This window comes from Periplaneta americana, chromosome 14, assembly GCF_040183065.1.
Source record: "Periplaneta americana isolate PAMFEO1 chromosome 14, P.americana_PAMFEO1_priV1, whole genome shotgun sequence".
Taxonomy (NCBI): Eukaryota; Metazoa; Arthropoda; class Insecta; order Blattodea; family Blattidae; genus Periplaneta; species Periplaneta americana.
The window spans coordinates 149865309-150009487 of NC_091130.1; the positions used below are offsets into that span (position 1 = coordinate 149865309).

The 144179-nt window shown below is 35.5% G+C and overlaps 5 protein-coding genes and 17 non-coding genes across 23 annotated transcripts in view; 11 read left to right on the top strand and 11 right to left on the bottom strand.

The window, feature by feature from the left end:
* Positions 1-18443: 18443 nt before the first annotated feature.
* TRNAM-CAU (transfer RNA methionine (anticodon CAU)) lies at positions 18444-18516 on the bottom strand. The gene has a single exon. It is a non-coding gene; the product is annotated as a tRNA-Met (tRNA).
* Positions 18517-19413: 897 nt separating this feature from the next.
* Positions 19414-19507, top strand: TRNAY-GUA (transfer RNA tyrosine (anticodon GUA)). The gene is made up of 2 exons: positions 19414-19450; positions 19472-19507. It is a non-coding gene; the product is annotated as a tRNA-Tyr (tRNA).
* A 75-nt stretch (positions 19508-19582) lies between these two features.
* On the top strand, positions 19583-19676 carry TRNAY-GUA (transfer RNA tyrosine (anticodon GUA)). Its single transcript has 2 exons — positions 19583-19619; positions 19641-19676. It is a non-coding gene; the product is annotated as a tRNA-Tyr (tRNA).
* A 75-nt stretch (positions 19677-19751) lies between these two features.
* On the top strand, positions 19752-19845 carry TRNAY-GUA (transfer RNA tyrosine (anticodon GUA)). The gene is made up of 2 exons: positions 19752-19788; positions 19810-19845. It is a non-coding gene; the product is annotated as a tRNA-Tyr (tRNA).
* Positions 19846-19920: 75 nt separating this feature from the next.
* On the top strand, positions 19921-20014 carry TRNAY-GUA (transfer RNA tyrosine (anticodon GUA)). Its single transcript has 2 exons — positions 19921-19957; positions 19979-20014. It is a non-coding gene; the product is annotated as a tRNA-Tyr (tRNA).
* A 75-nt stretch (positions 20015-20089) lies between these two features.
* On the top strand, positions 20090-20183 carry TRNAY-GUA (transfer RNA tyrosine (anticodon GUA)). The gene is made up of 2 exons: positions 20090-20126; positions 20148-20183. It is a non-coding gene; the product is annotated as a tRNA-Tyr (tRNA).
* A 75-nt stretch (positions 20184-20258) lies between these two features.
* On the top strand, positions 20259-20352 carry TRNAY-GUA (transfer RNA tyrosine (anticodon GUA)). The gene is made up of 2 exons: positions 20259-20295; positions 20317-20352. It is a non-coding gene; the product is annotated as a tRNA-Tyr (tRNA).
* A 61-nt stretch (positions 20353-20413) lies between these two features.
* On the top strand, positions 20414-20507 carry TRNAY-GUA (transfer RNA tyrosine (anticodon GUA)). Its single transcript has 2 exons — positions 20414-20450; positions 20472-20507. It is a non-coding gene; the product is annotated as a tRNA-Tyr (tRNA).
* A 75-nt stretch (positions 20508-20582) lies between these two features.
* On the top strand, positions 20583-20679 carry TRNAY-GUA (transfer RNA tyrosine (anticodon GUA)). Its single transcript has 2 exons — positions 20583-20619; positions 20644-20679. It is a non-coding gene; the product is annotated as a tRNA-Tyr (tRNA).
* Positions 20680-20930: 251 nt separating this feature from the next.
* On the top strand, positions 20931-21024 carry TRNAY-GUA (transfer RNA tyrosine (anticodon GUA)). The gene is made up of 2 exons: positions 20931-20967; positions 20989-21024. It is a non-coding gene; the product is annotated as a tRNA-Tyr (tRNA).
* Positions 21025-40601: 19577 nt separating this feature from the next.
* On the top strand, positions 40602-40673 carry TRNAE-UUC (transfer RNA glutamic acid (anticodon UUC)). Its single transcript has one exon. It is a non-coding gene; the product is annotated as a tRNA-Glu (tRNA).
* Positions 40674-40909: 236 nt separating this feature from the next.
* Positions 40910-40981, top strand: TRNAE-UUC (transfer RNA glutamic acid (anticodon UUC)). The gene has a single exon. It is a non-coding gene; the product is annotated as a tRNA-Glu (tRNA).
* Positions 40982-42602: 1621 nt separating this feature from the next.
* Positions 42603-42675, bottom strand: TRNAF-GAA (transfer RNA phenylalanine (anticodon GAA)). The gene has a single exon. It is a non-coding gene; the product is annotated as a tRNA-Phe (tRNA).
* Positions 42676-45560: 2885 nt separating this feature from the next.
* TRNAA-UGC (transfer RNA alanine (anticodon UGC)) lies at positions 45561-45632 on the bottom strand. Its single transcript has one exon. It is a non-coding gene; the product is annotated as a tRNA-Ala (tRNA).
* An 88-nt stretch (positions 45633-45720) lies between these two features.
* Positions 45721-45792, bottom strand: TRNAA-UGC (transfer RNA alanine (anticodon UGC)). The gene has a single exon. It is a non-coding gene; the product is annotated as a tRNA-Ala (tRNA).
* An 88-nt stretch (positions 45793-45880) lies between these two features.
* TRNAA-UGC (transfer RNA alanine (anticodon UGC)) lies at positions 45881-45952 on the bottom strand. Its single transcript has one exon. It is a non-coding gene; the product is annotated as a tRNA-Ala (tRNA).
* Positions 45953-46039: 87 nt separating this feature from the next.
* On the bottom strand, positions 46040-46111 carry TRNAA-CGC (transfer RNA alanine (anticodon CGC)). Its single transcript has one exon. It is a non-coding gene; the product is annotated as a tRNA-Ala (tRNA).
* A 1427-nt stretch (positions 46112-47538) lies between these two features.
* On the bottom strand, positions 47539-59013 carry LOC138713841 (probable cytochrome P450 6a14). Of its 2 annotated transcripts, none has more exons than XM_069846295.1 (5): positions 58864-59013; positions 55858-56832; positions 53465-53686; positions 52449-52700; positions 47539-49518 (listed from the first exon to the last, which is right to left on the bottom strand). In XM_069846295.1, the coding sequence occupies exons 2-5, from the start codon at positions 56810-56812 to the stop codon at positions 49352-49354; spliced, it is 1596 nt and encodes a 531-aa protein (XP_069702396.1). In that variant the 5' UTR covers positions 56813-56832; positions 58864-59013; the 3' UTR covers positions 47539-49351. The 2 variants fall into 2 exon arrangements, with proteins under 2 accessions (XP_069702396.1, XP_069702397.1); XM_069846296.1 differs by having other exon boundaries at positions 58860-58940.
* Positions 59014-71130: 12117 nt separating this feature from the next.
* On the bottom strand, positions 71131-92741 carry LOC138713846 (probable cytochrome P450 6a14). Its single transcript, XM_069846302.1, has 5 exons — positions 92589-92741; positions 87679-88610; positions 83909-84130; positions 73054-73305; positions 71131-71505 (listed from the first exon to the last, which is right to left on the bottom strand). The coding sequence occupies exons 2-5, from the start codon at positions 88607-88609 to the stop codon at positions 71333-71335; spliced, it is 1578 nt and encodes a 525-aa protein (XP_069702403.1). The 5' UTR covers position 88610; positions 92589-92741; the 3' UTR covers positions 71131-71332.
* Positions 92742-96388: 3647 nt separating this feature from the next.
* LOC138713845 (probable cytochrome P450 6a14) lies at positions 96389-111621 on the bottom strand. Its single transcript, XM_069846301.1, has 5 exons — positions 111493-111621; positions 105148-106079; positions 103760-103981; positions 101971-102222; positions 96389-96805 (listed from the first exon to the last, which is right to left on the bottom strand). The coding sequence occupies exons 2-5, from the start codon at positions 106076-106078 to the stop codon at positions 96633-96635; spliced, it is 1578 nt and encodes a 525-aa protein (XP_069702402.1). The 5' UTR covers position 106079; positions 111493-111621; the 3' UTR covers positions 96389-96632.
* Positions 111622-113930: 2309 nt separating this feature from the next.
* On the bottom strand, positions 113931-128563 carry LOC138713844 (probable cytochrome P450 6a14). The gene is made up of 5 exons (XM_069846299.1): positions 128439-128563; positions 121989-122920; positions 118194-118415; positions 115439-115690; positions 113931-114229 (listed from the first exon to the last, which is right to left on the bottom strand). The coding sequence occupies exons 2-5, from the start codon at positions 122917-122919 to the stop codon at positions 114057-114059; spliced, it is 1578 nt and encodes a 525-aa protein (XP_069702400.1). The 5' UTR covers position 122920; positions 128439-128563; the 3' UTR covers positions 113931-114056.
* Positions 128564-134573: 6010 nt separating this feature from the next.
* LOC138713842 (probable cytochrome P450 6a14) overlaps positions 134574-144179 on the bottom strand; it is a 12938-nt gene continuing 3332 nt past the window's right edge. The window contains exons 2-5 of the mRNA XM_069846297.1: positions 141664-142595; positions 139373-139594; positions 135606-135857; positions 134574-134962 (exon numbers count right to left, since the gene is read on the bottom strand). Coding sequence (XP_069702398.1) covers positions 134790-134962; positions 135606-135857; positions 139373-139594; positions 141664-142594 — 1578 coding nt within the window. The 5' untranslated portion in view covers position 142595 and the 3' untranslated portion in view covers positions 134574-134789. The remainder of the gene's footprint in view (positions 134963-135605; positions 135858-139372; positions 139595-141663; positions 142596-144179) is intronic.

Consider the following 144179-nt stretch of genomic DNA (forward strand, 5'->3'; position numbering starts at 1 on the left):
TTCTCCCTTCAAGGTTTAGGTGATATCACCTGTTCCGGTCTCTATCGTCCAGCCACCTCTTGCGAGGTCTACCCAGATCCCTTTTCCCGATCGGGCGATAATTCATTATCTTCTTTGGTAGCCTATTCTCTGCCATTCTGTCAACATGATCTTTCCATTTTGTTTTATTTTCTTCTACCATGTCGTGTACTGAGAAAATATTTAAATCTGATCTTATTGTTTCATTTTTTATTTTATCGGCTTTAGTGCATCTTCTTACGTATCTCATAAATTTCATCTCTGCTGATTGTATACGTGATTCTTCTTTTTTTGTTATTGTCCATGATTCAGAGCCATATATAAGAGTAGGTACAGCCATAACTTTATAAAATTTCATTTGAGTTTCTTTTCTCGCTTTTCTTCCTAAAGTATTATTATTATTATTATTATTATTATTATTATTATTATTATTATTATTACTTACAAATGGCTTTTAAGGAACCAAGATTCATTGCCGCCCTCACATAAGCCCGCCATCAAATGTAAATAACGTGGTTTTGCACTGAAAATGTAAAGGAAATACATGAAATGCTAGTGTAAAACTAACACATCTTCAGATATCGCTGTTTTGCATTTGATATCTTAACAAAATTGTATCGATGTATGACCAATAGTCTATGTCTTTCCTCAGATGCTTAAAAGTTATTATGGTCTACATTATCATACTTTTATGCTCGGCCATGCCGAAATATAGTAATTATACACCTGGTAGCAGCCCTTTAATGGACCTCATTAAAGTACACCTATTCATTAAAGTTCAGGCGTTCCACCAATCAGAAAATACCATTGTAGCAATATGAAAGCGCAGGTATCGATTATTCTCGGATATGCCACGGAGGCTGGAAATCCAATACTGTCACAGAAGGTTATGTTGAAGAATCGATCCAAAATAAAATTGAAATCTCAAATAGGCCTACAATATTAAACTCAGTCGAAAAAAACAACACACAAATTAACATCAATTCACAGTCATCTACCAGCCTTTCACAAAGCACATTCCCGCAAATTCATTTCACCAATTGCACAATAAATAACCTATATTTGAAATAAAGTCAGTTCTGTTACTATAATAATTAGCGTTAATTGTAAATAATATTCAAATAAATACAATTTTTCATCTCGTTTTTCAATGTCTAATTCAATTTCAAGGTTATATCAATATTAATGTTTATTTTACTCTCTAGATTATAAGTATCAAGGTCAATGTCGACAGTTGTTTCTCGGAAAAAGTCAATACTTTCGCGTCAGCGCACATCTCACAATTTACGAGGTATTGCACAAGGTCAGTTCCGCTCCTCAGTCAGATAAGAATAACATGAATACTTATGAATAATTTCAAGTTAGAAATATGGTCCAGCATAAAAAGTCGTATGAAACTTGACTATAATGGAATTAAGACGCTCGTATGAAAATTATGAAACTCGCTTGCGCTCGTTTCATAAACATACTCGCGTCTTAATTACTACCATTATAGGCTCATTGCATAATGTACTATATATTAAAGATCATTTTAAAGTACACTGATTAATATAAGAAAGGGAAAAAATAAAAATTTGCGGATATCGTGGTTTTGCACTTGTACTATAAATTTGTCTTTACTTTTACATTTACAGTTCTTTATTTTACGGCTTTCTATGGTATCTATAAGCTGCAAATCCACTCAGTGGGTTTCGCTTATCTAATTTCTTTCATCTCACAACGTTACATGCACAGAGCAATAGGTTCATTGGTCGTAGTACAGAAGGTCTTCAGTCAATTCTATCTAAAGACAGAATAGGAAACGTACGTACTCAAACACGATTCATTTTGCTACCATATCACTATCCTTGGAGGTTAGAATGTTTTACTCGTTGAAAATACAGGATTGTAATGCAAGAAATCCGGTCCTGCAACGGTTTGCAACATAAATGTAGTGAGATCTGCTGAGACATGAACCCCACTCTCTTTGGCGAGATGTTAGTCGTTATTGAGCTCCACCTGAGCCTATTCAGGTTTGACAACTGACATTTTGAGTACATTTTATTATTGTTTCATATAGAAAACCTTCCTCTGCTCTCCACAATTCATGAATCACTGTTCCGTTGTGCTTGGGTGGTCTTGAGTGAAGCTTGCTCTGTCAATTTTTCATACAGACTGACGTTGAACACGTTAAGAGTGACGAGAGATCAGCAGACAGCTCTGAAACACTGCCATGGTCTCATATAAACCAGAACTGCAGAATTTTTATGACATTCTTTTAATTGGCGCTTACGTAAACAATTAATAGTTTCTGTAAAATCTCAAGCCTTCATTACGAAAAAATTGAAAACGCGATCATTGCTAGACATTTTCCATACACTTCAGAGACCTTACACGACAGTTCTGTCAGATGAGTAGCCATAAAATTGATCCATGTTCATCATTATGAAATCGCGGCCCAACATTTTAGTAGAAGATGAATAAGACAAGTTTCAAAACTGCGCAAGAACTACTGTTTGTTCTGCGTGATAAACAGAATTACGCAGTGGCTGTGCGTCAGTAAGAGCACAAGAGCACGTGAACACATTGTTTCCATTAATGCACGACCAGTTTTATTATTTGATACCGTGTTGACGTAGTGGGGATGTATAATATCAGAATCGAGTATTTTAAACTCCCCGCATCTTGCATAAACTTCTTATGTAAACTTGGCAACGTCCGTTCACGTACAAGCCGTGCTCTTTTCGAGATGGTTACAGGATTTTCACGCATGCGCGGGAGAAAATTGGCAGCTTATGATTCGTCAAGAGCACAAAGAGTTAAGTGAACATGATGAGCAAAGCTCGGAACTTGGGGACTTGTGTCTTTACACGTGGTTAAGCGACCGGACTCCAATATCAACAAACTCCCGCTTCCAGCACGGAGGTACTGTCAGGTCTGATGGAAGAACATATTGATAGTATTACGGCAGGTTGAAACACATAATTTTTAGCATATAATATATAATAAAAATAAACATGAGAAATATATCAACTTTACTGTTCTCCTCTGTACATTTTATTACAGTGTATTCGAATATTTCCGAACCCATAATTTCTTCATATGATATGAAACGAGAAAAATTTATTTCCACATCATATGAAGTGACGAGAGCAAACTTAAAACACTGAATGTTTTCACTGTCACTGTTTTCTGGTCGATTTTCAGCACTTGCTAGCTGATCTCGTATCTGAGAAAAAGAAGTAGGCCTATATCCTAAATTTTTCTCGAAAATAATTTTCAATTTGTGTGTCACTATTAGGGCAGGCTCCTCTACGACTTGATCCATGGCTATGAACAGATTTTCCACTAATTTAAGGGACTGCAATGTCTTTCAATGAATGCCACTAATTTATGTGTTGCACAACTTACAAAATATAAACTCTCCATTCGAAAACAAATAAGGTGTCTCCTCCGAATTCCTCGACGACTTCTGTACCTAACGTTTAAAAAATGTATTTTTAAACTTCTATAATACCCATTCGAATAACACGTATTTTCTAATTCTTCAAACAGACCGTTTTCCTGTAATTCTCTGAATGTCATTGGCTTCGAAATGACACAGTTTCCCCATCCATCTTCCTGTTATTCGATGTGACCACTTTCTTAGTACACACGACTGTCCTTGAGCACTTGCAGCGTGAGTTTTCTGTACATCGTACCTTAACCTTACTCATGCACACGACACACAAGTCCCCAAGTTCCGAGCTTTGATGATGAGTATCTATCCTACAGATGTCAGGTCCATCGATGCCTATCGTTCACGTGCTATATCTCGAGTAGGAAATTTAAAAGCCTGTAGATGTCAGCATCTGACTGTAGGAACGTTTACTTTACGTGGATCTGTGTACAGTGCTGCTACGAGAGTGTAGTTTGTGAATTACTATACTTCAGTGTCGGCATAATAGCATAGTTTGACTTTCAAACACGTGCTGGCTGACTGTGACGGTGGTATGAATTTAAGTATGTGTATGGTAGTGTATAATATTTAAGAATAATATTTACTGCCATGTATTTATAGTAATCGCTCTATGCTAATGGGATTACAGTACTGGTATAAGCAATACTGTATCAGTGTGTTGTGAATCAAAATATATTACTGAATACACGCGTTTGTAAATAACGGGACTGTGGTATGTATTCATTTTTAACAAACGTAAACAATGAACTCTGTTCAAGTAATTTTGAACAGTAAAGAACTGGGTAAACTGGCTTACCAGGAAAAATTGGAAATAAAAAGACTGGGTTTCATTATTATTATTATTATTATTATTATTATTATTATTATTATTATTATTATTATTATTATTATTATTATTATTATTATATGTTGTTTTGAATTTATATACGGTTTTTTTCGATAGTGAAACATTGGAATCATGACATTTCATATTAGACTAAACGTACGATTTCAAATTCTCTTCGATTTGGAACCACAAAATTGTGAACACACATAATATTTTATCACGAGCCGCCACTGGAATTACGGACTCATCACCATGGTCAGCACTGCTGCAACCACAATCAACATCATCATCAATCTTCAAGCAACAAACACTTTAATCAATTTCGCCTCATTCTCGTGACAGTAATTTTAAATGAACAATAAATGAGATATTTACAAAAATATTAGTTTTCTAAAAGTTATGAATTTTTAATAACTGGGACTGGAAATTTGATGGCCTAAAAATAACAGAAAAAAATGGCCTATAAAATGACCTTAAAGTTCTGAAAATATGACATTAAATAAAAAAATATCAAGATTTTAATCATAATAATAATAATAATAATAATAATAATAATAATAATAATAATAATAATAATAATAATAATAATAATAATCCAGATTAACGCTAGAACATCACATTTAAGAAATCGTCAATTGTTATATTATAAAAAACCAAACACTTCATCACATAAAAATTCACCAGCGTTAAAAATGTGCTCAAATTTCAATGAAATAATATGTAAAACATGGGATCTAGATTTCTGCATTTCTTACTTGAAATATACACATTTTCTTATTAATATACTGAAGGTAGTTGATTTTAAATAATATTGCTATTTGTTACTCTGTAATTTGCCAACTATAGCTACATTTTACATTTTTGGCTATGATATTTATACTTAAATATTTTTCATTTAATTTATTTTGTATTTTTCATTTATATCTATATCTGTGTCTTTTACTTAGGTAGTATCTATTTGTGTGTTTTTTTTCTCATTTTACATCTTAATTTGTATTTACACTTGTATCTTGCATTTGTATCTGTTTCATCTCTTTTTTCATGTTATATGCAATTATATGTTTTTTAAACGAATATTTGTACTGTCTATTGTAATTGGGGCTTTGCCCTGTTATAGACATAAATAATAATAATAATAATAATAATAATAATAATAATAATAATAATAATAATGTTAAATGTCTCCGGAATCACGCCAGTACACATTTAAATATTAGGAGGAACTGAAATTTCCAGACATACCTCTTATTCAGCATTACAGTAAATAGCCATCGCCATTCGTAGGGACTTGGATTTTAAGGATCGCAAGTTGCTTTACTTTCGATATTTTTACGTCTTCACTTGTGAGATACAGTGTGCTGACTGCGGGCACTGTGGCTGCAGTATTTGTTCTGTTGCGTTGAATTGGCGAAGCACGTAACACACGTGATCAGGAGTCAAGGCTGCAGCCACCATAAGAAAAATTCTTGTAAGACGCAATCAAATTGCGTAAACAATCTGTCGTAGGTTCTCGAATATGGACTGCGACTACAACGTAAAAAAAAGTTCCTTCAAAAGCAGAAAATGGAAAAATGCAACAAAAATATAACATTTCCTAAAAATGACCGTCCACACCTGTGGAGTAACGGTCAGCGCGTCTGGCTGCGAAACCAGGTGGTCCGGGTTCGAATCCCGGTCGGGGCAAGTTACCTGGTTGAGGTTTTTTCCGGGGTTTTCCCTCAACCCAATACGAGCAAATGCTGGGTAACTTTCGGTGGTGGACCCCGGACTCATTTCACCGGCATTATCACCTTCACATCATTCAGACGCTAAATAACCTAGATGTTGATACAGCGTCGTAAAATAACCCAATAAAATAAAAAAGAAATAAGTAAATAAAAATTACCAATAGATAATAAAAGACCGAAAATCTTATATATAAACGTCAGTGTAGCTATGTGTGTGTGTATGTAAGTATGTATGTATGTATGCATGTATGTATGTACTCTATACAAATCTACACGCTTTGACCGATATTTGTCAAAGTTTCCACATTTAGCCTTCATAACCAGGAGAAGAACATAGGCTACATTAAAATCGGACAAATGGACGTTAAATTAATTAAAAAATGAATACGATGAAACATTGATGTATAATATTAAAATGCAATCTTATACAGTCAATTGTTCTTTATTATTGTCTGTTGTATTCAACATCGACTTCCATGAGGCCATGGAAAAATAACACGACATGAAATAAGATTGTTGATACATCATAAAGGCCAAAATCTAGACAATCTAGGTTGTGTGACTGTTACTTACTTACTGGCTTTTAAGGAACCCGGAGGTTCATTGCCGCCCTCACATAAGCCCGCCATTGGTCCCTATCCTGAGCACGATTAATCCAGTCTCTACCATCATATCGCACCTCCCTCAAATCCATTTTAATATTATCTTCCCATCTACGTCTCGGCCTCCCTAAAGGTCTTTTTCCCTCCGGCCTCCCAACTAACACTGCATTTCTGGTTTCGCCCATACGTGCTACATGTCCTGCCCATCTCAAACGTCTGGATTTAATGTTCCTAATTATGTCAGGTGAAGTATACAATGCGTGCAGCTCTGTGTTGTGTAACTTTCTCCATTCTCCTGTAACTTCATCCCTCTTAGCCCCAAATATTTTCCTAAGAACCTTATTCTCAAACACCCTTAATCTCTGTTCCTCTCTCAAAGTGAGAGTCCAAGTTTGACACCCATACAGAACAACCGGTAATATAACTGTTTTATAAATTCTAACTTTCAGATTTTTTGACAGAAGACTAGATGACAAAAGAGCCTGTATATATTTTCGTTTGGTTTTACTTTGTTTATAGTTTGATTTTCTATTATTTTATTCGTATTTCTGGCGGTGTGGAAGAAGGCCTAATGGCATTAACTACGTCAGAATATAAATAAATAAATAAATAAATAAATTAATTAATTAATTAACCAAAACAAATAAGCATATATTAAAAACAGTGGAACGTAAGGCACATGACGAAATGTTTTCTATTCGATGCCTGATCTACAGGTGATTAAATTGAGTTAACCCTGGCAGGCATTTGACTAAGAAGTTCATTAATTCAAGTACGTGAACGCTATAGAATGATTGATTTTTTTAGGGATGAGGAAAGCTTAGTAAAGACAATTCGTTTTGGTCGTCTGTAGTTGGATTTCCGAAAAGTCTAACAACCAGTTTAATTAGAAATAGAAGCAGAAAGGAAAAAAACAGGCATCGAGGGTGATTTCAGCTAGTGCTAAATCAAAATAGAGTGTATTGTTCGTGTTCAAATGAAACGAGTTTATGGATATATTGCATCCTGCAATGTCCGTGATGTCTCAGAAAAAAAAGATGATATTTAATAAACTTCCGAGCCCTAGTAATAATAATTATACAGGACAAAGTAACTTCGTCTTCACTTTATTGATTAGTCAATAAAACTATGTGTTCCATCAACATTCTTTCCATCTTTTCAAAGTGGACCTTGACATCTTTCTCTGGGTTTGTAAATACAAAGTGTGTTTAGTTAATCTATTATCTTGCATTCTTTGGACGTGCTCCAACCAATTTGTATTGTAATAATCTATTTTTATAGTAAGAGGCTAGCTACTAATTCATCTGTGATATCCTGATTTTTATATGGTGTAGTCCAGCGTTTCTCAAACTTTTCTGAAGTAGGGACCACTTTTTTAAGTCAGAACAGTTCTGCGGACCACCTTACTCTTGGTCCCTTCGAAAGAAAATTTACCATTTTTGTAGTATATTTTAATATCAATATATATATATATGTATATATCTTTACCAACTATATAAGTCCCCTGATGTGGTTACAGTCATTAAAATATCAAGATTAAGATGGGCAGGACATGTGCAAAGAATGGCAGATCATGAGATACCCAAGAAAGTTATGGGGAATAAATTTGAAGGAAAAAGGAGTGTAGGACGACCAAGACTGCGATGGATGGATGGAGTGTTAGAGGATCTAAAGAAAGTGGGAATTAAAGGATGGTGGTTGGTTGCCAGGGACAGAGATGCATGGAAGAGAGTTCTAAGGGAGGCCGAGGCTCAAATTGGGCTGTAGCGTCGATGATGATGATGATGATATATATATATATATATATTAAAATATAATTAATTAATTAAAATGAATTAAATTTAATTAGTTTTATGTTATCATTAACTAATTAAGCTAATGTTAATAGAAGAAAATTCATTTTTGTTTCTATAATAAGGGTATTAGAGTTAGGATAATCTTTAACTTATTAACTAAAAAAAATAAATAAATAAATGTTCGTACTCATATTGATGAGATGGATGAGCCTTCCGATTCTTGCACAGTTGTTCTATATTTGGACCTTAAGCTGGTAAGCTTAAGTCGGAGATCGTCACATACATTGAGTCGATATCAGTACTTTATTTTTATTAGAGTTAGTGATGAAAACCTTTTCTCACACAGATACGTAGAAGCAAACTGAATTATAATCTCTAAAGCACCATTGTACAGTTCACTGTATTCTCTTTTCACTTGTGATGAGGTCCAGAAATTAACCATACCTTCCCCTTTGAATTTCATTTTAAGTCCGGTCTCATTCGAGAGTTCAATTAACTGTTCTCTTTCACTCAATGAAAGTTTATTAGTTTCAATATCGCAATGAAAGTGATCACGAACCCATGAAAATTCGTCATATTTACTTGGAAAATAAGTTTCAAATTGTGACCTCAGAGTTATATTATTGGTGTACGACGTACAGTACGTGCCTATTTCAATGTGCAGACTGGGTGTCGGCAAAACTATTAAGAAAGTCATAAATACATGAAAAGGTTCGGTCCTCTGTTATGAATTCGGGTGGTCCCTGTCTGGGTTACAGGGGCGGCGCCAGATATGCAGGGAAAGATGGCGAGAAACACCACGTTCATAATGCTTTAAATTCCTCTTTTGTTGTTGAGAGTAGAGTGGGAAGTCAGTAGACGGATAGGGTAATAAATTTCATAAAACGTCAGTACTGAGAGAAAAAGTGAAAGGCGATTGTCATGTGTCATTTCCAAACTCTGAGATTTTCAGCTATATAGTGATATACAATTCGTTTGAATTTTATTTTTTCTTCTGCCTTTTTTGAAGGACCACAAGGGCAGACCTCGAGGATCACAGTTGGTCCGCGGACCATGGTTTGAGAAACGCTGGTATAGTCTGATACAGTGAAAAATGTTACGTACCTCATTTCACTTTCAGGTATTTTCGTGTAACCTTTGGTGGATATAACCTAACTTTCGCTTCCATAAATTAGTGTGAGTAATCTTATTGCTGTAGTTCTATGGAATTTAACTTCTGTTTCTTCCGTTATTTTATTCTTCAGTATTCTTATTAATGTGCTACAGATAGAATTGAATGTTGTTAACTTTCTATTTCTATCTTCTTTCATGTATGCAATTTCTACACCCGAGAAGTTGAAACAGGATGTCTATTCTAAAATGTGATTGTCTTTAACTATTTTTGAACCGACTGAGAATTATTAAATGTGTTATTTTTTTTATTTATACCGTCTTTCGTGTAGGCATATATAATTTCTACACTCAAGTAGTTTAAATGGGGTGCCTGTTCTAAAATAGTGGTGTCATTAACTACGCTATTTTTGTTTTGACTGAGAACTATTAAATGTTTTAAGGTTTTTATTTATATCTTCTTTCAAGTAGTTGAAATGTAACGACTGTTATAAAATACGTTTGTTCTGACTCGGAATTATTAAATATGTTAAGTTTTTAAATTATGTTATCTTTTAAACTGTGTTATCTTATTTCTTATAGGGTACATCATTTCTATACTAAAGTAGTTGAAATGGGATACCTGTTGTAAAGTATATTTTGTCAAGAATAATATTTGTTTCGACTGGGAATTTTTCATGGAATATCATCTTTATACTCGTATCTTATAATTGTAAAAAAGAAAAATGGAAAATATTATACATTTTTCCGCCACTGCTTATATATATTTTTTCCTATAAAGCAATTTTCTGTAATAACACAGGTTTCTCCATCCAAAGTATATCTTCTTTCTTCAGGTTTCTCGGTCTAGCCAGTCTTCATCTGTGTCAGATTTCTTTCCTGCGTAATTTTCTTCATTTCCTCTGCCCATGTGGGTTGTGGTCTACGTATAATCACAGAAACCTGCAGAAAAGTATATTCTATTATCCATGTGCTAAAAAGGATAAATGTTCATCTCCCCTCTTGCTTAAAAAAGTCCCTTGTGCAGACACTTGCATTTCCCTATTTCGACTATGCGGACATTTTACTGACTGACCTCTCCAGCGACAACAAAACGAAACTTCAACGTGCTCATAATTTGTGTGTACGTTTTGTAAGCAATGTTCGTAAATATGATCATATTACCCCATCCCTGGAAGCAATAAGTTGGCTTAAACTAGATAAGAAAAGAAATTTACATTCACTTCTCTTTCTCTTCGAAATCTTGAACTCTTCTATTCCTTCGTACCTGTCGTCTCGCTTCACTTACCTTTCTTCCCACCATAATCTGAACACACGCTCTCGTCATGAAACAATACTAACAATACCATCCCATCGCACCTCCTCATACTCATCTTCTTTCACAATAGCCCTGCCAAGACTCTGGAATTGGCTACCTGCTAGCATCAGGGACTGTCGAAATAAAATTGAATTCAAACGAAAACTTACTAGGCACTTGGTCAGTAATTGATTACTTGTAAATAGTTTCTTTAATCTATCACAAAATATTTCAATATCCAGTAATTTCATCACTATACAATTTTGTTATTCTAGATTTAATTTGTAATTCAGTAAATATAAAATATTCTTTGTTTCTCTATGATAAATTATCTAGCTTTAATTATTCAGGTAATCTTTTCGTACTTTGATTTTATTGTAATTGTAAATTTAATACTAACTGTAATATTATTTGTAATTGACGGCCTTATCTCTACCAGGTTAAATAAATAAATACTACTACTAATACTACTATCTTCTTTCTTTCTTCTGGTTTCCAAATTAGGGCTAGGGACATATCCGATGATTGCCCAAGTCCAACAGGTTGCTTCGGTAGTATTCGTGAATCCGATGCTGACAGGTGGGCCATTCTGTCTCAGCCCCCGTTAGAGCATGGTTCTGTTTCGCGGACGAGTAGACTGATAAGCAAAGAGAGCAGATGGGGTACGTTATCAGTGGACACAAGTTTACTATACCGAGAGCTTTGATTACGTCACGAGGTGGGGAAGGGGTCTTACCTACAAGGTACAGTCCTTGTACGCGCAGAGCTCTCTGATGTTACACGTGCTGTCTTAGATATTTTTCAATATCTGTGCATTTCCTGGGGTATTTGAATTTCCTGTTTTCTGCATATTCTACTTTATTGGTCCTTCTACACTATTTCCTGTATTCACTTTTTTCCTATCGCAGTCCTAATTAGTTCTATTTGTGTTTACCTTAAGTGCAAAGCATTTGTTCGCCTTTACATTACAACATAGTTTACGATATGCCGAAAGAAAGGAAGCCTCAGTATGTACAATTGCAGCGATTTGTTGAGGAGTTCGGATCGCAGCACTTTCCTACAGATGGTGAAAAACTTACATGCAAGGTATGTAGAGTCGATCTACCGGGGAACAAGAGACACCATGTACAAAAACACTACAACTCTAAAAGACACAAGGAATACTTTAAGTTGTTGAATTCGAAAAAAATCGAAGCTATTCCCACGAGTTCAAATGTGGAATGTGATTTTTACCAATACTTGTGCCACATGTTCGTTAGGGCAAATATTTCATTTAAAAAACTGGAACACCCCTGTGTCAGATCATTTTTGCTAAAATATACAGGTAGAACACTACCCCAACAATTTACTCTGCGTACGGGTTATTTAGCAAAATGTTATGAAGATGTCTTACGTGAAATTAGAGAAACCTTAAAAGATGAAAAATTGTGGATATCTATAGACGAAACGACAAATATTGCAAACAGACCTGTTGCTAATGTTATTGTTGGGGGACTTCAAACTGAAGGTGTGGGCAAAAAGTTTCTATTGACATTCGAAGAGCTAGAGAAAGTAAATCATGTTACCATTGCAGCTCTGTTTGAAAAATCAATGCGATTATTGTGATCTGACGAAATGAAAGCAGAAAAGCTTAACGAAGTATATTGTCGTGCACTGTAACAAATGTAGTCATGAAGAAGAGCAAAGTAGTACAAAACAAAATACTATGTTTTATATGTTGTATTTATATACAATATATTGTTCTTATGTAGCTACATTAATATCATGTAACACAGAACTATGTATGTTGTAATTAAATTCACAATATAAACAATAGGTTATTTAATATTACAAAGTGAAATTACTGAATAGTAAAGATAAATTGCTGCAGGAACTGTACTCCAGTCGTTGTTATTGTAGCGACACGATGACATTCACCCCCTCCCTTCCTTGCTCTCTAATACATCGCGATATAGTGCATGTAGCAGTTAACTTAACGGTTTACGTACACCAAATGCTCTCTCTGCTGATAAGCTCCAAAGTCTCCGGGCCCCAAGCCCTTCCTGTATCAGCATCAAGACTTCATTCAGCCTATTTTTTAGTACTAAAGATGTTAGATGAAATGAAGGGCAAGTGGAGAATGTTGGTGCAACGATAGAGGGAAACAGGAGTACCCCAAGGAAAATCCTCTGCAACGTCCACCAAAATTCTATCACGACCTGGCCGGAAATCGAATCTGGGTCACCTAGATGGCCTGAGGGTTTGTTGGATAAAGTGGATCCTATGGAAGGGTGACATGCATATATGTGTCTTCCTCCGACGAGTTTAGTGCTGGGACCTGAGGTATTCTTGCCATCGGTGCGGGGGGGTTGCAGGTAGATTCTTTTGTTGCTACCCAGCGGAGTGGGAAGTATTAATCGTCCAAAAATATGCAGTCTTCAGTTTGTAGTAGTGTGTGAATATTTCATATACATATTGTTTACCTAGGCCCATGTGATTTTGTTATAAATATATTGTTGCAATTTTTGCTCAAACATCTCCGTGATGTTAGCTATGTTAATATGATATGAATTACTCATAATTACTCATAATTAAATATTTCACCGTTACAAGTCATTTTTAAGAAACATGCTGTGGAAAATGGGTCAACGAGACGAGTAAATATTTTAGCGTACAATGCTGATACTAAACAGGGCATCATTGTGGACCCCACGATACGTTTTGAAGTAGAATGTCATCAGTCAGCCGAGGTCCACCTTGAGAAGAAGTCGATCTATGAGCCTACAGTCAACTATTTCAAGCTGAAATATGCCTTAATTCACTTTGAGGTATTCGGCTTGCTCATAGGTGCTCGAGGGACTATACTAGCTTTTTTCGAAGAATTTCTACGCCAGTTTGCTCTGCCAACATCTCTGAGGGATGACATTGTGATAACTGTCTTAAAAAAAATCCTGCCAAATCCTAATTAATCACATGGTGCCACATTAATAGCAATTGTAATTTTTCACGCCCTTTTCTTTGTTTTCCTTTTTTAAAACTTAATATCTATGTTTACATATTATGTATAATAATTTTTTTTGAGGATATACTGAGTCCGTAAGGGCTACCCTCAATGGGGAGCAGTTTAATATTATTATTATTATTATTATTATTATTATTATTATTATTATTATTATTATTATTAAATTGATTACTTTACAAATTTAATTCAGTTCTACTGATCACTAAATTTTATAGTATGATTCTTCTTTTCATTTATATTATTGTAGTTTTATTATGATTTTATTGTATTTGTATTTCTGATGGTGTGATGGCCTTAACTTCACCAGAATAAATAAATAAATAAATAAATAAATAAATAAAATATTCTACAATACTTTTCTCCTCTGAACACGTAAGTACGAATGGTTGTATCTCTATCTCGCCAAAATACGTTAGAAAACTAACAGGCATACTGCTCTCGTAAATTGGGCGAATGTTTTCAGTATGATTGTACTTCCTTCCAGACTGGCGATGTCACTGTCCCCTCCCACTCCAGTACCGCGCTAGACTAGTCGGAACCGCATTCCCCTCAGCCCTAAACTCCTCAGAGGATGACAGTAGTTTGTGTCAACCTCAGGAATAGGGCGAAGGGGATGAAATATTGTGACGAAACAGTAGATAAAAAGGAGAAGAAGACGAATTAAAAATGAAAAAGAAAGAGACAAATAAATTGTGGAAAGACGAGAAAGTTATACCAGATGAATATGGAATAGGAAAAAATACGAAAAGTCGAAGTAAATAGAGAAGAATAATATGTCGGAGAAAGTGAAGGAGGGGATGGCTGCTAGATATTGAAGACGAGAAAGTGAACGGGAAAGAAAATGAGGCGAAAAGGGGACGTAGAAAGAGATAGAAAAGAGGACGAAAGAGAAAAGGCTAATAAGGGCGTCGAACTGCGACTTTTAATGCAAAACAAGACATGTTTATAAGCAGAGTGATTTATTCCTGTGTTATTGTGTTTGGAGCCTAATTGTTTTTTCGGTTGGGATCCCACTGAATCACTTTGGTATGAGAGTAAGCGGATCCTGGAAAACTCATTCACGTCCAACAACTGTGCTTTATCGCCGATATATTTAGCTATAAGCATTGCGATGCAAGTAATAAACACGGTCACAACCCATTGCTCGCTCACATGTGACGCTGTACAGATTTGGTTCCTGTTTATGGACGTTCTTTTTTTTAGCAGTTTATTTAACAACGCTGTATCAACTGATGAAATTATTGGGGATCATCAGTGCGGTTTTCGGCGTAATAGATCGACTATTGATCAGATTTTTTGTATTCGACAGATACTGGAGAAAAATGGGAGTATTAGGGTACAGTACATCAATTATTCATAGATTTCAAAAAGGCATATGTCTCGGTTAAGAGGGAAGTATTATATGATATTCTTATTGAATTTGGTATTCCCAAGAAACTAGTTCGATTAATTAAAATGTGTCTCAGTGAAACATACAGCAGAGTCCGTATAGGTCAGTGTCTATCTGATGCTTTTCCAATTCACTGCGGGCTAAAGCAGGGAGATGCACTATCACCTTTACTTTTTAACTTCGCTCTAGAATATGCCATTAGGAAAGTTCAGGATAACAGGCAGGGTTTGGAATTGAACGGGTTACATCAGCTTCTTGTCTATGCGGATGACGTGAATATGTTAGGAGAAAGTCCACAAACGATTAGGGAAAACACGGAAATTTTACTTGAAGCGAGTAAAGCAATCGGTTTGGAAGTAAATCCCGAAAAGACAAAGTATATGATTATGTCTCATGACCAGAATATTGTACGAAATGGAAATATAAAAATTGGAGATTTATCCTTCGAAGAGGTGGAAAAATTCAAATATCTTGGAGCAACAGTAACAAATATAAATGACACTCGGGAGGAAATTAAACGCAGAATAAATATGGGAAATGCGTGTTATTATTCGGTTGAGAAGCTCTTATCATCCAGTCTGCTGTCCAAAAATCTGAAAGTTAGAATTTATAAAACAGTTATATTACCGGTTGTTCTGTGTGGGTGTCAAACTTGGACTTTCACTCTGAGAGAGGAACATAGGTTAAGGGTGTTTGAGAATAAGGTTATTAGGAAAATATTTGGGGCTAAGCGGGATGAAGTTACAGGAGAATGGACAAAGTTACACAACACAGAACTGCACGCATTGTAGTCTTCACCTGACATAATTAGGAACATTAAATCCAGACGTTTGAGATGGGCAGGGCATGTAGCACGTATGGGCGAATCCAGAAATGCATATAGAGTGTTAGTTGGGAGACCGGAGGGAAAAAGACCTTTAGGGAGGCCGAGACGTAGATGGGAGGATAATATTAAAATGGATTTGAGGGAGGTGGGGTATGATGATAGAGACTGGATTAATCTTGCACAGGATAGGCACCGCTGGCGGGCTTATGTGAGGGCAGCAATGAACCTTCAGGTTCCTTAAAAGCCATTTGTAAGTAAGTTAAGTATCAACTGTTAGGTTAGGTTTTGTAATAAATATAAATAGATCATTTTCTTAATTAATAACAGTGAATATCTCCAATAAACGATTTCTTAGCATCGCCACAGAAACACTTGATTGTACTTGTCACTATCTCTGTCACTAGAGAGTTCTTGAAATTTATATTTTCCCCGCCATTCATAAAATATTTTGATATGATACCTCTTGCACAAAAGGGGAGATCTATAACTGAAACTTGATTAATATATTTCAGTATTATTTGTATTTATCCTGGTAATAATGAACAGTTTGACTCGTAGACATTTTGTTTTTGCAGCATTAACTTCCCATGATTGTATGAGAAGATTCAAAGAGAACTGCAGTTACGTAGACTTTCGGTTCCCCCCTACTACTATTAATGCATAACACAATATCAATACGGCGGTTGCTGTCGCCTGCGATACAACGAACTTTTCTGTTGATTTTCGAGTTCGTCATTTTTTTCCGGTTATTATATGCTTATTTAAGTTGTGTTAACTCTCGCTAGTGGTTTTATATTTTATTTTATCCGTCTTAGTATTTATTTTATTATTGTAAATATTTTTGTTTTATAACTATTATTATTATTATTATTATTATTATTATTATTATTATTATTATCATTAATAAATTATTTTGTATTGCTATCTTTGTATCATCTCCGTCACGATTATTCTATTATTATTATTATTATTATTATTATTATTATTATTATTATTATTATTATTATTATTGTTACTATTATTTCTATCATCAGCATTATTATTTGATCTCTGTAAAATTTATGTAGATTACTGGACTGTACCCGAGCACGAGCATATGCTCATTTCGGGTATCTATTTCATATGTATTCATTTCAAATGTAAATTGTAAATAAATTTGAATTTGAATTTGTTACATTGGGGTGGGTTGGGATAATTTGGGTATAAAGTTTAGAGATCCATAGCCAGTTACTATGACTATTACACTTTTACTACGTCATACTACTTTTGACCAATAAAACAGTACAGAACGACGTGTTTCAACCAATTTTGATCTCCTCCTTAGAACATTATATTTCAGTCATACGCATGCAAGCCAATAAATCAAACTGCTAGATTTCAGTCTTTCGTTCTTACTGTTGCATCATCATAATGCAATACTACGAATATAATTAATAGGTATTATTTAATTAGTAAGATATAGTAAAATATTGATCTTAAATACAAAATAAGATCAAATAAATGATTTATTAACATAAATTTCAGTAGTGAAAAATTAATCAGAAATGCGGGATGACCAACTGAATGGTTTAAAACACAGAACCTCAAGGCATAAGTTTAAACAAAATATTTTAACTAATGTACCTTCTAGGTAAGTGTTTAAAATTTTAATTTAACTTACTTTGAATTTGTTATTCTTGTAATTTGTAATATTGGTTCACTTACCGCTTGCGCATTCATTGAGTGTAACTTCGAGCCTTATATTATTTTGTAATTATTATTTAGTATGTTTGCATTAATTTACTCAACTTGTGCTTGTATTACTGTATAAATTTTTTATTAGTGTTCTTTAAATATTAGCAAAATTGTATCAGCTTCCTTTGTTTCGGGCTAAGTGGAAGAGAAGGCCTGATGGCCGTAACTTCGCCAGAATAAATAAATTATTACTTACTTACTTATTGGCTTTTAAGGAACCCGGAGGTTCATTGCCGCCCTCACATAAGCCCGCCATTGATCCCTATCCTGAGCAAGATTAATCCAGTCTCTACCATCATATCCCACCCCCCTCAAATCCATTTTAATATTATCTTCCCATCTACGTCTCGGCCCAACCAAAGGTCTTTTTCCCACCGGCCTCCCAACTAACACTCTATATGCATTTCTGGATTATTATTATTAAAATTATTATTATTATTATTATTATTATTATTATTATTATTATTATTATTATTATTATTATTATTATTATCATCATTAAAATATGGTTAAACCCATGGATTAAACTTCAAGGAGTTTAAATTAAACATAATTTTATACTCATATTGAGAATATGGCCCTAAATGAACTGTTAAAAACACAGACCACAGCAATGACTCGCGAAATTCTACGTAAGATGCATAATTATGGTTGTTATTTTTATATGCAAAAAATTATGCCCCGAGTGAGGATCGAACTCACGACCTTAAGATTATGAGACTTACGCGCTGCCTACTGCGCTACCGAGGCGATGAAAATCAATGAAGGGAACCTTGCTTACAACCCCCTGTGACCACATACAGCATTTGAAACCATCTGCTGGGTCAGAATCCGTGGTATAACCCTCAGACAGCTAATATAATAGACAAACTGCAGGTATGTCACACTCACACTTTCCAGTTACTACGGCAACGAATCATTTCAGTTCTCCTGCACAAATGGCTGCGATGTGGAGAGAACAAATAGGCCTACCTAGAAGCCGTCAACAAAATGAAACAAACAAATTAATATCGACAAAACAACAATAAACTCTTTACCTCTACCGCTGTGGAGTAAAGGTCAGTTATGACTCTGAAACGAACGGGCCCGGGTTCGAATTATGTTTGCGACAAGTTACCTGGTTGGGATTTTTTTTCTGGGGTTTTCCCTCAATCAATTGAAGAAGAATTGTTGGGTAACTTTCCGCGTTGGACCATCGGACTCATTTTGCCATAATTAATTTACATTTTATCATCATCACCATACCATAGCCCGGGTTCAGTTGACGGTGTGGCTTGTTATACTTGCAAAAGAACGCGGCCGTTCGGCTACTCAACCATTCACAGAATAGGAGTGGTAAGACCAGCCTCAGGCTGCAGTGCAAGACTTCGAGTCCCTCTTCCGTTCAAGAGCAAAAAACAAAAGACCGATTATGACCTATAAGGAAGAAACAAGACCGGAAAAATAAAAGTTGGAAACAGAAAACATAAAAACATTTCGCAAAATTATGCAAAAAAACTTTATGGGCAGGAGGAAGTGATAGTATACATAGACGAGGAGGCGAGACCTGGCGTTTGAGCCCGGCCCGGAGAATGATTTTTATATTGTTTCTGTTTATCTGCGATTATTGTTTTATAACAGATGGAGAGAAAATGACGATACGTAACTCCTCTGGTAGCTCAGTTGGTAGAACGGTGGACTGTAGTAGGTGTGAAATAAGTCAGTAATCCATAGGTCGCTGGTTCAAATCCGGCCCGGAGGATGATTTTTATGTTTTTCTGTTTATACTGTGATTATTGTCTTATAACAGATGGAGAGAAAGTTTCGCTCCGTAACTCCTCTGGTAGCTCAGTTGGTAGAGCGGTGGACTGTAGTAGGTGTGAAATAAGTCAGTAATCCATAGGTCGCTGGTTCAAATCCGGCCCGGAGGATGATTTTTATGTTTTTCTGTTTATACTGTGATTATTGTCTTATAACAGATGGAGAGAAAGTTTCGCTTCGTAACTCCTCTGGTAGCTCAGTTGGTAGAGCGGTGGACTGTAGTAGGTGTGAAATAAGTCAGTAATCCATAGGTCGCTGGTTCAAATCCGGCCCGGAGGATAACTTTTATGTTTTTCTGTTTATACTGTGATTATTGTCTTATAACAGATGGAGAGAAAGTTTCGCTCTGTAACTCCTCTGGTAGCTCAGTTGGTAGAGCGGTGGACTGTAGTAGGTGTGAAATAGGTCAGTAATCCATAGGTCGCTGGTTCAAATCCGGCCCGGAGGATGATTTTTATGTTTTTCTGTTTATACTGTGATTATTGTCTTATAACAGATGGAGAGAAACTTTCGCTCCGTAACTCCTCTGGTAGCTCAGTTGGTAGAGCGGTGGACTGTAGTAGGTGTGAAATAGGTCAGTAATCCATAGGTCGCTGGTTCAAATCCGGCCCGGAGGATGATTTTTATGTTTTTCTGTTTATACTGTGATTATTGTCTTATAACAGATGGAGAGGAAGAGTGGATCCATCACTCCTCTGGTAGCTCAGTTGGTAGAGCGGTGGACTGTAGTAGGTGTGAAATAAGTCAGTAATCCATAGGTCGCTGGTTCCAATCCGGCCCGGAGGATGATTTTTATGTTTTTCTGTTTATACTGTGATTATTGTCTTATAACAGATGGAAAGGAACTCCTCTGGTAGCTCAGTTGGTAGAGCGATGGACTGTAGTAGGTGTGGAATATATCAGTAATCCATAGGTCGCTGGTTCAAATCCGGCCCGGCGGATGATTTTTATATTGTTTCTGTTTATCTGCGATTATTGTTTTATAACAGATGGAGAGAAAGTTTTGGTTCGTAACTCCTCTGGTAGCTCAGTTGGTAGAGCAGTGGATTGTAGTAGATGTGAAATGTAGTAGTAGTACTCCATAGGTTGCTGGTTCAAATCCGGCCCGGAGGATGATTTTTATGTTTTTATGTTTTTCTGTTTATACTGTGATTATTGTCTTATAACAGATGGAGAGAACGTTTTGGTGCGTAACTCCTCTGGTAGCTCAGTTGGTAGAGCGGGGACTGTAATAAGTGTAAAATATTGCCGTAATCCATAGGTCGACTGTTCAAATCCGGCTCGGAGGATGGTTTTTATGTTTTTCTATTTATACTGTGATTATTGTCTTATAACAGATTGAGAGAAAGGTTCGGTGCGTAACTCCTCTGGTAGCTCAGTTGGTAGAGCGGTGGACTGTAGTAGGTATGAAATAAATCAGTAATCCATAGGTCGCTGGTTCAAATCCGGGCCGGAGGATGATTTTATGTTTTTCTGTTTGTACTGTGATTATTGTCTTATAACGGATGGAGAGAAAGGTTCGGTGCATAACTCCTCTGGTAGCTCAGTTGGTAGAGCGGTGGACTGTAGTAGGTGTGAAATAAATCAGTAATCCATAGGTCGCTGGTTCAAATCCGGGGCCGGAGGATGATTTTATGTTTTTCTGTTTGTACTGTGATTATTGTCTTATAGCAGATGGAGAGAAAGGTTCGGTGTATAAGTCCTCTGGTAGCTCAGTTGGTAGAGCGGTGGACTGTAGTAGGTGTGAAATATTTCAGTAATTCGCATGTTAGGTTATTCAATGACGAAACCTCGGACTCATGAATGATAATACCATTCGCCGCACTGATCCACTGGCTTTAGCTAACCATACAGTTGATACAGTCTTCTTAAATCACTCATAAAATACAATACATAGCGGCTAAGCTACTCTGTTTTAGAATTTTGAAATAGGCAATATTAGCTACTATTGTTTTTGTTTGTTTTTTTATATATATTGGAGCTTCTAATATGCTTCATAGTGTTTCTGGAGTGGTTACAAAACTGTGTTATGGCAGTATGCCAGCTACAGTAGGTGATGTAGTGTCTGAAATGACTGAAATCAATCATATGAAGTTTTTCCTAGATTAGCTCTGTGCTTTGTACAGTGCTTCACCAAAGACCAGAAACAGAGTCAGAGTATCTTCGAGCTGTTTTCCAGCATTCCCATTTCATTTGCTAGGCGTTTCTGTTGATTCTATTAAGGACTGCATGACAAACTCATCTTAAGGATGTTGATATCGCCAATACAGGGTAAAGATTGGTGTCCTGCAATATTCGAACATGACAGAGCCAATCAAGACTTTACAAATTTTGTCTTATTTCGTATGAAAAACTAATCGCAAGTTGCGTGCTAAAATCCTTAAGCGATTTTTAAGGCTCCACCAGGTCGACTCAAGATCGCGAGAGAGCGTACAGGCCTGCTTACGGCTTCCACTGCGGACAGTACAGTTGTACGCTGCAGTCTATCAGTGGTGGAACTTATCGAGGTCGCTTGGAGGCACCGGTGCACTGCATTTTGCACCAGGAAAATTGATGTGCTAAAACATGAACCTTAGCAATGTAATGGATGTTGTGCGAACAATTAATTTCATAAGGTCTAAAGGACTTAATCACAGGGGGCCGTATTCATAGACATTTTTAGCGCGGGCGCTCGGTGGATGATCAGAGTTTTTCGTATTCCTAAACCAGTGTTAGCGATAGGATATGATTTGAATTCTGTACTAGTAACCAGTGGATAGCCGGGGCTAGCTTAGTACGCTCGTAGCGCGTGCTGCGAAATGTCTATGAATAGCACCCAGGGAGTTCAGGGCAGTGCTTGATGTTATTAACAGTGAGTATGGGGATTTACTCTACCATATACTGGTGACAGAACATCTAGAAGCTTGGAGACAGTTACTTTTATGCGGTCCGACCACCCCCCTCCTCCCGCACTAGCAGGTACGGTACCATTCAGCTGCAAAACATTTTCTGAACGGAAGTTATTGTATTGTGAGAGCGCAGCTGGATCAGTGAAAGTAATTGGTCAACGTTTTTATAGTGGAACACAGACTTCTGAAGTGTTCAAGGTCGTACGTAGTTTCGGTCGCTTACCCACCCTCCTCACGAACTTTTCCCTTTGCAAGTTACACTGCAAAAAATAATCTCGTCAGTCTCCTTGTGTTCATCTCGTCCATTCATTCTTGATCGTCTCAGTTCCTTTTAGGCCTATAGGTCGTTTATAATTTACTAGTGAGCGTCTCGTCAATTGTGAAAGAAGGCTTATGAAATAGTGTTGTATTAACACGAGATAATCAGGAGAAAGTAACTGATAAGACGATCAGGAGTGATTAAATGATTTGGGCGAAAGTGACAAGAGATGAAAAAAAAAGATTTAAGACAATGGGAAGGAAAATAAAATCCGGAACTATTAGGGTAGAACGACTGACGAGACGGCGTGAAATAACAGATAGCTGAGAACATTTTAATAGGGACGTAGCTGAAAGGACAATCAGAACTGAATTAATTTGATCAGAAAAAAAATTACTGAAGAAACAACTGTAAGTGAAATGAAGGGAAGGAAAAAAAAGATTGACGAGATTAATAATAGGCCTAGTAAACTGATTGAAGGGACGATCAAGAGGAAAATTAGATGATGGACGAGACTATGAAACGGAAAATGAATCATGAGATGGTTAGGAGAACGGAAAGGTGGGCATGGATCATTTTGTAGGGACTCAATCGCGTCAATACAAACATTTCTTAAAATGTTTAAACTAACAACAAAAGATTTTGCCATAACTCTGAGTTTTATTGGAAGAAATAGCTGATGACTCACTGCTAGAAAGATATTAAAAATATTTGTAAACAAAAAATGATCTATTTAGTCTGGCTACGCTTATTTAGACTATGAAGCATACTCGAATAATAATAGTATTTATTAAACACAAGTTATACAACTTCAGACTTCTTTTTATTTGTTCTGGACACCTGGCTTAGGATCTCGCAGAGTGACTGTGATAATGGAACATTGGTGGAATGACAATGATGAGGGGAAATGGGAGAACTCCGATAAAAAAACCCTCGCGCCCACTTTGTTCACCATCCAGACGGGGATCGAACTCGGGTCGCCACGGTGCAAGGCAGAGAGACTAATCACTCGGCCACAAGTTATTGAATGCTTGAAAAAGTATCTACATATATAAAATAGAATAACAGAGCTTAAGTTTAGACAATTCTCAGCTATACACATAACACAGAACAGCACAGCACAAGCTTAGACAGGATACTGAATTTCGGTTTTGTCTTTGCAGTGTAGGAAGTTCAGATTTTTACAGTAGAACCGGTCCCCAGCCCATTAGGGTGGTAGGAGGGTGAGTAAGTTTGCAGTAAGAAGAAGGGAAAGTGTGTGACCTTGGCAACCACAAATGCTTGTGGACGACTATAGTTTGTAGTGCAACGAACAATTCTGCTGTGTGTGGGTTCTTCTGTAGTGACGTCAATGAAGCCTCTACTTGTTCTGTCCCCGGTATACCGAGGTAAAGTAGTTAAGTCGAGGAAACGTTCTGGAACGTTTTCTCCCACTTAGGAATGAAATTTCCTTATTTATGGATGTACATGGGAAACCTGTTAGAAGCCTTGGACATGGAAAAATATATAAGAATAATGCAACAATTGTGCGAAGACTTCGAACGTAGATATCAGGAAATTAGAGAACTTGAACAACAATTTAAGATATTTGCAACATCTTTTTCAGTGAGTGTCCTGGATATTCCTGCTGAACCACAATTAGAAATACTTGATTTACAAAGCGATATTGAGCTAAAGGATAAGTATCAAAACAGAAAAAGTATTAACCATTTCTATACCTTGTTTTCCACGAGAAAGGTTTCCTAAACTGCACAATCTCGCTGTTCGGGACAACCTACGTATGCGAAACACTGTTTCTTTAATGAAGTTTACAAAGTCACGTCACAGAAGCCAACTAAGTGATGGACACTTGAAAGCATGTTTGCGATTGGGTGGTACTAAAACAATAGCTCCACGAATTGAAAAGCTGCTTACTAACAGAAAACTGCAAAAATCGCCTCGAATCTCCGATGTATAAGAAAAAGTACTATATTAGAGATTTGAATAACAACGTTTGTACTGTTGTTTTATTTTGTTAATTGAACTGTATAGCAATGAGATGAAGACAAACAGTGAACAGTTTTATTTCGTAGTATGTTAATCTGTATAAAAGTGTGTATTTTGTTTTGTTTCATTGTTGTGCAAACATACAAAAATTTATTTTGTATATAGTTGGTTATATATATATATAATTTGAACTGGTAATGGAAATTACGGGAAAACGGCTGAACGGATTTTAATAAATGACCCCTCATTTTGAAGCTCGGAACTCAAAGTTTTTCGGAAAATAATAGTTTTCAGTGAAATGTCAATTTTTCAACATAATTTTCCTATTTTCCAAAATCCATCTGTCGTCAGTTTAGAGAACTAGCTAATAGCATTCACGGCCGACTTGATGTTTCCTTCGCTTTAACACAGGGATCAAAATGAATTGTCAAGGCCAGTAAAAGAGAAGCGAAGCGAGCATCAAGTCGGCCGTGTTGCATTTCAGAATGAAACAAAACACAAACTACAGTAAACAGTATTACACGAAGGCCATGATCTGCAAGAATGCTGCCATATTTAGAGCTCAAATTAAATTGGTTATTAAAAACTTAACTTACTAAAAATAATTTACAGGTTCGATTCTGTGGTGTGTAATTTTCTGGGTACAGCTGTGTATTGGGTATTGAAAGTACAAAACTTGAGGTGGTTTGATGACATTATTACCATTAGAAATGAAATATTATTGTAGTTAATGCCATGATGTAACTATTTTTCATTAATTATACATATTAATGATATATTGATGATATGAAAGTGAAACGTTTTGGGGTTATATAAGTAGATGTAGAGAATAACTTAAATTAGATTTTGATTTCTATATTTTACTGAGTGGCGGCTATATAGTATATGTTACTGAAAGATATAAAACTTACGTAAGATAATAATATTATTAAAAATCAAATATTTTTATAATTATTAATCAAGTGGGGTTGGGTCTTTTTCATATATTTAATGGCGGTGTGGTGTAGATATTTATATGGGTGGTTCTCTTCAGTATTGGCTCGAGAGAGAGAGAGTATCTTTCATTATTATGGAAGCAAATAACTTTCAGAATGTCTGGTATTCTTCATTGAAAATAAATCTGAAAAATGTTTATTTGGACGTCTAATGAACTTAGTTTGCAGCATTTGCTGCACAAGCCACTAGTTAATTTATATTCTTATCACAAATTCGGTTCACATACAAGTTCTCAGCTCCGCCACTGTGGAAGCAGCTACCATTGCCCACAGCCGTATGTCAGGACTTGAGGGTTTGTACGTACGCACGAGAGTTTAGTCACTTGACGCTCCCTGGATTAAAACATGAAGGAGTGACAGTGGAGGACAGCGAATATTTTTATAACAAGGTGGAACAAACACGACTGGACTCCTTGTGCAGAGCGAACATCGGCGAATATCGAACTTCGCCATACTCGACAAACTTGAACCGAACATTACGTCTGTAATGCACGACGCTAGTAAAGATCTTAATGTATAAGAGGCAGAGCTTAATTGAGGAATGATATATTCTATGTATGACGTTATTAGCAGAAGAGAGGGTGGTATTGAGTGATATGTTAAAGAAGCTAAATGACATTTCTTTTATAAACATTAGGTGCTAGTTTATTTGTTTTAACCATTCATTCATTAGCTTTAAAACTAGTGTTCCTAAACTTTCAGAAAAACTTTCTCAGGATTTACGCCTACTCAACCTTCTGTCAAATTGAATACCAGATCTTTCCCGGGAGTGAAAAGGTACAGTGATGTTGATAAAATTACCTCATTCTAGTGCCGAGGTTATGATGTAATGAAGGGTACCTATAAGTATGTATTCATTTCACGTAAACAGTAGCCTTCTTTTTCATATTTCTAGATCAAAGACAGTTAGTCATAAAAATCACCCCTAATCAGAATGTTGTTCCTTTTATAATAAGTTAAATTATCTCAATGATATTGATTTATTTTCAGAAAGAGATGATATATTTAAAAAATAAATTTCTGTGGTGTTCGGGTAAAGGGGGGTAAGTCATTTTTTTGTGCAGATGGAATTTTGTTCCCCAGACGGACACACAAGTTAAATTATACAAGTGAGTGTGCAAAAATCCAAAGAATACTTACAGTTAATGTGTTTTATTTGTTTAGAAAATTATTTGCAATAAGGGTTGGAAGTTTAATTTTCATTTATCTCCGAATTCATTTTTATGACTTATCTTCCTTTACCGAAACAACACAGAATTATGCAAATTTGGTTAATTAAGTACTGTAGCTATTTCTCTCTCTCATTATATTCAGTATATTCAGCAGTTTACTCACTGTATGTGTTATAATAGTCTACTGCAAATATAAGTTTGTTTTACATTAACTATTGTCTTCTTTTTATTGTAAAATAAAAATGTAAAGAAGGTACTTTTATGGGCAGTAATGTTTGTGTGCTTTCAAATAAATAAATAAATAAATAAATAAATAAATAAATAAATAAATAAATAAATAAATAAATACAAATGGTTTTTAAAGAACCCGAAGATTCATAGCCGCCCTCACATATGCCCGCCATTGGTCCCTATCCTGAGCAAGATCAATCCACTCTCTATCATCATATCCCATCTCCCTCAAATCCATTTTAATATTATCTTCCCATCCACGTCTTGGCCTCTCCAAAGGTCTTTTTCCCTCCGGCCTCCCAACTAACACTCTATATGCATTTCTGCATTCGCCCATACGTGCTACATGTCCTGCCCATCTCAAACGTCTGGATATAATGTTCCTAATTACGTCAGGTGAAGAATACAATGCGTGAAGTTCTGCGTTGTGTAACTTTCTCCATTCTCCTGTAACTTCATCTCTCTTAGCTCCAGATATTTTCCTAAGAACCTTATTCTCAAACACCCTTAATCTCTGTTCCTCTCTCAAAGTAAGAGTGCAAGTTTCACAACCATACAGAACAATTGGTAATATATCTGTTTTATAAATTCTAACTTTCAGATTTTTTGACAGCAGACTAGATGACAAAAGCTTCTCAACCGAATAATAACACAATAAATAAGTAAATAAATAAATAGGTAAATAAATAAATAGGTAAATAAATAAATAAATAAATAAATAAATAAATAAATAAATAAATAAATAAATAAATAAATAAATAAATAAATAAATAAATAAATAAATAAATAAATAAATAAATAAATAAATAAATAAATAAATAAATAAATAAATAAATAAATAAATTCTGATTCAGTAGGTTCAGGGAAAACCTCGGAAAAAATGTCACCCAAATAACTTGTCCCCATGACAATTTTAATCCGTGCCCGCTCGGCTCGCGGTCAGACGTTTTAACTGTTACTCCACAGCGATGGACAATTTGGGCTATACCATAGCAGACTCGCTGGGCTGCTGATCCGGAGCTGCGTTCGGGCTTGGGTTGGATCCCCCTTTGGTCTGTGGTTCCTTCCGAGGTTTTCCACAGCCGTGGGACTGAAGCCGGATGGTCTATGGCGAGTCCTCGGCATCAACCCCTTTGATTTGATTACCTGGTTGGGTTTTTCCGAGGTTTTCCCCAACCAAAAGGCAAATGCCGGGTAATATTTTGGCGAATCCTCGGACCTCACTTCATCTCACTACATCTCGCCAAAATTTTGTAAAAAAATTGCACAAAATTGTAAAAATTGTAGAAAATTACTAAATTGTAAATCTATAAAAATTTGTAAAAATTGTAATTGTAAAATTGTAAAGTTTTGACTTGTTCCACATCTTAAAGCTTCATTGCTCATGTAAGATCTATGGAATATAATAAATGAATGAATGAACGAATGAATTGCTTTACCTTATTTAAGACAATACGTACAAGTAACAAGAAGTATTAATTTTATTAATTTTACTAGCCGTACCCGTGCGCTCCGCTGCACCCGTTAGAAATAAATATAAAGCAATTATATAATTAAAATAGGACATTTGATCCAGGGAACATTCGTGTTTGGTAGAAGGATAAATCGTTTGTTATGTTACTTAATTTAAATTGAATTAAAAAATTAAAATGCGATCATTTTGATCCAGAGACCACTCATTTGGTCATAAAAATTAGTTTAGAAAATACAGGAAACGAATATACAGAATAGCCTATCAAGTTTTCTGTGCATAAGAATCTATTTTAATCTTACCTGTCCTCGATTCACTCAGAAGTTACTGTGATAACATTATAGCATTATGTCCATCTAGAGAAACTACACTTTCCAATGGTGAATTAATAATTAATTATACAAATGGGTTAATTTAGTTTACGATATTACTTCATAGAAACGCAGAAACATTATCTGTAGGCTATGTTTCATAGCTTTCGATTGTTTTTGTCCAAAACCCCTTATAGACGAAGTCATTTGTTTTTTATTTCATTACACCGCCTTAGATGGTGTTGTTATTGTAATTTTGAAACTCATTTATCTCATTAAATATCAGTCCTATCACAATTTTTCAAGGAATAAAACTTATCGTAAATTATGTTTAAAGAAACTTTTGTTATGTAACATTTTTCACAAAAATCAATAATAAGCGAGATATTTCGATTTATTTAATTCAGGCCCCCTTATAACCCCCCTTTTAAATAATGTATTTTGAATGTCATATAGCCTGTAATCTAAGTTACAACGAACTTAATTTATATTCCAATTTTCATCGAAATCCGTTTAGCCATTATCGCGTGAAAAGATAACAAACATACAGACAGACAGACAGACATACAAACAAAAATTTCAAAAAAGCGATTTTCGGTTTCAGGGTGGTTAATTATATATGTTAGGACCAATTATTTTTGGAAAATCGAAAATTACCAGAAAAATTTCGGCTACAGATTTATTATTAGTATAGATTTGCCGGATAAAGCCCTTCTCATTTTCGTCTGACCTACTGCCGTCGACCTTGAATATCGCAGGTCCTTGTGGCAGTTCTATTTTTTCCGGGGCATGTGGTTAACCTTATTCGAACTTAAGTCGGTGGAAGTATGCTAGTCTATTTTTATGACATGCAGAGTAAACACCGATATTTAGATTCCAGTGTTTTTATATGGAGAGCTGTAATGGCGGACAAACCTATTAGTAGCCTACACTTTAGCGCTGTTTAGAAGCGTACACGTGGCGCGCACGGGCTGACAATCGGACTCACAGAATAAAAGTGGAGATTGTTCACCTGATTCCAAGGTCATAGGCGTCAGTCTTAATGCTTAATTTATTTTTAGAAGTTTATAAATTTATTTACTTCAGTTCGAAAATAGTGATCGAGTAGTTCAATCGGCAGAGCAACTGGCGACTGACTGTAAGATTACGGGTTTATTTCCGGATGGTGGAGGAATTTCTTGTCGATGAATTTCCAGAATGGCCCGTGTCTAATTGAGTATAGGAGGGGGAGGTAAAATGTCGGATAGGGCGTGATGCTGACCACACCATTTCAGTCTAGTGCCGAGATCAAGAAAGCATGGTGCTCTACAGTACCTCCATGCATCTACAAAGAGGAAAATTTTTTTTCCTTTCATTTCGAAATTTTGAATAGAGAGAAGAGTATTAGAGTGAAACCAAGTCTACTATATACAGTCACGAAGCTTGGGATGATTTTTTGCAATTCTCGCGATAGTTGCTAGCCGCTTGGAGCGCTGTGAGTGCTAGGAACAATAGACTGTGCCACAGCCATCGTGATCTAATACAGGCCGTAAGGCAGACCATGTGACTCGCTTAACCCGATCACGAAGGGCGGCGTTTCAACTATATAAATTAGTTGGAATGCATAAACAGTAACATATGTTTCTCTAAAATGTAGTGTAATTCCATTAATAAAATTTAAAACAATGTTTTATTTTATTTTAGTAGGTTATTTTACGACGCTTTATCAACAGCTTTGGTTATTTAGCGTCTGAATGAGATGAAGGTGATAATGCCGGTGAAATGAGTCCGGGGTCCAACACCGTAAGTTACCCAGCATTTGCTCATATTGGGTTGAGGGAAAACCCAGGAAAAAACCTCAACCAGGTAACGTGTCCCGACCGGGAATCGAACCCGGGCCACCTGATTTCGCGGCTAGACGTGCTAACCGTTACTCCACAGGCGTGGACAAAAAAATAATGTTTACGAGACACTTCAGACATAATTAACTTTGCGAGTTAAGACGTAATATTAGGCCTAATTATGGTGTGAAAATTACTTTGTTCGTATGTGTAATACCTGCCTTTATGTCGATTAAATATTGCGAAATTCTTGTACATTCATTCATGCACGATTCAATTGGCAGAGCAACTGGCGACGGACTGTAAGATTGCGGGTTTATTTCCGGATGGTGGAGGAATTTTTTTTTTGTCGATGAATTTCCAGAATGACCCCCTGTCTAATTAAGTATCGGGGGGGGGGGAGGTAAAATGTCGGATAGAGCATGATGCTGATCATATTATGATCTCATGTGTTAGATGGAGCTATTTTCTCTCTTGAGATACACTTATAAAATAATAGTACATTATGCAAATAGCCTATAATGATAGTAATTAAGAAGCGAGTATGGATGTTTATGAAACGAGTGCAAGCGAGTTTCATAATTTTCATACGAGCTTTTTAATTACCATTATAGGCGAGTTTCATACGACTTTTTATGCTCGACCATATTTCTAACTTGAAATTATTCATTTTATTTGTATCTAACTGACCTTGAGCAATACCTCGTAAATTGTGAGATGTGCGCAGACGCGAAAGTATTGATTTTTTTCCGAGGAACAGATGTCCACATTGACCTTGATAGTCTATAAGAACCTACAGAGTAAACTAAACATTAACTTTGAAATAACATTGAAACTAAATTAGACATTGAAAAGCGAGATGACAAATTGAATTTATTTGAATATTATTTACAATTAACGCTAATTATTATAGCAACAGAACATAACCTCCTGCGACAGTATTGGATTTCCAGCCTCCGTGACTTTTCGCTAATTCTCTTTCGATTGCATATCCGAGAATAATCGATACTTGCGGTTTTATAACGGTACAAAGCTGACTTGTCATTGGCTGAGGTTTTTATAACGGTACAAAGCTGACTTGTCATTGGCTGAACACCTGTACTTTAATGAGTAGGTGTACTTTAATGGCATGCATTAAAGGACTGCTACCAGGTGTATAATTACTACATTTCGGCATGGTCGAGCATAAAAATTTTATACCAACCAATACAATTATGTCTAGTGATTAACTGCTGCATAAAGAAAATTTTTTCAAGCATTTTTGGGTACAACTATAGACAAGAAACCTTAATACTGCGAAATTAGCCGAGTTTGCATTATACTTTAATCATGAACTCTGTCTCTTGAATGGGACAAAATTAAGAAAACGGCTATTCAAAACTGGTCAGTGGTCGGGGAGGTTTGTTTTTTAATTGGTTCTAAGAAAAATCGGTTCTGATTCCATTTTAGGATTTTTCCCTTTAAAATTTTCTAGAGGTCCTTCAGTGGAGCAGTCTCTAAGAGGAGTGGTCTCTAATAGGAGTGGTTTCTCTGTATATTAAACATTCTTACTTCAGCAGTACATATATAGCACGAATACTGTTACAATTATTAGCAAAATAAATAAATAAATAAATAAATAAATAAATAAGTAAGTAAATAAATGAATGAATGAATGAATGAATGAATGAATAAATAAATAAATAAACAAAATGAATGAATGAATGAGTAAGTAAGTAAGTAAGTAAGTAAGTAAGTAATTAAGTAAGTAAATGAATGAATGAATGAGTGAGTGAGTGAGTGAGTAAGTGAGTAAGTAAGTAAGTAAATAAATAAATAAATAAATAAATAAATAAATAAATAAATAAATAAATAAATAAATAAATAAATAAATAAATAAATATTAACATTAGGATAACTGAAGCTTATTTTTGAAAGGATCCAGTCGATAATTCACGTTAAATGAAATCGGCATAAAGCTGAATAGCTTATTTGTGTGGAACAAAAATGATTCATTTAGATTCTAGATCAGGCCTGCACAAACAGCGCTCAACGAGCGCGCGCGCTCCTTCGGAGCGGGAGAGCCGCGTTTACCGCTCGCCGAAACGGAGAGGAAGATACGCCAGAATGACATAGATGTGCTATAGGTAGAGGAGAGGCAAACGACCACTCAGTTATCTAGTGGAGTGCAGTGTGTAGGCCTATTCTCAGTAACTGTTTCACGTTGCTTACCTACTGCTACAGTACAGTATGGAGGAATCTAAAAGCCGGAACATAACATTTAACGATTTACAGCTCGAACTTATTGATCTTCAATGTGACCTAAGGGCTTAAGATTGTTTGAATAATACTACTAGCCAGATCGAGTTTTACAAGACTAAACATTAGCAATAATATCCACGACTACACAGGCTGGCTGTGAAAATGATTGCTATGTTTGGCTCAACATTTATATTTGTGAGCAACTGTTTTCTATAATCAACTTTAATAAAAGCAGACATCGAACATCTATAACTGATGTTTCATTATGATCAGTAGGCTACTGTTCCTTTCAGCTGCCAACAGCATAAAACCTCGTTTTGATGTAGCCTACTGATAAATAAAAATATAACAAAATGATATTGTACATTTAAGTAGCTATATAATTTCTGTTACTTCTGGAAAATAAATATTTCTTTATTAATTAATAATACTCCAAGATAGTTTTGCAAACACTGAACGGGAATTCATTTCATAAGCACTAGTAATAGTACTTCCTTTTGTGTATATTTTGTACGAGATCACCCCTTCTTCCAGTCCACCCTTATACAGAGCGCAGCTAATATCTGCATTCCGCTCATGAGCTGTGAGCCGGCTCGGAGAGCGCAAGCCTTGTGCAGACCTGTTCTAGATCATTAGCTTTTCAAATCACGTTGAAGTCCTGGTCAGGCGTGAGATTTTTTATTTAAAAATCCAAGCGACAGTTGTAGCTCACAACATCGCATATGGTTTTCTTTTTCTTTTTCGGGGTTCTACCCGTTTCACCAGCGAATAGGGATTATAAAGAATGGACACTGAGCGAACGTTCCTGTGTTTTGTTTCTCTGTGCGCAGGCGTTTAGTTCCACTTTCAAGCGCTAGAGGTTAGTGTAATCGAGCATACGCTAAGATAATAACTGAGAATAGAGTTGAGACACAGGATCCAAACATCGCCTACCTTATTGCATAATCTAGTAATGCTTTGCTGCAAATAAATTCAAGTTAACAGCTTTTCCTTATTTCTGAGTGACGAACTAGTTGTAATAATAATATTTTATATTTCAGATATAATAAATTACATTATAAAATAATATAATACATTACAAAATTAAGTAACGAATTCGTTTAATATTTGTATATAATATAATATAGGTATATGGTTTTACTTCTCGTAAGAGTTTTGTTTTTCCATTTTTAAGCGCTATCAAATCATTACATATTTTAATTGTTGTCGGGGTCAACGTCTCAACTGTCATTATAAAGGAACTCTAGAGTCTAGACATTACAGTTAATGACGGATTTATTATTTTATGGATGCAATTTATTTTATTTGAGTACATAATGTATCTAGATGTATTAATTACATGTGTTATATTTCCGCTGTGTCGACTGCTAGCTGGTGTGATGTCAGCGCCAACTCTAGGGAGAAAGCAGAATCTCACGCTTTAGCTGGCTTAAAGGTCATTGAAATCAGTCCGGCTACATCAAAGGTACCAACGCGAAGTGTCCATTCTTTATAATCCCTAGTCGCTGGTTTCACTAACTTAAGCCCAGTCTACACTTAATATCTTACCTGACGTTTTACTTGACTAGGCAAGATGTTTCAGTCAAACATTTATTAAACTCTTGTTTATGTAAGTGGTCTCTATTTCTGTTTCAGTGCATGGAGTTACAGTCCCAAGGAAGGATCACCATGTTTTGTAAGTAGGCCTACACTAAATTAATACTTTTTAGATGTACATATACACAGCCACAAACGGCTGCATTTTGTTTCCTCATTTGTTTCTTGCCAAAGAGCTCACAGTGGAAGATATGCTGCTCTTACATTGATGATAAACATTTGCTCATTTCTCAGAAGATATTAATTTTAGGACTTTTATTCCTTGTTTTGATGCATACTACCTCCTCTCTATAAATATTGGAACCTTTTTTTCAGAACACTTTGTATATTTTATTTTTACTACAAGAAAATTAAGCTGTTTTTAGCATAATTTGCACAATGTAAGTCAAAGGACTACATTAATTATTTATATTAGCTTTAATGTAATAAACTGATAATTTTTAATTGAAAGTTAGGAAACGTCTTCCCTGCCTTCACCTCCTCTCACCAATAAAATTCTTTGCATCACTTATTTTTGTTCGAAATTTTTAACTGCACATAGGCCTATTAAATTTTATGACAATATGTCAATGTCATGCAGAAGAATGGAGCGTATGAAATGCACAGACAGAGTAAGAAGTGAAGGTATGTTAGAAAGAGTGGGTGAGGAAAGAATGATGCTGAAATTGATCAGGAAGAGAAAAAGAAATTGGTAGGGTCACTGACTGAGAAGAAACTGCTTACTCAAGGATGGACTGGAAGGAATGGTAAACGGGAGAAAAGTTCGATGCAGAAGAAGATATCAGATGATAGACGACATTAAGTTATATGGATCGTATGCGGAGACTAAGAGAAAGACAAAAAATAGGGAAGATTGAAGAAAGCTGGATTTGCAGTGAAAGACCTGCTTTTGGGCAGAACATTATGTATATGTACGAGTATATTTTTATGTCAATGACCTCCATATAATGCGAATGTTACGTTTGCGTACATCGCGATCAGGTCAAGAGTAATATTTTATGATAATGTTGCTAAAAACCCAAATCTTTTAATTACTGTAATATGAACGTAAGAAATACGTCATGCGGCATCTGAGCGTATCTTTGAGATAAATGTATCTAACATGTTTATGCATGTGAGATAACAATTGGCAGGGATGTATTTTTAAGCATTCAGTTAATTTGAACTTAATTATACTTATCTCTATGAGATCATAAAGCTGCCTTTTTGTCCTTGACTCGTAGTTTGTTGATAACTTACCATTTTATCGTTGAATTTGTGTTGTATAACTGTAAAGCCAAATAAATACAATATATATATATATATATATATATATATATATATATATATATATAGAAACGAGCAAAAGCCAGCTGTCTTTAAATATACATGATTTCGATGCACGTAGTAGATGTTTCTAAACCTTCACAATAGATCTCCACGAGCTTTTTCGTCTACTGATTTTAAACAGTCTGGTCTAATAAGTAATTTCTTACAATTGCATTACCAAACGAAGGTGGATATCTATCCATAACCACCTACCTACCAAAATGCGTAGGCTATATGCAAAGCATACCAAAAACCTAAACTAACCAAACCTAACCTGTCACTGTTACTCGTCCTTACGAAAACTCGCTTTCTATGTACACTGGCGTTCAAAGATACGTGGTACCTACTAATCGATAGTGATCAATAATTTGTTTGTGTCATTGTGGCTTCCTTAGTTATTAGTTCTATGAATAGACGACGAAGATAACAATCAGTGTCACCAATAGTACATAAATATACCCGCATTATAAAATTCAAAATATCATCCCCCTCTAATGATTGTAAAACAACACTAGTTTTAGCGGGAAATCGCTTATACTGTTAATTATGATAATAATTTATACTTAACCCAGATATGCTTGAAACATTTTTTTGCAATTTTTGTGTATTTTACAAATCACATTTAATGCAGTATATAATTGAAGTATATCTATGGTGTCGAAATATTCTAGTTGTAACTGGTTGAGCTAGAAACAGATGTCCTTTTAAAAGGACAATAGGCATATGAGCATACATTTTGAGGAATAATTGTAAACTATGCTTACATGAAAGGAAACAATGTAATTGTTATAATTGATTGTTATTATTATTATTATTATTATTATTATTATTATTACTATTATTACTATTATTATTAACAAATTATTACGTTGTTATTTTATTATTGTTTATTATAATTTCTAATATTATTCTGAAGCGTGATGCATTGTGGCTACATTCATTTTAACTCTAGAATGCTATCGTCATTGAGTAGTATCGTACTACTATTGATACTTGAAAATGCGTAATAGGCGAAAAAATGTTTAGGCCTACCTGAATGCTTTCAGAAAACCACAATTCAAGTCACACAGAGTTTGTGTGCACTCAAAGTCGGCATTCAGGCGTCTTGTGAGGCCACTTGAGGTATGTGGATATAAAGGGAAATGTTGAAATGGTATCGGGTGTAGTTCCTGGGTAGCTCAGATGGCAGAGAGTTGATGTGCTAAGCCAAAGATCCCGGGATCGATATCCGGCCCTGGAATAATTTTTCCCTTGAAAGTATTCAGATCTTGCTGTGTTCGCAGAAACATTGCTATGACTTTGCGTCTGCTCTTCACATGCAACAAATTCGTCACCCCATTCCTAAACCCTCCCTTTCCTCTTCAAGAAGACTATGCTGAAATATTTTTGCTCCTGCTGCAAGCTGTGAACCAGATAGATTAGTAGGTGTTATATCACGTTTGTCTCCTGAATTCTCGTCTGTTACGTCTTCAGTGGCATTTGCAGGCTGTCTGTATTTGAGATGAAATTTCGCTCGTAACATAATTTTCAAACGTCATGCATGGAAAAATCTACTAAAATTAAAAAAGAGAAACAATTTCAAAATATATGGGACTATGCCTACTGTCCTTCCAAAAGGACACACAAGTTTTCGTCATTGTAATGTTGCAATGAATAGATAGTTCGAACGCATTGTGGTTTCACGTTATATTTATGTTTATTAGGAGTCATTTGATCTACAACAATTTTTAAAATAATTTCGTACTGTAACAATATTTAACTTTCATATCTGATTTGCGTCTCGGATGCCATAGCTGAAATAAACGATCAATTCTCACGTCCACATCTCAAACTCAACGCTGATCAGAACTCCCATTACCAGTATTACCACACCTAGCAAGCCTCTAATTAAGACCAGTAACAATGACACCTGTGAAAAAGCAAATGCGTTAACTGTAGAGAGGGTAATTTGAAACATTGACCACTGTCCTTTTAATAGGACAATAGGCATATCTGGGTCTACATCATTATTTTCCCAAATACATTTTTACCCGTCCCAGTAATACTGTTACCTAATGAGAACTAGTGGAACTATTTCAAAGTTTGTCAATTTGCTATATTTTTGGTTCCGACTTATGCCGCGGTTACAAAGTTAGCTTACACGATCAGAAAACTGATATCTTTGAACGTCAGTGTACCTACCGGGACCAAAAAGCTTACATGCAAGGCATGTGATCCCATCTCTCTGCCGACCACTATTTCCACAACTTTCCATTCTTATTCCGGTGCGAAATTGGCGTTGCCGCCAAATTTGTCTTGTTTACTGTACGGGCCATTCCATATGAAATCGATCAGTAAAAAACCTCGCATTTTTTTATACCCTAATTTTTTCCCTACTTATACAAGGTGCTGAGGGGAGTGCAGTTTCAAAAATATACTATCGAAAGTCAAACGGTTTTCGTATTATTGAGTGATAAATTTAGCGTATTTTATAAAAACAAGCCTCTTTCAGCGCTCAGAACTCTGGAACCATTTAATGCAGAATATTCAACGAGAGCTCATTTTGAAGCTGACATTTGGTAGATTATGTTAAGAAGTAATCCTTTATTTTATTGTACACAGAAAGACAGATAATCTGATTTTACTTGCTTTTAGGCTTTTTGCCCATTTGTAAATATGTAAAAAAATATTGAGAAAAAACCTTGCATTATTAAGAGGGATTCGGCATTGTTTGCTTAGTGGCTCGGCAATAAGTTTCGAGGGTATTAAATAAATTATTTTCACGCGCCTAGACTTGAACGGCGCAGTACCGCACGCACTGGCCGAGAGCTGAAGATAAACGAGCATTGGGCGTCATTTTACTCCTGTGTTTATGAAAACTTGTGATAAAGCTAGCCCAGCCATGACTGCTAGACGACACATCACGTGTTTGTCTCCTGGCCTTGCCTGTCTCGACTATCTCCCGTCTCACAGTCAGCTGGTTAGTTCACGCGCGTACTATTTATTTTCTTTATTTGATATTTTCAATACTTTCTTATCAACGTACCACCAGTAAAAAATATGTTTATTTGTACTTTCAATGCGGAATCTAACCATATTTTAAAAATATTTTTTTCGTGGCCAAAGGCGTCTTATTAAAGAAAAATCTAAATTTCTCCATTTCGATAAAAAGTAAGAAAAACTGTTTACATGTCAATATAAACTTTAATTTCTCAGCATCAAAATAAACCATGATTTTGATCACTGGGTGAAAGGGTTTCGGAGCCACAACAGTTTAAAGTTACTAATTTTATGGAAATACGATAAATTTAAATATTATTAATTTAAAAACTATTAAATTCTGATGCCTCAAACTTTGCACAAAGCATTATATCACAGTTGTCTACGGACAGAAAAAGTTTCATTGTATTTAAAAATTGTAAGGTCAATTTTCTCTATATTTCGGTCGATTTGAGATGGAATAGCCCATACATATAACTCGATTAGAAGTCAAGTATGTAAATACATCCTAAGTCACCCTTACTCGGTAACGCAATTGTAAAGAAATAGGCCTACTGTTTACTATAATTAGGACAACTTTCTGTGTCAGAAGAATTCTTACACCACAATACATGGGATACTTTTTTTTAAATAATGACGGATACTTGACTTATGTCATTCACTCATATGAAGCAGTTATGTAGACCAATTTATCGACAGAATCGTTACCCAGGGTGCGCCATGGTAGGCTGGTCTACGCTATACTCGCGATGAGATAAGATAATGATGAAAATTTCTTGGAATGCTACAGGGGAACCGGAGCTCTCAGAGAAAACCCGTGTGTAGCCTGGAGCACGTTCTTGCCCAACACAAGTTATAAATCGGGGATCGAATACGGGTCCACATCATTATAAGGTTCGTTCCAACAGCAGTCAGGAACCGTCCGTAACCATCGTGAGCATGCGCAGTACAGAAAAAGCGTTCCAACACAATCCGAACCAGTCCTGAACCGGAAACATGTACTACAGTCGGGCGTTCCAACAAGCTTTTGACACGGGTTCGGAACGGTCAGAAATAGTGCGCGGATTGAGGCATGTACGGAAGAGTACGCGATACGCGCATGCGCATAAGCTCACCAACGTCTCCTGGATACTGAAGAAAGACATGATCGACTGTTCACATCATTGAGGTTAAAGATGAAAAGTGACAGTACAGACGAATAATAAAACTAGAGATTTAATTTAAATTTTCGCCAAAAGGAAAGAGAATGGAAATTATTTGGGTATTGAAATAGTTAATTACAATTTCAACATGCAGCTTTGATTAAAAGTATAATAAATAACGTACATACATTAATAATTAAAAAAAAAACTATTTTTAAATGAGAGTCCCCCAGTACACGACATTGAATTGGCGGAATTCTTGCCGCCCATTTTTCTTGTCATCTTTTTATAGAAAATGATCGAAATTCTATTTTCTGCAATTAGAATTAGCTGCGAAACGATAATAATTAAGCATCCCGTTCTTAGCAAAGATCATCACAGTTATAGCATCTCTGGATTTAGTACATAACGATCCGTTAAAGCGTTCCAACAGCGTCCAGTCCAGTTTCAATCCCATAGCAGATGCTCAGCTAGCGCATGCGCATAAGATGGTACAGGAACCGTACGTGAACTGATCCATGAACCGCTTATTGGAACGAACCTATAAATCCATCGCTCTAGCCACCGACCACTGTGACGGTTGTACATACGACATAGGATATTAACACTTTTACTTTAAAGACTTATACTTACCCGTCCGGTATGGTCTAGTGGCTAGGATACCTGGCTTTCACCCAGAAGGCTCGGGTTCGATTCCCGGTACCGGAAAATTTTTATATACAGTAAAACATCTCCATGACTTCCTATAACTATCGAGATGATAGTCAAACACAATAAAATTCGCCTTCCTATAATATAACGTTTATTTAGAAGGATACGTCAGTCCCTTATTTTCTGTGCTTTTAATACAAATAGCTTTTGTTCTCTAGCCACCGACCACTGTGACGGTTGTACATACGACATAGGATATGAACACCATTACTTTAAAGACTTACATTCACCCGTCCGGTATGGTCTAGTGGCTAGGATACCTGGCTTTCACCCAGGAGGCTCGGGTTCGATTCCCGGTACCGGAAAATTTTTATATACAGTAAAACATCTCCATGACCTCCTATAACTACCGAGCTGATAGTCAAACACAATAAAATTCGCCTTCCTATAATATAACGTTTATTTAGAAGGATACGTCAATCCCTTATTTTCTATGCTTTTAATACAAATAGATTTTGTTCTGTTCGGTGCAATGCACCTGTTTTCAGACTTTTTTTTTATTATGCGCTCATCTTGCTCTTTAGCGGGAGCGTGCCGATGCAACCTGAAATGTATCATTACTGGAAAAATATATGAAGTTTCACTCTCATCATATGTATTACATTCAAGATATTACTAGTGTTTAGGTGAGGGGTTTGGACTTTTTCCATTGCTGGTTGTCACAATCAAAAAATTAAGACACAACGTTTCGAAGGGTGGTTCTCCCTTCGTCTTCAGATGGGAGGAAGTAGGGAAGAGAAAAAAAAAACCTATTGTTGGGATCGTTACGTACAGCTATTCTGTATGACTGATCGTCGATTCCTTTTTTTTTCTCTTCCAACAATAGGTTTTTTTTCTCTTCCAACAATAGGTTTTTTTTTCTCTTCCCTACTTCCTTCCACCTGAAGACGAAGGAAGAACCACCCTTCGAAACGTTGTGTCGTAATTTTTTGATTGTGACAACCAGCAATGGAAAAAGTCCAAACCCCTCACCTGAACATTAACAATCCACCATTGCTTTCCAACCCCTAATTTAGATCATATTACTAGTGGCTTGAGCAGCGAATTTTGCTTTTTCTCGCACTGATTACGATATTCATTAAAATTTAAAGTTATTTGTTTTATGATTATTAGTGAGACCTAATTACTAATTCGCGAAATACGGTTTTTGAGCTGATAAAAGCAAACATTTTTGTTTCAAATCCTTCCAGGTCAAAATATCGTAGACCTAAGTTCAAACTTGCGAAATAACATGAAATTTTTTCTAAATATAAACACAATTTTTGTTTTAGCATGGATTTATTCAAAATTAGTGTTTATCAAGAGAAATTTTCATTTTTTTTTTACGAAATTTTAATTGAAATTGCCCAAATATTGATGTCTATGAATGAAATTTTGAATTTAATATTCAAACTCTATTTCAATACAGAATGTATGTTTACTGCTTTGAGTGATTTTAGGAATAGATTGAATATCTGTGCATGCGCTTCCATAGCTCCTACCACATAATCACGAGGTAACAGGCTGCTATTACGGTACTTTTCGAATATGTGGGTGAGAAGCTCTTCAAACAGTTCTTAATAACGGTTTCACTGAGATTTTCACAACGTCGACGAAGTAACTAAACTGTGTAATACCCTCCAAGTACGGTATCCTTTTATTAATTTTAATGTTTAAAATAACGCCATTCAAAATACTCCATGGAGTAAAGTTACATGAATAACTCAAAATTAATCCAGGCAGAGTTCTTGGTTTCTTATCTGGAAGTTATGCTTGCTTTCTGCAATGAAAATAATATATTTTTATACGAAGTTGAATGCTCAAGATTTCCTTTGTGTACACTGTAATTTGAGAAGAAAAATAAAGATAAAATTATGTCACTTAAATATAAAGAACATGTTCTTATTTTGTCTGCCCTATTAAGTTATAACATTATTAAAAACTAATTGCCGAAACCCGGGATCGAACCAGGGACCTTTAGATCTTCAGTCTAACGCTCTCCCAACTGAGCTATTTCGGCTTCTTGTTGTTCAGCTTATTTTCCAATCATCTCATACTCACTAGACTTTACCTCATTACGGTTATTACGTGGGGTTCTATAATCCCATCGGCCAATTCATATGATTTACAATAGAACTCAATTCCGTGTAAAAGACGAGCTCAGTTCTGGGACTGAATTTATTGTAAGCATTACAAAATATTCTCCACTCGTCTGCTTTAGTGACATTTTCGAAAGACGCCTAATCTACTTAAACTTATGCATAGGCCTATATGTGTGATCGTGTAGAATGGTATTTTAGTAGTTATGTGCTGCTTCGTTTTAGTGTTATAAATCGTTGCACACGTTGCTTTTAACCCACTAAGCATTATACACCATTTATTATACAGTACATTACGGTAATTTCCTAGAGAACGCGCAAAATCCAACATGACTGACGAAAACTACAAAAAACTTTCTGCCAACTATGAAGTCCAAATGTCACCAAACATCACAAAATCAAAGATGAAAAATCAAATATGTATTCATATTTTTAAAGAAGAACAAGCCCTCCAAAAAAATGAAAATACATTTAATTTTTCACTTTTGATTTCTTTGGCGTTTGGTCGCATTCGAACTTCATAGTTGGTAGTACTTTTCTGGCAGTATTCGTCCGCACTTCACCCCCAAAAATCACTAAAACACAAAACAAAACATAATAATTTATCACCTTATCAAATGAAATTCAATTCTCATCGACACCTTCAACGACAACCACTTCACTTCCAGTATAAATGAAACAAGCTTTAAGGTAATCTAAACTTAAACCATGCAGACAACAAAGAATTAAACCAACACTTTGTCGTACAGTTAACTTTGCATAAATAAACCATGTGTTTAGACTAAATCAAATTCTCTTCGAACACTTATTACACGTTAACTTATACAGAAAATTCAGTAAATAATTCCTTTAAACCACACAAAAACAGTTTTCTACTCAACATTCAACACAATCCTTATTCACCAGCTAAAGAACTAAAGCAAAATCGACACAAAATTTAATAGATAAATTTCAGAACACGGATTCCTTCCTTTCCCTCTTACTTCAAAATTCCAACCTTGTGCACACAAAATAAATTATTGGCACTGAAAAGGGCCTTTTCGTAAGCATGATGATGCGCATTCGACAAATGCAGACAAATCTACAATATAACAACACTCACGTCAAACAACCAAGAACAACTGACAACGTCATTATCCATTCAAAATTAACGAAAATTCTAGAACAAATAACAACTATAATCAATCAAATCGAAAGAAAATCACAAGAATCATAAAATGACAAATTTTCAATAGCTTTAGCCATCAGACACAACATAACACCTCTCACGTCAAACAACCAAGAACAACTGACATCATTATCCCTTCAAAATTAATTAAAATTCTAGAACAAATGACAACTATAAACATTCAAATTAAAAGAAAATCACGGCGACACCTAGAATAAAAAACTTAGAACTAACATATAAAAGTCACTAAAAGATCACTAACATTTAGCTTTGAAATAAAAAAGTTGGTCATACTTACTATTTTCAACAAAGTGCCCGTCTTCTATGAAATTACCTACATTGCTAATTAATGATTTGTTTTCCTCACACCCATTCAATACACCTAATTTAAAAAATATCGTTTCGAGGAGAGATTATAATCACCCACGAATCTCGGCTCCAGCAGCAGCTTGATAAGGTCACCAGCGTAATCATCAGTTTAATTAATAATGAATGGAAACATTTGACGCATTTTAAGAAAGCCGTTTTAGAAAATTGTATTATGCTTTCTTCTTTTCTGGACAAAACGAAAATTTCGTATCCGTGTAATGTAAAAAGAAAACATAAAAAATGTAACTTGAGACAACAGGGAATAAAGTCGCGGCCTTTCACATGAAAAGTGAACCCTCTCACCCTCTTACTTATCTGTTCGATTCCACAGTCTTTCTCGGTATCATAACTTGAATACTCGGTTACAATATGATAACACACTAGAAATACCACTTCACACATTATCTCTTTATTCTTCATCTTTCACTGTTGCTACTTCTCTTCACTGGAATTCTCTGCCGCCTGAAATCAAGGGCTGCCGAATTTTAATTTCCTTTAAATGTAAATTAGAAAAATATCTTATGATGAGTTGCCAGACCTAACGCGTTGCAAATATTTAATGGAATGTGTTCCACTGTATTTATTTTTATTTTTTATTTTTTTTGTTTCTTATTTTTATTGTTAATCATGTAAATCGTGTTTATTTATCACTTAACGCCAATATGTATCCCACTGTGTTGTTTTTTTATTATCAATCTATTTTTTGAGTAAATTTTATTCAATTGTCGGTTTCTGGTTTAATTATGTAAATCCTACTTAATTGTAATCTAATACTAATATGTATACTAATGTGTTTATTTTATTTTTACTGTGCACATTTTTTTATTGAATTATCGGCTTCTGTTTTTATGTGATCCGTATTTGATTCAAACAACATTAATATGTATTTCACTATGTTTATTTTTATTTTATGAGGTAAATTTTTATGTAACTACCTCTTTTGATCTCATTATGTACCTAAATTGTATCAGTATGTAATTATTTAATTCCGACCCAGTTTTATGTTCAACTTTGTAAGCAAGTTTTAATCCTGGTTGAGTGTAAGAGAAGGCCTTACGGCCTTAACTCTGCCAGGTTAAATAAAGCCAATATTATTATTATTATTATTATTATTATTATTATTATTATTATTATATTATTATTATTATTATTATTATTATTATTATTATTGATATACATCCCCTGCACATTTAACAAACTTATCAACATCAGGTGCAAAGTGAAAATTTCAAATGATTATAAAATAAGCAACAACATAAAAAATACATCTGGAGATGCCGGGGATTGAACCCGGGGCCTTTCACATGCAAAGCGAACGCTCTACCACTGAGCTACATCCCCCGCACATATAGCTGTTTGTTAACATCAGGTACAAAATGAAAATTTCAAATGCATATTAAATTAGACATAAACAACGTAAAAATGTAATTGGAGATACCGGGGATTGAACCCGTGGCCTTTCACATGCAAAGCGAACGCTCTACCACTGAGCTACATCCCCAGTGTGTTCAGTTGTTTATTAACACCACGTACAAAATGAAAATTTCAAATGCATATTAAATTAGACATAAACAACGTAAAAATGTAAGTGGAGATACCGAGGATTGAACCCGGGGCCTTTCACATGCAAAGCGAACGCTCTACCACTGAGCTACATCCCCCGCACATACAGTTGTTTGTTAACATCAGGTACAAAATGAAAATTTCAAATGCATATTAAATTAGAATAAACAACGTAAAAATGAAAGTGGAGATACCGGGGATTGAACCCGGGGCCTTTCACATGCGAAGCGAACGCTCTACCACTGAGCTACATCCCCTCTACATTTAATTGTTTATCAACATCAAGTTTAAAATCAAAATTTGAAATGCATATAAAATATGAAATAAACAATGTAAAAATGTAACCGAAGATCCCGGAGACTGAAACCAGTGTCTTTCACAGGAAAAGCGAACATTTTACCACTGAGCTACATTCATTGGATATTTAGTTCATTTATTAACATCAAGTACAGAATAAACATTTCAAATTCATATAAAATAAGAAATATTCAATGTAGAAATACTGCTAAAGATAACGCGGATTGAACCCGGGATCTTTCACATACAAATCGAACGTTCTACCACTGAGTACATCCCACCGCACCTTTGGAATGCCTCCTACGAAATAAACAATGTAAAAATACAGCTGGAAATACCAGGGATTAAACCCGGGACATTTCACAAGCAAAAAGAACACTCTACCACCGAGCTACATCCCCTGTATATTTAGTACGCTTATCAACATCAGGTTATAATGTAGCTTAATTGTGTAAATGATTACACACTGCTGTAGATAAGCTCTTTGTTATCTTTATCAAATATTTAAGTAAACATGGGGAAGTAGGCCTACTGTACTCGTATTATTGTGAGTCGCAGGATTATACTTCGATATTTTGGCTGAGAATTTTCATTATTATTGAAGAGTAGCTTACAATACGAAACTAGGTTGCGCAGCTGGGTATTGCGAATTTAAAATTATTAATTTGAATGCACAATGAAACTATATTTAAGTGACATTTATGTGGCCTCTTTAAATGCCCTTTTTTCCCTCCTAAAAGCTGTTACTTGACTGTTCTTTATTAATTCATATGAAGCCAGTTGTGTAGATCAATCTACCGACGGAGTTGTTGTTCAGGGTGGGCCTTAGGAGATTGATTTACACTACATATGTGATTATGATGATGATGATGATGATGACGATGATGGATATTTATTGGGATGCCTCAGAGGAATCAGAATTCCCGGAGAAAATCGTGCATTACCCTGGACCACGGGCTTGCCCACACAATTCGTAAATCGGGGGTGCACCGGGGATCGAACCCGGTTTCACACGATTATGTGTCCAGCGCTTTATTTTTAATTAATTTATGAATAGATAAACCACCTTGATAATTTGACAGGAATATGGTTAATGGACATTTCAATGATAAAGTTAGGGTTCAGTTTTGGACTCATTTAATAAAAAAATCTTTTAAGAAACCCATAATTTGGCTATTGAAAAAAATATATACTTAAAAATTTACAGTTTATTTAAGTCTTTCGATCTAAAGAAGAAAGTTATATCATCTGCATAAGCTATATAATAGATTGAACAGATATGTTATATTAAGCGGTAAATCATTAACGGAAATTAAAAATAGAACGGACCCCAAAACTGAACCCTGAGGTACACCATACGAAAACAATAGTGTAATAATAACAATAATCGTATTTCAATGATAACAATTTTATTTTAAACTTCATGAATTCGTACAAAATTTTATTAGGAGTAAAACTTAAGATATAAAACATAACAACGTCAGGCACTCATACTGTGTTTTGATACAGTTTTTCACATTTCACATATTCACTTTGGCTCACATAAAATTCGCCATAATTTCATGTTAACTTTCATACAAGAACGAATGTAGTTGCTTCCGAACTTCATTTAGATCTTATTTTCTTATACTGTAGTAAACTAATGTTTGTTCTTTACAGCACGCTTCATCATTTTTTATTCTAGTTTTCGAAATTCACTTTGAGAAAAAAATAGTCTTTTTTATTTCTGATCATATTACCAAAGTGTGAAGTCACTATTCCATTCGTCACAGATCTTTTCTCTCTCTCCTTTGAATCAGTACGCTACCCTTCAATCATTTAAGTGATTTCTGTAAGAATTATGCAATTTAAAATGATTGTGAAGTAGCTTTTCATCATCTCTTGCCAGCTGAGTAGCTTAGTAGAGCAGCTGACTACTAACTGGAAGGTTCTGGGCACAATTCCGGGCGGTGGCGGAAATTTTCTATTTGCCAGAACATCCACAACGGTCTCAGGACCCACTCCTGCTAAACTGTGTACCGGTCTTTGCTGAGAGTAAAATACAGTTGGAGTGTTTTACCTGTGAAAACATCCATCCTAAGTGCCAAAGTCATGAAAGCATGGCGCTCTAATTCCATGTTATGGCATCTGAATGGAATACCTCTGTTTTACATTAGCCTCTTATTTTAAAGAAATATTAAAACTGATTGAAGTACATGTAACTTACGTAGACAGTAGAAAATTCTCAAACAAATAACTACTGAGACATTTCTTTCTCTGATGGGGGCAGATAAAAAAGTTAATTTTTTTCTTCCACCATGTTAATAATGTCAAAAGAAGTGCTTATACAAATTTTGGCCACTCGACCGCAATTACGAGGCCGTAAAAAATAAATTCGCCAGGAGCCGTTAACAGAAAGAAAAAACACAATTTCATTGGACAAATTTATTAGAACGGACACAGCTTGTTGAGCTATTTTTCAACGTACATATTTTCCATCGGAATTGAGACATTTCTCATATCATAGGCTCGACAGAGAGAGGTGCAGACGCAGTCAAATGCTGGTTCCGATCTGAGGCGGCTGATTTCTACGACACAAAAATTGAACCCATGGCATGAAAAATGTCTTAATTCCAGTGGGGGATATGTTGACAAATAGCGCAACATTTGCAGTATCTGTTTCAATAAATATTTCCATGAAATTATGCTTTTTTCTGTAAACGACCCCAAGGAAAATCACGTTCTGGACGGCCTCGTAATTGCGGTCGAGTGGCCAAAATTTGTATGAGCACTTCTTTTGACATTATTAACATGGTGAAATAAAAAAAAATTAAATTTTTTATCTGGCCCCATCAGAACGTTTGCTTGTTAGCCTATATTTTTTTCAATGGCAACTAAAATATCTAAACACTGACGCCACTTTTCGCCTAGTCAAGGAACTGTGTAGACAATTCAACAGAAAACACGAGGAAGTACTATTTCGATGTCAGTCGCTTACATATAGCCTAGTCATAGTTGGTACTAATGGCATGTAAATGTCTGTTCAGACGACAGTAATCTGTCACTATCTCTTCATGATATTTATACTCCTTCCATTTTGTCGATAGGCATAGGTCAAACTTCCTTCGTGTTAGTTAAGGTAGGTTATATGAAACGTTGTGGAATGTTCATTATGTGGCATAAATTAAGAAACAGATTAAATTAATCACAATTTGAAGTATTTAGGCCCTATTAACGATTTTTAACCACATCCCGCCTTTTGGAGACAGTATGAACGACTTTTGGTCCAAGACGAGGGGCACAGAAGTCTTCTCCGACACACTGACTTCGTATTTGGACAATAGATTGACTAGTCCCACCTTGGTCTGCATCAAACCAAACCTCATGCCTGAAAACGTAAATGCATAAATTATACTTTCATTACCTTGTTTTTAATTTTACAAAATAAATGTTTTATATGCAGTAGTAGCAGTAATAGTCACAGTAAGAACAAAGATTAACGACAACCGTAATAGTTCTAGATGTCTTACTGTCCGTTACTCAGGAGAAGACGAGCTGAAAGAATGTGACCTTCTTGACTATCACTGCTGATTATTACAAACATCGCTCAGATAAGCATCCCAGTAGCCAGGTTATTACTCGTGCAGGAAACATGAGTAACAATGCGTATGGAAATTAAAGCTAAGTTGAACAGAAGGAGACCTAATGTTTCCGCTTACTGCAGTACAAATATTGGACGTGTTGTCGTACGTTATCTGTTCACATCCCTTCCTCCTCAGTCCGCTCTCGTCTTCTCCTGAGTCACCGACAGTAGTTGTAATGTAGCAGTTGTATTGTCGGACCATCGGATCTGTGGCCTCGTAAGATATGCGAACTGAACCCTAATTCCTTCTCAGCCTCGGTAATTCATTTCTCTCCCTGCATTCCTATCTCTCTCCCTTTCTCTCATCCACTACTCACAATTTTGAACTTCTTGCGGGACAGTTTATTTGCACTTGCAGTCCAGTGTTGTCAACTCAACATGAATACTGTAGCACGGAGTGGTGAAAGAAATAAATAGCATTTTTCGATGAAGAGAAACAAACGGCCAATATCTGTTTCCTATAAATCAGGCAACGAAAAGAGCAGCTGCAGTCACAGGTGGGGCTTATTTTATTTCAGTTCATTACGTATTAAAATTACTTACTTAACTAATATTAATAATACATTTTATGTAACTTATATAGGCAGATCAGAGCTCCTAATAAAGAAAATCACGAGAGAGGGAGTCTGTGCAGAAGATGAAAAGCTAGAATCACCAGGGAAGAACAGACCAAGGGAACTTTTAATTCTTGTAGATGATATGAACCGATGTATTTTAAGAAGAAAGATATAAGAATATTATATACCGTGCAGAAATAAGTTCCAACATTGAAGAAATTGCTGAAGGTTGCGAGAGAAGCAATAATTTCCAATCGGAGAGAAACGCTACGGAAAGTGATTCGAGACATGGGGTTCAGGTTTAATAAATGTAGAAATACAAGATGTATTTTGATTGAAAGAAATGATATTGTAGCTTGGAGGACCAGTTATTTATGACACCGTTTGACTGAAGTTTGGCAACATCCTTATAGGGATATCCTGAACTAGCGCCAACAGATAGCGCACGTGTACTTTGAGGTATGCACTTTGCGTGTGCATTTGTTTTCCGGTATATAAACATTGAGGATATACGTATTGTATTAGTATATTAAATACTCTTAAAACAACTAAAAATGACAAATTTTTGTTATGTCCCTATATGTAAAAAGCAGAGAAAGCTTTTTGTCTTCAATCAGGTCCCGAAATATTCTGAATATATGCTTTGAACCTTAAAAAATATAAGTAATTAAATTGCGCCTCGAAAGTGCTAGCTATTAAATAAAAGTAACTACTTCAAGTAAGGAATTGTTGACTACAGTTTCATTTTGGAAGAGGAAAAAGAAAAAATGATACAAATATATCCAATCTCGACAGCGAGCTATGTTAGCTTAGATTATATGCAGTAGCTGTAGGAGTCTCCGAAGTTTACGCCTGCAGTAAACTCTCGATAAACTGGGATGTTCATTATCCAGGACGATTCGTAGTGAAATCCATTTCGTGAATAAAGTTTTTATTGTACTGTACTCTAATTATTATTAAAACCATGTTTTAACTTCAAATTTTCAAAATCATCCTACATAGCATTCAAAACTGCATGTCCTTAACCTACAAAACGCAGACTAATTGTGATAACTATTTCGATCACATTATATCTTCCTATTAAAAATTGCATTTGATCTTTCTGCAACTACAGAAAAAAATACAAGGAATTCAATCTCGATAGTCCCTTCCCTATAAAAAAAAAAACACATTGGTGGCTGCATATCCTGATTTTAACGTACGGTTCTTAAATACTAATGATTAATGAGGGCAATATTCACCTTCGAAATAATTCATATTTTTTCATTCGTTCATCTCATTCTCAAAGTTCTCGTTTAGGTTCATGAACATTCAATTTACTCGTATCTATATTCTGCATACTGCAGATTTCCCCACCCATCTCGGGGAATAGCTCAATATTATATAAGTTTACGTTATTATTTATTGTAAATTAAATTAAATTATGAGGTAAGAAAATATTAAATTATACTAGTTTATACAAAATAATTGTAAATATAATTTTGACACGCACAGAAAATCAAAAAGCACGAAAACGTAAACAACTGTAGCATATGACATAACATAGCCCGCCACCGGCGTGGCTCAGTCGGTTAAGGCGCTTGCCTGCCGATCTGAAGTTGCGTCCGGGCGCGGGTTCGATCCCCGCTTGGGCTGATTACCTGGTTGGGTTTTTTCCGAGGTTTTCCCCAACCGTAATGTGAATGCAAGGTAATCTATGGCGAATCCTCGGCCTCATCTCGCCAAATATCATCTCGCTATCACCAATCTCATCGACGCTAAATAACCTAGTAGTTGATACAGCGTCGTTAAATAACCGACTAAAATAAAATAAAAATAACATAGCCCTACATGTTGCGCCGCATGGAACGCTCCTGCCATCTAACGGTAGAACTTCAGATAAGATATCCCTATTCGGCAAGGTTCGTGGGCTGCTGTTTAACGTGGTGGGAAGAAAGAGGGTGGAATGGAGTGAGTACAGGCGTTAACTTTTCCAAGAACGACGACAGCGCTGAAGGGGCACAGATCCGATGGTCCGACAATAGTAGCGGAAGCATTAGCAGGAACAATACCGGTGCATTGAGTTGGAGTTCTTTCTATGTTATTTGTCTATGATTGTGTTCTGGTTCTTGATCTTACCAATGCATAGCCTGGGTCCCTCGCCAAACGGCAGGTAGCTGAAATGCGGTCTCTTGCTCTTTTCCTCTTCGCTGAATCGCTCAGGGTCGAACTTCTCTGGGTTGGGGTAGTACTTGGGGTCGTGGTGTATGGCCATCACGGGAAGGAAGACAGGGGTTCCTTTCTCAACAGTTGCATCTGTACCACGCAGCTTCGCCGGCTTCGTACATTTTCTGGTAATAACTATCACGGGAGGATATTTCCTTAGAGTTTCTGTAAATAAAGAATGTTACTTATGTTATGGACATTATAAATTACATATAACAATAATCGACATTCCTTCTAGAAAGGATATATTACAGGCTGTAGTGTCGACTTCTCAAGCCAGAAACGTACTTGGATTATGGCGCGACAGTGTGGAGTTAGTGATGTAGAACGGAGTAGGTTAGCATGCCTGACCGTGGAATTAGCTGGCCCCGATTCAAATCCTGGTAGGAAGAAGTTATCTGAGTGAAGTTTCTCCAGGGGTTTTCCCTCAACCCATTAAGAGCAAATGCTGGGTAATTTTCGGCATTGGATCCTGGATTCATTTCGCTGACACCAACTTCATTTCACTCAGACACTAAATAAAAGTTTTTTATTCCTAGATAACTTTCTTTTACTCCGTATATGTCTATTTTCCTTACTTAAGTACTTTTTTATTGATTCTTACAGATTCATAACACGCTACCATTATTTGCGTCGTGATGACTGCTGCAACTTTTTTTTACCCATTTTAATCGTGTCATTCTTATACTCACAAGCTGCACACATGTTTTTGCAGACTTCCATTTAAGGCACAGATTCTGTATTTTTAACATCTAGACTCTACATGAGGTTTAATTACTACAACCACTAAGTTATGCCTTTTTCAAGTTATTATTATTATCATGTTGCTTTCTGTTTGTGCAGTCATTCATATAATGTTGTAACTATCTCACATCATGTATTTTATTACATTTTATTATGTTGCTTTTTACCTATTCTAATATACTTACCAGACACTACTTTGTCGAGGTACTCCATCTCTAATATGGATTCGTACGTAATATTTCCTCCATGTTTCCCCAACACTGCGTCTATCTCTTCCCGGACCCGATTCTGAATATCCGGGTTCAAAGCCAGCTCGTACAGACAGAACGTCATAGTGGTAGAGGACGTCTCGTACCCTGCCACGAAGAACACGAACGCTTGTGCCGCGATGACGTCCATCGTTACTTCTGTGGAAGAAAGGAGAAACGGTTTGTGCATTTGAGAATTAGTGAAATAGGGAAGAAGTGTCTTCTTATTCTACAAAAACTTCAATATCTATTTTCTGGACTTAAGGGGACATTGTGGTGAAATAATGCTGAAAAATTATTAAAATCCACTTTTTGTTTGTTTTTATGATCGTAATTATATTTGAAACTGTTTTAAATAATCTAACCATGCAATCAAATGTGGCCAAACTTACGGTGCGTGAGTGAGTATAGAGAAATGTTTTCTTTTTAATGCTGTTTTTTTATTAAAATTTTAAGCAGTTTATAGATTAAAAAAAGCTCCTTGCACAACGGGGCGTTTTCACAAAACTCGTTATCTAATTTTTTTTTTTTCGATTTTGTGGTTTTAGCGTATCCTTATGTTTTTGGGTCAGGAATCCAATGGTGCTCTCAGAATTAAGCTAAAGTTGGTAAATTGATCTTGAAATAAAAGAGATTTTTCAAAACTCGGTATCTACAGTTGTGTATTTTAGAAAACAGCTCACTTGAAAAAAAAAAAACAAGATTTTGTAGATAGGCCTAACGAGTTTTGTGAAAACGCCCCATTGACAGATTGGTTTGAAATTTCTCTCAGAGATTAATTCAATGTTGATAAATACTATTCAATTAGTATTTTTATGAATAATTAGTATTAAGTTCCTTCTGACATATTCATATTGCACTTGGATTAAAATTTGCTGTAATGGAAAATTCATAAAATTAAAAAATTCATCCTGACTCTCTATTTAGACTGAGGTCAAAAGCTAATTAATTTTATTCCCATAACTATTTTCAAGCGTCTGAGAAAATATGAACTAAACATTTTGAAAACTTTGATGCAAGGAGTTTTTTTTAGTGACGTCAATTGTATTTAAAAATATAATTTAAAAATGACACCAAATTTTGTACACATAATAGTATTTTAGGTCTGTCTATGTAGTTTAAATTTCACAATTTTTGGATGAAAATGGTTGAAGTTTTAAAAATTATATATGTCTCCTTAGAAGTAAAATATAATAAGTTTTGAACGTAAATCAACAAGGTAATCGTAGAAGCATCACTCGAAGTGGACTTTCCTTATTGACTTATGTTCTTTTACTTTTAAGGAGCTATATTAATTTTAAAACTTCCATAATTGGCATTCAAAATTTGTAAAATTTAAACTAATAAACAGACCTACAATACTGCCATCTGTACAAAATTTGTTGTTATTAGGTTCTAATAGTTTTGAAATTATTGTGTTTTTTAAATTTATTTTATGCTCGACCATGCCGAAATGTAGTAATTATACACCTGGTAGCAGTCCTTTAATGCATGTCATTAAAGTACAGGTGTTTTCAGCCAATGACAACTCAGCTTACAGGTGTTCAGCCAATGACAAGTCAGCTTTGCACCGTTATAAAACCGCAAGTATCGATTATTCTCGGATATGCAATCGAAAGAGAATTAGCGAAAAGTCACGGAGGCTGGAAATCCAATACTGTCGCAGAAGGTTATGTTCTGTTACTATAATAATTAGCGTTAATTGTAAATAATATTCAAATAAATTCAATTTGTCATCTCGTTTTTCAATGTCGAATTCAATAATCAAGGTTATACCAAGTTTAACGGGATTACATCAAGGTCAATGACATTATTGTTCCTCGGAAAAATCAATACTTTCGCATCTGCGCACATCTCACAATTCACGACCTAGAACAAGGTCACTTCCGATCTCGTCAGATACAAATAAAATGTATACATCTGAATAATTTCAAGTTAGAAATATGGTCGAGCATAAAAAGTCGTATGAAACTCGCCTATAATGGTAATTAAGAAGCTCGTATGAAAATTATGAAACTCGCTTGCGCTCGTTTCATAAACATCCATACTCGCTTCTTAATTACTATCATTATAGGCTCGTTGCATAATGTACTATTATATTGACGTCACTAAAGGAAAAAGAAGTGGAGAGCGTTCGAAGCGCGAAGAGAGCTGGCCTAGAGAGAAGCGTGGTTGTCTGCTTCGAAATCTAAATACACAGCGGATCTTAGCTTAGTCAGCCGACATGGGTGGGGCATGTATCTAAATGGGGAATTGGCACAATAAGTATGTGTAGTGAGCACGTACTTCCTATTCCCTAGAAGGAGATTAACAATAATAATGCCACTCACCGAAAGGTGTGTTGCTCTTCAGGTTATCTAGATCAGCTTTTTCATCGCTGTGTTTTTCCCCTTCACTAGCTCCGAGCGTCTTGTTCTTCATTTGAATCATCAGCTGCATGAAGTCATTTCGTTGCACATTGTTGTTTTCACGATATTCTACAGTTTCCTTCACCATCTTCCTGAAATAGTTACTGACGTCTTTCGGAATGAATGTAGTCCTAAAAATTTTTGATACGAATGGTATCCAGAACTCTAGAACTCTTAGTGCAAATAGCTTGAAGGACGGCTGAAGAATCTTCCTTCCCCAGGTTCGGAATTCAGCGTCAGGATTTCTCATACAGTTGCACTGAACCCCAAACGCACAGGACGCTATGATGTCTGTAGTGTATCTGGCTAACAAGTCTTTAATCTCAATTACTTCTCCATTTTTTGCAGGTTCTTGAAGTACTGTCTCCAATTCTTTCCCACACTCCACTAGCGTTCCGAACATCATCTTCATCTTTCCGGATGTAAACGTTGGTGTCATCTTCACTCTCAGGTTTCTCCATTTGGTCCCTGACAACGCAAACAAGTGTCCCTGAAGAGGTTCCATCTTTTCATTGACTGTAAAACCTCGACTGTAGAAATGATCGAAATCTTTGACAAGAATGTCTTTTATAATATCTGGATCTCGAATCATAAGAGAGGGCTTGTTAAATCTGTACAACCCGCCAACGCTGTGCCCTTCGAAGCGCTTGTAAAGTTCTGTGATTTGCTGCTGCAAGCCTTTCTTTAAAAATAGTCCGTTGCCATAATCTCCAAAAGGAGCCTTCGTTTTCAAAGTAGGGATGCCACGCTTCTTCCAATACGAATAGGAAACTCTGAAGTAAATATAAATTGCTCCCAGTACTAGTGTTGAGATGGCTGCCAATTTCAGCATCCAAGGGTCAACTTTCTCCAGTGTTGAATATCTAGCAATGTCCATTGTCAGAATTACTGAATTTCCTGAAACAAAGAAATGAACTGAAATTAAATATCCGCCTTGAGAGACTTCTATTAATTTTATTCCATTTTCAGGAAAAATATTAGGCGATGAGACACTCACTTCAGTGAGAGGTACAAAATGAATATTAATACATGGGAAGTGAAAGGACTTCTTTTTGGCGCTAGGGGAACTTCATTTAATTTAACCAAAACCATTCTCCTTTCTCTTAAATATTCTAATGAGGACATTAACAAAATTTGTTTAATGGTATTGAGAGATTCATTATCCATTTTACACAATCATTTGTATAATACTACGTAATATTTTCTTTTTACTTCATTTCATTACTCTTCAATGTATTTTCATCTCATGTTTTTCCGAAATCAAATTGTACTTTATTTTTAAATTTATCATTGTTCCGAATTCTCTCCGCAATCATAGGCCTATTGTAGTTTTAATTTAACCTCTGCTTTGTATTCTGGATCCTAGTGGTCAGCCGTAGATGTCGGCCAGATGTCCCAAATTGTGGAATTTGTTGAAGTGTTTTCAAATGTGCTACCAACATAACAAATCGATATGAATATGATAGCACATACTTTCTCATTATATGGTATCGTATGAGGAGGAAGAGCTAAATTACATCTTACTATGCTGTATGCTTAATAAAGCAGATACAATTAAAATTTGTTTGTCGACACCTGTTGATCACATTTGATTTTTTTTTTTAAATTTCGTGTTCTTAATACTGAACAAATTTACAATTTAACCATGTTGCCGTATGCTTAATAAAGCAGATACAATTAAAATTTGTTTGTCGACACCTGTTGATCACCCAACACATTTGATTTTTTTTTTTTTAATTTTGTGTTCTTAATACTGAACAAATTTACAATTTAACCATGTTACCGTATGCTTAATAAAGTAGATACAATTAAAATTTGTTTGTCGACACCTGTTAATCACCCAATACATTTGATTTTTTTTTTAATTTTGTGTTCTTAATACTGAACAAATTTACAATTTAACCATGTTGCCGTATGCTTAATAAAGTAGATACAATTAAAATTTGTTTGTCGGCACCTGTTAATCACCCAATACATTTAGAATACAATATACAATAGAAAATGTGCATTAGAAGAATCTCAACTATGGCTTAATTATAATAAGTTAAAAGTGAATAAGACAGAAACTAAATTAGTTACGTTCATTTTAAATAACAGTGAAAGTATAAAACATGTTAAATTGTTGGGGATGTATTTCGTATTAAATTTATTTGGAACGCTCATACAGGGAATTTATGCAAATTATTACCTAAAATCATTTATTTAATTCGAAAACTAAAGTTACATACCAGCCAGAAATTGTTACTTATGGACTATTATGATCTTTTCATTCCCATCTACAGTATGATATCCAAATTTGGAGCCATCCTCCTGGTCCTAGTTAAGTTTTTAAATTGACAAAGAAAAGCTGTACAAATTTTAAAGGTATTAAATCCAATGTATCATATAAATTATATTCTATCGAGCTACAAATTATATCTGCGCCTTCAATTTTCATTTCAAATGTTTTATTATATGTCAAGGAGTATTATAACATTTTAATCTTAAGGTTTGATATTCAAGGTTTGAAAACTAGAGATATATATCAAGTCAATATTTCCTGTGACAGATTAACTGAAACACAGGACTCTTTTAAGAATATTGATAAATTGCTTGTAAATGCAAATAGTGTTAATTTTAAAATATTTTACATAGTTATTGAAAAATGGTTAAAAATTAGTTGTTCTATAGAGTTGAGTTTCTTAAAATTTATAAAAATACAGTAACGCTATATTTCAGTAAAATTGTTTCAATTATTTGAATAACAATTTGCAATTTTTTGCATATTATTTAGTTATTTATTTATTTATTCATTTATTTATTCGTATTTATATTGTTGAATTGTGTCTTTCTATTGTACTAGCGTTGACGTGTACATCCATATTGTATATGGCTAACCGCGAAAATTTTATAATATAACAATGAATTATAATGCTTTTACTTACGTACCTGAAACTGAAGTATGTTCAATAGCTGCACTCCACAGACTTGTTACCAATTCAGCCGTAGAAGCGTCTGTGTTACTGGGCGATGCCCCTCGTCCTTTTAAATCAATTTTAATTGTTCAACTCATTATCTAAGAAGAGTGTTTACCTCAGAAGCAGTGAGTCCATTGTAATCAAGTTGTTCCCAGCATCATAGTGATAAAGCAGTCTCTTATCGAAATTTACAGTATATGCATAAACATGTGTGTGCCAACAGGTAGATAATGGTGACATAACATCTGAGTAAATGTATGAGTAATGCTCATTCATGTCTTGTGATAGACTGTCTCTGATGTTAGCAGAGCTTGAGAGGGATCCATTTTCACATAATACCAATGCTACGAAAAAGAAAAAAAGAGACAGTCACTTTTCTATCCGTAACATGGGTTAATATATTACAGATGGGGATGCTTACGCCAAAGAATCCATCCATCCATCCATCCATCCATCAATCAAAACATCCATCCATCCATCCATCCATCCATCCATCCAGTCGCCCTCGGTAGCGTAGTTGGTATAGCGCTGACCTTCTATGCTCGAGTTTGCGAGTTCGATCCCTGCAAAGATCGACTGCATTTGAGTGAGTTTAAATGCGACAGGCTTATGACAGTAGATTTACTGGCATGTAAAAGGAACTCCTGCGGGACAAAATTCCGACATACCGGCGACGCTGATATAACCTCTACAGTTGCGAGCGTCGTTAAATAAATCATAATTTAATTTTTTCCATGCATCTATCCATTTATCTATCCTTCCATCCATCCATCCGTCTGTCCATCCATCCATCCATCCACACGATCAACCATCTACCATCCATTCATCCATCTATCCACCCATCCATCCATCCACCCATCCAACCATCTACCCATCCATTCATCCATTTATCCACCCATCCAACCACCCATTCATCCATCCATCCAACCATCAGTGATCCTTTCATCCATTCATCTACCCATCCACTTATTCACCCAACCAACCATCCATTCATTTATCTATCCATCCATCCACACATCCGTCTATCCATCCATCCATTCCTCCATCCATCTATCCAACTATTCATTAATCCATTTATTAACTCATCCATCCCTCCATCCACCCATCTATCCCCCCATCCACCCACCCGCCCACCCGTCCACTCACCCATCCATCCATTCATCCATCTATCCACCCATCAATCCATCTATGCACCCATTCATCCATTCACCCATTCAACCAACAAAACAACCAAACACCCACTCATTCATTCATCCACTCACTCATCTATTCACCCATTCATTCACGTACCTATCTATACAGTTATCCGCCTATCTAGCTATCCACATATCTACCTATAGATACTCTTACTCAGCCATATATCCTTGCACTTATCTACCTATTCTTTTAACCATTCATCCATATAAATACATATACTCTTATCCAGCTATCTACGTATTCACTCATTCACTTACCCAGCGATTCTATTAACCAGCTATCTACCCATTCTTTTATCTACCTATAGGCTACTCGTATCCACAAATCGACCTATCCACCCCTCCACTTACCTGCTTATCTTCTTAACTATCAATTTGTCTATCTATACTAGAAATTCACATTTCTACTTATCCATTTGTCTACTTACCTTCTTGACCACCTATTTACTGATCCATTTAGCTACTCATATCCTTGTCTACCTGTCCACCCGTTCACTTATCAAAGTATCTTAATCATTTATCTATCCACTCATTTACCTACCTATACTCTTATCCAGATATCTACCTATCCTCTTAATCATCTACCTAATCATCCATTTAGCTACTCATAGTCTTGTCTACCTATTCACCCGTCCACTTATCTACCTATCCTTATAATCAATTATCTATCCACTCATTTACTTACCTATATTCTTAGCCACATAGCATTTACCTATCCATCCACCTAGCTACTCATCCATTCTCAGCCACATAGCATTTACCTATCTATCCACCTATCTACATGTCCATTCTTTTTTTTTAATAACACTTATGCCACATTTACAATCTGTCTACAATAGACAATAAGTAAATATTATAAAGGAATATGACATGAGTGGAGATGTTATCCCATGACAACACTCCAAAAGAAAAATAACAATGTTTCAAATATCTGTAGTAAAAATGAATGGAGGTCAAGAGCGTTGGTACTTTTAAGTCTTCTTATTGTTTGACTATTATCCAGCAAATTTAATGCATGATGATTGGGATGTTGATTTAATCGGTGCAGGTATTTTTACTGAACTTAGAGATTTCTTCTTTTACAGTTGAAATGTTGAGGTCACGATGAATGACATCATTATGGACATACCATGGTGCAGTGACAATGGAACGTAAAGTTTTGGACTGATACCTCTGCAGTATTTCAATGTTTGAGTTGCTAGCAGTTCTCCACAGTTGGATGCCGTATGTCCAGATTGGTTTTAGTATGACTTCGTCCATTCTTAGCCACATAGTATTTACCTATATATATATATATATATATATATATATATATATATACACAGGGTGTTTCAAAAATACGGGGCATAATTTCAGGCATGCATTTCCCACATGTAGACAATCAAAATAGTTCATTAAAACATGTGTCCGGAAATGCTTTATTTCCGAGTTATGGCCTTCACAACATTGACATTCAGCGGAACGTTTTTCTTTCCGCAGGTCGTTGCTGTCAAAGGAGACATTAAGAGGGCACTCTGACAGTTCATTCCGAGGCGAAGGTTACATTCAGTGTTGTGTAGGCGTTAGACTGTGCAACATGTATTCAAATCAAGAGCTGGTAGAGATACACTTCATGTACGGTAAGGCGGACGGCAATGCTGCGCTGGCTCGTCGTTTGTACCAGGAGAGGTACCCACAGCGGCAATGTCCAGATAGGAAGACATTTGTACGTCTCCATTATCGTCTGTGCGAGTATGGAAAATTTAACTCTCCTGGTTTGGGAAGGGGACGACCAAGATCTACAACTCCAGAAGTACAGGAGGAGATTCTGGAGGCTGTGAACATGACTCCTTCTATCAGCACACGAAGGGTAGCGTTGCAAGTCAAGTTCCTCATACGACTGTCTGGAGACTGTTGAAAGAGTATCAATTGTATCCTTATCATTTGCAACGTGTACAGGCCCTGTCACCAGCAGATTACCCTGCACGAGTTAGGTTCTGTCAGTGGTTCTTGCAGCAGTGTGGTATAAATCCGAACTTTCCTGCCTTAGTATTATTTACAGATGAAGCACAGTTCACACGAGATGGCATAACAAATTTCCACAATCAGCATGTATGGGCGTATGAAAACCCACGTGCAACTGTTCCATCTCATCACCAGGTGCGGTTCTCCCTCAACATGTGGGCCGGTATAATTGGTGATCGATTAGTTGGACCCCATGTACTTGTAAACAGACTTACGGGGCAGGCGTACATAAACTTCCTGGAAAACACCATACCTTATGTTTTAGAAGTCACTCCACTGATCAATCGTCAACACATTCACTTCTTGCATGATTGCGCTCCTACACACTTCAGTCGTACGGCTCGCCGGTACTTGGATCGAAGGTTTCCTGATCGATGGATAGGTAGAGGTGGCCCAATTGCTTGGCCTCCACGCTCACCTGATCTGAACCCTCTCGATTTCTACTTGTGGGGCCATTTAAAATCATTGGTTTATTCTTCTTTTCGGGTGCCTGATTTGGAATCCCTTCGGAATCGAATTGTGGCATGTTCTGAGAACATACGCAATACTCCTGGAGTTTGGGATCGTGTTCGCAGGTTAATGAGACATCAATGTGAGGTCTGTATTCAAGCAGGAGGTGGACATTTTGAACATCTTCTGTAATGACAGCGACCTGCGAAAAGAAAAAAACGTTCCGGTGAATTTCAATGTTGTGAAGGCCATAACTCGGAAATGAAGCATTTCCGGACACATGTTGTAATGAACTATTTTGATTGTCTACATGTAGGAAATGCATACCTGAAATTATGCCCCCGTATTTTTTAAACACTCTGTATATATATATATATATATATATGTATATAGACACACAGTATATATAACGATCCATATGTCCTTCTACGTAACTTCTTACCTATCCACTTATACAACTATGTACCAAGAGAATAATGAGATGATAATCATAGAGTCAAGTGTGGTACTTAAAGATAATCTGCCTACAGCCGCTTTATTCATAGACGATAATAATAGCTACATTGGAGGAGTAAATGGCAGATAAAAGTAGTTAAAAACTGCCGACGGTCGTTTTATGCCTGAGGAAGGTAACACGAAACACCAGAAGTTCAATCCTTGCACTGAACAGTATTTTGGTTTAAGTATTAATATTATTATTAGGAGGTGCAAGGCACTGCAAATATTGTTAGAGGGTATTTGGGCACATTGTATGCATTAGTTGAACTGTGCAGCTATAACGCTATTTTAATACCGCAGGAGTGGGGTGGAATCCAATCTAGATGGATGTTTATCCATTTTGATTGTTGTATCCTATATCATCTCAAATGTTGAACCCACTTTCAACCGTTCCAATGAAAGAAACGTTTAACCTGAATATTGGCAAGTACAAGAGGAAAGAAATAAATATACTCAATGAAAAGTGTGTGAATTTTTACTCAAATCGTTAAAAGCAGAGTAAAAAATGTTGACGTCTCAGCAGTGACACATTAAGCATATTTGAACAAATGAAACTAATGAGTCAGTCTTCCTTCATTACTGTGATTTTGTTTTCTTAATCAGTTTCAGAGATAAGAAAGAGGTCGTGTGTTGCTGTCTAATTAGTTGAAGGAAAACAGATTTTCGTTGTGAAGAAGAATGTGATAGTCACTCTGACTTTGTATTCGTTTAAAAACAAATCCGTTGTTCCTGAAAATGAATGTTGGAAGTGACTTGCATGTAGCCATTGCTGTAATCACTTGTAGTCGTATGGCTATAATCAAACAGTCTAAGGTTGTCTGGAGAAATGGTAGTGGGGAATACGTGAATGTTTTTACATTATCTTAAACGCTATGCAGTAAAACCTAGATTGTACTTAAGTGAAGGGGAAAGATTTAAATTATGCGCACGTCAGAACTATGTACCTATAAATAAGATCTGAATTTAAGATATTTTTTTAATCACTAGGAATCAGTTTAACAGAACACAGAGAGCTGGGAGCACTTAAGGATCCTTTTAACTTGTATAAATGTCGTTTTAATTGATAGAAAGTGACTAGAATTGAGTCATGTAGTTCCGAAAAGTGTCTCATCCACTTTCGATGCCTTTCAAAATTCAAGAAAAACCTTTTTTTTTTTAATTTTTTATGTTAAAACAATAATTTTTTCATCCTTTAAAATAAATATTTTATAGTATATAGGTAAGAAATAAAGTTCATTAGGTTATTTTGTTCAGTAAGGTTTTTATTTCAATGTTAAAATTGGAGAAGGGCAAGTTATGAAACTGTACCTAGGAGAAGGCAAGGTTTGGAAACAACATAGTTGGATGAGACATGTTTTGGAAAAACACAAAAGTCTTCAGTATAAATTAAATTTTGTATTACAAGACTTCAAATCAAAAGTTATGCATTGTTAGAGAAGTAGTATAAGGTCAATGATTAGTAAAAAACTGAAAGCTTACTAAAAAAACTCAAAATACTCTCATAATTGGAAAGTAAATGTAAATTAAATTTTGTATTACAAGACTGTAATTATTGTAAATTTTTTAAATATAATTATTTTAATGTTATTATTGTATAGGGTAAACATTGGTAATTTCGTGATAATTTCATGAAAACTAATTTAAAACGCAAATGTTTAAATATATCCTTATTCCGATTTTATCCATCTAAAAGACGATAATTTACTGTACAAATCTCGAGACATAAAAGATTGGATACGTTCTTGAATATGTGCCAAAAACCACTTTTACAACTTAAGCTGAAAGATTGGTTATTTCGTGATAACCTTGGTAATTTCGTGATATTGCATTGATAATTTCGTGAGAGGAAGAAAAATTGTGGAAAAATTCATTAAAGTGAAATGAAATTCTCATTTATTGTTACAAGACTTCAAACATAGTAATTCCATCTAATATTCATAGCAAGAAAACATAGAAATACATATCAACACATAATAAGAATGAAATCAAAGTAAAAATTGAAATTGAAAAGGGATCTTCTTTGCCCTGAAAGGGTGAACACTTTTATTACGGACTTCACTATAGCCTATATTACTAGGGTAACTCCAAAAGTAATGCATATTTTTATCCTACAGCTTTGCCATTTTCACAGAAAGTAGATGCATCCTTAAGGAACAAAATGTCACTTTTCCACATAATCCCCGTCCCTTTCAACTGCCTTACGTAACCTAGGAACGAGGGCCTGTAGACCAGCACGGTAAATGTCTGGACCAACACGGCTGAGCCACTCTTTAGCAGCGTGCACAAGGGAGTCATCTTCTAACCTCGTTCCGCGAAGGGATCCTTCAGTTTACCAAAGAGATGGTAATCGCACGGTGCCAGTTCAGGAATGTAAGGCGGATGTTTCAGTGTTATCTATCCGAATTTTCTGATCTGGTCTGTGGTCTTGTGACTGACATATGGCTGTGCGTTTTCGTGCAATAGCAGAACATCCTGCTTCTCCCGATGTCGTCGAACACGACTCAGTCGAACTAGAAGTTTCTTGAGCTTTGCAACATACCCGTCAGAATTAATGGTGGTTCCGTGTGGCATGATGTCCACAAGCAAGAGTCCTTCTGAATCGAAAAACACAGTAGCCATAACGTTTCCTGCCGAAGGTGTACTTTTTAATTTCTATTTTTTTTATGAATTTGCATGATGCCACTCCATTGTCTGGCTCTGTCTCCGGTCCAAAATGGTGGAGCCAGGTTCCATCTTCTGTCACAATTCTTGCAAGTCATCTAGCACTTATCATTGACACTTAGGATGATAACAAATCAAACAGAAGCTACACTGAACCCATTGCGTCTCCGTTTTATTTTTTGTTATCAAATCTTGTCTTCAGATTTCTAAAATTCCTATTGTAATACATTTTATACTATTTTAAAAATTGTAACACTTAATGCTCAACAAAATTTCGCCTCAAACAGCTAAGATTTCTATCAGTAAAGCTAAGCCTATATGGCGACTTCAGATGTATCTAAAATTCCAAAAGCTTTTCCTAAAATTTCATGAAGATACAATAAATCATTGTACCAAATATCATATGGTTACCTTTAGTAATAAGCCTGTAATGTAATTACAAACATTCACAAAATTTGTACGCCTGAGAAATCGACGCAAACTTGCTCTCTCCAAACATAAAAGCTCACTGAAGCAGCTGCAATAGTCACACAAAGCTTAGCTGTATGTTTCTGGAAACTGGACAACATATGCAATCCCTTGGCGGAAATTTGGATCTCGTAACACCATTGGTTAGTTCACAAAAGAGAAAAGAAAAAGTATCACGAAATAACCACTGCCACGAAATTACCAATGTTTACCCTATTATATATCACTGCCACCGGGTGTATACCCAATTGCAGTGTTAATAAATACATACATACATATGCAAATCAAGCTTTCAGGTATAACTCCCTGTAAAGTTGATTTGAATAATTTCGAGGGAAAAATTGTTCCGGGGCCGGGTATCCAACCCGGGACCTTTGGTTAAACGTACCAACGCTCTCCCAACTGAGCTACCCGGGAACTATACCAGACCCCGATCCAATTCTCCCCTCTATATCCACAGACCTCAAAGTGGGCTAACAACCGTGAAGCAACCAACACTGAGTGCACACTAACTCTGTGTGACTTAAATTGTGGTTTTCTGTTAACGAACAGTGACGTATATTATGCAAATCAAGCTTTCAGGTATAACTCCCTGTAAAGTTGATTTGAATAATTTCGAGGGAAAAATTGTTCTCATAATGAAAAAGTTGTCAAATGTTCTTAAGCACAATGAATTGATTCAGTCTGGTTCAACACAACAGTCAACATCTGATTCAACATTGTGGGCTTCATCAGCAAGATTTGCATTCAGGAGGTTTATATAGGAAGATAATCCGGACTGATTTTTCCGTCCATAGCCGAAATGTTTTGTAAGAAAATTGTTAATATTATTTAATTTTGTTTGAACTGTAATGTTGTAACCTTTGCGAATAACTTGATGCTCAATATAAAAAAAATGTTGTGCCCTTTTTTGGCAACACTTCTATGGAACAGGCAAGTTACGGCACACACTTTTGGAGGATAAGACACATTTTGGAACATCAACCATATTTCTCCTATTAAATTGAGTGGAAGAAGAATTTTTTTCGAACACTAGTTTGTTGTAATCCGCCATATGGTTATGGATGGATCACCATGTAGATGTCAATCAACACCCTGATTGTGAAAGGGATCCAATGATTTCTCCGTGCTTTCTCTCTCTCTCTGTATCACAGTTATGCATCCCTCTTATGGCGATAAAAATCTTTGGTACAGCTGGCGTCAGCGTTTTTGGCGAGCGTCCTAGAGTACAGTGTCTAGTTTGTGAGCATGTTGCTAGTACACATCAGCCATTTTCAAAACACAGTTGTCAGACTGACTAAGGTAAAGGTAAGACACTAGCACTTAACGTTACCATTACTTATTTCACACGCCAAAAACGGAGACGCGGACTTGTAAGTAATAGGCCTACATGAATTCAGGAAGAAAATAGATTTGATTTGGAATGTTGACGTATTGTTTTTGAATATAAATAAAAATTCATCATTTTTAATCATCATCGTCATCATTATCATCAGGTTATGAGGGATTGGCCCGTTCCGTCCCCATAGGAACATTATTAGTCTACCCGTCTCAATCATGATCTGCCTTTCGCCTCTCCCTTGTGGCGTGTAGACTAACCTATTTTGGGGAATTGTACGATTCTCAATTCTTATCAGATGTTCAAGCCATTTTTTTCTGTTACCTTATATTTTATTAATCATGTTAAATATTCCGAATTCTGATGTTATATCATCACTTCTCTTCCGTTACCTCGATCACAGTTCTAGGAAAGTACATTTCGGTGGACTTAGTTCAATACTTTATTTCAGAAACCCCCTATCGACCAAAATAGGAAAAATGAAGCTAAGTTTAGATTTGTACTTTTTATAGATATATGCATCGTTTAGTGCAGAAATCGATTATGAAATCCTTGACTACACTCCCGTTTCATTGGTTTGAAAATTGAGTTTGATACAGAAACCCTTCAAATGCCTAAACATACTGTACAGTGTTTCTAAAATACGTATACGTTGATCCTAAAAAACACAAAATTTTATATGCACCAAGTTTTCGAACTGTTTTTCTGGAACTGTATTCCGAAACTCTGAAACTGAATTTGTTTTTCGTTTCTCTGAAAAATACCTTCTAGTTCTGAATCCTGCTGGAGATCAGTAAGTTCATTTTTTAAATTTCTAATCTCAGGGCCAAAAATTGACAACCCTGTTACATCTGCTGTAATTTTTATTATTTTTTTTTTTTTTAGTTTTTCTGCTTTCAATTTAGAATCTTTAAGGGGTTAGGTACAGCTTACAGCAATAAAATTTTGGAAATATTAAACATTTTTTCCTCCATTACTGTATCTTGTGCAATAATGAAAATTAGTATATGTAAAACACTGTCCTTCTGGTATATGAAAAAAAAAAATATTTTTACGACTTAAAACTAATTACGTTTTTTTTTTTTTCTTCAAAATTCAGTTCACTGTGTAGTGATGAAGCGTTTCCCACATAACTAAAAAACTATCCAACATTCAATGATGAAAATTTTTGTGTGGATTTATACATGTCATATCTACAATATGATGCAAGATCACTTCTCTATCTTTTATAGATTATTTATCTGATAAAAATAATTTCATTTTAAAAAATGGTCAAATATCAGTATTTTCTTCTAACGCAAAATAAAAAGAAAATATTATTTATTAAGGAATGTAGTTGAAAGATGAGTTTCAGCAATAAAATAAAAGAGAGGGAAGTGAAAAAGTTAACAAGTTTATGAGTTATGAGGGAAATGTTTCATCACTGCACAGTGAACTGCCATTACTTTGAATTAAAAAAAAAAATATATATATATATACAGTAAATTTTTTTTTTTAAATCGTAAAAGTGTTTTTTATATATTGCAGGACAGTGTTTTACACATACCCATTTTCATTATTGTACAAGATACAATAATGGAGAAAAAAATGTGTTAATATTTCCAAAAATTTTACTGCTGTAAACTGTACCTAACCCCTTAAGATACTTGCTGTCAAAATTTGAATGCACGGTATTATAATGCATATTAAGATTAAATCGTTTATAACCTTGAACTATGTCACGACAAAATAAACACATGACACTGCCTTCCTTTTTAGGATGTATGAAGAAAAAAATACTCCCAACTGTCTTCTATCTTCTTCCAGTTTTCTTTCTTTCTTTTTTTTTTTCCTTTTGAAAAACACCAGCCATTATTAAACACTGCACTGCAATAAACTTACCATTATCAATTAACTGTTCAACTGAATAGGAGTATAACAGTAACCGAGTATTCAGTTGCTTGTTTATAGAAACTCAGAAAACTGTATATTTCATTTTGAAAGCTTTCGACGACAGTGAACAAATTCAAACGATCTGACAAACTAACGTACACCTCATCAAAACGAATAAGGCTGAACATAGAAATTTAATAATAATAATAATAATAATAATAATAATAATAATAATAATAATAATAATAATAATAATAATTTATTTAACCTGGCAGAGTTAAGGCCATACGGCCTTCTCTAACACTCAATCAGGAGTAAAACTGCGTTACAAAAAACACTACAAATTTAAAAAGTGCACTACAATTTTACACAAAAAACTGAATAAGATAATAATAATAAAATGTAAACAACAAGTAAATAGAAATTAGACATAATATATAACATACAGAAAGAAAGAAAGAAAGAAAGAAAGAGAGAAAGAAAGAAAGAAAGCATAAAAAATGTGAACAGCAGGTCAAAATAAATTAGACATACGAAGTATAAAAAATAAGACAATTACTGATGATAATAATAATAATAATAATAATAATAATAATAATAATAATAATAATAATAATTATTATTATTATTATTATTATTATTATTATTATAAAAATAAGAATAGTAATAATAATAATGATGATGATAATAATAATAATAATAATAATAATAATAATGATAATAATAATAGTAATAAAATAGTGCAGTACAAAGCATACAATGAATAGAATATTTTAACGTACACACAGTAATGAAAATTATGATTATATATAGCTCAACTTATCATATTATAGATATACCATTATCGGAAAATATGAAAACAAAAATATAAAATAAATTGAATATCACTAGAACATAAAAAAATGTACGTGGAAACATGCAATACTACACTTGTCATAATAGTAAGTTAGTTTGGCAACTCGTCATAAGATAATTTTCTAACTTGGATTTGAAAGATTTCAATGTTCGGCAGCCCTTGACTTCAGGCGGCAGAGAGTTCAGTGACGAGAGGTAGCAACAGTGAAAGACGAGGAATCAGAGATGATGTGTGAAGTGGAATTTCTAGCGTGTTATCGCGTTGTGATCAAGTATTAATATTATGATAGCGAAAGAAAGTATGAAAACGAGCAATAAATAAAAGGGGAATGAAGTGTGCATAATTCGATATAAGAGAGAAAGTGAGTGCAGATTTCTCCTCTCATGTAACCTAAGCCATGATAACTTCTCGAAAGAAGGTAAGATATGATCATAGTATCGAACATTACAAATGAAGCGGACGCACGCGTTATGAACACGCTGTAGTTTCTGAGCGGAGCCAATCCTGAGATCATTGAACAAAACGTTGCATTGTTGAACACGTGCGCTACTGCATTGCACTGCTAGGAATCCGAAATTTTGTAGAATTTCAATAAAGATATATTTATACTTAGAATTTAGATTTTAGAATTTAGATGTAAATGTGATGAAAATAAAATTATTCCAAGAGCCACAATAAATGTCCTCGAGGTCAGCATGCGACAAGTTGAAACTGAATTTCTCTGAATGAAACACACTATAGGCTACTCAAAACGTATATGTTATTATATTTCGAATTAGATTCTTTATTTTGTATAGCGCGGAAATAAATCAAAACTCGAAGCAGATTTGGAGGAGAAAGTTGGACTTATCTTAGATGTGAGGGGAAGAGTTAGAAGGGGAAAATGTACTAATATTTGAAGTATAACTTTATTGATCATATATTACAAATAATCTTATATAAAATAGAAGTATAATAATTATACAGTCTTTAACGTAAGAAAATATTTTTTCAGTTCTATACCCGTAAATATTATGACACCTGTATTAAATATTCAATAACAGTTATCAAGTACACATCTACATTCACAAAAACAATCTTAAGTCACGTGTGAACGTCATTTTTCGAGCCTAGCTACAATTTTCAACCACATCCCTCCTACCGGAGCCAGAACCAATGACTTCGGGTCGAAGACAAGCGGTATGGGAGTTTTCTCAGACGGATGGACCTCGTATTTGGACAGCAAACTGATGAGGCCCACTTTAGTCTGCATCAGCCCGAACCTCATGCCTGCAAAATAAGACATGACATTAATTCATTTCTTTATACAGCATGTGGTCGAGAAGTGGTTTTTATGAAGCTTTAATTTGCGTGCATGACACAGTATATTGTTCAAACTCATATTAGAATCCCTTTGAGGAGTCCCCTTTCTATCTAAAACAGTTGTCCGTCATTCAGCCATTACTCCTATCAAACTGATGTTTGACGGAATGAAAGGGTAATCTGATAGGACGAAATGATCGAAGTCAGAAGTAAATTTGGAGCACAAAGCCAAAGATATATCAGCTTTATCCGCGGAAGTAACATTTTTTGCATTTAGAAATAATTTACAGTGAGTTTGTCAGCGGTCTACAACTTCATTTCTCTTATGAGTAATTCTTTACAAGTCCTAGGACAGAGTTAAGATTGGTTCACAATAAACCGGGAACGAGAACCAGAAGCAGAGGACGTGAATATGAAAATTTTTGATTCACAATAAACCGAGAACGTAGACGACTATGCATATCGATATACATGTCAATAACGATATGTAAAGTCGATATTACGCATTCTGATGTTATTTGTGTATAATTGACCAATGGCGTTCTCTCATGAGTACAAGGCAGCCAACATACACATAAACATATTTCATTAGGTACGGTACTATAAATATGCCCATGCATCTTTATTATCAAAACCTATTTTAAGTCTACCATAACGTAAAATAATTAGAAAAGAAACATTTGTAATAGAACAAAAAGTCCACACCTGTGGAGTAACGGTCAGCGCGTCTGCCCGCGAAACCAGGTGGCCCGGGTTCGAATCCCGGTCGGGGCAAGTTACCTGGTTGAGGTTTTTTCCGGGGTTTTCCCTCAACCAAACACGAGCAAATGCTGGGTAACTTTCGGTGCTGGACCCCGGACTCATTTCACCGGCATTATCACCTTCATATCATTCAGACGCTAAATAACCTAGATGTTGATACAGCGTCGTAAAATAACCCAATAAAAAAAATAGAACAAAAATGAACACGACAATAGTAATTGAATTGAAGCGTGAATATGTAGTGTGTAATACAACCAATACAGTAATAAAATATGATTCGCTTCCGATCGGTGTTCAAAGTCACGTATTCTCCTTCATTTTCTCATCTTTATACGAGGCACGCCGCTTATCGTAAATGTCAGGATTTCAATATTAGAATCTATCAAATAAAACTTGCTCCATGATGCACAGCACAGAACAAAATAATGCATAGGCTATGTCACGGTCTTCTTGCTACAAAATATACGACGACAAAATAGCTTTTAGATGGCAATAGAATGAATCTAGTGGGCTGTGACCGGAAACGTGAACGCTGAAGTTGAAACTTGGCCAACTCTCCGTTCCCGATCTCGGGCCCTGGCAAGCTTTTCGTTAATTGTGAATGCTCACATTTAAATGTATACATTTTAACAATTTTACCGTTTTCGTTCCGATTCTCGTTTCCGGTTTATTGTGAACTAGCCTTTAGCGTTAGGGTTGCCATTACTGAAACACATAGTAGTTTCCAGCGCTCATAAAAAGTTTAACACTCACCGATGCATATCCTGGGTCCCTCGCCGAACGGCAGATAGGTGAAATGTGGTCTTTTACTCTTTTGATCTTCGCTGAATCTCTCCGGGTCAAACTTGTCGGGGTCGGGGTAGTACTTGGGGTCGTGGTGCAAGCCCATGACCGATATCAGCGTTTGCATCCCCTTCTTCATCACTGCGTTGGTTCCACGAATCTTGGTGGTTTTGGTGCATTCTCGAGTCAGCGTTAGAATAGGTGGGTATTTGCGAAGAGTTTCTGCCAACACATCACATTTGATTAGTTTTCTAAGTTTTGCACGTTATGAGAGATTTGTGACAGAGGAAACTGTTGCTTAAAATATTCAAATGACGATATTTCTTTAAAAGTGTGCACTAGGATCGTGCAAAAAAGTCATTGTAATTGTAATGCGAGCTATTTTTATTTTCGCAATGTCATCGTTCCATTTGAAAAATATAAAGATAGTCCTAGAAAAATACTTTATCATCATTGTTGGAATCTCTGCATCGCCTACATTTGTGAGCTCCTTTCTATATTTTCACCCTGTGATAAGACATCAATTACATGTCACGTTTCGGAAGCATTCACTGTGGTAATAGTATATTATACTAAGGGTTATAATATAAGATGTACAGTGTGGACCAAAAGTCGCTACCCATTATAAATAAATAAATAAATAAATAAAAAAGAATCTTATTCAGACGCTTGTAATGCCCCATTTTGATTATTGCAATTCCTTGCTAACTAATGTAAGTTCACTCTTAGCTGAGAGACTACAACGTGTTTATAATTCATCTGCAATACTCGTAAATTTGACCATATAACACCTTCCCTCCAGTTACTTAAATGGGTGCGTCTGAAGGAACGAAAACAATACATTCATTGTCTCTTCTGTTTAGAATCATGCATACTTCTACTCCGAATTATCTGTTATCGCGCTTTCAATTTCTTACAACTCTTCGAAACCGACATCAAGCACTTCTTTCTATCCCTCATCATAAAACAAACGTCTTTATACTCATCTTCCTATAAATACCTCGCCTCTGGAATTCGTTACCTAATGACGACAGAGACTGCCGGACTTTATCACAATTCAAAATTAAATTGGAAAATTTTGTCTTAGTTAATGTTTTTAGATATTGCTAGAAGTATTTATTTGTGTTTTTTTTTATTTTCTTTTTTAATCTAGATTAAAATTGCAAGTTTCTTGTTTATGTTAGTTAATTAGTTAGGATACAATTAATCATGATACTTAATCACTCGTTTAAAGTTTGTGTGACTGCAACCTGTGTATATTTTTGTGTGGCTTTACTTTGTTTATAGTGTTTTTTCTCTCTCTATTTCTTGTGTAGCTTTACTTTGCATATAGTGTATTTTTTTCTGTTTATTTCTATTATTGTATTTGTATTCCTGGTGTTGTGGAAGAGAAGGCCTGATGGCCTTAACTACACCAGAATAAATAAACAAATAATAAATAAATAAATAAATAAATTATTGAACTTAGTTTATATTTTCAATCTCCACATGGATTTCAAATTACCCGTCTTTCATTTTCATCTAACTATGTTAGTGTTACTAATGTAAACACTAGAGTGCATTCGTATATAATCACTGAATCAATCAATTAATTAGCTGTCAATAAAGTATCCTTTTACCATTCGATTTGTTTTCTTCTTTCATTTTAATGAGTAGTGACTTTTGGACCACTCTGTATGTGCAGAGATCCGAAGTATAATATAATATATCTGCATTTGTGCCCTATAAGTGTAGAACTATATTGAACTTTAAAAATAAAACAACAAATCTCAGGACTCAGGAGAATAAGTGATTCGCCCGGCATACTCATTTCGCATTTACTAGACGTCAATCCTGTGGAATAGTTTTTGATCCAACAGATAAGTTTCCTCGCTGCCAGTTCTCCTTTTTCCCTGATGATGGAGCCAACGTGGATCTGCTCTGTAATTCAGAACTATTGGATTTCTCTGTCCACACTTCACGAGATGATCTCTGCGAGGGGGAATGGTCCTTGCGGGGTAAGAGACGAGGGTAAGGAAATGTACGATAACTCAGAGCGTCTGAAAGAGCAGGTACAGCTCGTCCAAGTCAAGTCTGCGAGTGGGGATATCGGGATGGAATGTAGAGGCAAAACACAGTTGCCACATAGGTCACTTGACGCTCAGATTTCGACGTGTGCACATCGTTTAAAATACACTACAGAGCGCACGCATTTGTTGTCCTTGTCTTCAGATAAAGGCAACAGTTACGCTGCATCCCCCCTCATGCAACCTTCTCTCCTACGCTCACGCTTGCCAATCAGAACGCCAAACCTCACTGTGAAGCAGAAGTAGAAGTACAGTCTATTTCAAAGCGTCTTAAATTGTTACCGCTGTATGAACTGAAGCGCAGTAGGAAAACTTTGCTGTCATATGAGACTGTACTGGTCTCCTCTCGTTACACTACAGAACTGCCTCCAACTTCCCCTCTCGGCTCGCAGACTTAACTTGGTCGAGCTGTAGATGAGGGTGGTGCCATTGACTGGCTGGGACAAAGTTCAGTGACACTCGACCTGAAAACGTTGGTTTTGCAAACTGTGCAAGCATTTTAGTCACTGTTGAGATTTTGTTGTATGATGTTGGTGTTGTGAATACTGTGGATAACAACCGTAGTTTATATTAAAACATTCTTAAGTCAGATTTTAATTTCTTAAGTTAACTTAAAGATCGTGCCAGATTGTCTGCATTACGCTTTAATTAGGCAATTATCTTAAATTAGTAATTTAGTTAGACAATGAGTTACGAATTTGTTTAGTCAGTGAAATATTTAGTTAAGTAGTTTTAAAGCGAAGTAGAGTTCTGTTTGATTTCAATAGTGTCACATATCAGTTATCATAATGTTTACAAAGTGTAAAAATGGAAAAACTATGCATGATGAAGCACGACAAAGTATAGCGAATGTAATAAAGATGTGTGATGAAGAAGCAAGGCAGAAGAGATTATTGTGTCCTTTGATGAATGCTACAGAAAGGGCTGCTAAATACGCAGGTATTTATTTATTTTTTGTAATTTAATACTAATTTCATTTACACTGACTTAATAATGTTCTCATAATGTCAACATTAAATTACTGAAACTTACAATAACTTCAGTTAACCACGGGCGTGACTTCGAGAGGGGAACAAATTTAAAACTTTAGTTAGCTCAAAAGTATACATGAAGCTTTAATATTTAATTTAAATAACACGCAGCATTATACTCGTAAAAATTATATATTAAAAATCTTAATAAATTAAATAATTAAATTATTATTATTATTATTATTATTATTATTATTATTATTATTATTATTATTATTATTATTAGTAGTAGTAGTAGTAGTAGTAGTAGTAGTAGTAGTAGTTTCTTTAAGATATATAAATATATCTTAAAGAAACTATTTCCAAAATTAAATCCTTTGAATAAAATCCAGCCAAAAATGGTATGCCACACAAAGCAAAATTAGAAATACATAAACAGGTTGAAGTTAGAGGTATTTGAAAAGATAAATTACCTATAAAACGAATATTTGAGAATCCTTCATAACATGAATTATCATACCAGCACACATAAATAATAATGCCTTAAATAATGCATGTGTTAATAAATGAAAAAAAGCTAAAACAGAAAACCAGTAGTAGTAGGGGAATATGGGGCAGGACGGGGAAGGGGGCAGGACGGGGTATAGCCTCTATCTTCCCAACAAGTAGTGCAATCTACCGAATTTTTTTTTAGAACTTCGTCAGCTCATGTAAATATACCATCACACAACACTTACTTCCATTCCTTGCATCTGTTGTATGTTATTCGGTTGGTGCATCATATTGTATCATTCATTTGCAACTTTAAAGTGTTCTCTTGTCACACGTAAGTAGAAATGAGATTTATTTAGATAATCTATTTTAATGCCATATTAAAGAGTGCTTACCTGGCTTTTAATTCCGAAACTTTCTTAAATTTCGTGCGTTATTTTTCCTGCCAATACCTCATAACTTAGAAATTGTGACTATGAGGCAAAACGGGATGGGGCATAACAGGGCAGTACGTCCTGCCCCACGTCATATTTAATTAAATTTCACCTCCTGTAATGGGTTGTTCGTTCTGTTATTTGTCAGAAGAAGGTTGGATTAGATGCGTATCATGTCTGAAATGGGCTCACAATTGTTGTGCAGGAGTAGACAGTGAAGACGAGGATGCCACGCACATTTGCGTATTTTGCGAATTACTTTTTCTCAAGTAAACTTGTAAAATGTTGTAGTATTCACACTTTCAGTATATAATTTTTGTCACTTTTGCCATTTAATTATTAAAAAAAAATAGAGACCCCATTTTGCCCCATACGTGGGGCAGAACGGGGCAAAACACACATTTCGAAAAACTAATTTATTTTAAGGTTATAATGACCGGATTTCACTCGAAGTACATTTTTTTTACTTGTTTACAGTGTAATAAAAGCATATATGTCATAAAACCCATACATTTACATTATTTGATACCAAATAAAAACATTCAAATATTAACTACCCCGTCCTGCCCCATGCTCCCCTTGTAGCAGTAGTATTAATTATTATATTGTAGGGCCTAAACCAAACATATAATATTTACATTGACTGGTGTAGTATAACACTGTCACTGAATAATTGCTTTCCGTAATTAACTTAATTATAGATATTAAATGTATAATATGTAGCCTGTATGAATTAATAATCCGGATACAAAGTTAATCGTTTACTGAGGGACGATGTTTTCACTGTAGTTGATAGCGAAAGTTTAGAGCACACAAACCCGGTTCTGTCTTGATGTTTGATTGTGAGAGTGGGGGAAAACCTTGCATTCCTTGCTCGGATCATCTCGTGTAATGTGGACAGCTCTATGACACGGTGCAAATATCCAAACACCTCGTACGATAATGACCAGCGCGAAAGTATGAAATCATGCGATCTGTTATTTTTAAACAAATTATTCCTCGGAATTAATCTGGACACGTAAATATGAAAATACATTGATTATGAATTTTTTGTGTTTTACAGCTTCCTCTAAACTCATTATAATAATGAGAAATTAAGAATAAAAAGCAGTATACCTCTAAAGAGAAAGTTGTAGAGACTTGGACTGGATTAGAAAGTGTGAGTAATCGAAATTATTTATTGAGGATACACTTGAATTCAGCAAATACTTTTACTCAACAAAAAAATATAAATATGGAACCAGGAATATTAACAGGGCACCTACAAAAGATCTAAAGAGACACTTACAAATCATGAATATTTCTGGTGATCTCATTTGTAAGTGTAGAAGGTTAGAAGTATGGACTTCATCACGTAACCTTCTCGAATGTTCACAGTTGGAGGAATTCAGGTTCAAATATCTTTGTAAGTAGGCCTATTGATTTCATTCCCTGAGCAATTGAACAACACTGAAGGCAGACTTGGAGTGAGTTATTTTTTTTCGGACTTTTGTACGAAAATATTCGTTGGAAACTCAGGAAGTTTCAAATAAGCAGTTTTTTACCTCTACGTCTTCTTTAAGCTTCAGGAGAGATTTTTATATATGCCTATCCCATATGTCAGTATTTTATATCTTTTCACAAATTTTCCTTTTTTTCTCGAAACTACATTTTTGATGTTCAAAATGCTTCCATATGCATGCAGTTTTCTTCGAATTGAATGGAAATATTCGTACTCGTCTATGCATGTATTATCAGAGATATAACATTCAGACATTTTATGTATCTTGAAAATTTTGAGCTAAAAATTATCATGTAAATAAAAAATATGAGTAAATAAACGTCTGATTTTCAAAAATTTCTTGCGCCCAAACTAAACTAGATATTATGAATATCCCATCTATAAAAAAAAAATCTCTTGAATATGGGTGCATATGAAAAAACACGCATTTGCTGTATTTGAATGTAATGCCCGTGGAACATTTTGATTAGGCCTACACCACTAATTTGCATAATGAAAATAAAATTAACTTCGAAACTAGAAGTACAATTGATCACAAAATTTGTACCCACCTTATTCTTAATCATCTAACAAACAGTAAAACATGAAATGAAAATTGTAAAAATTACAAAACTTAGCCCTGGTGTTACCTAAGTAGCTAACAATATGTATGAAGGATGGATAGAGTGGAGAAAAGTCTCTCCGATACCACGACTCGAACCTGGGTTTTCAGCTCTACGTGCTGACGCTTTATCCACTAAGGCACACCGGATTCCAGTTCCGATTCCAGATTGAATCCTCTCAGTTTATGTTCCATCTCTTAGTTTCCTTTAGTTGCCAACCCTCACGCATTGTGTCACATAGGATGTAAGACAGTGGCACAATGTCCAACACACTAATGTGCAGAGGTGCACTCATTACGAATGACTAAGTGGCCGGGATCTGACGGAATAAGTGGCGTCTTAAATTACAAAGATTATATTATTGTGATGTACCGAAGTACTCGTACATATGATATTTCCGTGCAGGATTTCTGCATTACCACATGATGAAGGATGGGTGGAGCATATATATATATAAAGAGTGCGGCAAAACATCCTCCCTAATTTAAAGTTTAAATAAAAAACAGATGGATCAAAATAAGGAAACTTTATTAATATGAATGGTATCTTAACAGTGGGAATTTTTCATGTTTTGAATAACGTGTCTCTCAAGTGGTGTCCTTCACTATCAGTGCATTGTTGAATGCGACTTCGGAAATTCTGAATCACTCTAACTAGCATTTCTTGAGGAATAAGACCAATTTCTTCCTGTATTGCATTTCTTAGGTCTGGCAAAGTCCTCGGCCGATGTTTGAACACCTCAGCCTTAAGCTGCCGCCATAGAAAAAAATCGCTGGATGCAAGGTCTGATGATCGTGCTGGCCAGGGGACGTCGCCACGTGAAGAAATTAAGCGTCCGGGAAACATCTGAGCAGCGACAACGAACTTACCAGTTACCAGAAACGATACCACAGCGTAAAGATGTTCTTCACCCGTCCACGGCATAGTTGGAATTCGTTACAGATTACAATTTACACTAATTGAATGTCAATTCGGTGTATTCAATGTCTTATTCAATTCTTGTTGTTTTGCGCATCTCATTTGATATCGCTATGGCAACGCATGTGAACCTAAATTTCCCACTGTTTAGATACAATTCATATTAAGACAGTTTCCTTAGTTTGATCCATCTGTTCTTTCTTTAAACTTTAAATTAGGGAGGATGTTTTGCCGCACCTTATATATATATATATATATATATATATATATATATATATATATATATATATATATATAATTTGAACTGGTAATGGAAATTACGGGAAAACGGCTGAACGGATTTTAATAAATGGCCCCTCATTTTGAAGCTTGGAACCTAAAGTTTTTCGGAAAAGTAGTAGTATTCAGTGAAATGTCAATTTTCCTACATAATTTTCCTATTTTCCAAAATCCATCTGTTGTCAGTTTTGAGAACCAATTTTATTCAATAACGGCGGACTTGATTGAATTTCAGAACAAAACACACACTACAATAAACAATAGGCTATTACACGAAGGCCATGACCTGCAGATTGCCGACATATTTAGAGCTCAATTCAATTTGTTATTAAAAACTGATTCTGCAGTGTATAATTTTCTGAGTACAGCTGTGTATTGGATATTCAAATCTACGAAACTTGAGGTGGTTTGATGACATTATTACCATTAGAAATTAAATATTATTATAGTTAATATCATGATGCATCGGTTATTTACAAGAAGTCGTCGCTGAACGATTCACATCGTTTATAGTTCACTTCTATTGTTACACAACAAGATGGATGCACTGAACGATTCACATCATTTATAGTTCACTTCTGTGAATGATTCCATTGTCTACTGTTACACAACATTTCCAAGATGGCTGCCACTATTGATCGTTCTGCAGTTGAATATAGTAATTATGTTAATTCGCTACTCAAAAATACCCCATTTTCGCAGCAAGGGAGTAGGGGAGATAGGAGTTTGGAAGGTTCCCCCCCTTAATAACAAAATAGCGCAATCGCAACTAAACGCAAACTAATATAAATAGTACACTAATGACAGTAGGGAAGATAATAGTGTAGCATTAGTAACAAATCAGCATAGTCGCAACTAAACGCAAAATTATAAGAAATAGCCTATATACACAAATAGTCCTTGCAGCTGAAATTGTGCGCACAGTTCACTCTGGACAAGAGTTAATTTTATATGTCCAAACCGGATCTTCACTTCTACCGAACTTTCTTTTTACGACAACTGCACATTAAAACAATACGGCTGATTTTTATTCTTCTTTATTGTGTAAACAGTTCACCTTGGACCACTTTCAAACTCTCCATAACTTTTTGGACTTAGCGTTTCTAAACCATATCCAGGGTACACTTTGCCAATATCTTCAAGGAAATTTAAAAATATTGCCTCAGCTTCACTTTGTCCATTTCTTCTCTGCATTTGTCTGTACAGAAACTCAAACATATATAGATCATCATGTTCACTTTCACGACCCTTACGCTTCACTTCTGATTTTAGAGTCCCCCACATCCTTTCTACAGTCTGTGTATACACTGTGGAATCCTCACTATTTATAAATTCGACACTGTGGTTGACAATACCGTGCAAGTAACCTTCTTTTTCTAAATCCTTGTAACTTTTCCAGCCATCAGTGCATATTTTGGTCCCTGGTAAAATGAAGTTTTTGATTAAGGAACAAAGTGTTTCTTTATCCCTTCTATTTACCCTCAAGGCAAAACACTGTTTGGTGTCTCGGTCTATGCCACCAAAAATCCAAATATGTTCCTTTTCGTGTTTTGTGAGTCGTCCTCTGTTATATTTTCTAACAAATAAGTGTGATTCGTCCACCTCAACTATATGCCCTACACCACCAATCTTCCGTTGACTGTTAGTAATGATAACATAGCAAACTTCCCTGCAAAATCTACAGTAGTCCACAACAGTATTGGCACTCACTTCGGCTTCGATTGCAGCGTCAAAGATCTTTATATGGAGTAGCCACAGATAAATTAACGTTAAACTCTGGGCTAGGGTCAGTTTAGTACGTTCAAACCAGGTCTTGACTGCTATCGCACATTCTTTGTGACAACTACTACACTTCAAGCAATACGGCACATTTTAATTCTTACTTCTCTTCTGCCACACCACTTTTCCTTCGGCTCCACAATCAATACACTTCTTACTTTCTTTGTTGGGCAATAATTTGTGGACGACACAGAAATCTATGCAACTTTCAATATCTCTACAAGAGTCATATAACTTGCGTAAATTAAAAGCCATGGTTTGAAAATGGCGCCTCTACCAACAATGCATGTTTATGAGGTTGCTATAGTAATGACGTCACGAGAATTATTTATTCAATATTGGCTTATAATTGATACAATTTACATAAAATTTTGGTCTAAATATGTATATTCATCCTTCTGCCACATCGGAAATAATTTAGATACAACAATAAATTCTAAAATATGTATTTTAATTTTCAAAAGACACTATCGTAACCTATAAGGTTCATCGAATTTGTTGTTTCTTAACTTGGCCGATTAGCCGAGAATGCTAAGGGCGGTGCTATAGACCAGGAAGTTCCCGGTTTGAATCTCGTCTAAAACAAGGTAAGTAAAAAGTTGCATTTATATGATGTTGTAATGTAGTTAGAGATACGCAGAATTAAATGGTAGAATTGGAGTAAAAACGATGTAGACTAGAGTGAAGTATAAAAGAAGCGAAAAGAGTGGAAGAGGAGAAGGGAGAGAGACACCTAGTAGACAAAAAGAGAAATAAATTTTTAAAGATTTATATTGTTCACTAGAGGAGTTGATTCAACTAAACTGGAAATAATGTGAATCGTTCAGCGACGACTTCTTGGAAATAACCGATGCATCTATTTTTTCATTAATTGTACATAATATTGATGCTATATTGATGACATGAAAGTGAAACGTTTTGTGGTTATGTAAGTAAATATATAGAATATCTTAATTTAGATCTTCATTTCTATAATTTACTGAGTGGCTGCTATATATAACTACAAAACTTAAGTAAGATAATAATATTGTTATTAAAAATCAAATATTTTTATACTTATTAACCCAGTGGGGTTGGGTCTTTTTCATATACTTAATGGCGGTGTAGTGTAGATATTGATATGTGTCATTGCCTTCAGTATTGGTTCGAGAGAGCGCAAAAATTACAGTTCCTAAGGAAAGATCAAAAGGTATTACTTACTGATAAAATAAGAGGCCTAGAAAATTTTATAGTCTCCAGATCATTTCAGCAAGAACTCTTAGTAGGATAAAATTATTTTACGCTCTACATTTCAAGTTCTACACGAAAATGCTATTGTTCGAAAGCTTAGCAAACCTGACATCTTTTTAACTTTTGCCTACAATCCACAATGACCTGAAATAGCTACTGCTATCGTCCTGACATTGATACTTGCGTTTTCGCGTTGAAACTAAAAAACGGAAGTTGGATAGGTCCAAGAAAAAGTATTTGGCCTAAAGAAATCCATTCAGAGGGAGTATGTTTCAATATTATGGAAGCAAATAACTATCAAAAAGACAAGTATTCTTCATTGAAAATAAATCTGAAAATTTTTTATCTGAACGTCTAACGAACTTAGTTTGCAGCAGTATTTGCAGCACAAGCCACTGGTATGTTTATATTTGCCTCTGTATAGCCTTCTAAACACTGCGGATGAAGCAATTCTAATAGGATTACTTGTTAAGGCCATAGCAGACAAAAAGAAATAAGAATAAGAGAATTCTCATTACTTGCAATTTGCTTCTGAAAAAAGAATCATACTTACCGTTGACAACTTTGTCCAAATATTCCATTTCAAATATGGAGTCGTAAGTGATTTCGCCACCATTCTTCTCTAACACAGAGTCGATTTCTTCCCGCAATCGTTGCTGTATGTCCTGGTTCACAGCTAGCTCGTACAGGCAGAACGTCATGGTTGTTGACGAGGTTTCGAAGCCGGCCAGGAAGAACACGAATGCTTGTGCCGCCATCACATCCAATGTTATTTCTGTTAAATTATCACAAATCATTTCACTGCTATTTCAGCACGAAAATTCTACTATTTCTATACTTTATTTGTGTATAGTCTGGTAAATATTGTTGGGAATAATTGAATTTCGGAAAGGTCATAATTCAAAAAGTAACTACAAAAGACACACTACTTTCTTACGCAATGTGAATGATAAGAAACCAAGCTTTTCAGAGTAAGTTCGTTATCAGAGATAATATTGTTATATTGTACAGTAATAGTAATATGCGTTACAAGAGCGGTATGTTCAGGTTTTCATGTTCGAGGAAAAGTTTGAAAAAGCGAAACGTAGTTGAGCTTTTTTAATTTCCGAGAATTGAAAGAAAACATACCGCTCGTATATCGTACATAATTTTGTGCGAAGATCGTTTATTACATACCTGAAAGAGGAATTTCTAATTAGTTGCAATGAAATCTCCATCTTGGTTTCTGTTCAATGACGGCAAACTTGCAAAATAAAAATATCTATCTTCAACATTGTTGCTTTAAAATGTTTTCTGTGTTTACTCTACTGCAGCAGGCCGTGATATACGTCTGTCTTTTTTTTTTCCCAGTCTATGATGAGTCTGGAATCTTGTTGATTTTTTCAAGGCTTCCTTAATGTTACTTGCATCACGAATGCAGTAACTTTAGTGAAGTTGTAGAGTTTACTTAATTTTTGCAAATATTTAAAAACAATAATTAACAGTGCAATTTAGGTGAAATTGCAGTGGTAAGTTTCCAATTAATAATTATTACTATATTGAACGTCTCTAAAAATAATATGTTAAAAGCCTTACTTACTTACTTACTTACTTACAAATGGCATTTAAGGAACCCGAAGGTTCATTGCCGCCCTCACATAAGCCCGCCAGCGGTCCCTATCCTGTGCAAGATTAATCCAGTCTCTATCATTATACCCCACCTCCCTCAAATCCATTTTAATATTATCCTCCCATCTACGTCTCGGCCTCCCTAAAGGTCTTTTTCCCTCCGGTCTCCCAACTAACACTCTATATGCATTTCTGGATTCGCCCATACGTGCTACATGCCCTGCCCATCTAAAACGTCTGGATTTAATGTTCCTAATTATGTCAAGTGAACAATACAATACGTGCAGTTCTGTGTTGTGTAACTTTCTCCATTCTCCTGTAACTTCTTCCCTCTTACCCCCAAATATTTTCGTAAGCACCTTATTCTCAAACACCCTTAACATATGTTCCTCTCTCAGGGTGAGAGTCCAAGTTTCACAACCATACAGAAGAACCGGTAATATAACTGTTTTATAAATTCTAACTTTCAGATTTTTGGACAGCAGACTGGATGATAAGAGCTTCTCAACCGAATAATAACACGCATTTCCCATATTTATTCTTTCTTTAATTTCCTCCCGAGTGTCATTTATATCTGTTATTGTTGCTCCAAGATATTTGAATTTTTCCACTTCTTCGAAGGATAAATCTCCAATTTTTATATTTACATTTCGTACAATATTCTGGTCACGAGACATAATCATAAACTTTGTCTTTTCGGGATCTACTTCCAAACCGATCGCTTTACTTGCTTCAAGTAAAATTCCCGTGTTTTCCCTAATCGTTTGTGTATTTTCCTACTGATTTTAACTATCATACTGATTTTAACTATCACTGACTACACTGTTACTTTTTTCTTTAGACATCATCCTGATAGTGCTGTATTTTCAAAATTGTCTCATAATAATCTCTTTCTATTATCTAATATCATTTGAAAAATATTAACATTCTATGTATTTTAGTTTAATTCTGCTACACAGTTTATTTCAGTGTTTAATTAATAGTTCATAGTATTTTGTTGTTTAATTCGTAAATAACTCTTGTATACATGTAACTCTCATCTAAATCAAATTGTTGAATTCTTTCTAAGTTCATGCATATGTATATACACTTTTTGCTGGTTGAGTGGAAGAGAAGGCCTTACGGCCTTAACTCTGCCAGCTAAAATAAATTATTATTATTATTATTATTATATTCACGTCATCCGCATAGACAAGAAGCTGATGTAACCCGTTCAATTCCAAACCCTGCCTGTTATCCTGAACTTTCCTAATGGCATATTCTAGAGCGAAGTTAAAAAGTAAAGGTGATAGTGCATCTCCCTGCTTTAGTCTGCAGTGAATTGGAAAAGCATCAGATAGAAACTGACCTATACGGACTCTGCTGTATGTTTCACTGAGACACATTTTAATTAATCGAACTAGATGTTAAAAGCCTAAAGCAGTAAAATCAATATGTCACTTAAGCGGTAAGAAGAGGGAAATTGTTATGTGTGTTAGGTTGGGAATACTGAATGTGGAATTTTAGACTTTCCGCGGATTGGTTTTATGCGGAAACCATAATGTAATAAAAGACTTGAAGTAATGATGTTCATGAAATATTAATCGTACGAATTTTCATATACTTTGGGAGGGGAAAAAGCATAAATAATAAGCGCAAACAGTGAAAGGAAATTAATTTCATTCCGTCTCAGAGGTTATAACTTGAAGTAAGGTATGTCGAAAAAATAATAAAACTATTTTGTTCACTTCGAGCTTGTATTCGAAAAAAAAATTTGATTGTTAGTATGAAGTGAAAGAAGCAAAGAAAAAAAATCTCGCGTCAAACATTGGTCACCAAGTTAACCTGAGACAGAGGAAGACCTGTAGTGTGGCTATATCACTCTTTCAAATTCAAATATCACAAAATAAGAGTGACATTTGAAATTTCAGAGTGATGGTGGCTCGGAGTGAGGGAGTGAATCCTAATATGCTATTAAGACTGGTTTTAAACTTCCCCCTTAATACCTGAATTGAGTTTTTTTTTAGAATAACTCTTCTCGGGTTCTCAGACCAGGTGAGTTGGAGATTAGCTTCCAAGCTATCGACGGTTAGCTCTGCCACTTTGGAAGCTGCCAATCTCCAACTCACCTGGCTGAGAACCCGAGAAGAGTTATTCTACATCAAACTCCGGGAAAGCCTCAACTCATACATTGAGTTTTTTTTTTTTGTTTAAGTAAATTCAATTTAAATGATATAGTTATTTAGACTGGGAAATATTGAAGTGAAAGCACTGTATGTACAAATCATAAAAATGGCTCAATGGACTGAGCGAGTGTTGGGACCAAACTCTTCAATTGAGTCATTCCACGTAAAATCGCACAAAATTATACAAATTTTGACCTCCATATTTCTGATTGCGTTTATAGTTTTTTTTACCAACTCTATGGGTCTAATAAACCAACAAATGTGTTTTTATTTCCTCCTAAGTCCACATGTTTTTTTTTAAATAATGCATGTTAAAATTCGTTAAAAATGTCGCACAATGCAACATTTAAAGCGTCATATTTCTGAGGATAGTGATGTTAAAATTTACACGAATGAATGATTAATTTAGCCAAAACGCTCTGTAGATCTCTAATCTATAGCCTATTACAGCTCTTTGTTCCACATGAACTTTTATGAATCACCCACCACTTGTTAATTATTGTGACATCCCTAAAATTCTCTCCCTATTGCTTTTTTTCATGAACCTTACCAAATGGAGTGTTGCTCTTCAAATCGTCATCCTCCAAGTTGTACTTGATGTCTTCTTCCTCGGCCACTCCCAGAGTCTTGTTCTTCAGTTGTATCAAGAGTTGCATGAAGTCATTCCTTTTCACATCGTTCTTTTCACGGTACGCCACAGTATCTCTTACCATCTTCATAAAGTAGTCACCCACATCTTTCGGGAAAGGAGATACATTCAAAACCTTAACAAGAGATGGAAATACAACGGTAACTAATCTGAATAATCTGGTTTTATAAGTTGGCATGAAAATTCTTCTACCCCAGCTACGAAACTCGGCATCCGGATTACTTAAGGAGTTGCACTGAATTCCAAAGGCACAGGAGCCTATAACGTCAGTACTGTATCTTGCGAGAAGGTCTTTGATCTCCAACATTTCTCCACTTTTCGCCGATGTCTCCAAACATGTCTGAAGTTCCTTCCCGCAGTCTACCAGTGTTCCAAACATCATTTTCATCTTCCCGGATGTAAACGTGGGACTCAGTTTCACTCTCAAGTTCCTCCATTTGGAGCCGGAGAGGACAAATAAGTGGCCTAGCAGGGGATATTTCTTCTCGTCTACTAGGACTCCACGGCTATAGAAGTGATCGAAATCCTTCACGAGGACCTGTTTAATAACTTCCGGGTCACGGAGAATGAGTGAGGGCCTGTCTAAACTGTATATTCCTCCAACTTTGTGACCTTCGAATGCATTGTGTAATTCTGTAACATAAGCGAAAGGACTTTTCTTTGAAAACACTAAATTTTGGAAGTTTCCAAATGGAATTGAAGTCGGCAGCGTAGGAACACCAAGCTTTTGCCAGTATGAGTGACATACTTTAAAGTAAACATAGATGGCGGCTAGAATGACAGCTGAGATGGTTCCCAACTGCACGTAATATGACTGCAGTGCCTCCAGCATTCTGAAAAATATAAATCTGCTGTTAGGTCAACGTACAAAGGAAAAAAAAACAAATACACATAATAAATAATAATATTAAACTGCCCCCCATTGAGGGTAGCCCTTACGGACTCAGTATATCCTCGAAAAAATTATTATGCATATGTAACCATAGATATTAAATTTAAAAAAAGAAAAGAGCGTGAAAAATTACAATTGCTATTAATGTGGCACCATGTGATTAATTAGGATTTGGCAGGAATTTTTTAACACAATTATCACAATGTCATCCATCAGAGATGTTGGCAGAGCAAACTGCCGTCGATATTCTTCGAAAAAAGCTGGTATAGTCCCTCGAGCACCTATGAGTAAGCCGAATACCTCAACGTGAATTAAGGCATAATTCAGCTTGAAATAGTTGACTGTAGGCTCATGGATCGACTTCTTCTCAAGGTGGACCTCGGCTGACTGATGACATTCTACTTCAAAACGTATCGTGGAGTCCACAATGATGCCCTGTTTAGTGTCAGCATTGTACGCTGAAATATCTACTCGTCTCGTTGACCCATTTTCAGCTAGACAGGAGATTTCTTCTTCTACTATCCAGCCCTTATATCTTAATGCGGCAGCAATTTTGAATCTTACAAGATGATGCCTAGAGTTCCTCAAGAGCAATCCCTGTTCACAGAATCCCAAGACGTGCGCTAAAGTTTCAATCTCCGGGCAGCCATGTCTGCACCGGGTACCGTCGAGAGATCTGCCGGGAACGGAACGAACAGCTGCTAAATTTGCTGTCATTTTCAGGCTAGATATCCATTCGCTAGTCGAAAGTCCTCTCTTGTTTGCAATCCAACTGTTGGCGGCTGTTACTTCGCTGTACATCTCAACACCTTTTACCCGTCCTGAAAGGGTCTTCCATGATTCATATTCACGACCTCGCAATTCTTCGCGAAAATTTCGAATTGTAGCTTTAGTAAAGTATTCGGGAAAAGAAAGGCAGAGGGAATCACACGACGATTTGAGTTCGACATCTGTCTCATCATGTTAACGAAATACCCAACTTTTAGTAATATACTCAAAGTTTTTGAGATACATTATAAGAACAGATTTTATTTTATTCATAGCGATTATTCTTTCTTGATAGAAAATATTATTTATATCCGTTTTCATCTGCACATGATATATAGAATATTCTGAGTGAAAAGAAATGAAATCGGAGGTGCAAAAAAAGAAATTGTATTTTTAAATTTTGAAGTAATTGTACATTAGAAAAATGAAGTAAATCGAAAAGTTCATTTCTGCACAATATCAGCTTCTTCTGTGCAATAGTTTTCATTTATTAAATGTTCAAAGTAAAATACTTTCCGACAGTCAACTGTTTAAAAATGAACAGAAACGAAACAAATTAGGCAGGGTAGCTAATGAAATGGGTCGTGAAGTTATTGCGAAGTTAAGGGGCAAATCGCCGACCAAGCAGTTTAACAGATGAAGATAATGGAGAGCACTGTTGTGTGTAGACCCTCCACAACTTTTTCAACGCTCAGACACAGTTTTGTCCCGTCGTCTCGCCTGTGTACAGACGCTCATTCAAACTGATTGAACACACCGTAACGACAAAATTGTCGTTTAACATTTTGTCGCCTGTGTACACATAGCCTACGACTGTACATAGTTCCCTCCCACTAGTACACGCCTACTAGGATTGACAACATCGCTGCGCACGAGTATTGGCTGTCCTTCATACGGATTTCAACTATTGAACTCGGTAGATACTGGGAAGCCAGAGTAAAGTGAATTTCTGAAGTTTGTTATGTTCACGCCGTTTAAATAAATAAATAAATAAATAAATAAGTGAATGAGTGAGTAAGTAAGTAAATAAGTAAATAAGTAAACAAGTAAATAAATAAATAAATATGAATAAGTAAATAAATAAATAATAAATATGCAAATCTGGCATATAAATAAATAAATAAGTAAATAAATAAATAAATAAATAAATAAGTGAGTAAGTGAATAAGTAAGTAAGTAAATAAATAAATAAGTGAGTAAGTGAATAAGTAAGTAAGTAAATAAATAAATAAGTGAGTAAGTAAGTAAGTAAATAAGTAAATAAATAAATAAATAAATAAGTAAATAAGTAAATAAATAAATACATAAATAAATAAAAAATAAATAAATAAGTAAATAAGTTGGTAAGTGAATAAGTAAGTAAATAAATAAATAAATAAATGATTAAGTAAGTAAATAAATAAATAAGTAAATAAGTAAAGAAATAAATAAATAAATATGAATAAGTAAATAAATAATAAATATGCAAATCTGGCATATAAATAAATAAATAAGTAAATAAATAAATAAATAAATAAATAAATAAATAAGTGAGTAAGTGAATAAGTAAGTAAGTAAATAAATAAATAAATAAGTGAGTAAGTAAGTAAGTAAGTAAATAAATAAATAAATAAATAAGTGAGTAAGTGAATAAGTAAGTAAGTAAGTAAGTAAATAAATAAATAAATAAGTGAGTAAGTAAGTAAGTAAATAAGTAAATAAATAAATAAGTAAATAAATAAATACATAAATAAATAAAAAATAAATAAATAAGTAAATAAGTGGGTAAGTGAATAAGTAAGTAAGTAAATAAATAAATAAATAAATAAATAAATGAGTGAGTAAGTAAGTAAACAAATAAGTAAATAAGTAAAGACATAAATAAATAAATATGAATAAGTAAATAAATAATAAATATGCAAATCTGACATATAAATAAATAAATAAGTAAATAAATAAATAAATAAATAAATAAATAAATAAATAAATAAGTGAGTAAGTGAATAAGTAAGAAAATAAATAAATAAATAAGTGAGTAAGTAAGTAAATAAGTAAATAAATTAATAAATACATAAATAAATAAGTAAATAAGTGGGTAAGTGAATAAGTAAGTAAGTAAATAAATAAATAAATAAATAAATAAATGAGTGAGTAAGTAAATAAATAAATAAGTAAATAAGTAAAGAAATAAATAAATAAATATGAATAAGTAAATAAATTGGTAAATAAATAAATAATAAATAAAAATGGAAATCTGGATTTCAGGTAGTAGCTTCCTGTGAAGCAGGTTTGAATAATTTCAAGGAAAAATTGTTCCGTTACTGTAGGTACGTTAACAGAAAGCCACAATTTAAGTCACACAGTATTTGTGTGCACTCAAAGTTGGGTTCTGGCGTCTTGTCAGCCCATTTGAGTTGTGTGGATATAAGGGAAAAATTGTGACGATATCGTGTATAGTTCCTGCGGTAATTCGGTCGGGAGATCATTCGTGCGCTAAGCGAAGGATCCTAGGATCAATACCCGGCCCCGGAACAATTTCTCCTTGAAATTATTCGAATAAATAAATAAATTGTATTGAAATATGTAACAATACCATGCAGTTAATGTAATGTATATCAAAGTACAAAGTAAATATAAAAACGTGGCCTGTATCGTAATTTTTCTCACTCACTGTGAGTAGATAATAAATGAGATAAGCCAGCACTATTTACTATACGTCACAAAACCCCTTTAAAGACGAATAGGTTATAACTTATAATTGTTATAAATACTTTAAAAACAATTCGCTTACACAGAGTTTCGTACAATATGTTAACGAGAAATTCCTCCCCCCCCCCTTTATCTTTTATCAATTCGAACACTGGATACTAAGTAACAGCATCGGATGTGTTGCTTCCGTGGTAGCTATTTCCAACTGCGTTGTTATCTTAACGACGGACAAGTATTCCAGTGCACTTCCGACAATCGTCTAAACGTCCTGTCCTGGCATAGCAAACATGTAAAATTTACAAACATTTCGAACGAATGACATTACAATATGTTTTCTTTCTTTTAGTGTGACAACCACGTGTTGATGTTTAGTTCACTTTTTCCCTTATTATCTTATTATTACGTTCCTAGAATATCCCACAGAAATGAACAAATTGATAGTTATCTGAAGGTAATAGTTTACCTTGACCTTCATCCACTCCAGTCTTCGCTATCACTTATCAGTGTATTTCCACAGATAGAACAGATTGTTCCTTCAGCCTTACAGCAGCTCGTGTTGGAAACTGACGATCTATACCACGAATTGTACTGATAAGCTGATGACGCATTTTGATGAAACAGCATTTTTATTCTCCATAGAAACAACGACTCAGGATGACATGCATTATTGTTTAGGCGTGTTTACTGATCAGAAAATGCAATAAACGAGAGTCGCCATAAGAAAAAATAAATTGAATTTAGAGTACGTCTTTCACTGTAAACCCAGCATATCCCAATCTTTCCTATCCTTATTCTTCCTCTTAGTGCCCTCATACAATCATTTATCACCTCATATCTTCTTCTTCTTTCTTGTACTGTTCTCCCATTCACCATTCCTTCCAGTGCATCCTTCAGCAGGCAGTTTCTTTAGCCAGTGAACCAGCCAATTGATTTTCCACTTCCTGATCACTTTCAGCATTATTCTCTCTTCTTTAATCTGTTCCATTACTATATATTTTACCAGTTTTGTGAAAAAAAGTGTCATATTTTATATTTTCGTATATACTGTTTTCGCTGTAAGAAAAATCCTAATGTAAACATAAGCACGTTGCTGTTATACCCGTGATTGGCTCCCAGTCGAAACACTCACATGGCGCAGGAAAACATAGTTCGTATTTGGAAACCACAATCTTGTATTATTTGAAAGTAAAAAATTGAATTCTAGTTGTTAAATACGATGAAACATTTAACGTCACTCATATGTAAAACGCTATGTAAAAGAAAAGCTACTTTTATATTTTGTTATGTACTATGAACGCGGATGAATACCAACAGTAATACCGAGGTAGTCTGTTCTTGTAAGAAGGTGGCGTCACTTGAGCTCGTAACGTAAGCATGTGGTACTGAAGTATGGCTTCTGCATCCTCAACTGTCCTTTGTGAAGACATAAGATTTAAATAAATTTAATTACAGTAATTATAAAGTAAATGTTTCCTAAGCAAATGAATGCATAGTAGTGAGGTTACGTCTACTTGACGAGTAATGGGAAATGTTTAACATGGAACAGAATGTACAACAGTAGGCGGGAACACGTAATGAGAATCTATGGCGCCAAACAGCGGGCAATGAAGCCTCACTTCAGTCACGTGCTACTGTTTACATTAGGATTTTTCTTACAGCGAAAAGATTATAGAGGTCATTTAATATTACAGAATCATGTACATCACTAATTTTCTTACATACCTAAAAAATCACTATGAAATAGACATACATTTATACCTGGATTATTATCCCGAGTTATCTCGTGCACCTTGATTCCAGCTCTGGTAGTTGTCCCACTTCAATTTTCTCCTGAACTATTTACCAACTTACGTTTTTTTATGGATTAATTTATGAGGTACAATACCAGTGCTGTTATCAAGGCGTTAAATGTTGCTTGTCGTGTGATAGACTCGAAAGCAGGGTATTACGCACAGTGGCACATTGCATTCCGGACAGTAGTATCTGCTCTCCTATATGAGAGCGTTTTGGGAAGAATGGTGTAGCAGTCATTGAACATTTGTATCAGTACATCTGTTCTTCAGCTTTGTGAATAATGTTCTGCAGTATCACTATGCCCAAAAGTACACGTATTTCAGAGTCTGTAGTAGGCCGCCACGAATTATTTTCAGCATTCTGTGAACACTTATTAGCATGCCGAATCGTCTCCTCGAATATAATGTTGATGAGGTCATCATCAAAGAATAATTAAAAAAATTGAGAATTATTGTTATCAGAAACAATGTTAAAATTTCAGGGAATGGGGACCTCGGAGGTGCAGAAGAAATGGTGCCAGATGACTTCTATTCAAACCACTGTCGAAAAGACGCGACATCAACAGATCTGAATTTGTTTGTTGGTCTATAACTTCGTCTTCTGATACCGATGTTTCATTTCCTAATCTTCTACAGGAATATATTCCTGATCAAAAGTTTCGGAATCACTAACTTGATCCATCTTTACACAAAACAGCACTAAAAACACTAAACACAAACAGAAACCGCACGAAATAACTAGCGTCTACTCACTACTGTGTGTGAATGCTATATGAGCATAGAATTCCACTCGCAAGGAAGAAGTACAAAAAACACCACCAGATATAGCAATATCACTAACTTCTGTAGCCATCTAGTGAGGAAAAGGTTAATGGAAGGATGGAAACGTTTTATTCGGGATAATAATCCTTAGCAGCGAAAATGGGACTGAAACGAGTTAACTCGAGTTAATACATTTTGACACAAGTTAGCAACCCGAGTTAACTCGGGTTAATCAGGGAAGTGGTTAACCACTCTTTCTAGCACAGTTCCATTTCTTATTCTGTCTGTCCATTTCACACACTCCATTCATATCCACATCCACATTTCAAATGCTGCTAGTCGTTTATTTTTACTTCATCGTAATGTCCATGTTTCTGCATCATACAGAGCCACATTCCACACAAAACACTTCACTAGTCTCTTCCTTAGTTACTTTTCCAGAGGTTCTTAGAAGATGCTCCTTTTTTATTTAAAGCTTCCTTTCTCATTCATATTCTCCTTCTGATATCCTGGCAGCAGCTCATGTTACTGCTTATAGTACACCCCAAGTATTTGAAGTTGTCTACTTCTTCTTCTGTCTAATTTCGAATTAATATGTTTGTTTCTTTATTTTTCTTCCAATAATCGTTTCGGTCTTCGTGTTGTTTGCATTTATCTTCACCCCATACTGCTCACAGCTGTCATTCAGCTCCAGTAGCAATTCCTTAGCAACGTCTCTTCTTCTGTTAACAAAGTCAGATCATCAGCAAATTTTATGGATGTTAATCTTTCTTCTACTACCACCCGTCCCATGTCCTGAAAACATTTGTTCACTAAATCTTCCAAGTAGATGTTGAAAAAGGGAGTCCTTTTAGGGTACGTGAAAAGGGGCATCGTTGTTACACTCCTCTTTCTATTCCACTTCCTTCTGGCATTCCTTCTCCTATCCTAACTTTGATTAGTTCTTTCGTATAAACAATATTGAATGGCCTTCTCTCTTTTCAATCCACACCAATTATTTTTAAGTTCCCCATAAGTTTATTCCAATGCACTCTGTTAAATGTCTGCTCTAATTCCACAAATACCACATAAACTTCTTTTATCTTTCGCTGATTGTTCGCTGTAGTCATTTTCATCTCTCATATCTCTTCGCCTACTGACAGGAAATTCCTCTTCTTCCATCTTAGAATATAAACATCGATTCAGTATTTGCAGGGAATCTTCGCCTAGTGCGATATCAGGTTGATAGTCCTAAACTCATTACATTTCCTGGCATTATTTTTCTTTCATATTGGCTGCAACACTGTCCCCGTGAAATCTTCAGGCCATTCGGCATAATAATATAATTTACTTCTTGTCTTAAACCAAAAATGTTAGTAATTCGATTTGGATTCCATCAACTCCTGCTGCTTTCATGAGAAAAAATTGCCTACTAAAGGATACACATGAAAGAAACGTGGACGGGAGAAGAGGTCGAGGCAGAAGGAAATATGAGATGATAGACAACATTACTATATTATGGATTGTATGGGGAAATTAATAGGAAGGCGATAAGGAGGGAAGATTGGAGAATGCTGGGTTTGCAGTGAAAGACCTACCCTTGGGTAGGTCAATGAATAGATGACGTGGGAGGAAATTGTATGTAGATATGAAATAATGAAAAGAAGGCGTAAGGTAGAGCGAAACGTTGTCAATTTCATATTTTAAATAAAGTAGTAGGCCTAATCCATTATAATATGCCATCGATACTTCATTATAATTGACAAATTAACTTTATTAATCGTATATTATAAATAGTTTTCCATAAAACGGAAATTCAATATACATTTTTATGTAACAAAATTATGTATCTTGTTTCCATACCTGCAGATATTATCACATCTGTTTTAATTGAATACTGAATAACAAAAATCAGGTACATATAAATACGTATACATACATACACACAAACTCTATCAGGTCATATATGATCGTCATTTCTCAGTCGCGGCCACAATTTTCAACCACATCCCTCCTTCTGGAGCCAGAACCAATGACTTCGAGTCGAAGACAAGCGGTATGGGAGTTTTCTCAGACGGATGGACCTCGTATTTGGACAGCAAACTGATGAGGCCCACTTTAGTCTGCATCAGCCCGAACCTCATGCCTGTAAAATAAGACATGAAATTAGTTCACTTCTTTATACAGGGTGTGACTGATAAGTGGCTATGATTACACTTTAATATTACGTGCATGACACTGCCTATAGTTGAAACTTATAATCTTAGTTTGGTGCAGAATTTCGTAGCACTATTGTTCGTCATCACAACACTGCGTTGTTAGAAGATTGATTATTTGTCAACAGTAATCTCACTAGAGGTTTTGATTTATCTAGAGAAAATCAAAACTCGAGTGGGATTTAATTGACTATTACACGATTAGATGAAAGTAGGCTATATAAAGATTAGAAGTAACAAAGTGTACAATTAAATATTAATTGGCTTACGAAAATACAACTGTCTTCAAATGTATTATTGTACCATCTCAACATTACGCTAGATGGCAGTAGTGTTTTATGATGATGTTTTCTTGTTACCGGTATCAGTTTTGCCAACTATGGAATCATCATTGAACTCTGTGGACTGTTACTAGTCAAGAAGGCTTTGTTGGTTCAGTTTCAATTTTATTAAAACATTTGCATTCCATTTCAATCATCCGGATCCCAGTAATCAACGTCACTTGACAGATGATTTTCAATAAATCTTAGTATTAAACAATCTCTGTTACGTAACTATCCATAATATATAGCAGAAGCTATAACAAACATAACCTAAATAATATAAACAAGTGTTAGAAAAGTTTTAATTAGGGATGATGAAATAAACAAGAAACGTTTTAATTAACGATGATGAAATAAAAAATAAACATGGATAATTTTAAAAGAAACAGTTATTGAAAGTACAATTTTCAAATTTGAATGTTTTGGTGGTTCAGTTGATGTTATATTGGACGTGTGCGTAAAGGAAGTGAACTCGTTGGTGTACATGGTGTATCCCTCAACTCATTCAGGATTTCCGAATGGTGCTGTTCATATATGACCAGTGATCTTTATTATTTCTTGTTCTTGAATGCCAAAATGCGAGTCATATTTCAAATTGATGTGCATCGACTGGAGTGGTTTGTAATTTTCTGTTTTTTGACGGCCAGACCAGTGGAGTTTGAAATGTTGGCAAACAAAGAAACAAATGCTAGGGTAGTGATAAAAATAAACAAATGCTAGGGACGCGATAAAATTAAACAAATGCTAGGAACGCGATAAAATTGTGCGATAAGCGGCCATGATTGGTTGAAAGACGTCCTTTCGTACCGTTTTATTGGTCGAAAGTAGTGTGACGTAGTAAAAGTGTAATAGTCATTTTAATTTGTTATTTGAAATGTTGTGCTTGTAAATGCGCCTTAAGTTTTGCCCATATGAAGAAAGTTTGGTTCTGCTAATAGTGTGAGACTAACAGCATTGGAAATACTTTGAAACAACTTTTTGATGTTGAAATAGTGGACACAATAGTTCTATATACAAATCAGAGAGAATAAAATAAATTCAATGCACAAAATTTACTTAGCATCCTGAGATTTAATAATATCAACACGCGTGAAGAGAAGAAAGCCACTGATAAAATCGCTGCTTTTAGAAATATTTTCAGTATTTTTGAGACAATTTTAGGAAAATTACAATAAATTTCCAATTCGGTTGATGTGACTACTGAAGCTTGAATTGTGTTTCTAGCATACAAAAGTTGCTGTTTTAAAATGTTCTAAAACCGTTATATAAATATATTTATGCTCGACCATGCCGAAATGTAGTAATTATACACCTGGTAGCAGTCCTAAAGTACACCTATTCATTAAAGTTCAGTTTTTCGATTATTCTCGGATATGCAATCGAAAGATAACGAGGGAAACGTCACGGAGGCTGGAAATCCAATACTGTCGCAGAAGGTTATGTTCTGTTACTATAATAATTAGCGTTAATTGTAAATAATATTCAAATAAATTCAATTTGTCATCTCGTTTTTCAATTCTAAATCAATTTCTAGGTTATACCAAAATTAGTTCGTGTTATTCTCTACATCAAGGTCAATAACATTATTGTTCCTCGGAAAAAATCAATACTTTCGCGTCTGGGCACATCTCACACGAGCTATGTACAAGATCACTTCCGATCTTGAGTCAGATACAAATAAAATGATACTTCTGAATAATTTCAAGTTAGAAATATGGTCGAGCATAAAAAGTCGTATGAAACTTGCCTATAATGGTAATTAAGACGCTCGTATGAAAATTATGAAACTCGCTTGCGCTCGTTTCATAAACAAACATACTTGCGTCTTAATTACTATCATTATAGGCTCGTTGCATAATGTACTATTATTACAGTTATACTACAAACTTAAAGCATTAACAGTCGCAGTAGTGATTTTTGTTTTATTGGTCTGTAAGACGCTTTCAGAGCACACCAAAATATATTGGGTAAGATTTAAATTATTTACTTGTGTATCTTAAACACTTTAAAATAAAGTAAAATATGTTTAGATTAAGAAAACAGCCAAATTGTGTAAATAATGAATGGGGTGCCGAAATACCATACCCAGTCCTCAGAGGGGTAAGTTGTATGAGAGGTTTCTGGTGTTAAGGGCGAGGTTGTAAGCTGTGGAATTAAGCCACTCAAATAAGAGGCTGTTATTATTATTGGAAGGCCCACATTATGGACAATCGAATAATGAACTTGTAGATGATGATGTTGGTTTCTGGAACACTGCCAGTTCTTTGACGAGGATGACCAAGACATATAAAAATTTTATTGATAAGATAATTCTTGTGCAGAATTAATGGAGAAATGGTGAAGTGCTGCTACTGGAAATAGAGTTGTCCGCAAAAATCTTCCGTTTCTTTCATCACGCCGGGATTCGAACTCGTGTTACCAGCGTAGAAATCTGACGCTCTAGGAGTTCGGCTAACGCTGGATGATATTACGTATTGTACTATACAGAGTGGGACAAAATCGCTTTCCCCAAACACTTTCTTACATTTAACTTAAATTTGACTACACATTCCTTTACAGAATTGGTTAAAAATGGAGGCCCTGTTTCTCGATACACAATTCACAACGTTTAGACACTGATTTACAGATGGCAGAACATAACTCACAATTTTCACGAATGACTGTTCGATCATCTGTCGCAACTGATGCAGATCCTGCGGTTTCTGAGCAAAAACACAATTTTTCAGCGTCAGGTCGCAAGATCTGGGTGGTCATACTATTGTGCCACGACGGCCAATGGAATTCCTGGTTCAAGAAGTCCCTAATTCCTACACCAAAATGAGGTGGTGCTCTATCCTGTTGCCATATCAAATGTATATCGGGAAAACGAGGACTGTTTTCAAGACATGTGATCGGAAAAACAGTTGATGCACGAACATGGTTGTCAACCCATCACTTATTACATCAGCTATTCGTTTGTTCAAGTTATGACATCTGTATATGTGTACAAGTATGAAACTAAAAAGGAATACTGGGGAAAGCGACTTTTGACCCACCTTGTATATACAGTATATAATTGAGTCGCCTACAGTAAAACTGCACTTTCTCCAAATTATGAAAAATGGGGTTAAAGGTATGTTTCTGTGCAGGATTTTGCAGGGAATGTAATAAACTGCTCGTTTAGAGTTAAAATGGAAATTATCTATCTTAACTTTAGCAGTAAAATCCCCGTGTGGATTCTCACTGCACTACTTTTCGTCTTTTCTGACAAATCAGATTTTTGGATAAAGTGCAGTTTGATTCTAGGCGACTCAATTACAGCATAGTCCTACTCTTGTGAAATACACTGTACAATGTTGTACAAGTGAACACTACTGTGAACTGTAATCATTGACTAGGGTTCTTCTCAAGTTCCTTAGTAGCTCAGGCTGATCCGGAGTTAGATTTCAGCATGGGATGATTAACTCGTTGGGTTTATTCCGAGGTTTTCCCCAACCGTAAGACGAATGTCAGGTAATCCTTGGCGGCCTCATCTCGCCAAATACCATATCGATATCATCAATTCCATCGACGCTAAATAACCTAGTAGTAGATAGAGCGAAATGGAAATATAAAAATTGGAGATTTATCCTTCGAAGAGGCGGAAAAATTCAAATATCTTGGAGCAACAGTAACAAATATAAATGACACTAGGGAGGAAATCAAACTCAGAATAAATATGGGAAATGCCTGTTATTATTCGGTTGAGAAGCTTTTATCATCCAGTCTGCTGTCCAAAAATCTGAAAGTTAGAATTTATAAAACAGTTATATTACCGGTTGTTCTGTATGGTTGTGAAACTTGGACTCTCACTCTGAGAGAGGAACATAGGTTCAGGGTGTTTGAGAATAAGGTGCTTAGGAAAATATTTGGGGCTAAGCGGGATGAAGTTACAGGAGAATGGAGAAAGTTACACAACACAGAACTGCACGCATTGTATTCTTCACTTGACATAATTAGGAACATTAAATCCAGACGTTTGAGATGGGCAGGGCATTTAGCAGGTATGAGCGAATCCAGAAATGCATATAGAGTGTTAGTTGGGAGACCGGAGAGAAAAAGACCTTTAGGGAGGCCGAGACGTAGATGGGAGGATAATATTAAAATGGATTTGAGGGAGGTGGGGTATGATGATAGAGACTGGATTAATCTTGCTCAGGATAGGGACCGCTGGCGGGCTTATGTGAGGGCGGCTATGAACCTTCGGGTTCCTTAAAAGCCATTTGTAAGTAAGTAAGTACGTAAGTTGATACAGCGTCGTTAAATAATCAAGTAAAAATACTTTATTTCGTTTACGAGCGAATCTTTACTACGTCCACCATAGATTTAGCGATAGAGATCCCATGACTGAAACACATAGTATACCTGGTAGGGTTTATCTTGTCTCAGTAGCAATAAAACCAAGTCCGTTCAAATGAGGGTGGAGATTATAGGAGAGTTGTAAATTTTCAGGATTCCTTTCAAAATCTTGTTATTGTGCAGGCTACCGGAACTCAATTTCTTGAAAGACAAGCTCAGTGACGGAACTACACAGTACGAAGAGAGATATTTTGTAATTTTATTTTGCGCTACAGAATGTATCAACTGGCCCTTCCGCCACTGGATGGATGGACGGCATCGCTCCATTCCCCCATCGCCATAACAACACAGACGAAGTAAGATATATCTCCTTTCTCTCTCTTTTCACAGTGAGACAAGATACATCACACAGACTTCTAGTAGTTTCCAGTCCTCGTAAAAAATTTAACACTCACCGATGCAGATCCTGGGTCCCTCGCCGAAGGGCAGATAGCTGAAATGTGGTCTCTTGTTCTTTTCCTCTTCGCTGAATCGCTCAGGGTCGAACTTCTCGGGGTCTGGGTAGTACTTGGGGTCGTGGTGCAAGGCCATGACGGGAATCATTACATGCATGCCCTTCTTCATCACTGCGTTGGTTCCACTTAACTTGGTGGTTTTGGTGCATTCTCGAGTCAACGTCTGCACAGGCGGGTATTTGCGAAGGGTTTCTGTCAACAAACAATTTGATTAGATTTCCAAATACACACAAATACTCAAATGTCGGTTGTGAGAGATTTGTGGTGGGAATAGCTGTTGCAGAACCCACTTTATTTAAGAACTGTGATACTGAATCTGTACACCCTTATCGCCATATCATCATGTATCTAGCTTGCTGTGTAGTAAAAAAGTCTTCAAATAAGGACTTATTTTGTAGTAAAATATGTTTAAATTTTTTGTGTCAACTTATCCTAAGCAGATATAAAATAATTGTTTTGCTATTGTACAAAAATATGTGAGTATGTACGTACTTTTTTTAGGTTATTTTACGACGCTTTATCAAAATCTTAGGTTATTTAGCGTCTGAATGAGATGAAGGCGGCAATGCCGGTGAAATGAGTCCGGGGTCCAACACTGAAAGTTACCCGGCATTTGCTCATATTGGATTGAAGGAAAACCCCGGAAAAAACCCCAACGAAGTAACTTGCCCCGACCTGGAATCAAGCCCTGGCCACCTGGTTTCGCGGCTAGACGTGCTAACCGCTATTCCAGAGGTGTGGACTTTGTATGTATGTATGTATGTATGTATGTATGTATGTATGTATGTATGTATGTATGTATGTATGTATGTATGTATGTATGTATGCATGTATGTATGTATAGTCCACAAATGAAGCCACTTCAAATTTTATTATGATTGTTATTATTATTATTATTATTATTATTATTATTATTATTATTATTATTATTATTATTATTATTAACTTACTGTATTTATTTTGTTAGAATTCAGGAGACGAAAGTTGATCTTTTTATTCGGGTCTAGGCCTATACTAAATTTTATTTCATTCACATAATTTTTTTAATAATAATTGTAAATCACGAAAAAAAAAAAAAAACTGCTCCCAAAAGCCTCATATCAAGCTGATCAGCTCGGAAGTCTCCAATCAAACATTGCATCGGTTGTTTTCAAAGAAATTATTCCTCGAAAGTTAATCTCGAAATATCAAAGTAGAACCTATCTTAATTTTTTTCGGTGTTTCACAGCTTTGTCTCTTGACTTGCCTTCGTTAAGGAGAGAAAACTTCAGCAATGCTGGTTACGAGGAGAAGAAAAATATAATCAGTGAGATTTATAATGAATGGTTTTAGATCCCGAGCATTTGAATGGTATTTAAATAGTGAAACGTACAGGCCTGGATTCAAATCCTGATTGGTACAAGTTACCTAGTTGAGTTTTTTTTTTCCGGGGTTTTCTCTCAACCCATTAAGAAAAAATGTTGAGTAACTTTCAGCGTTGGACCCTGCACTCACATCGCTGTAATTATCACCTTCACTTCACTCAGACGCTAGATATCTGTAGCAGTTGATAAAGCGTCGCAAACTACTTAAAAACATATGCATGTTTATATGTTCCTCTGGATTGAATGACGCATACAATAGGCAGTTATAATAGGCTTACCTGTTAAGACTATAACAGACAGAAATAAATAAGATTAAGACAATTCTTGTGTCTTTCGATTTGTTTCTGAATAAATACCATACTTGCCATTTACAATTTTGTCCAAATACTCCATTTCAAAAATGGAGTCGTAAGTGATTTCGCCACCATTCTTCTCTAACACAGAGTTGATTTCTTCCCGCAGTCGTTTCTGTATGTCCTGGTTCACAGCTAGCTCGTACAAGCAGAACGTCATGGTTGTTGACGAGGTTTCAAAGCCAGCCAAGAAGAACACGAAAGCTTGTGCCGCTATTACATCCAGTGTTACTTCTGTTGAAAGAACACAAATCATTTGACTGCTATTTCATAACGAAAATTCAATTTTTTAAATACCTATGCCTATATAGTCTGATCGGAGTGATTGAATCGTGGATTTCGGGAAGATTATAATTCCAAAATTAATTTCGAAGTACCAAACTGTTTTCTTATACACAACCAAGCTGTCCAAGCGTGTTCGTGATGAAAATGATATTGATATGAAATTAAAGTAAATTAAAAGTAAAATTACTGACCAATATTTACAATGTAAACCAAAAAATATGATAAAATGGTTGTAGTAATGATATTCCTGAAATATTCGTCGGAGTTATGACATTTTTATAGGCCTACTTCGGAAGAAGGAAAAAAAGAAGAACAAATAAATAAAATAAAATTAAGCACAAGATTTATTTATTTCCACACTGACTATTAAGAGCTTTAGGACGACCCAGGTTCCTCTGGAATGGTCAAGTGCAAAGGGATCTAGAACTAATGAGAGGAAATATGACCACCGGAAGCTTGGAGGAAAATTGTGATGGAGGCCAAAAAAACTTCTGAGATTTGATGTGCTACAGTGATTGATTGGTTGATTAAGTACGTACTAAATTCGGTTGCTTCTCTTTTTCGGATATTGTACCTGACACAATTTTTTCATATAAAAACTGGAAAGAAACGTATTACATTCCATCTAGGATATAATTACTAGAAGTGTAGTATATTGAAAAAAATAAAATTATTATTTTCACTTGGAGACGGTAGGTTTATTATAAAAAAAGCTTTGTGTTAACATTTTGATCGCTAATTCCATAAAACTGTTTATGCTCGACCATGTCGACATGTAGTAATTATACACCCGGTAGCAGTCCTTTAATGCATGTCATTAAAGTACAGCTACTCATTAAAGTACAGGTGTTCAGCCAATGACAAGTCAGCTTACAGGTGTTCAGCCAATGACAAGTCAGCTTTGTACAGTTATAAAACCGCAAGTATCGACTTTACATATCGTTACTGACATACATAGATATGCAAAACCGTTTCCTTTTTCGGTTTATTGTGAATAAAAAAAATTCACGTTCATGTCCTACGCTTCCCGTTCTCGTTCTGGTTCTCGTTCCCGGGTTATTGTGGACCCACCTTTAACTAAAACTCTCTCACTACTGCTAATTTGTGAAGCTTACCAAATGGAGTGTTGCTCTTCAAATCATCGTCCTCCAAGTTGTACTTGATGTCTTCCTCCTCGGCCACTCCCAGAGTCTTGTTCTTCAATTGTATCAGGAGTTGCATGAAGTCGTTTCTTTTCACGTCGTTCTTTTCACGGTACTCCACAGTGTCCTTTACCATACCCATAAAGTATTTTTCCACATCTTTTGGAACAAGAGATAATCTCAGAAACCTAAAAATAGATGGAAATGCATTGGTGAATATTGTGAAAAATTTGGATTTATAAGAGGGTTTGAAAATCCTTCTACCCCATTTACGGAACTCGGCATCTGGATTACTCAAAGAGTTGCACTGAATTCCAAAGGCACAGGAGGCTATGACGTCAGTACTGTATCTTGCGAGAAGTTCTTTGATCTCTATCACTTCTTCATTTTTCGCCGATGTCTCCAAACATGTCTGAAATTCCTTCCCGCAGTCTACCAGTGTTCCAAACATCATTTTCATCTTCCCGGATGTAAACGTGGGACTCAGTTTCACTCTCAAGTTCCTCCACTTGGAGCCGGAGAGGGTAAATAAATGGGCTCGTAAGGGGTCATCCCTCTCGTTTATTTTCATTCCACGGCTGTAGAAGTGATCAAATTTCTTCACAAAGACCTCTTTAATAACTTCTGGGTCACGGACAATGAGTGCGGGCTTATCGAATCTGTATATCCCTCCAACTTTGTGTCCTTCGAATGCTTTGTAGAATTCTGTAATGAATCCTAAAACACTTTTGTTGAAAAATATCATGATTTGAAAGGTCCCAAATGGAACTGAAGATGGTAGCGTGGGAACACCAAGCTTCTCCCAGTATGAATGACATATTTTGAAGTAAACATAGATGGCGGCTAGAATGGCAGCTGAGATGGTTCCCAACTGCACGTAGTACGACTGAAATGCCTCCAGCATTCTGAAAAATGAAAATTATCTTTTAGATCAACCTATGAAACTTAGAAATCACTTGAATATCACAAAATCCTCACCTATAAATATATCAAAATATTTTGTATCATATTTTATGAATGAATTGGATGTGAATCAAAAGGTGCTTTTGATTTGTGTTGGAATATTCGATTTGGAACCGTTTTCCTCTGCGATATATACATAAATTCTAATATCACACATCGCACTGTGTGGCCCAGTACCATAGTTGCCTAAGCCACAATTACACTCAAGAAAGTTATTTGAAATTATATTTCTGTATTTAAAATATGATCATTTTGGTTCAGGGGGCATACATTTGATGTAGAGGACAGATGGGTAGTATCGGACATCGGGTAATATCGGACAGTGATGTTTCTTTCATCTACCACCAGATGGTAGTACCTAAGTGACATGGTTACGTTTCTGTATGCGACATCTGAACACTGCTACTACCATCTGGTGGTAGATGAAAGAAACATCACTGTACTACCATCTGGTGGTAGATGAAAGAAACATCACTGTCCGATATTACCCGATGTCCGATACTACCCAACTATCCCCTAATGATAATTCCTTTAACATGTTTATTAATTGCTATTGTATCAAAGTAATTGAAATACTATCATTTGGTTAAGAGAGCATCCGTTTTTGTTGCAAGGATAAATCATTTAACAGCTTCCTAAATTAGTCTTGAATACATTCTTTAATAAATCACTCCAAACCAATGTCAATATATCATGGATTGTATACAAAGATTATTTTTTGTGTTGATCCTATTGTGCACCATTGCTTACGTAAATAAAGCAAATTAAATTAACATTGTAGGCCTACATAAATATTATTTTGAGAAACACAGGGAACAAATATGGGCAAATAATTATAATTATCATAGGAAATCCATTTCGTACACTCTCCACTTTGTAAAATGGCTCAGATAACTCAGACAATGTAAATGAGAAACTCTAGTGAGCTCCATGGTAAAATACTAATTTTTACTCCATTTGTATTTTATTTTTGGTCCAGCAAAAATATTCGTCATATACGAAAACACTCTTAAAATACGGTTATGAAACTTTGATAATATCCTCCCATACACACTCGCATTAATATTGTAAATAAATTGTAGAAAATTGTAAAAAAAATTGTAGAAAATTCAAAATTGTAAACCTATAAAAATTGTAAAAATTCTAATTGTAATTGTAATATTGTAAAATTTCGACTTGTTCCACATCTTAAAGCTTCATTGCTAATGTAAGATCTGTGGAATATAATAAATGAAATTAAAAATCAAATGAAACACGAGACTGATTTCTGATTTTCGCTGCTTTATTTCATGACCAAATGAAAGTGAGAGATGGAATAATTTTACAAATATACACGCGGCACATATTAAGTATTAAATATTTCGTAAAGTACACATTTTCGAGATTACTTCATACAAACACAACAATATCTTTTTACATATTAATATTGATATGCATATAATAAGTTACAATGATATCCATACAGTGTATTCCAAAAGCCATGTTTATGTTGTGCTACAACTAAATGGAAATGTTTTTCGGAAAACGCTTGGACACGTCAAACAGAAAGACACTTTTTCACAGAAACAAACCATTCTTGATATCATTGTTGTTTTAAAACTGATATATATATATCGTGATCATATCGAGATTTTGTATAGAATAAAACTTGTCGCAAACATTTTAAAACAACTTTTGTAAACCATAGTTTTTTAAAAAATCAGTAATAAACGAGATATTCCGATTTATTGACTTAAAGCATTGAGTTGTGCCTCCGGTTTAGTATAGAGCTCACTGGGCGAAGATAACAATCAATGTCGCCAATCGTAGTACATGAATATACCTGCATTATAGAATTCAAAATTTCATCCCCGTCTAATGATTGTAAAAATCACTAGGCTGAGCGAGAAACTGGTGGTACCGGTACTGTCAATTATAATTTATACTTTATCTTCATCACCATCACGAACAAATTATTTATCGATCACTATCGATTAGCAGGAGTAACACTGGCAACACGATAATTAAATACCACATACCAAAAACTGACAGAATTTTTAATTGAAAACAGACACAAAAAAGAAACTAAAGTCCACACCTGTGGAGTAACGGTCAGCGCGTCTGGCCGAGAAACCAGGTAGCCCGGGTTCGAATCCTGGTCGGGGCAAGTTACATGGTTGAGGTTTTTCCCGGGGTTTTCCCTCAACCCAATACGAGCAAATGCTGGGTAACTTTCGGTGTTGGACTCCGGACTCATTTCACTGCCATTATCACCTTCATATCATTCAGACGCTAAATAACCTCAAATGTTGATACAGCGTCGTAAAATAACCCAATAAAATAAAAAGAATAAAAAGAAACTAAATTTCTAGCACACACCATTTTAATAATACCAAATTAGCAATTAAATGGCTATTTTCTCAAATAAACCATAATAAAGAAACAAATTTAGTCGAAAAAGAACCAGGTTGGCAACACTGGAAGTAAGTTCTGAACTGTCAGACAAGTTAGACTCTGTTCAGAATATGGGCCTCAGATACGTGTTCACTATCCGGCGATGTGGTCACATATCACCGTCCTTCTCCAGTCTTCCGTGGTTCCGACTTAAGGAACGTAGAATTTTACATTCTTTGTCTTTACTGTTTGGAATTCTGCACACCTCATCACCAAATTACTTTTTATCTCTAACCACGATTTAAATACCAGATCACTTATCTGTGGAATTCCTTATCACAAAGTATTAAGGACTACACGATAATAAACACTTTTAAGAATAGATTAAAGGATTATCTGATTAGCAATTCAATGCAATTGCCTGAGGTTTAATGGCCATTGATTACACGGCAATTTCTTTTCTTAGATATTCAACCTGATAATTCTAAAATAAATATGTTATACTCTTTTTGTAGTCCAATTTCCTAGTATTATTTTTAAGTATATTAATCACTTTATGTACATGTACAATAGTATGAGTAGATATTTTAGCGTACAATGCTGACACTAAACAGGGCATCATTGTGGACCCCACGATACTTTTTGAAGTAGAATGTCATCAGTCAGCCGAGGTCCACCTTGAGAAGAAGTCGATCTATGAGTCTACAGTCAACTATTTCAAGCTGAAATATGCTTTAATTCACGTTGAGGTATTCGGCTTGCTCATAGGTGCTCGAGGGACTATACCAGCTTTTTTCGAAGAATTTCGACGGCAGTTTGCTCTGCCAACATCTCTGAGGGATGACATTGTGATAATTGTGTTAAAAAATCCTGCCAAATCTTAATTAATCATATGTGCCATATTAATAACAATTGTAATTTTTCACGCCCTTTTCTTTGTTTTCCTTCTTTAAAATTTAATATCTATGTTTACATATGCATAATATTTTTTTTTGAGGATATACTGAGTCCGTAAGGGCTACCCTCAATGGGGGGCAGTTTACTATTATTATTATTATTATTATTATTATTATTATTATTATTATTATTATTATTATTATTATTATTATTAAATCTGTCGCTCGGTTTGTATTTTATTGTCTAATTCATAACTCATGGTATTTTACTGTTTAATTCGTAACTCATGTATACTATATGAATTTCAAGCTATAGTGCATAGGAAACTAATATTTCTATAAGAAATCCATGTATAAAATTTTATTGTCTAATTCATAACTCATGGTATTTACTGTTTAATTCGTAACTCATGTATACTATATGAATTTCAAGCTATAATACATAGGAAACTAACATTTCTATAAGAAATCCATGTATAAAAGATAGAAAGTAGAATTTCATGTAGCTGGCCATATGTAATAAATCAGTAGACCTTGTAGAAAAGAAGACTATCTACTGATTATTATTGCCAACTTATCATACATGATACTTTAACAACATATCATTACGTAAAGGTTACTTTTTGGTCGTACAGAATTTATCTGTTATGGTAACGATGGTTATTAGAGGAGAAAAATTCGCTCCTGCGCTGGGGCTCGAAGCCGGGTCCTTGGTTTTATATACCAAGCGCTCTAACCACTGAGCTATGCCGAAATTCAATCCAGAACACCGGATTGAATCCCTCTCCTCCAGTGTTTTCCCTTTGTGGCCTTACTCCATGTTCGACATAAAAAATTAAATTGTGGTTTATTTAACGACGCTCTCAACTGCAGAGGTTATACCAGTGTCGCCGGTGTTCCGCAGGAGTTCTCTTACATGCCAGTAAATCTACTAACATGAGCCTGTCACATTTAAACACACTTAAATGCCATCGACCTGGGTCGGGATCGAACCCGCAACCTCGAGCAAAGAAGGCCAGCGCAATACCGAATACGCTACCGAGGCTGACTTCGAGATATATATGTTGACATATATGTTAAGTCAATTGTCATTAGGATATACAAGGAGCGCACTCAATTGAGTGACTTGGTGGCCGGGATTCCACAGTATTATGTACTGTATTAACCAACAAAATAAATAAAATAGATTAATATTTGCCTTACTCTCTCCAGCAATATCCTTAATACTTCTGCCGTTTTCAAGGCGTTGAATGATATTTACTTTGTCAAAAATACTCAAGACTTGAAAGCGATTGTGACATGATGTCTTACCGGTATGCTGAGTGCTTGGATTCTCGTCACAACAGACCACGTTGCACTGTCTCCAGCTTTCTTTAATTTCAAACGCATTTCACTAAATCTAGGGAGCAGTGTATCAGAAAGGATGCAGGAAGAAATAGACTAAAATAAGATTTAATTTTGTGTAATGGAAGATATGGGAAGATATAGAGGATACCGTATGCAGAAACGTGAGGGAAACCAATACCTGAAAGTCATATGATGATTTTTATTTTATTTTAGTAGGTTATTTTACGACGCTTTATCAACATCTTAGGTTATTTAGCGTCTGAATGAGATGAAAGTGATAATGCCTGTGAAATGAGTCCGGGGTCCAACACCGAAAGTTACCCAGCATTTGCTCATATTGGGTTGAGGGAAAACCCCGGAATAAACCTCAACCAGATAACTTTCCCCCGACGGGGAATCGAACCCGGGCCACCTGGTTTCGCGGCCAGACGCGCTAACCTTTCCTCCACAGGTGTGGACCCGTATGAATATGAATATGAATAATTGTAACAATAATAATAGTAATAACAGTAATAACAATAGTAATAAATAATAATAATAATAATAATAATAATAATAATAATAATAATAATAATAATAATAATAATATCTGAGAATGTTATTATCATTATTATCATTAGCCTATTATTATTATTATTATTATTATTATTATTATTATTATTATTATTATTATTATTATTATTAGAATAAAATACAAATATTATAATTAATAGTGAACTGATAGCAGCCAGTAGTTTACCTTGAAGTCTATTCACGAACGTTCCCAGTCTTGGAGTAGCACTTATCAGCGAGCCTTCACTGATACAACTGATGTTTTTCTCAAGTTTATACGAGCTCATATTGGAAACACGACATTTATATCACGAACTGATAAGCTGGTCACTCATTCTGATGAAGCAGTATTTATATTTTACTTGCAAACAATGACTCAGGATGAGATGTGTTATTATTCGCTGGTGTAAGTCCGTGGACTGATCACCTGATTTTTTCCCCCGAGATTTTCCTCAACTAAGAGGCGAATGTCGGGTAATAACACGGCAAATCGCCAGCCTCATCTCGTTATCACCAATTTTATCGACGTTAAATGACGTATTAACTGATGCAGCATCATTAAATAACTCACTAAAATAACGTGCGTTATTTAAATCGTTGATTAAACTACAATGGAATGTGTGATTGCAAAGTAATGAAGGACATACCTGATTGCAGCTTTTGATAGTAGGTTTATACCGGGATATCATTTTATTTTTAATAACATTCCTAATATTAACCTTTGGATTAACGGTTGAGAACCGGAAACACCATTTGCTACCCTCTTCCACGACCGGAGTTTGATGATACTGGTGTAAAATACAATCAGATTACTTTACTAGGTATAGGAGGGAAGAAAAGTAGTTCATCCATTTACGTAAACTAGGAAATATCGCGATTTTGAGTTTGATAATTTTCATTAGGTTTTTCTTTAATCGAAATACAGTACAGTATTAACGATAACTGTTTTTACTCACGAACTGAGCTGTCCATGCGGACGTATTCATTATGCAGTGTATATTATACTGTCTACAGCACATTAGCATACAATATAGAGAGTGAACTTAAATTTAAAAATAATCATAGTATGGATATTTAAACACATTTAAAAAAATGGTGGACGTTCATTTCGATAGAGGCTTCAGTCCTTTTGTACACTTAGCGGCAAAAAGAATGAGCCGCAGACAATTTCTAAGTTCCAGAGACATAACATTGCGCATGCTCGTCTTGTCTCGTCAAAGCCGTAGTTCACTAGGTAACACATAATTAAACCATTTAAATTTGCTGTATTTTGTTTAAGAGTCTAAAATATGCAATAAAATCGAATGGCGGGTTGATTCTAGATACATCAGGGCCCTTGAAGAGTGAAATAATAATAAAATTGATAAATACAAAATCAACCGGAGCGAATATGAACAGGAAAACCAGATATTATGCCGAACCGATATTAAGTCACAGTAGCGTACTAAGTCGTTACGGTTATAAAGCCTCGTTTAACGTCGTAAAATAATCTATTTAACAAAAGAAGAACTGCAAAGGATCTATTAGCAGTGTTGAGTTTGTAAATATGTGTGTTGAAAAGAAACGCAACACAACAAGAAACAATTTTTGAGTGCTGATAGTATGGTACTGTATTGCAGTTTTATGTTGAAAATAGCTTGTATCCATGACCATAACGAAAAACATGCCTTTACTAAATACTTTTGCGTTTGTAAAGTAGGCTTTTATTCAACATTACTTTATTCCACTAGTGAGATAAAGACTTTACCTCACAGTTTGAACTTTATCTCACAGTTCATTAGTATTTTCCTAGTACCCGGGCACACACGTATACTTTTCCATTCAACTATTACTCAAGAAGTTAATATATTAGTTAGTAGATGTCACTACCTCTGCTTCTTTATTACCATTTCTTAAATATACATACACTCAATCTCCTTCTCTTTCCTCTATGTACTACGTCGTAATTCGTGCATTGCATCCATATCTAATATGTTTTTTTTTTTTTTAATAATTTACCTTTTGGGATGCGAGAAGACTTGAAGTTGGGTTTATTGGGTTTATAGGATTTTAAAACAATACGCGTTAGTCAACTGAGCTAAACAGACACGATGGTAAATTATATTTTAATATTCCTCTTAAGTTTGCAGAAGTAAAATGTGAAATTATTTTAATCACATTAGTCTCGTGAACACTTCTAAATAATCCCTGAAACTTCAAAAAGACGAAAATGCACGTTTAAAGTGAAAAAAAAAAATGTTAAAATTATATAATTAATTATAATTTGTTATTTATCCAACGCCTTAGATACCATTCTTCACTAATCATGGCCTCCTACCTGGCACACGTATCGATTCTAAAATGCATGCCATGATATGTGATTATATGAGGACTTATTTTCAACGTATTTTCTTTTATGAAACATAATTTTTCGTTATGGTCATGGATAAAATTACGTATGGTACTTGTGAGCGTGATCTTTATTGCGCTCGTGTAATTTAAGCACGAGGCTTAAATCTTTCCACTCGCGCAATAAAGATGCACTTACCTCACAAGTACCATAAATAACTATTTTCTGTTCTTGTTATGTGACTATAAGGATTCGAAAGTGATCATCTGATCATAATAAACGGCGTGCACTGTATACACTTTTTAATGTAACAAAATATTTATTTGGTTCCACATACACATATATATTACATATGCATTAATTAAATACTGAATAATAGATATCAAGCACGTATAAATTCACACATTCTCAAATCGTCATCGTCACTTGTCAGTCCTCGCTACAATTTTCAACCACATCCCTCCTTCCGGAGCCAGAACCAATGCCTTCGAATCGAAGACAAGCGGTATGGACGTTTTCTCAGACGGATGGACCTCGTATTTGGACAGCAAACTGATGATGCCCACTTTGGTCTGCATCAGCCCGAACCTCATGCCTGCGAAATAAGACAAGAAATTAGTTCACTTCTTCATACTGCATGTGGTAGAGAAGTGGCTTTGATGAAGCTTTAATATTGCGTGCATGAAACTCTCTATAGTTCATACTCATATTAGAATCCCTTTGTGAAGTCCCTATCTGCCTGAAGCAGTTGTCCGTCATTCAACTATTACTACTAGCAAACTGATGCTTGACGGAATGATCGAAGTTAGAAGTAAATTTGGTGCACAAAGCCATAGGCATGGATAAATATATACTAGGATGCGAAACTGCGGTCAGCGCCATCTGGCGGCAGGGGGCCGAAATAAGATGATCAGCGCCTAACGCAGGTGGTGAACATTAGAACTACGTGTTGGGTACATTACCCAGAGTTCCCTATTCATCCATTCGAGATATTGCTCGAGGAGGCAAGACAGAAACTTGTTAATAAGTGAACATAAAGTGATACTACGTGTGTGTATGAACAGTGATGTTTATGGACGTTGTAAAAATAGTGTTGTTGAATGTATTGTAAAGTAATAGTAATATGATAAATTGAACTAAGCAGTTCTTGCAGACTTTTCCATTGCGCTGTACAATAAATACCCAAAGAATACAATCCCAATTATCTAATCCTTTGCTTAATTTTTTGTCTCTGTCTGGTTATATTTTAATTGGGTAGTGTAAAATAGATAGTCTCTTTTATCTTCCTGTTGGCTCCGGTAAGAATTTTCAGTAGAAGATGCTGTGAGGAATAAAAATGTAAACGTTTTATTTTAAATTGGGCTAGTTTTCAATATCGATGAGGGTGGGAGGGAATACTTACTGCACAGTTTAACATTTTCGTTACCAGGTGCTCTGCTAAATGCATGGAGAAATTAGTTACTCTTTTCGCTACTTGGTGCGCTGCTAGATGTAATAACGCCCGTCCTCCCAACAGGTGGCAGCAAGATCAATTTCTACAACAGCGCTTCTAGTATGTGTTACGGGAAACTCAGTAAGTTTCGCATCCTATTATATATTCATCCATGCCATAGGTATATCAGCTTTATCCGCGAAGGAACATTTTCTGCATTTAGAAATAATTTACAGTGAGTTTGTCAGCGGTCTATAACTTCATTTCTCTTGTGAGTAATTCTTTACAAGTCCTAGGATAGAGTTAGCGACAGGGTTGCCATTACTGAAACACATAGTAGTTTCCAGCACTCATAACGGGTTTAACACTCACCGATGCATATCCTGGGGCCCTCGCCGAAGGGCAGATAGCTGAAATGTGGTCTCTTGCTCTTTTCCTCTTCGCTGAATCTCTCCGGGTCGAACTTCTCGGGGTCGGGGTAGTACTTGGGGTCGTGGTGCAAACCCATGATGGAAATCATGATCTGCATGCCCTTCTCCATCACTGCATTGGTTCCACGAATCTTGGTGGTTTTGGTGCGTTCTCGAGTCAGCGTCTGCGCAGGCGGATATTTGCGAAGAGTTTCTGCCAACACGTGACACTCTGATTAGTTTTCTAAGTTTTGCACGTTCTGAAAGATTTGTCAGAGAAAGCTGTTGCTTAAAATGTTCAAATGATGATATTTCTTTAACTGTGTGCACTAGGATCGTGCAAAAAATCCATTGCAATTCTAATCCCAGCGACTTTTATTTATTTATGTCATCATTCCATTTGAAAAACATGAAGTTAGTGCTAGAAAAATGGTTTGTCATGTATTGGAATCTCTGCGTGGCCTTTATTTGTGAGCCCCTTTCTGTAGTTTCATCCTGCAAAAATACATCGATTGCACATCTCGTTTCGGAAGTATTCGCGGTGGAAGTTTTAACCTTCTGACAAGCAAACATTCTGATGGGGGCAGATAGAAAAGTTAATTTTTTTCTTCCATCATGTTAATAATGTCGAAACAAGCACCTATATAAATTTTGGCCACTCCACCAAAATTACGACGCCGTCCAGAGAGTGATTTTCCCTGGAAGCGTTATAGAGAAAAAACATAATTCAATGGAAAGATTTATTGAAACAGATACACCAACTGTTGCGCTATTTCTCAACATATTGCCCACCGGGATTGAGACAGGTGAGAATGAATATAACCGTCTCTTCTTTACCTACTTACTTTACAATTTATGACTCCTTAGGCGATGACGTCACTATCTCCGCGTTCCCTATAGTAACCAAGTTGTCTCTACCATGTTTTGTTAAATGGTGGTATCGTATTTCAACATTAAAATGCACAAGTACCTAATTCAACAGGCATAGTAAATTACATTCGCTCTTAAATGTAATACTCATAAGGAATAATTAATAATTTGAGTTTTCTTTTCAGAATAGTTTAATGAATTGATTTTCTCTTCATATATTGAATAGTGACTATATTTAAATATCTAAATAGTTGTATATTTACTTCATAAATGATAGTCCTAAGTAATATCTTTACATTTCTAATGCATTCAGATTAACTGATAATTTAGGTAAATTTCAATAATAGTATTTCACATTATTATTATTATTATTATTATTATTATTATTATTATTATTATTATTATTATGATTACTACTACTACTACTACTACTACTACTTCTACTACTACTACTACTACTACTACTACAACTACTACTACTACTACTACTGCTAATGCATTTGTGTTAATTGTAGATCTGGTTGACTGGAAGAGATAGCCTTAAGGCCTTAACTTTGGCAGGCAAAATAAAATAAATTATTATTATTATTATTATTATTATTATTATTATTATTATTATTATATAAAATAAATCATGATTATGATATGAGATGTATGTACAGACAGTGGCGGCTGATTGACTGAGGCAAGTGAGTCAGGGTCTTAGTCACTTGGCTTCACTGAACTCTATTTTTGTTGTTTTATGTAATGTATTTGTTATTTGAATGAAGGATATAACGTTGTACAAGTATTGAAAACTTTGTGATGTATATAGACCTGTCTTGCAGTAACATTTGTTCCTGAGGTCAGATGTACTAGTGCCGGGTCTGGTTTCTGCATTTCCTAATGTTTTCGCGGGTTTTGAGGTTGCATTTGAAAAGTCTGTTCCATATGTCAGTATTATACTGTATTTCTCTCTCTCTCTCACTCTCTCTCTCTTTTGCAAATTTGCCTTTTTTTGGAAACTACATTTTTTATGCTCAAAATGCTTCATGTGCGCGGAGTTTTCACGGAGTTCAATGAAAATGTTAAAGACGCCCGCAACTACCGAGGTTATATCAGCGTCGCCGGTGTGCCGGAATTTTGTCCCGCAGGAGTTCTTTTACATGCCAGTAAATCTACTGACATGAGCCCGTCGCATTTAAGCACACTTAAATACCATCGACCTGGCCCGAGATCGAACCCGTAACCTCGGGCATAGAAGGCCAGCGCTATACCAACTGCGCCAGCCAGACCGACTTCAATGAAAGTATTCGTACATGTTCATGCATGTGTTATCTGAATATAACGTGAGACATTTTAAGTATCTTGAAAATTGGGAGCTAAAAATTATCATGTAAAGAAAAAACATGAATAAATATATGTCCGACTTAAAAAAATGTATTGGGCCCAAACTGAACTAGATATTATCGATTTCTCAACGTTAAAATATTTCCTGTGAATATAGGTCCATATAAGAAAATATGAATTTGCTGTATTTGAATGTAATGTCCATGGAACATTTTGATTACATCACTAATTTGCGTAATTAAAATAAAATTAACTTCGAAACTAGCAGTCCGATTGATCACAAAATGTGTACCCATCTTATTCTTAATGCGTTTATCAAGCAGTAAAACATGAAATAATCAGTCCTAGTGTTCCCTGAGTAGCTAACATATGTGTTTATATTTGCCACTGCATAGCCTTTTAAACACTGCGGATGAAGCGTACAGTAGGAAATTCTAATACGTTTACTTGTTAAGGACATAATGGACAAAAAAAAATAATAAGGCAGTTCTTATGAGCTCTGGTTTGTTTCTGCTTACCGTTGACAACTTTGTCCAAATACTCCATTTCAAATATGGAGTCGTAAGTGATTTCGCCATCATTCTTCTCCAACACAGAGTCGATTTCTTCCCGCAGTCGTTCCTGTATGTCCTGGTTCACAGCTAGCTCGTACAGGCAGAACGTCATGGTTGTTGACGACGTTTCGAAGCCAGCCAAGAAGAACACGAATGCTTGTGCCGCCATCACATCCAATGTTACTTCTGTTAAATTGACACAAATAATTTCACTGATATTTAAGCACGAAAGTTCTATTTTTTCTATACTTAAATATTGTTGGAAATAATTGAATTTCAGAAAGGTCATAGTTCAAAAATCAACTTCAAGAGTCACATTGCTTTCTTACACAGTGTGTAAGATAAGAAACCAAACTTTTCAGAGCATGTTCGTTATGAGAGATAATATTGGTGAACTGTACAGCAAAATTACTAATGCATGGACAACACTCTGAACACCTGCTTTAGATAGAATTCAGTTAGGGATGTCTGCACCTCTGCTCTTAGTCAGCGAGGAATCTCGACAGAAAATGTGCATTATCTCGACAACGATTAATTTGCGGACCAGTGTGTATTGGGGCTTTTTTTACTTGTTTATTGTACTTTTAATCTGTAAATGATTGACCATTACTTTTGAAAACCCTATATGCTTATATTTACATGCACTTTAAGATCTATGGTCACTTTACGTTTGTAGGATCTGTGGTGTATCGATAGCCCATGGACTATTGTTATGTTTATGTTTTGTAGACGGCTTGTATTCATGTAGACTAACTAATTTAGGTTTTGTTTTTAAAAATTACGATATTGGTAATTAAGGCGGTGATGAATCATTGCATGTAAATTTCCAATCCAACGTTTGCCTTTCTGACTGAGTTCAGTATCAAACTTCCGAGTACAGCAGTATATTGCTCGGAATTGAAGAGTGTGATACCAAAATTCGTTTAAAGGACTAGGCTAGTTTTTTTTATCCACTTGTCTAAGGACTGAGCGATTCAAGTGACTTGTATCATAATACAAACTGTTACAGGAGAATTGGCGTTGTTTTGGAAGAAAACAAGATTAAAATATAATGATAGAGTGCTCAAACATAATCGTACATACAGGGTTTTCATTTCAAAACTTCCCAATTTAAATAACTATGTAATTGAAATTTAAATTTAAATTAACAAAAACATGCCAGTTTAGTTACTGTAGGGGAGTTTAAAACCAAAGTTTCATCCTTTCGCCCTAGCCACACTCACTTTGAAATTTCAAATGGCACCCCTATCTGTGATACTTAACCCTTAAGTACTCGCGTCGGGTCTATATGACCCGAGTGTTTTTTCTTTCCTCTGTTTTCTTTGCTGGAAGGTAATATGAAGAGTGCCGGTGGTGTGTAATTTCTTCTATTGTTGAAATCTTTGAAACGGTCTGGCTGTAGTCATTGTTGAGTTTATCATTTAGCCCCAACATCTGTTTATATGTGATTTGACCCGACGCGAGTGTGTGCCTTCATCTAAAAGACAGGAAGATTTTGTGAATAACTGAGGAGATTTCTTTATTTATGCGTAAGTATTATTTGATGTAAGCTTTATATTATATTCTTCACATTTTCCGCGTTCATTTTAGCTGTATATGCAGCTCTTTTTATTATTATTTTCAATGAATGTCAAAGAAAGTAGTAACAGACGAAATTGCAGAGAAGTCGAAGTCGAGGGAATTACTAGTAACAGACGAAGAAATTGGGTGTTGAATACGATTCTCAGTAATGCACTAATGATCATCGTCATCGATGGTGAATCTGTGGGGGAACTTTCTGAGCTTGACGATGTCATAGATGAAGACACAGGTTCCTCCAAAAAGCCAGAAATTGTGACGTTTTATAACTGTACCAAGGGTGAAGTTGATTCGTGTGATCAATTGTGTAGCAACGATAGTGTTGGACGTAGAACAAGAAGGTGGCCACTGGCAGTGTTCTTCCATTTCATAAATGTTTCAGCACTCAACTCATATGTTGTTTATTATAAGATGAATACCAGAGAGAAGATACAAAGAAGAATATTTCTGAAGAACCTGGCTAAAGAACTTCTTATGGAAAACGTTGTCAGGAGAATGAGTAATCCTCATGTATCACGCAGTCTCAGGGCAAGAATAAAAATATTCCTAACGGAGAGAGGCGTTGAAGTGCCACCGAAAGAACAACAAAATCAAGAAACAAGAAGTGGACCAGCATCTCAGAAAAGGAAGAGATATCATATCTGCCCTAGCACAAATGATAATAAGCATTCAACACAGTGTGCTGCTTGTTTGGGACACGTATGCAAAATTCACTGAAAAGTTGTTTGCACAATATGTGGAGAATAAGCCAAGAAATGAAGCACTGTTTTGTTTTACAATGTCTGATTGAAAAGTTTTAAGACTGAAGCCAGCAGTATTGGTTTGCGGTGACATCTTAGAAATCGATGTAACAATTCAGAATGAATCCCTTTGAAATTTATTCACTGCAGTAGCCTTTAGGTACAGTGGTTTTTTATTACAAACCCAGTCAACATTTTTCAAGAATGTTTCCAAATCTAGGATAATAGTAGGAGTTTGTGTATTCCTCCAGAAGAGAACTGTAAGCTTAGTAGTCTTTAGGTACCATTATTATGAACCTAACCTTAAAATTTTTCAGTCACACCTCGTAAAGAAACAGTATGGTTATAAGGCTTCAAAGTCATGTTTTCACTTTTCTTTAGTTGAGATTTACAAATTTCATTGTATTTAGATAGTTTTCACTTTTTTAAAGTTGAGATTTACAAATTTAATTGTATTTGATTATGTTCAATATAAATAATGTACAGTTAAACATAAAAATATTTCATTTATTTCAGTTTAAACATTTTATTTACCCCATAATTTTGCCATGAATCCACGTCCACATCTTAGTTTGTGTCAATGGGTCAAATTGACCCGACGTGAGTGTTTATGTAACTTTCTACCAGGCTAGTACTTAAGGGTGAAAGAGTATTCAATTTCATACACCTCTTATTCATTTGTTTTCGTATCTTTTGTTTCCTGTCGTCGACTGGCATCCTTAAATCGTTTAAATTGTAAGAAATGCAGGGTAAGTCATGGACATTTCGCAGCACGCGCTACGAGCGTTCTAGGCTAGCCCCGGCTATCCGCCGGTTACTTGTACAGAATTCAAATCATATCCTATCGCTAACACTGGTTTATGAATACGAAAAACGCTGATCATCCACCGGAAGCCCGCGCTAAAAATGTCTATGAATAGGGCCCTAAACGATTTAAGTTTGCCAGGCGACGATAGTAAACAAAAGATGCGAGAACAAATTAATGAAATGTATAAACAATTGAATACTCTTTGAAATTTAAGTATCACAAAATAGGGCTACCATTTGAAATTTCAAAGTGGGAGAGGCTGGGAGTCAGAGAGTGAAATCTAATATGCAATTAAGACTGATTTTAAACTTCCCCCTTAATATCTAGATTGACGTGTTTTTTGTTTAATTACATTCAATTTACATTGTGTAGTTATTTAGACTCGGACGTTTCAAAATGAAAGCGCTGTATGTATAAATCATAAAAATGGCCAAATGGACTGAGCGAGTTTTCGAACCGCAATCTTTAATTACGGAATGATTGATTAATTTAGCCGAAACGCTCTGTAGACCTCTCATCTGTAGCCTATTATATCTCCTTGTTCTATATGATCTTTTATGAATCACCTATCACGTGTTAAGTATTGTGACATCCCCAAAATTCTCTCTCTATTGCTATTTTCATGAACCTTACCAAATGGAGTGTTGCTCTTCAAATCGTCGTCCTCCAAGTTGTACTTGATGTCTTCCTCCTCGGCCACTCCCAGAGTCTTGTTCTTCAGTTGTATCAAGAGTTGCATGAAGTCATTTCTTTTCACGTCGTTCTTTTCACGGTACGCCACAGTATCTCTTACCATCTTCATAAAGTAGTCACTCACATCTTTCGGGAAAGGAGATACATTCAAAATCTTAGCAAGAGATGGAAATACAATGGTAATTAATCTGAATAATTTGCTTTTATAAGTTGGCATGAAAATTTTTCTGCCCCAGTTACGAAACTCGGCATCCGGGTTACTCAAGGAGTTGCACTGAATTCCAAAGGCACAGGAGCCTATAATGTCAGTACTGTATCTTGCGAGAAGGTCTTTCATCTCCAACATTTCTCCACTTTTCGCCGATGTCTCCAAACATGTCTGAAGTTCCTTCCCGCAGTCTACCAGTGTTCCAAACATAATTTTCATCTTCCCGGATGTAAACGTGGGACTCAGTTTTACTCTCAAGTTCTTCCACTTGGAGCCGGAGAGGGCACCTACATGACCTAGCAGGGGATTTTTCTTCTCGTCTACTGTTGCTCCGCGGCTGTAGAAGTGATCGAAATCCTTCACGAGGACCTGTTTAATGACTTCCGGGTCACGGAGAATGAGTGAGGGCTTATCGAATCTGTAAATTCCTCCAATTTTGTGACCTTCGAATGCATTGTATAATTCTGTAATATAAGCGAAAGGATTTTTCTTTGAAAACACTACATTTTGAAAATTTCCAAATGGGATTGAAGTCGGCAGCGTAGGAACACCAAGCTTCTGCCAGTATGAATGACATACTTTAAAGTAAACATAGATGGCGGCTAGAATGAGAGCTGAGATGGTTCCCAACTGCACGTAGTATGACTGCAATGCCTCCAGCATTCTGAAAAATATAAACCCGTTGTTTAATAACTTGCAAACGAAATAACATTTATTATAAAACATAGCAATAAGACATTATCAGTGGCGTAGCATGAAATTTTGAGCAGGGGAAGCTAACTCAAGTTGTCTTTCATGCAATATGAGAAAACGTATTACAAAAATACAGTCTTAAAATAAATAGTACTCAATTTCAAGTCAGCAGTCGAAGATTGGTTGGAACATCGTAAGTAACACCAATAAGGCATGACCTCAAATGATAAGAAATAAAATATGATTTCACGGTTTACACATCTCTTAACAAATAGACACGTATACGTATAACATTAGCTCACTCCCTGTCATACTTAGAGAAATCACAATATTAGTATCATTACGAAGTATGCGTCTGTCTTTTGGTTGTGTCCTTCATTCACAGCAAGGGAGTCGGTCATTTGTTTTTTAAATCACACTTTTGTTCGTAAGTCAGTGTTGATAATACAATTGTCCTAAAAAAATTCAAGTAAATTAGTGCCAGGAGCTGCTATTTCGCTCATTATTTATTACATCAGCCACAGTGCACACAAACACTTCAACTGAACACAACTGACGAAAAGGGATAACTCGGAAACTACTTATTTTAAATGTTAAAGCTAGCTTCTTTGCGAGCCTTGCGACTAGGGTTGTTTAGTCAGAAAGGGATAGAAAATCTGCGGGGTGGATTACACAGAAGAAACCAGGCTGCTTGGAAGCTGGTGTGTGCAGGCTTCTTGTTTACTGCTGCATCACAAATCATCCTGAGCTGCCGCATCACAATATTTAAAGCGTAAATATAAATTCTATTAAAATTAATAAATAATTTTCTTCATAAACTGCAGGTTTATTATGAAATTATTATTAACTGGGGAAGCTAAGCTTTTTAGCTTACATTGACGCTACGCCACTGATTATTATGTTTCGTTGTAACGAAGTTCACAAACAAACTGCTATAGGTATATCACGGCATACTAAATACTACTGCCAACTACTCAGAGCGGAAATACGAAACAACATTACTTAACCTCAAAAGTAAGATAACAGAATAAAAACACGAAAGATTTTTACTGACATTTATTTACTACTTGAAGTTACAGTTATTCAAAACGCAATTTTCAAAGTTAAACCCTTGAAGTTAAAGATCTTCTGGCTCGTGAAATTATCAATCAGATGAATCAGCACTCGTGCAATTAAGTTACTACAGATTACATGTCCAGTATTGTACCAGGCGTTTTATAAGATAAGACATTTCCTTACAAAGCGTCTTATCAAGAAACACAACTGTGATTGGTTGATTTTAAGGCGGTTCTGAAACGTCATTGGACAATATCGCAAATTCATCCTGTAATTTGAATAATCAAACAAATATTGACACAATCTTAATAGATAAATACCCCGCTCTGTATATTTATATAATGTATGAAGTAAGTTGATACTGTTACCATTTTCTTATTCATTGAAGATCTTTAATTATGCTTCCTAATTACGATTCTTATCTCAGTAATGAACTCGCGGATAAAACAGCAAAAGAGGCAGCAACAGAAGATGGTCTTGAAGTGGCATACAACAGGAAACCTAAGACCACAATTGTAACGGAAATAGAAGAAGAAGGGTTCAACGAATGGGAGAACGACTGGAAAAACTCACTTAAAGGAGCTATATGTAAGAAGTTCTTCCCGTCTGTACGTCAGAGGATGAAACAAAATATTACGCTGACAGCAGAAGTAACCGCCATGATCTCAGGCCATGGAAAAACCAAGACATACCTGCACCGTTTCGGGATCAAAGACGACTCAACGTGTTCATGCCTTCAAGATGCACAAACAGTAGATCACCTAATATACTCGTGTGTCAAGTTGAATAAACAAAGGGATATTCTGAAGCAGGGAATATATAGAAATCAAGATAGATGGCCAGTGTCACATGAGAAACTATTGTTAAAACACTGTAAGGGATTCAGAAACTTTGTTCAATCAATAGATTTCACATCACTTTAAATATTGTAAATAGTGAAAACACTACTCTACTTAAAATTAGTATTAGTATTAGTATTCAGTAGTAGTAGTAGTTAGATATTATGTTAAAATAATTATAAGCAATTCACCACCTTTAATAAGTCAATAGACTTCACGGCAGTGTATTATATTGTAAATAGTGAAAGCACTACTCCAGTTAAAATAGTATTAGTATTAATAATTTTAAATAATTCATAAACTGTATTCAGTCAGCTGACTTTACATCCTTGTAAATATTGTAAATAGTTTAATATTAGTTTTTGTTTTAAGTTCCGACAGAATGTAAAAACAGTGTAGCAACAAATGTGTGTAGTATTGCATTAGTGCAATGGAGCATACTGAATAAAAAGGGGATTCATAAAAAAAAAAAATCTGAGTAATTCCTATTTTGTAATTACTTCATTAAACGTTGTAATTTTATTGAAGTTTAGTTATATTGTTTTTCAGTACAAAACATTTATTTATAGGAACAGCTTTCTCGAACACGAGCTTGCTTAGACGGGTGTGCGTTATATTTATTTTGTTTACTTACTTCGTATTGTAACACAAACCGACAACTTTTCACACAGTAAAGAGACTTATCCTTAAAACCATCATTCAAAGTAGAGGTGGGCAACACGATTATATTTAAGAAGTCGATTCCAACGATTCAATCATACATTACGAATCGATTCTAACGATTCGTTCACGATTCTTCCCAGTCTGCGATTCCAACTACAGTAGAACCCCGATTATCCGTCACCCTATTAACCGATTGGCGGATTATCCGAATGTCTATTTCTCGCTTTTTTTTTTTCTTCAGAAATAAATAACTTATATGAAGATCTGTTTTGTACATCATATTAGTAGGTTCTACATATGTTTTTGCTAGAGAGTGTTATTACAAGCCTTTATCGTTACACAGCATTGTCTACTGATCGAATTGCCGTTCTATAATATAACTTGTGTATAAAATGTCTTCTCCGGGTGTTAACAGAAAACGTGTTGTGCTAAGTATCGAAAAAAATTAAAATAATTGAATGGTTTGAAACTGTGGCTCATCTCGCAGCAGAATATGAGATTGGCGTTATAACTGCGCGATTTAATAAAAAAAGGAGAAAGTGTAAAAAAGTATGTAAACCTACAACATGAGGTCTCCTTTATTCCTATCTTTTCTGAGACAGTCATTACAAAGGGCTTCCTTGTCCCTTAAAAACCCGTCGTTGACAACCAGACTTAAATTAATGAACTTCTGATCCACTACATAGCGAGTTAAATACAAGATCATGGAGGAAATTACAAAATCTTTCATGGTACGGATTATCCGATTTTTTCGATTAACCGTTCAGTCCATCCTCTTCATTACCACGGATAATAGAGGTTCTACTGTATTCTTTTGAATCGTCAACGAGTTCACGATTCTTCCTAGTCTGCGATTCTAACGATTCTTATGAATCGTCAACGAACGACTCAGGACACTTTCCTTTGCAAAGCATGGATAGAACAAAAACGTTCTACATATCTCGCATAGATGGCATAAGAGGCGAGACAATGGACTGTCTCTTTCTCATTGGCTGGAACGATTCATCATGACCTCCATTAGTCTACAAAATTATTTAACTTAGTGTTTCTTAATTATAATTTATTAACTGAACTTTATTATCAAGTACATTTTTTGCATTACATCTCTATTTAACCATACAAATTTTAGGTTCGTATTCATTTTTTTCATACTTAACAAATGTAGTATTTTGACTTCACTCTCGCTCGGGAGAATTCGGCACGGTTCGGATATGTCCGCTGACAGGTTACACCAAACAGGTAAATAGAATCGCGGGTTGCGATACCATGCCGATTCGTTACGATTCTTTTGAACGACGATTCGTTGATACCACGAATCGATTCTTACGATTCTTTATTATTAGTCGTTGGAATGAACGATTCGTTCACGAATCGACCGAACTCTAATTCAAAGCCCTCAACTTCAGTTATCAACAAGAATCTCAGATTAAGAGTGACGTAAAAACATTGACTGTATCCCGGACTACCCGAGAGATGTAGCTGTTGCAGAGTTCCGTCTCCTAACAGGTCATGACTGCCTACTACATCATCGGCATTGTTTCGGAATTGCACTAAGCCCTATATGTAGCCTACGTTGTGTGACCAACAACAAATTTGTGGAGAAAAAAAAAACCGACTTTTGCGCTATCCTGCTTTGTCAAAAAGCACTGTAACTAGCAGATAGTCTACTGAGAAGGCAGAAGTGAAATAAATTTATAATCATTGTTATGCCCATGTCATTTGAATAAATAAATAAATAAATACATGAATAAATAAATACACGAATGAATGAATAAATAAATAAATTGATAAATAAATAAGTGAATAAACAAATAAATGAATAAATAAATGCATGAATAGATAAATACATATATTGTATTGTAGTATGTAGGAATAAAATGCAATACAATGCAGTTATGTACAAGAATAATATATAGGCTAGTACGAAGTGAATTAAAATATATCAAAGTACAAAATAAATACAAAAACATGGCCTATATCTATATTCTTTCTCATTCACTGTGACTATAATGAAGATTAACATGTTGTTGTTTAGTCAACTGTCCGAAGACAGGTCTGAACATCACAAATGATACCAACATGGCATCATTTATGAGGCAATTAGACTATGGGATAACGGGTAGTCCACACCTGTGGAGTAACGGTCAGCGCGTCTGGCCGCAAAACCAGGTGGCCCGGGTTCGAATCCCGGTCGGGGCAAGTTACCTGGTTGAGGTTTTTTTCCGGGGTTTTCCCTCAACCCAATACGAGCAAATGCTGGGTAACTTTCGGTGCTGGACCCCGGACTCATTTCACCGGCATTATCACCTTCATTTCATTCAGCCGCTAAATAACCTAGATGTTGATACAGCGTCGCAAAATAACCCAATGAAATTAAAAAAAATAATAATGGGTAGGGTGGCCAGTTCTTTCTTCACGCCCTCGAAAATAATAAGTGAGATAAGCCTGCACTATTTACTATACGTCATAAAACCCCTTTAAAACCGAATAGTAATAACTTATAATTGTTATAAATACTTTTAAAACAATTCCCTTACACAGAGTTTCGTACAATATGATAACGAGAAATTCCCCCCTATATTTGTATCAATTCGAACACTGGATACTGCGTAACAGCATCGGATGTGTTGCTTCCGTAGTAGCTATTTCCAACTGCGTTGTTATCTTAGCGACGGGTAAGTATTCAGTGCACTTCCGACAATCGTCTAAACGTCCTGTCCTGACATAGCAAACATGTATAAGTTACAAACATCCATAACTACGAAATGAGGACGCTTCGAGCGAATGCCATTGCAATCTGTTTTCTTTATTTTAGTGTGAAAACCACATCTTGATGTTTAGTCCACTTTTTTCTTATTCTCTTTTTTCTACGTTCCTAGAATATCCCACAGAAATAAATCAATAGATAGTTATCCGATGGTAATAATTTACCTTGAACTCTACTTATGAAGAATCCACTCCAGTCTTGCTTAGCTCTATCAGTGTATCTCCAGAGTTAGAACTGATTGTTCCTCCAGCTTTACATCAGTTCGTGTTGGAAACTGACTATTTATATCACTAATTGATAAGCCGGTGACGCATTTAGGTGAAACAGCATTTTTCCCCCCCCCCTTAGAAACGACACAGAATGATATGCGTTACTGTTCGCTGGTGTAGATAAGGTGTTTACTGATCTGAAGATGCAATATACGAGGGTCTCTATAAGAAAAAATACATTTAATTCAAAGTTTTCTGTCCAATGGCAGGTTTTTCACTGCAAACCGAGCATTCCAGAATCTTTCCTATTTTCCTTCTTCCTCCTAGTGACTCATACGATCTATCTTAATGTTGTACATCACCTGTCTCTCCCGAACTTTTCTACCGTTCACTATTCCTTCCAGTGTATCCTTCAGTAGGCAGTTTTTTAGCTAGTGAACCAGACAAATGTTTATTCTCTTCTTGATAGGTTTCAGCATTATTCTTTCTACTTCAACCACTCTTTTTATCACAATTTCATTTCTTATTCTGTCTGTCCATTTCCCAAGTTCCATTCTTCTCCATATTCACATTTCAAATGCTTCTAGTCGTTTATTTTCACTTTGTCATAATGTCCATCAGAGGTCTGCATCGGACGTTTTCGCTCGAGCGCCGAGTAGTTCATAGCATAATCCGATAGGTAGCGTACATGCATGATGGGTAAAATTGTCACGAGCGATAAATCCTCGAACGGTATAAGCCGAGCGTTAGACATTCGTTCTTGTTACAGTGATGAACTGTGTAGTAACATCATAGATGTTTATCATTTCAAAACTTTGCAGTGTTTAACTAACCTCTCCATAGTACAACTACAAAACTTGCTTTAAAATGTAATATAAATGTTGTAGGTATATGTTTTTTTTTTCCACACAGGAGTGATTTTGTTTTTGTCACATCTGATACATGTTATTGGATGTAAATGTAATTATTATAAACGGAGAACACAATCACGATAATGCAAGAACAGTATGAAGTTTTCTAGTAATAATAATAATAATAATAATAATAATAATAATAATAATTAGTGTATCATTCTTTGCGTGTGTAACAGTTGTGCAGCTTGATTATTCGTTTTATTATATTTTATGTGACGTCATCTCTGTACTAATATTGTTATTAATCTACTGCTATATCAATAATATTTTGTAAAACGTTTCTACATTGTCGCAGTATATAGGCGGAACACTATGTATGGACCTATCATATTATATATGTGGTAAATCAAATATTGAATAATTGTTAATTAGCAATAATAACTGTATATCGAAGTTTTTCATACTGTTTTATTTATAACTTCATGTTCCTGTTTTGGTACGTTCCATTGACTGTTCCATTAAACGTTTGTCATAAACGCAGAAAATAAAACCTTATTTTTACTGTGTGATCAAAACATATGTGTATCTTATCTGTCGCCTTCCATACAAGATAAGACATGTTGGTGAGATGACCTTGTATTATTACGAGCTTATCACGACCGATCGTATCTCACTCGAGGGTGCGACACTCGACCGAGTTCAAGCGAGCGATTTAACTTGAATGCAGCACTCTGATGTCCATGTTTCTACATCATACAGAGCCACATTCCACAAAAAACATTTCACTAGTCTCTTCCTTAGTTCTTTTTCCTTAGGTTCGTAGAAGATATTCTTATTAAAAGTTTCCTTTTCCATTGCTATTCTCCTTTTGACTTCCTGAAAACAGCTCATGTTACGGCTTATAGCATACCCCAAGTATCTGAAGTTGCCTACTTGTTCTACTGGCTAAATTCGTTAAATAAGTATATAAGTAAATAAGTAAATTCGGATTCGCATGTTTACTTTCTTCATTTTTCTTCCAATAAACGTGGTCTTCGTGTTGTTTGCATTTATCTTCATCCCATATTGCTCAGCTCCAGTAGCATATCCCTTAGTATCATCCCTCTTCTGCTAACAATGCCATATCATCAGCAAATCTTCTGCATTTTATTCCTCCTACTATCACCTCTCCCATGTCCTGAAAACAGTTCACTAAATCTTATAAGTAGATGTTGAACCGGGTAGTTAAAGAAGGGCATCCTTGTCGTATTCTTCCTTTTCCACTTCCTTCTGACATTCCTTCTCCTATCCTGACTTTGATTAGTTGTTTCATATAAACAATATTGAGAAACCTTCACTTTCCAATACCAGTGGCGGTTCCTCGGGGGAGGGAAGGGAGGAACGCCCTCCTCACAATTTCTTCTTTTGAAAGTAAATACCAAATAAAATATGTATCTTGAAATTCGAGAAAGATTCGATAATTTTTAAGTTCACAGCTATAAGAAAAACTCGGTTGATCGAGTTTTAAACGACGCGCGCTCATGTGCTGTAGAAAACTGTGAGAAGGATGCGAGATTGTCTGTGTAGAGGAAAGGCACTCCATTCCTCCTCTACTGCAGTTAACACACATAGACAACAGCGCACTAGCGGCCAGAGAAAGAAGCAGAGTTTTAAAGCAAGTAAATGAACGGAGAGGGAGGAGATCCTCCTCTGAATCAGTCATGGGCGGGAAATAGAAACCGACTGGTTGTGCAGCAAGCTCGCTACCGCTGCCACCTAACGATGTTGCATTCAACCAGACTATAACACATCTAGGAGGAGACACAATAAAAACAGTTTTAACGCAACGCTATGAAAGTCACCATGTAAACTTTTTTTTTTAAATTATAAATTAAAAATATTATTCATTGCACTTTATATAGGCTACTATTCATGGTTGAAAGTTAAAGTTGGGTTTATGTAAAACAAAGAGGAAGTAGTTTTACGTAGTTGGCCTCTGAAATTCACTTCTATTCATTGTTTACTAGACAGGGCAACAGCCAAGTTGTCAGTTTTGTACAAATATATTTGAAACTGAAAGTAGGTACTCCAAACTACATCATCAGCTTTGAACAATAATGACAGTATGACTTTACAAGAACTGACATTCTTCAAAAGCATGTGATACTGAACTTGTAAAATGTACATGTGACAACACAGACCACGTGAGTGGGTGCGGTGTTCTCGCTTTCCCAGATTATTTCCCATTCCCATTTCCATTTCCGTAAAACGGTTCCGGTTACGAGTTAGTAGCTGGTCTCTTCAAACACGTGTGATGCTGTAGTGTGCTCGAAAAATGCTACGAGGTTGTGAATTTCCTTGTAATTGTTAATTTTTGCAATTATTCAACATTGAATGGAAGTGAAAACATAATATATTTTGGGCAATTTAGGAAACTCAGTTTACAAGAACAGATTATTGCTATGCAGAAGGGAAGGACAACCCCAACACTACCTGGTCTTACATGTATGTATGTAGGCTAATTTGTAGCATGTTTCATCCAAGAAGGTGTCATTTAGTGCTGTTAATTTCTTTCCTCCTCTTAAGAAATATGCAGGAGCCGCCACTGTACATACCAATTTTTTTCAATATCCCTATAAGTAAGTATATTCCAATCTACTCTGTCAAAAGTCTGTTCTAATTCCACAAATACTAGCTACACAAATTTCTTTAATAATGTCGCTAGGTATCTTTTGCCGATTGTTTGCTGCAATCATTTTCATCTCTCATACCTCTTCACCTTCTGAGACGAAATTGCTCTTCTTCCAAATTTGCTTTCATCTTAGAATATGATATGATATGATATGATATGACATGATATGATATGATATGATATGATATGATATGATATGATATGATATGATATGATATGATATGATATGATATGATATGATATGATATGGTATGATATGATATGATATGATATGCAATTCATATAGATGATTCCACGTTAAGCAAAAAGCATTGGTTTTATGGGCCTTGCCTAGTAGATTGTAGAAGTTATGTGGTTAATTGACGTTTCTATGGCAACTGGTCATTTGATGGAACAGCCACATATGCTCAATACTTTTTTCTTAACGAGAAATCCTCTATAGTTATGGTTAACCTTCACATTTCTGCTTCTCGATCCATCATCACTTTAATATCTACCCACATATCATCCTTGTTCATTGATTATTATTATTATTATTATTATTATTATTATTATTATTATTATTATTATTACTATTATTAACATTTTATTTCTTTTCTTCGCCATTCTCTTGTCTAAATCTTACAATCTGTTTGTACCCCATTGTTTTGTATTAATATATTAATTTATTACGTATTTCCCGTTTAATTCATATGTATCCTTCCGTTCTAAATGCATTGCTATCTATCCTTCCATATCTGTGCTCGTCTATTCTCTCTCCTAACTGGACTGTCTGCCTTCCTTTACCCTATTTCCTATTACATATTGAATATTCTTTTCATTGATAATAATAATAATAATAATAATAATAATAATAATAATAATAATAATAATACTTACTTACTGGCTTTTAAGGAACCCGGAAGTTCATTGCCGCCCTCACATAGGCCTAAGCCCACCATTGGTCCCTATCATGAGCAAGATTAATCTATTCTCTATCATCATATCCCACCTCCCTCAAATCCATTTTAATATTATCTTCCCATCTACGTCTCGGCCTCCCTAAAGGTCCTTTTACCTCCGGCCTCCCAACTAACTTTCTATATGCATTTCTGGATTCACCCATACGTGCTACATGCCCCGCCCATCTCAAACGTCTGGATTTAATGTTCCTAATTATGTCAGGTGAAGAATACAATGCGTGCAGTTCTGTGTTGTGTAACTTTCTCCATTCTCCTGTAACTTCATCCCTCTTAGTCCCAAATATTTTCCTAAGCACCTTATTCTCAAACACCCTTAACCTATGTTCCTCTCTCAAAGTGAGAGTCCAAGTTTCACAACCATAAAGAACAACCGGTAATATAACTGTTTTATAAATTCTAACTTTCAGATTTTTAGACAGCAGACTAGATGACAAAAGCTTGTCAACCGAATAATAACAGGCATTTCCCATATTTATTCTGCGTTTAATTTCCTCCCTAGTGTCATTTATATTTATTACTGTTGCTCCAAGATATTTGAATTTTTCCATCTCTTCGAAGGATAAATCTCCATCTTTTATAGTTCCATTTCGTACAATATTCTGATCACGAGACATAATCATATACTTAGTCTTTTCGGGATTTACTTCCAACCCTATCCCTTTACTTGCTTCAAGTAGAATTTCTGCGTTTTCCCTAATCGTTTGTGGATTTTCTCCTAACATATTCACGAATAATAATAATAATAATAATAATAATAATAATAATAATAATAATAATAGTAATAATAATAATTTTCTCTCGATTTTCCAATCTACCTACTCTTATGCCTTCTTTCCTAGCTGTTTTTCCTATATTTTTCGTACACGTTTCCATTTTCTCTGTTTCACAACACTCACATCGTTTATTATTTCCCTTCTATTTTCTTCTATATTTTTTTACATACTTATCTCTTCCTTTTAATTTCTCTTCCCTAATTCCCTCTTTTATTGCTTCTCTCCGTATACTTACATCTAGAATACTACTACACTTTTAATATCCCTGCTGCTACTACCAACTCTTCGCTTATTGCGATATCAGGCTGATAGTCCTGAACGCATTACATTTCCTGGCATTATTTTTCTACAGTATTGGCTGCAACACTGTCTCCGTGAAATCTTCAAGCCATTCGCCTTTCTCAAATATTTCGTTGTGTAATAATATAATTTACTTCTTGTCTTAAATCAAAAATTTCAGTAATTCAATGGAGCTTCCATCTACCCCTGTTGCTTTCCTGAGAAAAAAATTCCCTACTAAAGGATGCACAGGAAAGTAAGGTGAACGGGAGGAAAGGTCGAGGCAGAAGGACATATGAGATGATAGACAACATTACTATATCATGGACTGTATGCGGAAATTAATAGGAAGACGATAAAGAGGAAAGATTGGAGAATGCTGGGTTGCAGTGAAAGACCTAGAGTTGGGCAGAAAACTATTAATGAATAGATGACGTGGAAGGAAATTAGATGTAGATATAAATGAAAAGGAGTGAGGTAGAGCGAAATGTTCTCCAATTTAATACTTTAAATAAAGTAGCAATCCATTGTAATCTGCCATCGATACTTCATTACAATTGACAATTTACTTTATTAATCGTGTATTATAAATAGTTTTCCATAAAACGGAAATACAAGTACATTTTAATGTAACTTTATATATTATTTCCATACCCGCAGATATTATCAAATCTGTTTTAATTGAATACTGAATAAAAAAAATCAGGTACATAAATACATATACATATATATACACATACACAAAAACAACATCAGGATTATGATCGTCATTTTTCAGTCGCGGCCACAATTTTCAACCACATCCCTCCTTCCGGAGCCAGAACCAATGCCTTCGAGTCGAAGACAAGCGGTATGGGAGTTTTCTCAGACGGATGGACCTCGTATTTGGACAGCAAACTGATGAGACCCACTTTAGTCTGCATCAGCCCGAACCTCATGCCTGCAAAATAAGACAAGAAATTAGTTCACTTCTTTATACAGGATGTGACCGATAAGTGGGTATGATTACGCTTTACTATTGCGTGCGTGACACTGCCTATAGTTGAAACTTATAATCTTAGGTTGATGCATAAGTTTGTAGCATTTTTGTTCGTCATCACAAGACTGTGTTGTCAGGATCTTAAATTGTCATTTTAATTTGTTATTTAGGGTGTTGTGCTTGTAAATACGAATTGAATTCTGCGAATTTGAATAACGTTTGTGCTATTTGTGGGCTAAATAAGATGTACTGTCAAGCGGAAGAAAAAAAACAATTCCGAAATATTCTTGTTTTTGAGTTTAATAGAGCAGTAAAGGCAGCGGTTGCGGTTCGAAATATTTGTGCCGTGTACATGGAGAATGCCTTAGGAGAAGCAGTGCGAGAAAATAGTTCTGTCGTTTCAAAGAGAGTACTTTGAACTTGAGAAGGGGATTGTAAAAAGTAGTCATGTCTTTATAGTTACAGAGGAGTTGACAGCATTTTGAAATTTTACTTCGTTTACGAGCGAACCTTTATTAGTTCAACGATAGATTTAGCGACAGAGATCCCATTACTCTAACACATGATTGTAGTTTCCAGCCCTCATAAAGACTTCAACACTCACCGATGCACAGCCTGGGTCCTTCGCCGAAGGGCAGGTAGCTGAAGTGTGGTCTCTTGCTCTTTTCCTCTTCGCTGAATCTCTCAGGGTCGAACTTCTCGGGGTTGGGGTAGTACTTGGGGTCGTGGTGCAAGCCCATGATGGAAATAAGCGCCTGCATCCCCTTCTTCATCACTGCGTTGGTTCCACTTAACTTGGTGGTTTTGGTGCATTCTCGAGTCAACGTCTGCACAGGCGGGTATTTGCGAAGAGTTTCTGCCAACAATCACAGTTTGATTAGATTTCCAAACACACACTCAGATGTCGGTTGTGAGATATTTGTGGTGGAAATAGTTGTAGCAGAACACACTTTATTTAAGAATTGTGATATTATTTTACATCACTGAACATATATTCCCTCACCGCCATATTATCATGTAGCTCTGTAGTAAAAAAAAAAAAAATAAATATATCGTATTTACAAAAAGCCAGTGTGGCAACTTATTCTAAGCAGATATAAAATAATTGTTTTGCTGTTGTACAAAAATGCATGTACTTATTTATTTTAGTAGTAAGTTACTTTACGACGCTTTATCAACATCTTAGGTTATTTAGCGTGTAAATGAGATGGAGATGATAATGCCGGTGAAATGAGTCCGGGGTCCAGCATCGAAAGTTATCCAGCATTTGTTCGTATTGGGTTGAGGGAAAAGTCCGGAAGAAACCTCAACCAGGTAACTTGTCCCGACCGGGAATCGAACCCGGGCTACCCAGTTTCACATCTAGACGCGCTAACCGTTACTCCCCAGGTGTGTGTGTATATGTGTATGTATGTATGTATGTATGTATGTATGTATGTATGTATGTATGTATGTATGTATGTATGTATGTATGTATGTATGTATGTATATATGTATGCATGCATGAATTATATGTTTGTAGGTGTGTATGTATAGTTCACAAATGAAGTCACTTCAAATTTTATTATTATTATTATTATTATTATTATTATTATTATTATTATTATTATTATTATTATTATTATTATTATTATTATTATTCATTTTGTTAGAATTCACTAGACAAAAGTTGATGTTTTTATTCGCGTCTATACTAAATTAGTTCATTTGCTTAATTTTTTAATAATTGTAGTTCACGAAAAAGAAAACTGCTTCCAAAAGCCTCGTACCATGTTGATCAGCATGAAAGTCTCCAATCAAACATTGTGTCGGTTGTTTTCAAATAAATTATTCCGCGAAAGTTAATCTGGCAATATCAAAGTATCTGAATTTTTTTTTCGGCGAAAGTATATGAATCAGAAAATTGAAATCAAACACCTAGAAACTCACAACTTCGTCCATTGTCTTATAACAATGCGAAATTGGGAAATAAATGCAGTACATCTGTAGAAGGAATTATATTTTTAAGAAATTTCGAGAGACTTGGATTGCACTAACAGATACAAGTGAGACAAGTTCTTCATTGAGAATACACTTTACAACCTTCTGGAATGTCCAGATTTGAATGAATCCAGCTTGATAATTTATTTTGAATCTTGAGCATTTGAATGGTATTTAAATAGCACGTCTGGTCGTGAAACGAGCGGTCCCGGATTCAAATCCTGATTGGGACAAGTTACCTGGTTGAATTTTTTCCGGGGTTATTCCTCAACTCATTAAGAACAAATGTTGAGTAACTTCCGACGCTGACCCTGGACACATTTCACCTTCACTACATTCAGACGCTAGATAACTATGGCAGTTGATAAAGCGTCGTAAAATAAACTACTTAAAACATAGACATGTTTATATTTGCCTCCAGATTTCGTGTTTAATTACTGTGGATGACGCATTATAGTAGGCAGCTGTAATAGGCTTACTTTTTAAGACTATAGCATACAGAAAGAAATAAGAATAAGACAAATCTTTAGCCTTTCAATTTGTTCATGAACAGGGGCGGCTCGCCCATAAGAGCTGCGGAGCTGCAGCACTCTCTGCTTTATCAAGAAAATAAAAATGATTTTAATTTTAATTTGTAGAATAATTTTTTATAGCTTTTCTTAAGTAAATTGCTTTATATTTCATCTGGCCGGGAATATGTACTACAGGGACATCACTTTATTTTTACTTCAATTTTTATTGTACCTGCGTTTCTGAATGTACTTGACTCCCACCCCTTTCACTAATGTCCTCGCTAACGTCAGCCACACAAACTTACGCCGCTGTTGCTAGCAATGAAGTAAACACTACCGAGTACAGTGTGTTTCAGAAATATGTTGCATTTTCTATAGAAGATGAAGTTTATTTTCACACAAGTATGGTGTGTAGCATAACTGAATTTATCTGTGTGGACTGAGCACAAGTGAAGATTTAGAGTTACCGAAAGTACGGTACCCTATAATATGGTACGATACTTAACAACATTATTTAAACAAGAGTTTTGTTTTACTGTTTGTAGGTATGAAGGGCGATGACGGAAACTGGAATTACAATATAACCGAATGTGAACAACGGTTTTTTTTCCTGATTATATCATTACGGAATATTTTCGTAGAAATGTCATTAATCTGGTAGATAAATTTAGAGCAACAGAGTGTACAGAAAGGAAGAAAAGCGTAAGATGGACAACAAAGATGACAGAAGATGCTAGAGAAAGGATGCAGCGAAGTCCTAACAAATCGGTTAAGAAGTTAGCTGTAGAAATTGTTTTTATTTTACGGAAGTGCTCACAAAATTCTCAGGAATAAATTAGGTTAGTAATATGCTGAATAAAGTAGACGTTACATAATGAATATAACCACCTGAAGAGTTGAGTTTGTGAAAAAAAAAATTGTTACTACTCTACTGTTTTTTGATAAAATACCGTAAAAGTAATGATCAAACTGAAAATCGTAATAGGCTACTGTATTTCCTGTAACATAAATAGACTACTACTTTTCTCTCCTCCTATAACTAGTAAAATGATTTGTTTACATATTGCACTAGTAACACCAAACTCCTGTAATGGAAAGAGGTAACAGTGTTTCCGAGTATAACCAGGTTAATGTTAAAAATGTTGGTAAAAATAAAGTGATGTCCCTGTATTATCTGATGCATAATATTTTTGCGCATCGACTGTACCGGAATTGACACTGCATTGAAAGTCGTCCTGGGATCTGCAGGGTGGGACAGCTCATAGAGAGTGTGTCTTGCATGGTGAGGGATAGAGAAGTGAAGGGAACCATAGGGAAACTGCCGCTGTTTAAAACCCATATTTCGCTGCAGTGGCTTGCAGAACCAGGCCACAAGGGAAGATCTTTCCTCTCCTCCCACACCGCTATTGTAATGCTGCGTCAAATGGATTCTCTATTCCCTTGAAACTTAATGACAAAATGTTTATTTTCTCTTCACATACTTAGTGTTGTAGAATCTTATCGAGTTAATATAACGAAATTAATACCCTCTTTTGCCTTATTATTATATATCCAGCCTCCTTAACTCAAAATGTTTGCGCGAGTAGAATCCTTTTGATATAGCATGTAAAATGCGAAAGAGACCTCTTTCCAGTTTTAGAAAATTGTTGACCATCAGTATGTTCGAGTGTTGCTTTGGTGTGATATCTTAGTACCGTAACTTAACCAGTGCAAATGTGCAAGCATTAGTGTGCGTGAATTACAGAATGTTAATTTTTCTTAATTTTCCCTTGCGGAGAAGATTGAAGTGAAATTTGTATATACCAAAATCTACTGCAGCGCCCCCAATCCACAAGTTCACGAGCCGCCACTGTTCATGAATAAATATCGTATTACTTACCATTGACAACTTTGTCCAAATACTCCATTTCAAATATGGAGTCGTAAGTGATTTCGCCGTCATTCTTCTCTAAGACAGAGTTGATTTCTTCCCGCAGTCGTTCCTGAATGTCCTGGTTCACAGCTAGCTCGTACAGGCAGAACGTCATGGTTGTTGACGAGGTTTCGAAGCCGGCCAAGAAGAACACGAATGCCTGCGCCGCCATCACATCCAGTGTTACTTCTGTTGAAAGAACACAAATCATTTCACTGCTAGTTCAGCACGAAAATTGAATTTTTTAAATACTTTATTTGTATATAGACTGGTAAATATTGATAGCACTGATTGAATCGTGGATTTCGCAAGGATCATAATTCCAAAATTAACTCCGATGGACCAAACTCCTTTCTTATGCAATGAAAATGGTAAGACGACGAGCAGCTCAGAAGTGTTCGTGATGAAAAATGATTTTGGTATGCTGTAAGTAAAATTACTGACCAAGACTTACAACGTAAACCAGAAATTATGATAAAAGGGTTGAAGCATTGATTTTTCTGGAATATTAAACAGGGTTAGGATATTTCGTATACTTTGGAAGAAGAAAACCAAAATAAGTAAATAAATAAATAAATAAATAATAAATAAATAAATAAGCGAGGGAGTGAATGAGTGAGTGAATGAGTGAATGAATGAATGAATGAATTAATTAATTAATAAAGCACAATATATTTTTTCCACACTTACTAGAGCTGAGACGAGATGTTATGGCACCAACATGCGCGAAGTTTTAAATTGCCGCCCAGCAGGGTAGAGGAGTGGGGGTTGTTTGGGTTACGGTTCTCAAGCTCAGAGCGGCAGGCATATCCGTTTCATCTCTTTCCAAAAACATTCGTCTTACCTTAGTATCACCACTTTCCTACTTAAGAGTCCGAAGGTACCTAATGGAATTACGCCCGCTATTCCATCTTTACATCCTTATTCTCCGTCCGAATCAGACGACTGATCTGTGCTGGAATCAGATGTCCCTAAGTTTATGGAAATGTTCTAAAAATACTGTCCATCACGTGCTCACTTTCAATGTAATTGTTCTCTACTTTCTTCACATAATCAAACACTGATATCCATTCTTGGAAGAAGCGATTGCAGAGTCGGCCTCTGCTTATGCGTAGCGTAGAAATTATAAATGAGTCTTCTTATGACTTCCTCATCAAAACTGTCTACAGCTGCAACAATCTTCTTCTTCGGCTGTGATTTTTCCGGACTGGAGAAAGATCTGCTGTTCCTGCCTCAATATTTTTCCCTTCTTTCCTGATTCTTGCCAAGGTTCGCTTTGAAATACCAGTGGCAGCCAGTACTCTTGCACACACGCTTTTCAATGGAATTGGTATTCCGTTTACAACCTCTTCTGACATGAATTTCCATACATTGTATGCTATTTCATGTCCTTGACTATGAACTACTCTATGATTTCACACCTTAGACAATGCCATAATGAGGGCGCTCAGAAGGACAATGTTTTCAGTATTAGCAATAGCGGTAGTAGCAGAACGATCTGAACACTCGGAATGCTAGTAACCAACTAACCCAACACCCCTCCAGTTGTGAGTGTGAGGGCGAGTCCAAGCAAACGAACTAAAATGCGTCCCTCGCGCCGATGCCATAACTTCTCGTCCGGGCTCTAAGAGCTTTGTGACGAAGTGCGAAGGGATCTGGGATGAATAGGAAGAAATGTGACCATGGCGGAATATAGCTAAGTTTGGAGGGAAATTGTGATTGAGGTCAAAAACCTTCTGAGGTTTGATGCGCCACAGTGTTTCTTCATATACAAGTTGGAACGGAACGTATTACTCGTATATTCCATCTCGGATTAGATTACTGCAAGTACAATATGTCGAAAAAAAATAAAAGTATTTTTTTTTTCACTTCGAGACGTTATTTGAAAAAAAAAAAACGGAAATACGTTTTGTATTAAATTTTTTATCGTTAATTCCATGAAATTGTTTAAAAGAAAAAGTTGTTTTTTTATATGTTATTGTATACTTCTTACCGGCATATAAGTACGAGTAAATCTAAGACATTCATTCATTATGTTCTAAACTCCGAACTCACTATGGTTAGAACTGGACTGTATTAAGCTTCTTAGTAGTGTTGAAGGATTAATGTACCCCAAACGCTCCTTGAACCTCTCTTTTACATTATACCTCTCGTGGATCTTCATGGATCCAGATATAAAAACATTCACTATCCAAGTGTTAACTGTGATAGGCCTATTCCTAAAATTATCTCACTACTGTAAATTTCGTGAAGCTTACCAAATGGAGTGTTGCTCTTCAAATCGTCGTCCTCCAAGTTGTACTTGATGTCTTCCTCCTCGGCCACTCCCAGAGTCTTGTTCTTCAGTTGTATCAAGAGTTGCATGAAGTCGTTTCGTTTCACGTCGTTCTTTTCACGGTACTCCACAGTATCCTTTACCATATTTATAAAGTATTTTCCCACATCTTTTGGAACGAGAGATAATCTCAGAAACCTAATAATAGATGGAAATACAATTGTGAGTAATCTGAAAAATTTGGCTTTATTTGTGGGCTTGAAAATCCTTCTACCCCAATTACGGAACTCGGCATCCGGGTTACTCAAGGAGTTGCACTGAATTCCAAAGGCACAGGAGGCTATGATGTCAGTACTGTATCTTGCGAGAACGTCTTTGATCTCTATCACTTCTTCATTTTTCGCCGATGTCTCCAAACATGTCTGAAGTTCGTTCCCGCAGTCTACCAGTGTTCCAAACATCATTTTCATCTTCCCAGATGTGAACGTTGGGCTCAGTTTTACTCTCAAGTTCCTCCACTTTGAACCAGAGAGGGCAAATAAATGTCCTTGCAAGGGGTCATCCTTTTCGTTTATTTTGATTCCGCGGCTGTAGAAGTGATCAAATTTCTTCACAAAGACCTCTTTAATGACTTCCGGGTCACGGACAATGAGTGAGGGCTTATCGAATCTGTATATCCCTCCAACTTTATGTCCTTCGAATGCATTGTATAGTTCCGTAATAAAAGCTAAAGAACTTTTGTTGGAAAATATCAAGTCTCGGAAGGTCCCAAATGGAACTGTAGATGGCAGCGTGGGAACACCAAGCTTCTCCCAGTATGAATGACATATTTTGAAGTAGACATAGATGGCTGCTAGAATGACAGCTGAGATAGTTCCCAACTGCACATAGTATGACTGCAATGCCTCCAGCATTCTGAAAAATAAAAATTGTCTCTTAGACCAACCTATAAAACTTAAAAACCACTTGCATATCATAAAATTCTCAACTTATATAAATCAATGAATGAACTGGATGTGGTGGAAAAGGTGCTTTTGATTTGTGTTTTGGGACCGTTTTCCTCTGAACTATATATAGGCCTAATCATATCTCATACATCGGCACTATATATTTATACTCTAAGTTTTAAAGAGTTTCTCAAGTACTCACTGTAGACTAATTTGAATTATGTAGTTTCGGGAATCTCAATTCATTCTGACTAATATTATTTGGTCAGAAATAAGTGAATCGGGTTAAAGATGTAATGTGCTAATACCAAACCATTCGTGTCTGTAAATATTTTCATAGTACAGGGTAACTAATGTTTGTAATGAAAAGTTACCGGTACTTACGTCTCAATTGTAGGAGAGAATTGTGTGACATAACAATTTAGAATATTTTCAGTTGTTAAACGTCTTACTATGACTTTATTATCTCATAAAGGTTAAAAAGTAGGCATGATGAAGAAATTAATGAAAATATTTAGAGAATCTGAAGTGATATATATGTATATATATATATATATATATATATATATATATATATATATATATATATATATATATACACATAGGGTGAACCGTAAGTAATGTCATTAATTCTATTGGATGATTCTTCCAGTAAATAGCAACAACAAAAATGTCACATACTATTTTGCTGTATTTTCAATAGCTTTCCAGAAAAATATGTTTTAAAATACATTAATTACGAGGTCGTGTACATAGAGATTTATTGTTCTGAGCAACCCCTTCATCTGGTTTCTTACGAACAGGGAAGTTGAAAGTCATTGTAATGTACATTGTTTTTAAACTCGTAAGAAAAAAGGCTACCGTTTAATTTTTGTATTAAACTGTGTGAGAGAACGGAGAATAAACATTGCTCACTTCATGTTAAACAAAATCTTGAAAAATTTAAAATAAATTCTACAACCTAATTTTAGTTAAATATTCAGAGAAGGAAACCAATGAGATACGCTTATTTCAAAATAAATTACTCTTAAAAATATTAAGAAACATTTCTACACGCCCATTTGAGGCGTGTAGTTGCAAAATCATATACGTAACTTTTTTTTTTTCGAAAATGAGTTAATGTTATATTTCATTATCTTCATGTGATTCTACAACTACTATAGCACTATTATGCTCCAAAGCCAGATACATCACATTGATTTGCATGATGAAAGATAGTATTGGTTGCAAATGCTTGGTTCCTTGCAAACGTTTTTCCTGCATACTGAAAAATTATGTTTTAGTGATGTATCTGATTTTTCAACTAAACGCCAAATTGAATAATCTGAAGAACTAAAACAATAACGATGCTTAGTTTACGTTATGGAAACAAGATTTTAATAGTACATTATGCAACGAGCCTATAATGAAGGTAATTAAGAAGCGAGTATAGATATTTATGAAACGAGCGCAAGCGAGTTTCATAATTTTCATACGAGCTTCTTAATTACTATTATAGGCGAATTTCATACGACTTTTTATGCTCGACCATATTTCTAACTTGATATTATTA

What these genes read in the sequence shown, in the direction of transcription:
- LOC138713841 (XM_069846295.1), bottom strand. Translation starts at nt 56,812, where the DNA reads ATGGACATTGCTAGATATTCAACACTGGAGAAAGTTGACCCTTGGATG. An exon ending in GAAGAGCAACACACCTTTCG is followed by an intron (nt 53,687 to 55,857) that starts GTGAGTGGCATT and finishes TTTCTTCCACAG; the next exon opens with AAGTAACGATGGACGTCATC. An exon ending in CCTCGACAAAGTAGTGTCTG is followed by an intron (nt 52,701 to 53,464) that starts GTAAGTATATTA and finishes CTTTATTTACAG; the next exon opens with AAACTCTAAGGAAATATCCT.
- LOC138713845 (XM_069846301.1), bottom strand. Translation starts at nt 106,078, where the DNA reads ATGCTGGAGGCATTTCAGTCGTACTACGTGCAGTTGGGAACCATCTCA. An exon ending in GAAGAGCAACACTCCATTTG is followed by an intron (nt 103,982 to 105,147) that starts GTAAGCTTCACA and finishes TTCTTTCAACAG; the next exon opens with AAGTAACACTGGATGTAATA. An exon ending in TTTGGACAAAATTGTAAATG is followed by an intron (nt 102,223 to 103,759) that starts GCAAGTATGGTA and finishes GTTTGTTGACAG; the next exon opens with AAACCCTTCGCAAATACCCG.
- LOC138713846 (XM_069846302.1), bottom strand. Translation starts at nt 88,609, where the DNA reads ATGCTGGAGGCACTGCAGTCATATTACGTGCAGTTGGGAACCATCTCA. An exon ending in TTTGGACAAAGTTGTCAACG is followed by an intron (nt 73,306 to 83,908) that starts GTAAGTATGATT and finishes ATGTGTTGGCAG; the next exon opens with AAACTCTTCGCAAATACCCA. An exon ending in GGGACCCAGGATATGCATCG is followed by an intron (nt 71,506 to 73,053) that starts GTGAGTGTTAAA and finishes CTTATTTTGCAG; the next exon opens with GCATGAGGTTCGGGCTGATG.
- LOC138713844 (XM_069846299.1), bottom strand. Translation starts at nt 122,919, where the DNA reads ATGCTGGAGGCATTGCAGTCATACTACGTGCAGTTGGGAACCATCTCA. An exon ending in GAAGAGCAACACTCCATTTG is followed by an intron (nt 118,416 to 121,988) that starts GTAAGGTTCATG and finishes TCAATTTAACAG; the next exon opens with AAGTAACATTGGATGTGATG. An exon ending in GGGCCCCAGGATATGCATCG is followed by an intron (nt 114,230 to 115,438) that starts GTGAGTGTTAAA and finishes CTTATTTCGCAG; the next exon opens with GCATGAGGTTCGGGCTGATG.